General features: G+C 37.5%; 2 protein-coding genes across 5 annotated transcripts in view; both read left to right on the forward strand.

The window, feature by feature from the left end:
• Window positions 1-29825: 29825 nt before the first annotated feature.
• Window positions 29826-90606, forward strand: Alkbh8 (alkB homolog 8, tRNA methyltransferase). Of its 3 annotated transcripts, none has more exons than XM_036194041.1 (12): window positions 29826-29860; window positions 32835-32970; window positions 37216-37453; window positions 38666-38797; window positions 39842-39937; window positions 48259-48363; window positions 49867-49937; window positions 52487-52593; window positions 63754-63905; window positions 65646-65902; window positions 72611-72760; window positions 88464-90606. In XM_036194041.1, the coding sequence occupies exons 1-12, from the start codon at window positions 29847-29849 to the stop codon at window positions 89019-89021; spliced, it is 2016 nt and encodes a 671-aa protein (XP_036049934.1). In that variant the 5' UTR covers window positions 29826-29846; the 3' UTR covers window positions 89022-90606. The 3 variants fall into 3 exon arrangements, with proteins under 3 accessions (XP_036049934.1, XP_036049935.1, XP_036049936.1); XM_036194042.1 differs by lacking the exon at window positions 29826-29860 and adding an exon at window positions 30067-30406; XM_036194043.1 differs by lacking the exon at window positions 29826-29860 and adding an exon at window positions 30437-30508.
• Window positions 90607-103073: 12467 nt separating this feature from the next.
• Window positions 103074-135000, forward strand: part of Cwf19l2 (CWF19 like cell cycle control factor 2) — an 88175-nt gene continuing 56248 nt past the window's right edge. The window contains exons 1-10 of one of the 2 annotated variants that reach the window (XM_036192630.1): window positions 103074-103180; window positions 105724-105834; window positions 107104-107226; window positions 111766-111876; window positions 112546-112665; window positions 114362-114452; window positions 119295-119410; window positions 120939-121603; window positions 131191-131281; window positions 133096-133188. In XM_036192630.1, coding sequence (XP_036048523.1) covers window positions 103088-103180; window positions 105724-105834; window positions 107104-107226; window positions 111766-111876; window positions 112546-112665; window positions 114362-114452; window positions 119295-119410; window positions 120939-121603; window positions 131191-131281; window positions 133096-133188 — 1614 coding nt within the window. In that variant the 5' untranslated portion in view covers window positions 103074-103087. Of the gene's footprint in view, window positions 103181-105723; window positions 105835-107103; window positions 107227-111765; window positions 111877-112545; window positions 112666-114361; window positions 114453-119294; window positions 119411-120938; window positions 121604-131187; window positions 131282-133095; window positions 133189-135000 lie in introns of those variants that run through there. The other variant, XM_036192631.1, reaches the window with a different exon arrangement.

The following is a 135000-nucleotide window of genomic DNA, read 5'->3' on the forward strand; positions in this document are numbered from 1 at the left end:
TTTGCTCTGTTATAGTACACAGAGTGAGCTTTTTGATCCTGCCTTCCAGTCTCTTAGCATGGTCGAAAATATACAATCCTTTTCTTGCTTTGAAACCCAAAATATTATCAGGAAGGTGAAATTTTGGGATAAAGTTTTCTGTGAGGATCCAGAAGGAAAGGGAAAGAGTGATGGGGTAAATGTGTGTATGGAGGTGAGATTTGTTGCCTGGTCACCGACCAATGCTTCTTTTGTGGTGATCCCAAACTTTTACATTACCTCTCAGTTTTAAGAAGGCTTTATTTTTCTTTTTCTGATGCATTTGTCAAGGTAAAGTTTTTTTTTTTTAATGCTTGTCACGTGTATGTGTGCTCCTTTCCACAGTTTTCTCATTTTATTTTTTCAAAATAAATTCTCTGCATTAATGCATAATATAAACATTTGATATACAAAAATATATGCATATCCATGTCCTACTGAAAATAGAATTGAGTCATCTTATATAGCTGAGAAAGAAACCATGCTTCCTGATCCTTTTTCCCAGGGATCTTTTTGCTCAATATAGACTGTTCTAAGAAAGAAGCACTATGAAAAAGGATGGAATGTCTTCCTGTAAATGGATGATGTTTAGAATATTATTTCTATGTAAGGCATATTGTTTTATGCTATGCCCACAGCTGTGACACCTGTGTAGCTGTAGCAAGTATGCCGCTGCGCTGGGGACCAGCAGCTGAAGGGTTGAGGTTGGAGCTTCCTGGAGCGTGGCCTCAGGCGGTTCCCCTACAATCAGCGATTGTCATGCAGCCTGAGGATCCCAGGAAGCCCTGGAGAACGAAATGGCCTTGACGACAGTCCTTGTTGGCACTAATCATGATCTTTCTCTGTATGTCTTATCTGTGCGTTCTCCAGTTAACAGCACAACTAGTACAGGTCGGCACCAACATGACTGACCCAGATGACCCTGTACCCGGAGCTCCTCCATTTATCAGATCAGTGTATAAGGAAGCTCAAAAGACTTCCTCAAATACATCTCTGGGGTCGTTCCTGTTTAGAGTAGAGCAGCGCGAGCTCTTGTCAGAAACAGAGCCAGAGAGCCCAAAACTGAAAGTAAAAATAAAAATGTTACGAGGGAATAAACATAGCGTGCCAGACCCTTCTAGAGAAAAAAAGTTAAAGAAAATTCCCAAACACACACTTCCCGGGGGGTATACACAGTACTTTTTAGGAGGGAGCTGGTGGACAGCCCCTAGGTGGACCCCCGAAAGTGGAAATTATCTAGAGCCGCTCCCATATACAGGAAGTTATGATGAAGTTGGGAACAGATGGGTAAATTATGAGGGGAAAAAACAGCTTTGAAAGCAAATGGGTATATAATAGTAGAATATAACCCAGGCTGGTAAGAGTTTGGCTCCCACAGATGTGGTCGCTGGCGCGAGACAGATTTCACAAAATTCTGAGATCATGCCCTCAGACAATAGCCACAATGAACTCCCGCTGCGGAAGTGATACACAAAAATAGATATGGATGTCTCTTGTTATTGTTTCTTGCAGATTCTGAGTAATTGTAAAAAATAATGGTCTGATGTAACCCCCTGCCAAGTTCCTTGATTGTAAAAGTATATAAGCATTGCCTATACAGAAGTAAAATTGCAGCAGCACATCAACATATCATGTGTCTGTCTGTCATTCTCCTCGCCGATTCCTGACTTCTCCTTGAGCCTTCTCCCTGGTTCTCCCGCAGTGGTGGTCTCCCTCTGGGTGGTCTGAGGCAGTTTTATATAATAAGTTGAAGTTTTTAAATGTAATACAAACTTGCAAATAGAATTTTCCAGTCAAATGGTGGTATGAAATTAACCTATCATGCAATTTTTTCTTCTGTTTACTATACTCTTTTGAGACTAGGTTCAAAGAGTCTATTCCATCATGTCTCTTTGCTAGCTACTAACCTTACAGTAAACTTGCAATGAACTTCTATTGTGCTGACACCTGCTAACAGTCACTCCCCTGGGAGCTGATGCAATATTACATCCTATGGTTATTTAGTACATTTTTTTGAACAAATGAACTGAGGGAGAACTAGTTGGTAAAGTGTACATATATTTATGTGGATTTCACAAATAATCAAAGTTTCAACAAGGATACTTAGGGTGGTTGCAATTGAAGTCTCATCATTAACAACCAAAAGTACTAAACTGTGTGCAGGGATATCATTATTTAGATACAGCATTTGCAAGTGAATCCACAAGAAGCATATTCACTGTTTAAAATAAACTTAAATGAGAATCTAAACATGTATCTCACTGCAAAACTGTGAAATGGTGGAATTTTAGAATGAAACCTGGAAACTAAAGGAATGCCTCAATCGAGACAGTGGAGAGGTAACAAGTCCCTGCTGTGCATTGGGTGTAGGTGTGTATATTACTTACCCATGGGTGTAGGTGTGTATATTACTTACCAGTGTGAGAAATACTTTCTGCTGTGGCTACCCCTCAGATTCCACCCACTATTTCAGATAGAGTTGTCAGTTATTTCTTAATGAATGATCTCAGGGAATGGAATGTGAGGAATGGGTCATTACAACTTCTTATAGCTGTGTTAAGATATAATTCAATATGCCTGTGCACAGTTTAAAGGCGGGCAGTGAAGCCTCATACCCGGGTTGTAGAGATTTCCATGATCTGAAGGAATAATGGACCCTCACAAAGCAGGAAAGGAGAAACTAAGTTTTCATCTGTTTGTAAAAGTTTATGGTTTCTGCATATCTGCTGTGGCACAATTCACTGATTGGGGACATTTTATTCTTGCTTTATGATTTCTATGTGTGTTCTCAGGGAATGCAGATACTGTTGCCTTTGCACACAGAATAGTGTCATAAAGATTAAACTTTAACATTAACTTTCTGACAGGATCCATAAAGATGGGGAAGGACAGATGTCATGTTCTCAGGTATTCATGTACAAGGATGGGACAGGTTGACACATTAAAGCTTCATTTGCAAAACTCTCAACCTAAAATTATAGTTCCTCACTGTAACAAAAAATATATTTACGTATTTTATTATTTCTTTAATATAAATTCTTCATGATGACTGTCTTTTATGTTCTACATCCTGCTTTCCACTCTTTCCTGCCTCTTATTTTCAAGTATGACTTATGCGTATGAGTTTTTGACTTGAAATTTTCACAAATTTTCTGATATTAGAGATGAATGTGGAAACTCAATTTCTACTGAGGACAAATTCAGACACTATTTGTCACTGAGAAAAAGTGAATATTTCATGAAATGTTCAGATGATGGGCACTTAGATCTCATGAAAAAGTCACAACATCCTCCCTCTTAGTATATAACATTTGAAAATTACAAATTGATTAATGATAACACAGAGAGTTCTTTAGTTAAATATCCTTTTCTGGGGCAAATAAGGACTCAATTCATCATAACAAAAAATAATTTTCACTTCAGAGTCCATTGGCATTCAAGGAGGTGGCCATCTATTTCTCCAAGGAGGAATGGGAATGCCTGGACACATCTCAGAGGGATTTGTACAGAGAAGTCATGTTGGAGAACTACAGCAACCTGGTTTCTGTAGGTAAGAATAAAGTCTTCCATGATTGCTGCTAAGCCCAAGTTATGTCTAACAACTTGTGTTGTAGTTTGAATTGTTTTCTACAAATGCATCCCATCCATTACCAGATATTGGTGAGCGTCATATTTATTGAAAATTTCTTATTCTAAATGGTCTTTTAATTTAGCAAGGACTCCCTTCAATCCCTAATTGTTTTTTTAGGCAGTCATTCAGTAGCAATTATGTGTGAATACAGTCTGATTCTCACAGTTTTATTTATGTAATGGGGTAATATAAGGAAAGTTGAATGCATGCACAATTAAAATTATGGATTTTGTAAAAGTCTACAACACCTGTCAAGTATGTACTAATAAGACTCCACTACTGAGTCTTTCCTTATGTAACTTCATATCCAATGAGTACAAGCCTCTGCTAGAACCTAACTCTTGTCCCCATCATGTAAATAAGTTATCATATGTCTGTTCTAATTCACAGGCCTTTCTGTATCAAAACCAGAGCTAGTCACCTGCCTTGAACAGAATAAAGAACCCTGGATTGAACACAGAGGAAGTAAAAGGCAGGAACCAGGTAAGATGGAAGGAAACAATGGTTATGTGTAGAGTACAAAACAAGATGGCAACCATAACTGCAGTGGGATTACCACAGCTCCTCACTAGAAGCAATGCCTAAGAATTTTATTTACAATAGTACACTAGGATATAGCACATAGAAAATTTTACATGATTTCCCTCATTTCATCAAAATAGTGATTAGATGAAATTTAGTATGCCAATAGCAATTTGACAATGTATGTGGGACTTTATTTTGTTTTCCAATAAATGTCTGATATTTTCTCCTGTATGTCAGTGATTTTAGGGTTTCTCCTGTTTTTTTAACATTTTTACATTATATCTGTTTTTTTTCTTTCTTTTACCTCCTTGCATACCATCCTTGTACCACACCAATCCAATGTCATAATTTCTGCACCACATCTCTATCAAAAAATGAACAGAAAATACATAAAAATCAAGGAATATTTGGGCTGACCAACTGTTTCTGAACACAAGACTAGCAACCTAAACTCTACAGAAAACAAGAGACCAAAATCTTAAAAGCTAGCATCCACAAATTTGAGGAAATATGCAGTATTTGTCTTTCTGGTTTAAATCACTTAGAATAATTTTTTCAGTTCCATTCATTTACCTAAAATATGTATAATATCAAAAACAAATGGATGAATTTCTTAGCATATAACCTAACAAAAATAAATCAAATGACATAAACAATTTATCTTGTCACCTGTTCTGAAAATGAATGATAGGAACAATAAAAAAAAAAAAGAAACCTCAACTTAAGAAAGCCAGGTGGATTCAGAACAGAATCCCACCAGATAAATAGAGAAAAACTAACACCAATACATTTCCAATTATATGACAAAATGGAAAATTTCAATTTCAAAAACACCTCAAAATAATTATCTACTAGGATCAAGGTTGCTTCCTCCAAGAGATGCTAATGGAATCAACATAAGTAGATCAATACATGTAATACATTAGAGCAGACTATAAGAAAGAGACCCAATGATCTCATCATTAAATACAGAAAAGGCTTTTGACAAAATACAATCTCCCTTCATTACAAAAATTCAACAGTAGGAGGGACTTATCTTCATTTAACAGATTAAGTTTATTGTATATATTTACCAACATAATCATTCTAAATGGAGAAAACTCAAAACAGTTCTCCTATAATTGGGAAAATAAAGGATACTCACTCTCTGTATAACTGTTCTATGTTCTGCTTGAAGTCTTAAATGTCAGTCTATGATAATAGGACATTCAAGAGGATACATAAAGGAAAGAAAGAAGTCATAGTATCCTCATTACACATAATATTTATTTTATACCAGGAAATTTAAATCAAGATTCTTATGCTTTGTGCTAAGGTTGTTGCTAATCTCTGGTTCTTTTGTGTGGTATTGTCAGCCTGGAAGTCATTACTTCCTTTATGTCTTACATATTTATGTGGTGTAGAATTACAGGAAAATATAAAATAATATATATTCTTGAGGAATTAACAGACAACCTTGGTGTTATTTGTCCCTCGATCTTCTTTGACAATTTCTACCAACTTTTCTTCCATTATAACTGAAGAACCATCCTGAATTTTTGTTTCCTGATTAATAGTGTCCCTGTATCTCAAATCCCTAATCAAAGAGTTAAGGACACCTAGTGAATGGTGTGACAAGGAAAATGACCCTCTGTTGTGGGTTGTCCCCATTGCTGCTTGTCTAATACAAAATGGTTATACCTGAAATGATATAATCATTAACAATGAAGCTGTACTAACATTTTGAAATTATATATAATTTGTATATATATATATATATATATATATATATATATATATTTGAAAAAGTATATACATAAATATATAACAGTAACAATTATCAATTGGGGGTTATATTATTTATTTGGAGATATGAGAAGAGTTAGAGGAAAAGTGACTGTGATAAGTTTAAAATAAAATGATATAGTAATATTTAAATTGAATTTACCTTTACAAACATTGTGTATTTCACATATAAACTCTGAGTTCTGATATTTTGCTTTGAAATAAAACACTACATTTCAGTCTACTTTGAAAATATAAATTTTATTTTGTAGGTCTTTTATCAATTTGTTGTTGTTTTTTGTGACAGAGTTTTTCTATGTAACTTCCAAGGATGTCCTGGAATTTGCTGTGTAGTTTATGCTGGCCTCAAACTCAAAGAGATTTACCTGCCTCTGCCTCCTGAGTGCTGGGACTAAAAGCATGGGCAACTGCTGCCCAGCTTGCTTTTTTGTGTGTTTTTGATTCCAAACATATTAGAGATCTAAGACTCTTTGAAAAAATAACATATTATTATACACTCTGGCCATTATTCATATTCTGCATTTAAGTCAGTGAAGAGCAGTTTAAGAAAAAGCCAGACTGTGATTCCCATTGATGTGCCATCTGGGATGGTTCTATCAGTTAGTTATGCTAGGACAGGAGATGTTGAGGCCAAGATCAAGGTTTGCTTTGGTGACAATTAGTTTTACAGTGGAAAAACATATCCACCTTTGTGTCACACAAGGCCACATTTGCTCTATTGGCACTCTATCTTTCCTAGACACATAATTTATTTTTCTCACTTTTCTCCTTTTTTGAGACAGGGTCTGTAATCGTATAGCCCTGATTGTCCTGAAATTGAATATGTAGATCAGGCTAGCCTCGTAACCATAGAGATCCATTGGCCATTGGCTTCCAAATGCTGAGATGAAAGGCCAGTCTTTTATAAATTGAAAATACACTTAGGTATCTGAAGAAATAAAGCCCTAAAGAATTTTCAGTGTGATTGTGGAAATTTTGAAACATTCTCTCCTAAGGTCCATAAAGCTCTGTGGACCTGACAGACATATATGTTTTTCATGATCATTTTATTGTTTTCTCCATGAATAACTACATATTAATATACATTAATAAACATTGATCATAGAAAATCTATTTATGATATTTTTCATTTAATCATTTTATCATTTATGTGTTTAGAACAGTGCTTTTGTTTTGATCTAAATTGATAATACAATTTCCAAGTGAACAGAATAATTTTACTAATGGCTATTAGTTTCATTTCATATTCTAAGAATTATGTTTACAGTTGTTGGTTACATTGTAAGTAAACTGCAAATATTCTGGGTTTGGTGCCCTGGGTATTGGCACCAAATATAAGGAAACAAACTGCAAAAACTCTAGGTTTGGAGTCCTGGGTTTCGGCACCAAAATGTTAGTCAGTAGATGGCTGAAACTGCAAGGAGACAGTTCAGCCCTAGAGGGCAAGGTATCACAGACACCTTGAGCTACTCAGAACAAGAGCTCTGCCCTGAAGGTGTCCTGGACACCTAAAGCTGTTTAGCACAGCTGTGATGGCTGGGAATGCAAAGAAACAGCCCAACCTTGGAAAGGAAGGTTTTCTGACTTCTCGGGAGAATCAGGCCTGGAATTGCTTCAGCAAGGAAGGGTATCCTGACTCTTCAGGAAAGTCAGGGTATACCTGGTGCGATGGGGGATGGTCTCCCCACAGGACACAGCAATCCTGCTCTTCTCTTGGAGAGCCACAATCTCCAGCTCAGTGTTACCAGCTCTTTCTCACTCAGTCCACTATAGGACGTCCCAGCAAGGTTCTTCTGCTCACCAGTCAATGAAGGTCTTCACCCAATACTCTTTTGAGAAAGAGGTTTATTTGGGAAGGAGGAGTCCAGGAGAGTAGCTGCCTCTCCCAGGGTGGAGAGAACAGCTCACAACTCACTGGGCTGGGTGGTTTACACAGGATGTCTAGGGGGCAGAGTCAGCTGTGTTTAGTTAGTTTATTTTCTGCCCAGGGATTGGCCAGTTTTGTGAGTAAGGGGCAGAGATGGCCTTAATTTCAGTGCCAAACTGTGTTTCTTTCGCTGGCCTTTCTTGGCTTTTTGACACTGCCTCTGAGGCCAGGGCACATTTCTTTCACTGACTCTGATTCTAGGGGCCAAGAGTGTTATTTTGGTACTAGTTTCAGAGTCAGGGCATATTTCTTGGGTTTTGGGTTTGGGGATGAAATGTTCATTTCTCTGGCTCAGGTGGCCCTGGGCCCTAGAGCCAGGATTCTGCTGTCCTGCTCTGTGATTGGTTGATTTCACAAGTCAGTTGGACAGGGGCAGAGATGGCTCTGATCTGAGCTAAACTGTGTTTCTCTCACTGGCTTTATCTGAGCCATCCTTCCCTAATTCTGGGCTCCAGGGTCAGGGTGGGTTTCTCTAGCCAGCCCCTTTTCCCTACATACATAACATGCTCAAAAAGGATCTGTTCAAGTTTTATATATTATAAAATATAAGTTCATGAAATGACCTTGTCCATGTTCATCATTTTTGGATTTTCATTCCTTATGGAAGAAGTGCTGAAGATTTGTGTTTCCTCTTTTTGCTACTTCCCACATATTGGTGTCATTTTATGTAAAAGTTTCTATGTTACTTTTGTCTAATTCTACACAGGTAGATCATAATTGCTCTTCATTTCTTCCAGCTCTGTTTTGTTATCCCATTCATGAGTTGTTCCCAACAGAGCATACACAGGATCCTTGCCAAAGAAAAATATCAGGACAGTTTGGATGTAATAGCCTTGGTGAATTACACATAAGGAAGTTCTGGGCATGTAGATCAGACAATGAAGAGCCTGAATCATGTGCTGATAGAAATGATCTTTATGCAGCACCGATCATTGGCATTCCTGATAGAATAGATGAAGAAGTTCCAGCTTCTTCTCAAAAATCTCATTCTACATCATTTCCAATCAGATGCTGCAATTTCCTTTCAAATATTCAAAATGACTCAAGCCACAATGAAGGGAAACAACCAAAATCCAAAGCATATAGACACTATTTCACCCATCCTTCAAAATTTGAGTGGAATCTAAGATTCAGTATTAGACAAAAATTCTTAAAATTTGGGAGGAGTTACAGGAGATGTTCAGACCTCTTTAAAATTAATGTTTTTCATACTGGAGAAAAAATATGCAAATGTAAAATATGTGGAAAGCTTTTTTCTAAGTTATCAGTACTTAAGCAGCATTACAAAATCCATATGATAAAAGAATCATACAAATGTCCAGAGCATGACATGTTCCTTTCAAATGCATCGAAATATAGAGCTCATTGTAAAATTCACAGTGAAAAGAATGCTTTCAAATGTACAGAGTATGGCAAGTCCTATGTCCATGGCTTTTCTGTTCATCTTCCTCAGAGAACTGATGCTGGAGAAAAACCTATCAAGTGTGCAACATGAGGCAATTCTTTCATTCAGAGTTCAACACTTCATTTTCATCAGAGGATACATACTGCAGAGAAACCTCATATATACAAAGAATGTGGCAAGTCATTTAACAAGGCCTCAAATTTTAAAGTTTATCAGAGGATCCATATTGGAGATAAACCTTACAACTGTAATATATGTGACAAGTTCTTTACTCAGAGATTAACACTTCATGTTCATAAAAGAATACACACTGGATTGAAGCCTTACAAATGTATAGAATGTGGAAAGTCCTTTACCAGAGGCTCAACACTTAAAGTTCATCAAAGATTACACATTGGGGTGAAACCTTACAAATGTAATGTATGTGGAAAGTCCTTCATTGTTGGCCCAACACTTAAAGTTCATCAAAAATTACACACTGGAGAAAAACCTTACAAATGTAATGTATGTGGAAAGTCCTCCATTGTAGGCTCAAAACTTAAAGTTCATCAAAGAACACACACTGGAGAGAAACCTTACAAATGTTCAGATTGTGGCAAGTCCTTTACTCAGAGCTCAAACCTTCATGTTCATCAAAGAACACACACTGGAGAGAAACCTTACAAATGTTCAGACTGTGGCAAGTCCTTTACTAAGAGCTCAAACCTTCATGTTCATCAAAGAACACACACTGGAGAGAAACCTTACAAATGTTCAGATTGTGGAAAGTCCTTTACTCAGAGCTCAAGTTTTCATCAAGTTTTCATATTCATCAAAGAATGCATACAGGATTAAAACCTTAGAGATGTAAAGAACGTGACAAGTTCTTTAGGCAGATCTCACATCTACAAAGACAACCCAAAGTCCACACAGGAGGGAAACATTACAGATGTAAAATATGTGGCAAGTCCTTTACCAGGGACTCAACACTTGAAGTCCATCAAAGAATCTAAAATGGAGAAGAAAGATTAAAAAAAAAATACTGATCGTGACAAGTCCTTTGCCCATGATTCACATGTTCAAGGCCATTAAAGAACCATTGAAGACAGAACCCTTAAAATTATAATGAATGTCTTATGTGTTAAGTCCTTTTCCCATGGATTATCTCTGCATAAACTCACTAAAACCATACATTGGAAAAAACTTGCAAATACAAAGCTTGTGGGAAAACCTTATCTGGGTTTTTAAATCTTGAAGATCACATAATCCATATTAGGGAGAACCGGTACAATATCAAGAATGTGGCAAGTGTTATGCAGTTCTCAAATATTAAAGCCTAACAGAGTATCACTAATGGGAAGAAACTTAACATATGTACATAATTTTTAAAAAAAATCTTTACAAGAAGCTCAAAACTTAGAACATGTCAGAAAATTCATGAAAGAAACAAACTCAATTGGTATGTATTACCTCAGTACTCATGCAATATAAGGATTCTCTACAATATGGCTAGTGGAAGGAAATCTTTAGCAAATATTCAAACCTTACTCAAGCATTATGCTTCTGTGATTTTAGAAACATTTTACCAAGAAATAAAATTTATGTTCACAAAAGTTCCTTGGAAGACAATCTACATATATATCAATGTATTAAACAGAATAACACAATAATCAAGCATTAAAATGACACAGAATTAATACAACAAGATATGAAAGAAATATTAATTTAAAATGTGAAGACTTATGACAGAATAATTTTATGGATAACTGTATGAAGTCAAAAATCACTATGTAATTTTCTGCATATTTTATGGTATTTTATATTGATCCTAGACTGCTATAGCTTTTATATAAATATTTTGTGTAGCTAATATTTGAGTTTTATGGAATATAATATGGGTTGTTTTTACACTCCAATTAGTCCTCAATTTTTCTCAATTGTCAATAAAAATTATGTTCAATTTCTGTTGCTTTGGAATGTTGGATATTCATTTTATACTGATATTGTATAATTAATGCCAGTTACTGCATTACAGAAAATGTCCAAAAAAGCATATCTTAAAAATACAAAGTAGATTGTTTCAGAAAAACTATAACAGATTTAATCATTGGAAGTATATATGGGGAACAAAACAGGGCCTGAGTAGGTCTGTGTGTGAACTAGAGCTGTTTACATGGGCAGAGCTAGATCAAAGACCATAGACACAGACATACACACAAAGGCAGACAAACTTCCCCTCATCACTTGAGCCTTAGAACATTACAAATCCTCCTGTGATCTCATGAGGATATTAATAGCTTGAGAAAGACTCTCCACCATAATTTGCTCTTTTCAGATGTTTAGGCCTCAATGATTCAAGGCTAAAGAGACTGAAAGTACTAAGATGAGCCAAGCATGAGTATGTGCATAGATAGCTCTAGATAGTAACCCTGCCTTCCTATTATCACCATGCAGTAAACTTTAACTCTTTTCAAACTTAGGTATTACTGACACAAAGCTTCTCAGGTATTGTGGTTTCACCCCAGAGAACAGAGAATACCTGATCCCAGCTTTCTTTGGCCCCAGTGTTATATCTGTCTGCATTTTCTTCATTCTCACACCAATCTACTGCTCTCTGTCACTAGAGCCATACTGGACAGTAAAGCAAAATTCAAACAACAAAGATAGACAGGAAGAGACAGGAGAGGCAAGACTGCACACACAGCACAGCACACAAAACTGCTGGCACTGCTCCTCTTCAAAGCCAAGCCTGAAGTTGGTGACCAGAAGGACCTGCACCACTTCTGACTGGCAGGTCACCATGTGTCACATTGCCCACCTATCAGTACTATGCTTTTCATAAGAAGAAAACTGAAACTTTATGGCACACCAGGCCTGAATGTTGGTTGTGCTCCTGTAATGCCCCCTTGAGCAGCTGGTTAGAGGCCTGTTCTTTGATATAGGGGTGGGTCTAGTGTCTGGTTGTAAGTTAGGAATGTCTCCTTTCTTTGGAGTCATATATCTGGACAGTTTTGGTGAAGAAATGCATATCCTACCATCCTAAGTTCTAACAGGTCTCATTAGGATATACTTGTCTTTGAGGTACTTTACAGGTAGTCATTCTTTAGCTAAAGTTTTTCTGTGACTTACCATCTCCTAAGCATTGAGAAAATTCATTATACCACCAATTCCCTTCTTCTACATCACAGGAAGTGGAGTGCCTTTCCATAAGACATATATACAACTTGTACAAAATTAAATACAATGAATCTTTCACCTGAATATTAAATGTGAGGTGCAGAATGTCTAGAAGATACTAGAAAACTAAGCCTCTATGAGTTTGGTGATCTGCTTCCCTGGATGTACCAAAAGCATGTTGACCTAGACTATAAAAGTTTTTCCACACACAGCTCCCTGCTCCCAATGCTGTGCACAGAGGGATCTCATGGAGTAAAGTTATTCTGAGGCAGGCACCTGGATCCAGGGAGTTACAAGAACCACATGGTACCTCACAGGACACCAATTCTGTCTGCTCACACCTACTAACCCCCAGAGAGCAGAGCCACACCAGCCACACACACATCCACTTTTCCCATCAGGGGACAACACCCCCTTGGTAACCATGCCATTGCAGATTGCCCATGCTCCCCTCTCAGCTCCTTGCAGGAACAATCCCAGAATGATGCACAAAAGCACTGAAGCCCACTCTGCTACAAAGCTGAGCTAGCATCCTGGCCCCAGCAAGAGCCCTCCAACAATTCTGACTGGCAGGTCAGACTGGAGGCCCTTATTGGCTCATGAAGCCTGATACACTTGTAATCCCAGCACTTCTTGAGACATAGAAGGATCAGAGGTTCAAGGATTCAAATGAGGTCAAGGTCATTCTGGGATATCAGAGATCTTGTCTCAAAAAATTAAACTAAGCCAGGTGGTGGTGTGTAGATGCAATTCTAAACTGTCTTATTAAATAAGAAACACAGAGCCAAATAAAGAGTTAAAAGCCCAAGAAGTCAGAGCACTAGCAAATAGCTATTAGCTTACCAGCTGCTGCCATCCTTCCACTGAGAAAAGAGACTTACCTCATGTGTGTCTTTTTACTAACTTTCTGTTCAGCCTTCTCATTGGTTCTATGCCCCAGCCATCAGGGTGACAATGGGGCCACCCACCTGTGGGAGTGAATGACAGGACAGGGGACACAAGAGACGGACAGTAAGACAGTATTCTGATCAAGCCGCCAAACTTTATTTTCCTCCACATGGCTTATATAGCATAAGAGGGGAAGGGGCAGGACGGCGGGAAGTGGAAGGGACGTGGAAGGCATGCAGTATGTGGGAGACGTGCAGGTCGTGCAACTGCAGGAAGTCTGCTAAGGTGACTGGTCAGGGGCCATTTGTTCTGTTGCTAGGCTACCTGACCATGGAATGCTCTTTACATTCAGTTGCCATGGCACCTGACTGTGGAATGTTCTTATCTTTGGGAGCCTCTGGTTAGCAAACAGGTGTTACTGCCCTGGGGGAGGGGGGAAGGTGGTGGGTTTATGACTTATTCTCTGGCTTAGCTAGTACTTTCCATTGGTTCCTGAAATCTTGGTCCCTAACAGTTCTAAACCCAACCACATGACTTCTTCATCTCTGCGGGTCTATACAGACCTCAGGTTTCTATGGTTGGTACTTGGATTAAAGGTGTATGTCTTCAAGCTGGCTGTGTCCTTGAACACACAGACTCTGCCTGCCATGTGATCAGATTAAGGGCATGTGCTACCACTGTCAGACTTCTGCAAAATGGCTTGTTATTAGCTCTGACCCCCAGGCAACTTTATTTATAAACCAACAAATAAAATTACATTTCAGCACAAATAAAATATCACCATTGTGGTGGTACTTGCTTTTAATCCCAGCACTTGGGAGGCAGAGGCAGGCAGATTTCTGGTCTACAGAGCAAGTCACAGGAAGGCTCCAAAGCTACACAAAGAAACCCTGTCTTGAAAAGCAAAAAAAAAAAAAAAAACTAAACTAATCAAACAATAGCAATGATATCAAATTCAGAAAAGATCAATCAGATTTGTGATAGGGGCAAAGGTAAGGGAATTGAGCAAAGACTCAGCAATTAAGAGCATTCAATATTTTTCTTGGGGACCTGAGTTTCTTTTCTAGCATCCACATAGAAGCTCACAACCATCTTTAATATCAATTGTAGGGAATCTGACACCCATTTCTGACTTTTATAGGTACCAGAATGAATAGCAGTACACAAACATACGTGTAGACAAAGTACAAACATAGGGAAGCAATAAAAGCTACTACTATCTTCTAGTAAGAAATTTCCTAAGGAAAAAAGTGGGGTGGAAGTGGTAACATAATGGTTTAAGCTATTAACACAAAGAGGCAATAGTATAAAAACAAGCAACAAGATTGCATATGTAGTTTTACTCAGCTTAATTAGAGACTAGGCCATTCTTGGAATCTGGCTATCCTTCATGTCTTGCTCACCTCATTTTTATCCTGTGGCCCCTACATTCACAGCAAATGCCAAACAGCTCATAAAAGCCAAGCTGGCTAAGCAGGTCTAGTGCTGTGACAAAGCAAGGTACTGGGTGTCCCTACAAGGAACATAGACTGTTCTCAGTGGCCTAGACGAACATACTCCAGGACTGCAGGGAAACTTTATTTCTTAATCTGTATTTGTCTGGACCTTCCTGGTACATTGTTAATGTTATGGAAGAGAAATAATAGCTTCATGTAAACACACACAATGTCTCCATACCTCCATTGAGTCTGAAAATGTAACCCGAATTTAGGTAATTTGAACTAAAAAATCTTAAGTTCCAACTAAAGAACAGGGAACATCTGTGGTGATATTTTATTTGTGTTGAAATAATGTGGTGATATTTTATTTGTGCTTTAATAAAGCTTGCCTATAGATCATAGGAAAGCCAGCCACTATAGTAAACACAAAAGTCAGGCAGTGGTAGCACATGCCCTTAATCTGATCACTTAGCAGGCAGGGTCTGTGTGTGTTCAAGGCCATACTAGGGAACAGAGCCAAGAGTGGTGACACATGCCTTTAGTCCCAGTATGAACCATAGAGACATGGAGGTCTGTACAGACATATAATGACAAGGAAGTGAGGGACAAGGAAGTGAAGTACCTGGGCTAAGATAGCCAATGAGAGGGCAGAACAGCAAGAAATAAAGGCATTTGTAAGAGAAGAAATAACTCACATTTGGAAGCTGTAGAGTTGGTGAGGTAATGTTGGCTGGTGGCTTTTCCTATTTCCCTAATTTCTTTAAGGGTTTCACCCCTATATTTGAGTCATGTTTTTTATTTAGTAAGACCATTTAGAAATTCATCTATAGGGCTGGAGAGATGGCTCAGAGGTTAAGAGCACCGACTGTTCTTCCAGAGGTCCTGAGTTCAATTCCCAGCAACCACATCTGGTGCCCTCTTCTGACTTGCAGGAATACATGCAGGCAGAACACTGTAAACTTAATAAATAAATTAAATCTAAAAAAAAAAAAAAGAAATTCATCTACAAATGGTCAGGCCAATGGCTATATACCTGTAAGCAAGAGCTACATTTGTTACCAGATTTCATATTAGCTGCAATACACAATCATTAATTTAGACATATATTATGGATAAAAATAACTGGAAGACAAATGATATTTTACTGGACACACACCTGTAATCCCACCTCTTGGAAGGTAGCAGGATTACCCCAGTGTGAGACCAGTCTCATCTACATAGAGGAATTCCAGGAAAGATACCCAGTGAAACTAGCTCATATATATTGATTAATTCATTAATACAAATTTAAAAACAGGGCAAAATAATTTACCCAAAACAATTTTTAGGCTTTGTGAAGAAAAGAAAGATACTTTCTTACATGCAGTCTTAATACTATCCACAATAAAAGCTTGAGTCTTTGTTGAAAGATAGGATACATGAAACAAAAATGCCTTAATCCATTTACTGAAATTATACCAAGAACAAATATTTTCACATATCAAACTAGAATTATTAAGGAAGGGAGCAGCTCAGTGGTAGAGCAACTGCCTAGCATGTGCTCTGCCCTGAGTCTCACTCCATGATGAAACTGTCTAGAATAATGAATCTAAGATGGGCAAAGAATCAGTGTACAACTAAAGCAACTAGGTTTGCTCTATCTGCTTTGTAAGTCACAAGCACTTCTGAAAACAAGTTTATTGGATTTTTTGTACATGTTAATGCATGAGAGGATGTTTTCCATATGTATATGGGATCAAGAAATATAGAGAGTTATGACTCTCTCAACTTGAGTGTTGTTTTCTGAACTGGCATCGTCCCCAAAATGAATACATGATGAGCTACCTGCCTAGACATTTTATCCAATAAATCCAAAGTCATTCATAGATTAACAACAACAAGAACAAAAAAACCTAAATAAATAAAGAACATAATGCATTAAAATTAAGATTTCCTATATGACAAATCTGCACCATAAAATGAAATTAATTAAAACACAGTGCCCAACAATTTATAACAGGAAAACTGATTACAAAGCTACATTCACAGTGGAAACACTCAGAATGATCAATGGTATTATAAAAAAAAATTAGTGCACAGATTAACAAAATATGACTTCTATCCCCACCACAAAGCTAGAACAACCAAGAATGTGTACAATAGTTGTGAAAGAATAAGGAGAGAAAAAGCCAAGAACAAACACAAGAAAATATGGTCAACTATTAATCAAAGGGAAACTTACCCATGAAAAGTGATGATCTTGACCAATGTTACTCAGCTAACTATGATTCTATGTATATAGAAATTAAGCAGAGTTCACAACTTACACAAAATTAATTCAATGTGACCTTTAAATTGTTGTTTCTGACCCTCTAGCTACAGATAATTCTTCCAAAGCAGAAGCCCCATGCTCTAGAGCTCTCTCCACAAAAGGAGATGGTCTCCTGCTTATGACTCTGCAGGCCCTTAAGTCTCATTGTGTTTTCAGGTAAACTCAGCCCCACTGATGCCCAATCCTAAAGCAACATAGAACAACTTAAAAATCTGCTTCCTGTCCCATGGATTATGGCACAAGATATCAATTCTGCCCTCACTACCTGCTCAACACCATGCACACCTGAGAAACCTCTGTGGCTCAGAAACTTATTTTGTCCTCTGAAATAAAATTTCACTGGAAAAGACCATTGTGGCCAATGATAGCAGAAAGTTAGAAGTATTCTAATCATGTATTCCTGAGACAATCCACGTCACCATCTTTCTACCAAGTTCTAAACTATTTGAAACCTTTAGAGTCAAACCTGAAAGTGGAATGCAATGTTCAGAACTCCAGGAAATGAGACCTTTGTTTCCAATCTGTCTTTGATTGCACATCAAAAGTTTCCCTGTGTGTGCACACTGGACAGTGATATTACACGCATCATGTCCTCTCATGCAAGGGCTGCAGAGTCTCCCCTTCTCTAGAGAGGCTAGGAGGAGAAGGGCCACTTCCCAGGTCCCAAATGGACTAACAGAACCACAGTCTGGCTCATGGTCCATCCAAAGCCCAGCAGAAATGACCATTCAGCAGATGTTCTCTGAACACCCTATGTTCACCATGGCATGGCTTGTGCTGTTCCTACAACTCCCTACAGCAGAAGCATAGGAGAATTCTGGAAGGAAACCACAGTTACCTGCCACTAGTAATCCTAATGCTAAGCTTTCCCAGAGTCCCTCATTAGCTAGGGCCACCCAGTTGGGACTCAGCATTCTAATAGCTCCCCTACTGAGTAATCAGAGATTAAATGGCTCATACATCACAGTCCTTCAAGCTCTGCCCTTCCAGCCCATCAGACCTGGCCATAGTCCAGAAAGTTTCTGGTTTGGGTAGACATTTTTTCTACTCTCCAAGAGCATATCCTGTTCCTCACCCAAAGCACAGGGTCCTATCTGTGCACATTCCATTATACACTCAGGGTACAGTTCAGCCAACCCATTGGCTAATAGCTGAAAAGTAACTGTTATTACCGTGTAACTGTTGTTAAAGAAAAACAGGCCCTGAATTAGAAAACAATGATGCGTTATGGTAGGACTTGGAGACAGGGGCCCTGTCTGCTGGGGTAGAAGGGCAGAAGTGGGAAGGCTTGTACTGTCTGAGTCTTTTGCCTCTGCTTACCCAGTAGGGGAGCTGCTAATGTCTGGAGGCCCAATTGGGTGGCCCTAGCTAATGAGGGACAATGGGAAGGCTTAGCAATCAGGAGTACCAGTGAGAGGTAGATTACAGGTTCTTTCCAGGATTCTTCTTTTGCTCTCTGCTTTAGGGATCTGTGAAGAGATCACAAAAGATGTCATGGTGAGTTTGGGGCCACTGTCCCCAGACCAGGAGGAGCAAGCTGTAAGAGCTGCTGGGGCTGGGATAGACCATGTTTTGTTGGTTCCTGTGGTGACCTTGGCAGTGGCCCTTGGCTTCTGAGCCTCCCAGGGTATGGATTTCCTTAGAAGGAGTAGGTCCTATAGCCCTGTTTATGGGTGGCTGTGCTGCTTGTCATATCACTGTATCCCAGTGTGCACAAACAGACAAGTAAACTACGTAGAGAAGTTGTGGGCTGGAATGCCAAACCTATCCCCCTCCAGGAACTTCCAGGATGTTGTTTTGCACATGGATTGCTTGTTTTCAAGGCTAGAGTGTGGTCTGTGCTATTAACAACAAAAAAAGGAAGTGTGACTTCTGGTTTTAAATGAGCTAAAATGATCTATCTGATGATTAAATGCAATGAGTGATCCTTGATTTCTGTAAAGGATATGCTTGAGAAAGTAAGGGAATTATGACAAAGAGGCACGTTCTTCGCGCTCGATGGGGCGGCTAGGCATTGAGGGCTCCTGGGGAGTCCTTGCCTCACACAGCGGTGGGCCCCCGCTTATCGGCTGACGAGCTGATAAGGCGGCTTGTGCCTGAGATCCACCAGACCTCCGGGAGGTCTTAGCTCCGGATCATGTTTATTTTTTGTTTTTGCCTCTCTGCTGCAGACATGGGAAATAAGGCTTCCAACTCGATCAGCCCTACTTAAAGATTCCTAAGCTTATCCATCTCTGTACTGAGAGATGGCCCAACTATGCTTTAAAATATAACAAAAAATCCCAATCTTTTACAGGAGTTATCTAATTCTGGCCAGCGAACAGGCAAATGGAAAGAGTTGCTCTTTATCTTAGCTTTCTCTCTCTCTAAAAGCTCTAAAAAGGTAACCATGGCTTGTGATTCTTCCACAAACTGGCACGCACCTCCAGCTGGTCGCTACGGGTGGTGGCCAGCCATGAGAAGACAGCTTTCCACTATTGACAACCACCACGATTTTTTCACATTGAGTCTGCTGTTCTAATGGCTGAAAATCTGAGCTATATGTTTGCGATGGACAATCCTGGGGGTTGTCCAGGCTGTGCTGGCAAGGCAGGCACATTTTTGCTTGGAGCAAATGCTCGGAGCAAAATGGCATCTGGGGTCTACTGGGTGGACCCACGGCAGCACAGTCGTAGCTCCTCCCATCCCTTGACGAAAGGGGGGAGGACTTGAGCTGATCTTAGATCTTACTTCATTCTCAGGATGCCTGAGTTGAAGTCTGATCCTGGTTTGTTATTTTAATTTTTTATTTTCCACTCAGTTACAGCCATGGGACAGAGGGCAGATACCACCCACTTACATTGGCAGATGGGGAGGGTACCGGTAAATCTGGCCGCTTAACAGCTTTGCAGTACCGGTAAACCTGACCACATAACAGTGTGGCAGGTACTTCAGCCAGCAAATGGGAAAATAAGAGTTGTTTCATTTCCAAACTTTCTGCTAAGGCTCTAAACCCTTTCTTTCCTTTCCCACTAAGGCATCTGCCACGTGTAACCTTTTCTGTCTGACTTTCACGCCATTGGTGGGCGGGCTCAAATGTGCAGGCTTGGGTGGTTTCTAAGACTTGCCCTAACTTACCTTAACTCCACCCACTCATTCTCAAACTGCCTTGAGAACCACAGACGGGTCTAAAAGCAGCTGAGATCTAAACAATTAAGTTTACAATAATCGGGATGGCTCCTAAGCCAAAAGGAATCAGCTTATAGCCTCAGTCAAGTCTTCCAAAAGGATCGGTTTACAGTTTGCCTACTGGCAGATCTTCCAAAAGCTGTCCTTAAGCCACCAATCATCAGGAAAACTTCAGGACATAGAGTAAAATCCATCTCTTGTTCCCGGCTAAAGTTAAGTATCTGGAGAACAAGGCTCCTGACCCCATGGGCAAAAGAGTCATCTGTGGCGGTTAAGGTGTGCCAAGAAGGAAAAGCCCGAAAATGAAATTGCCAAATGCTGGCACTCGCTGACTCCCAAAAGCTGTTGGGTCCCTGTTTTAAATGAGAAAGGCCATGGGCTAGCGAATGCCCTGCCCATCAACAGCCTTGTCCTTGTGCTGCCTAGAAAGACAACCAGTCAGCTGACTGCCCCCAGACGCCAAGACGCATGGGTACATCAAGCTAAGACCTCCAGCAAACCTAGGCTTGGCTACAGACACAGCAGGGAACCCAGAACTCAGCAGGGAAGCGATCAGTTTCATTCCTTCTGGACATCAGAGCCATTGACTCAGTCCTGGGAGTTTTAGGATGTCACTCCTTCTTTCTAATGTCAGGAACAGAGGACAGCCTTACTTACCTCACCAGATTTAATTGTACTTTCAGAGTTACTTAATGAGAAGGATTTCAAACTAAGATAAGAGCTCATTGTCTCATTTCAAAGTTACCGCCTGTGTTTCTCATGTGCATACAGACAGGACCACGATCTTCGCCTTGTACCTAATTAAAAAAAATAGTAAGTTCTCTTCCACTCTCAAGCTCCAGAGGAATAAGGTATCACCCCTTTCCCAACTAGAGCCACATAGAGCCAGAGGCAAAAGGGACCATCAAAATATCCAATAACAATCTATCACTGTTCAATACTCAGCAACTGATCACCTGTGTTTCCCAAACGTTAAACTAGCAAAACAAACAGGTGCCTTAAATAAACTGCCTTAAATAAGGCTTGTCTCAGATAAAAATTAAGCAGAGTACTAAAACATCACAACCATCTTTTTAACATGTCTCCATCCAGACAGGCCAGATCTACCTCACATAAATGTCAACTCCAAAAATAAAATAATAATGAGTATTTTCTCTAAGCTTTTTTATGTCACCAGTGTTTTGTCAGATAGAAGGTTCCCAGCCACACCATGGAGGACTGACAGCTGCAGGATTTCATCCTAGGACCAGCCACACCTTGGAGGATGAACACAGCTACAGGATTTTGTCCCAGAACTTCAGGAGACAGCTTCCCCATCTCCCCCAAAAAACCAACCAACGTCCACCATTCAACCTGAAGCAGTCTTTGAGAGAAACGGTGTTCCATACCCATCTATCCACGTTTTTTTTTTTTTTTTTTTTTTTTTTTTTCGTTTTTAAAACATGAGAGTCGGGAATGATAGATAATTACATGTCCACACGGTTGGGCTTGCCAGGCGGACCACCTAACTATTTCCAGTTCAGAATAGCCATCTCCAGGTCAGACATCTCGCGGGACCGGGACTCTGTGGCTTTATGTGGTTGCGTAAAGCGCGCGCGCAGCCATGTAATCTATGTGCATGCGTGAAATACCCACAGGAGTCCCTATATGCATGCGCAGCCCAACCTTTAAAAAGCCGGTGCCATCTTGCATGAGTCTCTCAGTCTCTCTCTCTCCCCCACGTGTGTTTCACACAGGCCTGTCATCTCTATCCTCTTTAATAAAACTCTTCTGTGGTCTTGTCGTGTTCAGGACATGTTTCTAGTGCCTAAATAATTACTAACAGTCAGTGTCTCAGCACATGTCTTGGGAGACAACCTGTTGGGAGGTTCATAAGCACCTGCTACTCCAGATCCATAGGGTCTGATATGCTCTTCTCTTTTGTGTCACCTGTACATACTTGGAAGACATTCTTTCTTTCACATATTAACATACATATAAAATGAGGATAAACCTGTTTTCAAAAGTTCTTGTGACATAAAGCAATTAGAGCAAAATTAGTTGTTTTAGATGTGTAATGTAAATCATATACTTTTGATTTAAAAATCTGTTATCTTGTATTTGGTTTGGAAAAGTTTTCAGTTCCTCACTGATTCAGACTCACGTACAATCATCAAGCATAGGAAACAAATTGGTGTCTCCTAGCAAACATCATTTTCTTCATCATAAGATAATGAAATCTTTTAGTAGTCAAAATTATTTTCTATAAAGTTAAAATACCAGAAGGCTTCAAGTGAATCTCTCTAATTTTGATGGAATAGCCCTCTTTACCCAACTCATTTTTTATTATTAACAATGAGAGAATTGGCATGCACAGGAAAAGTGATGACCAGGGATTTATTTTAGTCTGATTTATATTTAGATTATCATCTTGTAGTTTTTGTTAAAGGACCATGTTATATATTTGTAGGCGTGTCTTGATTTTTTCAGAGGTTTTATCTATGTTTTTAGTTTTATTACCATCTAATTATATTGTTTCTCTAGAAAATTATGAGCCTTCACCAATTTTTGTATCTATGAAAATTTTCTATGTTATTACCATGAGGCTTTTTGTTTGTGAACTTTGTGTACAGAGACACTTAGTTTTCTTGATCTTAGAGCCTTGTCTATCCTCATTCCTAGGCATGTCTGTGTTTTCCATTGTTCCTATCTTCATATTTATTTATTTTTCTGCTTAAATGATTGATATTGATTAATTAATACATTGGTATTGAGTTTCTAAAACCTTCTGAGGTATCATTGTCTCTCTTAATTAGCTATTGCTGTTAACATGATGTGGCCTAGAGTCATGTGGAGGAACATCAACTGAGAGTGTTCCCAGATAAGAATTGCTAGTTACTATGTGTTTGAGAGATTGTGTTTATTGATGAGTAATGGGGGAAGGATCTTCCATTGAGTATGGCATTATCCATATGCAAGTGGGCCTGAACTGGATATGACAGTAGCTGAAACAAGACAGTGGACAGACAAGAGGGAAAGCAAGTAAACAATGTTTCCCCATGAGTTTTTACTTCAGATGCTAGCTTGAATTTATATCCTAAGCTCCCACAATGATGGGTTATGATATGCTAATATCATCCAAATAAACCGATTCATTGCTTCAGATGCTTTTGGTTGGAAAATTTAATCACAGCAAGAAACAAGCAAGTTAGGACAAAACATGGGACATCAAAAGTGATTGTGTTGCAGTATAGGACCTAGGATTGATAACTTTTGGAGGAATATTGAAGATATTAAGAGTTTAGATGGCAAAAGCCATGAATACCTTTATACAGAGCTACAGTGGCTAATGTTGTAGGACTGCTAAGATGGGAGAATAGAGAGTAATGCAGTGGAGGTCAAGGTCATAGAATTTCAGTGAGAAATAGACTCCATGAAAAATATAGCCAAATCGTTCTTACTTTCTCCATTCCCTGAGAAATGAAGTAAGCCAGGATTAAAAGCAAGGGGCTGTTTTGTTAGACAAAGTGTTGATTTTGTTGCATGTTTACTACTGATGATGCTAGGGTCGGCGTCCAAAACAGAGAGCTTCACTCCGATATTGGGTCACAAAAGAAGCTTTATTTGCACGAGCTTGTGGGCCACTAGTGTGAGAAATAACTGGTGACCCCGAGTCTAAGGCTCGCAGGCCTTTTATGAGGTGGTTCTATCAGGGCAGGGGAGTGGGGTCATCCAGAGTGCAGACATCTGGGGGCCAGATGTCTTGGGCGTCTTTCTCAGAATCTGGGTGGGTAAACGAATTCCAAGCTTATCTGGGTGGGTAAACGAATTCCAAGCTTATCTAGCAAGGGGTTATTTGGCAAGCATTCTTCTCAAGCAATTTATCTTGCAAGCACAACCGCAGGCGGTCATCCTGCAAGCATCCTGTTAGCACAGCATGATGGGCTAACTTTTCTGGTATGGGGCGTGGGGGCAGAGTGCAGTATTTTCCACTGAATCTACAATTAGCAGAGCTAGTGGGGGGGGGGCTTGTTTCCCTTACAATGGCCTTTCATTCCCCCCCCTTTTTTGTGCCGACCTTTAATCCTAAAGGTCACTGCCAGATATTGGCTGGTATTGTTGTCTCAGGACCATCATCTTAACCCCATTTACCTGGGATCGTACAAAAGCCGAGATTCGATTGAGGATACATGGTCCAATCATGAGGACAAGAATTAATACAATAAGTGGTCCTGTGAGGGCTGACAATAACGTAGTTAGTCATGGGGATTGATTATACCATCCCTCAAAACAGCTTTGAGAGCCTCGTAAGTTCTTTTCTCTGGCATCTAGTCTTTCTCTAAGTTTTGTCATTGATTCCCTTATTACACCCATATCTCCTCCCATTATATTTACAAGTTTCCTTTCCATCCTGACAGACGGCTGGCGATCTAGGGTTCCTAGGGTCAGTTGTAAAGATATCCCAGTCATCTGACCCAGCTGCTAGCTGGCAGAGAGAGGTCCGGATGCAAGTCAGGCCACCAGCCCCACAGTGGGTGCTGATTAGAGGTAATTTCCCATACAATTTCCCCTTGGCCTGATATAACCTGCCAAGTCTGAGACACTGGTTGATGTGGGTTACTTGCGGTCACACTGGCGACGAATCCGAAGCTTAAGAGGATTGTCAGTCCGTTCCGCAGTCCAGGAGTCGTCTGGCACTTTGGCTGGCTTGAGGTGGGAGGCATGGATCCAGGCGGCGATCCCGTCCACCTTGACCGCCATTGGGGTGGTCAGCAGGACTTGGTAGGGTCCCTTCCACCGGGGTTCCAAAGTCTGATGCTGGTGTCTGCAGATGTATACAAAGTCCCCCACATGGAACTGATGGGCAGCGCTGTCCCTGCCGGGTTGGTATGCAGCGGACAGTTGCTTCCACAGTGTATGCTGGACAGATGCTAAGGCTTGCAGCCTGTCAGACAGAGGGGAAGGCATGATTTCTCCTTGCTGGAGGGTTAGGTTCTTAACTGGGGGTGCACACCCAAGGAGCAGTTCAAATGGGGTAAGACTCATGAAGGAAGGGGTATTTCTAGCTCTAAAGAGGGCGTAAGGCAGGAGCATCGTCCAATCTGTCAGAGTAATTGTTTTTGTTCTAAATCAGTCATTAATTACACAAACACACACAATTAAATATGCATAAAATGGATGGATGGATGGAATATTGAGTCTCAGAAAAATCTCATGCTCTTTCTGATATGTGTATCCAAATTTATTAAGTTTGTATGCATATAAATAAGGGGTTGTGAGAGTAGAATGTAGAATATGTGTGTGTATGTGTACCTGATATATCCAAAATAATATGTACCAGTGGAGAGATAGATAGATGATAAACAGAAAGATGATAGAAAGGCAAGCAGCCAGGAAGACAGGTATATAAAAATATATCTTTCTATTGGGCACTCAAAACATTAAAAGGAAATTGAATGTGGAATCTCCTTTAAGGTAGCTACTTGGGATTCCCAAGAGAGGCCCAGTGAAAGCAGTTTCCACTGTGCTGAGGTTTTCATATCCTTTACAGAAATCAAGGATCATTCATTGCATTTAATCATCAGATAGATTATTTTAGTTCATTTAAAACCAGAAGTCACGCTTCCTTTTTTTGTTGTGAATAGCATAGACCACACTCTAGCCTTGAAAACAAGCAGTCCATGTGCAAAACAACATCCTGGAAGTTCCTGGAGGGGGAATAGGCAAACAAAGAAAGGCAGGTTACAAATCAGAAAATTTAAGTAAAGTCATTCAAAGTCCTTATAACTTGGTTCAAAGATCAGAACTGTATGCTATTCTCTTGGTATTAATGGATTTTTTGGAACCTCTCAACATAGTTACTGACTCTCAGTATTCTGAAAGAGTGCTATTACATATTGAGACTGCAGAATTTAATTCCTGATGAGTCAGAATTAACTTCACTATTTATTCAGTTACAAGATATAATTGGAATTAGGAAGCATCCCCTAATATATTACTCACATCCAATCCCATATGGGTCGTCTAGACCCACTAGCACAAGGTAATGATGAGATTGATAAATTGTTGATAGGAAATGTGTAGGAGGTCACAGAATTCCATAAAAAACATCACATCTACACCCATCCAACTCTGCCCCAGTTGCTGGCCAGCAGACAGGGCTCCTGTGGGAAGCACCCCCCCCAAGAACCCCCAGTAGTCCCTGCAATTTACATGCCCTGCTCCCATACCCATCTGCCTGAGATCCCAGCTACTTCCTAAGGCTTGGAAACCAACTCCCAGCTCTCATTGGACCTAGAGGTGAGTGATTCTGTGGATACCCAATGAGTCCTGACCCTAGGACCCATCCCTGGGACATAGCCATTCCCTGGGAACACCTGCCCAACTCTGCCCCAGTTGCCGGCCAGCAGGCAGGGCTCCTGCTGGAAGCCACCCCTTAAGATCCCCCAGAAGACCCTGCAATCTATATGCCCTGCCTCCATACCCATCCACTGGAGACCTTAGCCACTTCCTGAAGCTCGGAAACCAAACAGCCAGGTCTCATTAGTTAAAGAGCTGTCATTGGACCAAGAGTAACCTCAGGAGACAGGGAATCTGCCAGCCCTCATTAGACCAAGAGTGGCTTTCTAAGAAGTAGAATCTGACACCTCTCATTGGACCAAGAGCCCTGATAAGACAAGAGCAGCTCTGTGAGTCACAGAATCAACCAGCTTGGATTGATCCAAGAGAAGTTCCCTGAGACACTGAATCTGCTTGGTCCAATTAGACCAAGATCTAAGACTGGACCCAGAAGGGCTCCCTGAGACACAGACACAACAAGCACAGAGTGGACCAACAGCAACTCACTCAGACACAGCACCTCTTACATCTATTAGAGGAGGAGATGGGCAGACATCAAGGGAGAAGTACATACACCAACATAAAGAGCAATACAGCATCACCAGAACCCAGCCCTCCTCCAAAAGCAAGACCAAAACATCACAAGGTAGAAGAAGCAGAAAAAAGTGACCTAAAGAATAGCATCATGAAGATGCTAGAGACCTTTCAAGAAAAATGAAAAATGAAATTGGGGAAAGACAATAAAATGGAAGAAATCAATAAAGAAATTGAGAAAAAAAGACAGAAAATTGGAATATATAAAGAAATAGAGGAAAAGACAACTAAAAAATTGGAAGAAATCAACAAATCTCTTAAAGAAAATCATGAAAAAACAAACAGGTGAGGGAAATAGTTTAAGACCTGAAAAGGGAAGTAGAAACATTGAAGAAGACACAAACAGAGGGAATGCTGGAAATAGAAAATCTGAGTAAATGAACAGGAAACACAGATGCAAGTAATAACCAACAAAATACAAGAGATGGAAGAGAGAATCTCTGGTGTTTAGGATACAATAGAGGAAATAGATTTGTCAGTCAAAGAAAATACAAAAGCAAAAAAAAAAAAATAATCAAGACACAGAATGTCCAAGAAATATGGGACACCATGAAAAGACCAAAACTAAGAATAATAGGGATAGAGGAAGGAGAAGAATACCAACTCAAAGGCACAGAAAATATGTTCAACAAGATCATGGAAGAAAACTTTCCCAACTTAAAGAAAGAAATACCTAAGAAGATATAGAAGCCTATAGAACACAAAACAGACTAAAACCCCCCAAAAAGTCTTCTTGTCACATAATAATTAAACAACTAAACGTACAGAATAAAAAAAAAGAATATTAAGAGCAGCTAAGGAAAAAGGCCAAGTGACTTATAAAGGCAAACCCATCAGAATAACACCTGATTTCTCAGTGGAGTCTTTGAAAGCCAGAAGGATCTGGACAGATGTAATGCAGACACTAAGAGACCAAGGATGCCAGCCTAGACTGATATACCCAGCCAAACTTTCAATCATCATAGACATTCCAAGACAAAACTAGATTTAACAATACCTATCCACAAGTCCAGCCCCACACAAAGCACTAGAAGGAAAATTCCAACATAAGGAAGTCAGATACACCCAGAAAAACACAGGCAATAGGTAACCCCACAGCAGTTAACCTCAAAGAAGAGAAGTACACACAACACTGCCACCAAAAGATAACAGTAATTAACAATCACTGGTAATTAATATCCCTTAATGTCAACACATTTAAGACACAGGCTAAAAGAATGGTTACAAAAGCAGGACTCAAATTTTTGTTGCATACAAGAAACACACCTCAATTTCAAAGATAGGCACTACCTCAGAATAAGAGGCTGGGAAAAGTTTTTTCAATCAAATGGTCTTAAGAAGCAAGCTGGTGCAGCTATCCTAATACCCAGCAAAATAGACTTCAAAGTAAAATCAATCAAAAGAGATCAAGAAGGACATTACATACTCATCACAGGAAAGATCCACCAAGATGAAGTTTCCATTCTGCATATTTATGCCCCCAAACCAATGGCACCCATACATCTAAAAGAAACATTGCTAAAGCTTAATCACACATGAAACCTCACACATTAATAGTGGGAGACTTCAACATCCTACTCTCACCACTGGACAGAGCTGCCAAATTGTCTTGGGTTTCTTTGAGACCTACCAGTGTGGAGTTGGAAGAAAAAAAAAAAAAGAAAGAAAAAACAAATCATTACTGTTGCTTTTTTTTTTTTTTTTTTGCTATGAGTTGACCTCATAATAGGGACCTAACTTTTTCATATTTGATTAATTTTTCTGCCATTTAAAGTTTACCTTGAAATGTCTTTCCTAAGTAGATCCAATTTCTTCTTTTCTAGAGTTCTACTATTTTTGTTTTTTTAGATTAATATAATTATGTACTTTACCCACTGTATTTCCTCCCTCCAAACTTCCTCTTATACCCTTCCTCCTTACTCTATTTCAAACTCATGACATTTTTCATTATTAATTGTACACACACACACTATTTACTTATTCACTTACATGTCTGTCTATCTATCTATCTATCTATCTATCTATCTATCTATCTACCTATCTATTTGTTTTTTTCCAGGCAGGGTTTCTCTGCGTAGTTTTGGTGCCTGTCCTGGCTCTGGCTCTGTAGACCAGGCTGTCCTTGAATTTACATACATCCTCCTGACTCTGCCTCCCAAGTGCTGAGATTAAAGGCATATGCCACCACCACCCGGTTTAGCTCAAATTTAGAGCTTCATGCTACTGAGACTTTATGGATGTGGCTTCTGACACTTAGATATAATCCCTAGTAAGCTCCCCATTGCTCTGCCTCCATTTTCTCTACAGAGTTCTGAGCCTTAGTTGCAGGAACTGTGTTGTAGATGACAGTAGACACTTGGCTTCACAGCTCTGCATTTTGATTGGTTGTGGTTTTCTGTAATGGTCTCCATCTTTTCCAAGTTAAGTTTATCTGTGGGTATAAGGTCAAATCCTTAGCATGTAGTTAGGGAGTGTGCTGGTTTAGTAACGTGGCAGTTGTAATGCTCCTCCAATCATTACTATTCACCCTCATAAAGCAGCCGAATTTCCTGTTCCATGTAGCAGATTACAGGCACTTCGCTGGGAAAGTGTAAACAAAGATTTTGCGCGGGAGAGGGGATTGTGGGAGCTCTGTGGTAGCCTCGTGGACTCATGGGAAATGTAGTCCGATTGTCTGCAACATGGCGGCTCCCAGGTGAGGCAGTTTTAGAATGCTTGCATTACTCTCTAGGCTGCAGCGGGGCTGGCTGACAATAGAGAAAGCATCTGGGAGGTGAAAACTCCTGATGAGGAGAGACAGAAGTGTATGGCGCCTGTTTTTAGCGGTGACGGAGGGTCGCAAACCATAGCTTACTCCTTGCAGCTCCTAGTCTGCTGTCCTGGCCAGTGAGGTCCGACCCGGGCCGCGCAGGGTGCCGTCTGTGGGCCGAGGGATGTCGAGGTGTTGGGACCCCTGATCGGGTCTAGTGTTCATTTGTTTGGCGTGGTATGGGTTTCCAGGGGTGTCTGTGTCAGCTCCTATTGTGGTTGGAGATCCGCACTTGATTCTAGTTTCTTTCCAGACAGCATCAATTCTGTGAAACAAAAGCATGCTAGTGGCTGTTTGTCCACGCATCTGCGTCCTATACTCTTCCCTGATCAGTCCTTCTTCCTCAGGGCTGGAGGTGGTGTCAGCCTGTGGTTTTGGTCGATTTCATTGAACATTTGTTGCAAGCTGTAGGTGACAGTCCAACACATTCAGGTAATTGGGATACACATCCAGTGTTGTGGAAATCGTTGAAGATGGCTGCCAAAATCAAAATTCTGGAGAAGTTTAGGAAGTAAAATGGAAAATTCTACTTAGGTTTGTTTGTTTGTTTGTTTATTTAAATTTAATCACTTGCTACTGGGTATTACATCCTGTTTAAGTGCTAAGTGCCCAGTGTATAATACTAAGTCACTGCTTTAGCGGTTCTCTATGCACTTTTTAGAAAAGATAATAAATGGTGAGTGGAAGGGAAAAAACAACATAGAAGAATGTGTAACTCAGAAAGTTAGAAAGGGGTGTGATTAATAACGGGGTGACTTTTTTTTTCCCTAATCACTCAAATGTTTCTGTGTTCTTTTTAAATAGATAATGCAATTTGAATAGCTTATAAATTCAAAAGCCAGAGAAGACTATCCTTCTTTACTATTTTTTTTTTTTTATCCTTCTTTACCTATTTTGCTTTCCTGGAGCCAACTCATATCGCTGATTTCTCATATTTTAAAAACATGTATGTGCAACCTTGTTTGATAGGAATTTAGATTTGTTCTTTCTAGTGAGTGCTAATAAGTATGTTACGCACAATCAGAAGATTCACTTTATCTGTGTTGCTTGATAAGCTTTTTTTAAAGATTATTTTTATTTTATGTATATGTGTACTGCCTACATGTGTATCTGTGTGCACCACTTGCATGCCTGGTGCCCAAGGAGGCCAGAAGAGAGTCAGATCTCCTGGAACTTCAATTATGAATGGTTGTGAGCCACCATGTGGGTGCTAGGACTTGAATCCAGGTTCCCTGGAAGAGCTATCAGTGTTTATAACCACTCAGCCATTTCTCTAGCCATGGCTCTCTGTTTTTTAATTTAGGCATGGACATAGTAAAGTTGCTACTTAGGGTAGTATCCAACAAGATATAGTGAGAGTTAGCTAGTAACAGAGCCTTTATGTCTCCATACTCTCCTTACCAACAGAGAACGTGCTCAGGATGGAGGTAACTGAACTAGTGTCATAGCTAATATGCTAGTGACCTTACTCCTGTCACATGTAAGGTGCATCCAAGTGATCTTGAGTTCTTTCTTCACATCTGAGTAATCACCAAGACCTGTTGATCATGTGAAACGATTCTTTCCTCCCTCCCTTCTCTCTGTTTCCTTTCCTTCTATACCTCCAATGTAATCAGGTCAGCATTTCTGCTTGGCACAGGTGGAATATTGCAGGTCTTCTCATTACTATCCTACTGTGCTGTCCAACCGGCCTGCCTTATTCACTTTACCTCCTAACGTGCTCTGTGTGCTAGGAAAATGAACTAATGCCATTTTTCTTCTGTCCTTAAATTAAGTCTAGTTATTAGAGTTTTGAATGTACCCCAGTTGTTTTGAAATGTAATTTTATTTATTTCATGTGTTAACTTTGAAGTTTGTAGCATTGAACTAGAGGTTCAGTAAACATTTGCTGCTCTAAAAAATTATGCCAACTGGTTATGATGTTATACATTTGTAATCCAGGCACACAAAGGTCGGAGAACCTTTGTGCGTCTGAAGTCAGCTAGGGAGGGCTGCATAGTGAGTAACTGTCTTAATAAACAAAAAATAAGCATAAACTGGGCTTGTGGGGTGCACACCTGTTATGCCAGGTGTATCAGAAGTTCAAGATCATCCTCAGCCTTGTAGCAAGTTGGAGGTCAGTCTGGGATATATGAGATCCTGTTTCAAATCAACAACAAAACAAGAAAAAAAAAAGCCTCTCAAATTATACTTATATTTCACTACTGTTGGTGAACATTTCTGTTTACCCTTTGCCTTTTATTACTTCACTGAACACCTTTTTAAAAAAATCTTTTTGTTGTTCTGATCCTTCTAATTTGAAATCTTCCAAATTTCTTTCAATTAACATTGATTTGTTTTGTTTTGTTTTGTTTTGGTCTGTAGTTATGCCTCAAGCAACAGCAAGTCTATTAGCAGTTAATCATATGAAGATATGCCATATTTTTTCATTTTTTTGTTATGTGTTTGTTTTGATGAACTAACTTAGGAGTTCATACAAAGCTATACAGTGTGTTATAGTTGTATGGTCTGGGGACTAAGGCCATACTAGGCATACATGCTTACTCACTTAATATTCATTTATTCTTTCCACATATTTCCTGGGGATGTACTGTATGCTGGCATTTCTGCTCTCCCAGAGTTTATATTGCAGTGGAGTACTTAAGCTAACAGATGAATTGTCATGAATTTGTGTTATGTTCTGAAGTATTTCTATTCTTTTTATTTGTTTTACTTTTCTAGGTTGTTGAAACTAAAGTATTTTTTTCTTTTTTTTTTTTTTTTACAAAACACAAATTTTTATAAACTATTGAATATATGAATAACATAATTGATCCTTCAGGACTTTTAAGGTTATACTTTTTATATTTTTTCTTTATAGTATTACTATGAACATCAATCATAAAGGTGGCTTAAAACTCAATAAAATCGAGAAGAAGTTCTTAAGGAAACAGAGTAAAGCCAGGCATGTGTTGCTGAAACATGAAGGCATCCAGGCAGTGTCTTATCCCACCCAGGTGACCTTAAAGTGTTATTGTCACTTTTGTGTAGCTGTATCAATATTGTAATATATTATGTTAATATTGTAAAATATAGCTCAAAGCTGTAATTATTCAATGATATGTTGCACCCATCTTAAATATACATGGAATAGGATGTGCTAGTTTTCCATTTGTATGGTAGCCTAGTCTCTAGTTTGAATTCATGTTGTTAGTGTGGGTTGAAATAGAGTGGTTCTCAAACTATAGGTCACAACCATAGGAAAAGAGATATTTCCAGTGGTCTTAGGAACCCCCAACCATAAATTTATTTTCATTGCCACTTTTTAACTGTGATTTTGCCACTAAGTGATGTCTGAGTTCCTAAGACAATTGAAGTATGGGTTTTCCAATGGTCATGATCGACAGATTGAGAACCACTGAAGTAGAGCATGTTGCAATTATATATTAATCATAACATTGTATAAATCTTTTTATTTGATACAGAAAATTTAACGCTCATTATTGTGTTTAATTCTCTAAAAGTCTATATGAGCTGCATGAGAAAACTGTCATCTTGAGAGGTTAATTTCCCTCAATATAAACTAGTAAGTGGTTGAATAGAAATTTGAAGGTAGATCTTCTATAGCCTAATATAATCTTTCTTACCTTTCCTATGTTATAAAGTATTTTGGTTATATAATATAAACTCTTTTCATCAGTCCTAATTTACAAAACCTTTTCATGTCTGTTGGAAATAAGTAAGATGATAGGAGCTACTGGGAGGTTCCCTGGGCTTTAAATTATAACTCATTGTAACTCACTTCTCTCCTTATTTAGATATGAGCATTACTTTTGACCTTGGCTTTAATTTCTAAGCTGGGCGTAGTATAGCATACCTAAAATTCATGCTAAAAACTCTCAGGGATAGATCTAGTTGTCTTTTATTTGCTAGTGAAGTGACTAATAGCTTCCGAGTGACCTCTGACTTCTAGAAACACCAAGGTATGATTAGAGATTTGGATCTTAGCCATGCTTTCTCTGGGGAAGGGAAGTGTAGTTGATTACTATGTTAGTTTCTTTTATTATCACTGCAACAGAATATCTGACAAAATAAGGAGGAAGGAAAAAAATTATCACAATTTAGACACTATAGTCCATTATAGCAGGAAAGGCATTATTGCAGTACTGGCTCCTATGGCCTTAGGCATGTGACGTGGCTGGTCATCTTAGAATGACAGACAGGTGGCTAGAGAAGAAACTAGGTGGGGTTACAACCTACAAGCCCCACCTGTACAGTATCAGCCAGCTAGGCTACATATAATCATAACCTCCCCAAACAATGCATCGAATGAGAATCAGGTATCCAAACACTTGATACTGTGGAGGATGTCTCACATACAAATCATAACAACCAGTGGCCCATAATGTATTCAGTCATGCCTTGTGGAAGGTGCTATAAAACCCAAAAAAGACAGAATTGAGAGCTTCTGGATATTGGAGCATGTGGAATATGCTGAAGGGTCATGTCCTCAGGGCGGGCAGTGAATTTCTGGCTTTTGATTTGTATAATGAATGAGTGGCTGTAATCAGTGTTTCCCTGAGTTCTGTGAGCTGCCCAAGTAATTTAATAGCACCTGAGGTGGGAATCTCAGGAACTGAGTTATGGCTATTCTGTCAGAAGTGTGTTTCCTGCTGATGGGGGCAGACTTGCAGAACTGAGCCTGTGGGATCTTATGTTCTCACTAGGTAACTAGTGTTAGACTGAATTGATTGACTAGAGGACACTTAGCTGAGTCTGCTGCAGAATCTTCCAAGAATTAATCGGTTGCTGGTATTCTTAATCATGTTGCTTAAGTGCATGAGAATAGGAAAAGGTACTTTGTCTTCTTTGTGTCTCTGACTAAGATTTACAGAAATGGGAGTGTTTGTAATGGTGGCCACATATAACTAAATTGTTATGGTATTTTAATGAAAACACCTTATTGAATGAAGTCCATGATAAAGCATATGAGAGTAAGTTTTATGTACTCCTTAATGTAGTATTGTAGTAATCAGTTTATTATGTGTATCCTTATACTTGTGTGTACTTGTGTTTGGCTGCCCTCTGGGGAAGAGATTTTTATCTTTCTTATCCAGTTTAATGATAAATATATTACACCTTTTTCAAGGAATGTGTAATAAAACAAGCATTAATATACTGATCTTGAGTTTAGTACAACTCATGGAGTCAGTAAACTATTGTATTTAGAACAAATGTGTCTTGTGAGACAAAAATGGGTTACACATTTTAATAGCAGGTTAAATAAACCAAATTGAGGTTGTGCTTACATGACCTGTATATCTTTGAAATATTCTTTTTTTCTTTTTTTATTATTAAATGTTTATTTATTAAATTTTTTTTTCAATTTACATAACCCCTGTTCCCCCTCCCTCCCTTTCTCCTGCTTCCTCACCTCCCTCCCAATCTGCCCCCATCCACTCCTCAGAGTGGGTAAGGCCTCCCATGGTAGTCAACAAAGTCTGGCACACCAAGTTGAAGGAGAGCCTAGCCCCTCCCCATTGTATCAAGGCTGAGCAAGGTATCCCACCACAGGGAATGGGCTCCAAAAAGCCAGTTCATGCATCTGGGATAAGTCCTGGTCCTGCTGCCAGGGACCCCACAAACAGATCGAGCCACATAGCTGTCACCCACATTCAGCAGGCCTAGTTCGGTCCCATGTAGGTTCCTGAGCTGTCAGTCTAGATTCAGTGAGCTCCAACTAGCACTGGTCAGCTGTCTCTGTGGGTTTCCTCATTATGTTCTTGACCCCCTCTTTTTTTTGTTTTTGAATGTTAAACGTCATTTATTGAAGGAGGGAGGAGGTCTTAAATACTAAAATATTCTTTTAAGAACATTTTCAATACCTGATATAAATAATGAAATTGATGAGTAAACCATTCCATTCCTGGCTGCTGCTGCTGCTTCTTCTTCTTTTTCTCCTCCTCCTCCTCCTCCTCCTCCTCCTCCTCCTCCTCCTCCTCCTCCTCCTTCTCCTTCTTCCCCTTCTCCTTCTTCTTCTTCTCCTCCTCCTCCTCCTCCTTTTTTTTTTAAATGTTTTTAGATGTAATAGGTTATGCCAGTGAGATGTCTCAGGAGTTAAAGAGCTTGCTACACAAACCTAACAACACGAGTTCTGTCCTTGGACCCAACATGGTAGAAAGGGAGATATAACTCCAGAAAGTTGTCCTTTAACCTTTTCATGGTTGCTGTAGTATATGCACACCTGCACACTGACACAGACACACAGATACACAGACACCCACCTGCCCCCTCCCCACACAGACGCACAGACAGTCATCTGCCCCCAGACACACACAGACACACAGACACCCACCCACCCCCATACACACACACACACACACACACACACACACACACACACACACTAAAATAAGATTTAGAAATAATAGGTGATAAATTGTTTTAACACCATGTAGGGTGGTTTTTAAGAATAGTAACTGTAAGGGTACTAGACTATAAACTTCAAAATAAGGAAAGGAGCATTCCCTCACTCCCCCACATCCCATGACTAGAGCCTAGCAGTCTATAGAGTGACAGGAAGTAAACTTGAAAATTTTAAAGGAAAAAAGTTTACTTACAATCTGACTAAATTACATTGACTGAATTAATTTTCTTGAGCAGAAAACTTTTCATGGTTTATGAACCTGCAATTAAGTTTCCTTTGATCCAGTTCCTTGACTTTTTACTTTTTGATAAACATAGTGTAATGGTTATATTCAAAGGATGGGTTCCAGAAGACTAACAACAGTAATGCTCCCTCACTCATTTAACCCAGTTTTCTGCTCAATAGTTTCTTGTTCTATAAAGTGGGGCTCATATTACCCAAATAAGTTTACTTTGTTTTAAAGATTATGCTAATTAGAATTAAATAGGTAAAAGGCTATAGAACATTTATTTTTTGGCAAAATGTATCATGTGACTTGCTGACTGCATGATTTTAACTTACATTTCTGGTTATGAAGAAATGAATATATCACTATTACAAACTATTTAAAAATAAATGTCTATAATATAGGAAAATATTTCCTCCAAAATATTTAGTAAATTAGTTTATATACTTTGTATGAAGCTAGCAAACCAAATAACCAAAGAAAATGAAACTTTTAAATTACATTAATCTGGAATAATCTCATTTCATTTTATTTTCAAATAAATAGGTCATATCAACCGCTTTTTACTTACCTCCTCTCTTCTCGTTTTTTTTTTTTTTTTTTTTTAAGAGCCTGGTTGTTGCCAATGGTGGTCTTGGTAATGGTGTGAGTAGGAAGCAACTGCTTTTGGCTTTAGAGAAATGTGGCCCCATGGAAGCTCTCCTGATGCCACCTAATAAGCCTTATGCATTTGCAATATACAAAACTATTGAAGAATCCAAGAAAGCCTATGCTATCCTCAATGGAAAAGAAATCATTGATGATTTGGGACAGAAGATCATTTTATACTTGAATTTTGTGGAAAAAGGTACCTTGAAGTTACTTACATTTTGTGTGAGTTTTCTTCTGATTGAGTCTCTATCAATTATTCTTTGTGGGAGGATGGTGATGAATGTGCGTGTATGTGTACACATATATGTGCTGGTGTGTGTATGTTTGTGTGTGTGTGTGTACATATGTATGTGGTGTGCTTGCTTGTGCTGTGTCTGTTGAAGTCAAAGGCTGATGTGAGAAGAGAGGAGCCCTTACTCACTGCTGGTAAGAATGTGGACAACAACTTGAAATGGAATTTCCATATGATCCAGCTGTCCTGATCCTGGTTATATACCCAAAATAATTTTAATGTTTTCTTTTCTGTTGGCTAAGGATGTTGAACATCTTTTCAGAGAATTTTAATTAGTTTTTATTTCTCCTTTTGAGAACTGGCTTTTCTATTCATTTGCCTGTGCAAGAAAATTTTTCCCTCTGATTTTTTTCTCTACTACTTCAGAAAAGCTTACAATTTTTGCATGTTGATCTTGTATTCTGTTATTTTGTTGAAAGTGTTTACCAAGTCCAAGAGTTACCTGGTTGAATGTTTATGGACATAAAATGTGGATACCTTGGCCTCTTTCTCTAGGTGAACCTCTTCTATTTCCTCCTCTTATTGATCTAGCTAATTTAATATTAGACTTTAAGCCCAATATTGAATCCTAGTGGAGAGAGGACACCTTTGTCTCTTTGCTGTCCTGATATTAGAGGAAATACATTCAATTTCTCCCTGTTTAACATCATTGTCTATAGGTTTGTTGTATATATAGCCTTTACTGGGGTATTGTACTTTCTAATTCTTCAGAACTTGTATCATGAAGAGATGTTGAACTTTGTTAAAGCCTTTTCTGCATTGAGTGAATTGACCTTGTGGTTTCTCTTTCCATTTTGTACTGTTTTTACCCTTGACATTTTTCAAAATAACAGTTTATACAACAAGTATACAAAAGCCTTGTCTTCAAATGAGGTGTAGAAAGTGACTCAATCATGTGCCAACAGAAGACTTGAGTGTCATTCTTTGCTGAAGAGAACTGTACAGAGTAAAGTACAGTACAGTAATGATCTTCGTCTTTGTTTTTGCATTTTGTGTGGACCTTTCAGCTTCTTACTTTTGAAAATGACAATTAAGAGCCTTGCAAACTGGTGCTGTGGGGCAAAATTTATTTTATACAGGTTTTGTATATGACTATTTTAATTTGTTTTCCTGTAGCACAATGGAAAAAAATAAGGCTTCAAGCCTTACCTCCAGGCCTCTTGGTGGTAGAAGAAATTATTTCTTCTGAGGATGAGAAAATGCTTTTAGAAAGTGTTAATTGGACAGGAGACACAGGCAATCAGAATTGTAAGTAAAACTTCAAGGTCCATAAATTACATTTTTGGAAAATATCCTGTTTCTGTTCTTGCTTTCATTGTACACCATAGATTTACTGACATTATGCTGTTTCCTTAAGATCATTGGAAGTAGCTTGGACATGGACTTAATAGTTCTTAGGAACAGTTTTGTATATAACATTTGTATAGCGACCAGTTCTAAACTCCAGTCTGAGGAATGTTAACATAAATTTTATCAGATCTTCCCCTGTTTAAAATCGTGTTTGCTTCTTGACTTGGTTAGCAGGTTGTTCAGTGACAAGTTTCTGAGGGAGTTGACCAGAGAATCAGAAAAAATAAAGACAGGAAAGTTCAGATCAGGAGGTCCTGCACAAGTTATGTCTTATGGCAAGCAAGAGATTAAGAAGTACAGCATCTTATGTACAATTTCGAGGAGGGAAATGGAACAGAGTTACCAGAAAGTTTAACAAGCATTGTTGCACAAAGGAACACAGAATATTTCAAGTGTCACAGGCTGAGCGCTTAGTGGCCCCGGGACTGATAACTGTAGTCTCTTCAAGGGGGAAAAGTCAGGTTTCCAGAATCTGAAACCTTGACTCCTTCAAGGCCCTGGCCTCAGCCCCAGACTTGACTTTGTCAGGTCTGCCGCTAGGCAAGGATACAGAGCTAGTTTCTCTTAGTCCTTTCACCAGGGTCTCTGAGAAAGCTATAGATTGGCCTGGCTCCAACATTTCCTCTCTGCTCCAAAGATTCCTCCAAGCACTCAGTAGCACAGGACATCTCATGAGGATGAAGCAGCAATGAGAGCTGCTTCACCTCTTTCCAGATTACAGGCATTCCTATGAGTGGTAGGATAGACACATATTTCTCTCATAGTAATAGATGAAACTCTTTAAGTATTTTAAGCACAAAACAAATAAAATGGCTTATGCTATCAAAACAGTAATTTAGCAATTAGGAGAAGTTGTCATTACCTAATGATTCCTTATAATGTTGAGTGAAATATGAAGTATTGTTATCCTTTTCTTTCAAGCAATTTATTTTCTTCATACAGTTCAAAAGTCCTTAAAACACAGAAGAGTTAAACATTTTGGTTATGAATTCCACTATGAGAACAACACTGTGGATAAAGATAAGCCCTTACCTGGGGGTAAGTACATGTTAATACACAGTAAGTACTGGCATGGGAAGAATGATGTGATACATTAGAAGTTTATAGTAGTTGAGATGCATGTCATCTGTAGGTAAACTTTTGAGATTACTAATTAAATTTAGAGAATTTTAATTCTGTAAGTGGCCTAGTTTTGTTATGAAAGTTCAGATATACAGATGAAGTAAAAACTCTTGTCTATTTCTATTTATTCATTCATTTGTTTGTTTGTTTGTTTGTTTTGTATCCTGACTGAGGTTTCCCCTCCATCCTCTCGTCCCAGCCCCTCCCACAACTTCCCTTCTGCTCCCCTTCTCCATCTACTCCTCCTCCATTTCTATTCAGAAAAGGGCAGGCCTCCCATAGATATCAGCAAAACATGGCAAAGTTACAGTAAGACTAAGCACCTCTCCTTGTATTAAGACTGGGCAAGGCAGCCCAGTTTGAAGGATAGGATCCCAAAGCCAGCAGAAGAGTCAGAGACAGACCCTGTCTCTGTTAGGAGTACCACAAGAAGACCAAGCTACATAACTGTCACATATATGCAGAATGCCTATGTGAGGCTCCCTGGTTGTTGGTTCATTGAACACCTATGAGTCCAGGTTAGTTGATTTTGTGTGTTTTCTTGTGATGTCCTTTGTTCCTCTGGCTCCTACAATCCTTCCTCCCTCTCTTCAGTAGGATTCCCAAGCTCAGTCTAATGTTTGAATGTGTGTTTCTGCATCTGTTTCTACCAGTGACTGGATGAACCCTCTCTAATGACTACTGGTTTAGGCACCAATCTGTGAGTATAGTAGAATAATATCATTAGGCATCATTACATTGGCATCTTTTTCTCCAGTCCTATTTGGTACTCTGGTACTCAGCCTCTTGGTCCTGGTGCTTCAGGTAGTGTTAGGGGTGAGCTCACTCCTGTGGCCTGGGTCTCAGACTGGACCAGTCATTGCTTAGCCACTCTCACAATTTCTTCACTACTTTAACCCCAGCACATTTTGTTGGCAAGACAGATTGTAGGTCAAAGCATATATGGCTGGGTTGGTGTCCCAGTTCCTCCACTAGAAGTCTTGCCTGATTACAGGAGATGGCTGGTTCAGGCTATGTATCTCCTATTGCTAGGAGTATTAGCTGGGGTTATCCTTGTAGATTCTTGGGAGCTTCCCTTGCACTAGGTTTCTACCTCATCCAAAATGCCTCCCTTCTCCCGTCATCTTTTTCAGTACTTTCCTTCTCCAGACCCCTGATCTTATCACTTCTGTTCCCATCTCCTAGTCCGTCCTCCCATGAAATTTATTCTAATTCCCCTTCCCAGGGAGATCCAAGTGTTCCTCCTTGAACCCTCCTTGTTAGTTAGCCTCTCTGGGTCTGTGGATTGTAGCATGGTTATCCTTTATTTTACAATTAATATTCACTTATAACGGAGTACAAACCATGTTCATCTTTCTGGGTCTGGTTATTTTTTTCCTAGGTCCATCTATAATTTCATGATGTCATCATTTTTAACAGCTAAATAATATTCCATTGTGTAAATGTACCACATTTTCTTCATCCATTTTTCTGTTGAGAGGCATCTAGGTTGTTTCCAGGTTCTAATTACTAGGAATAAAGCTACTGTGAACATAGTTAAGTATCCTTTGGCTATATGCCCAGCTGGGTCTTGAAGTAGATTGATTTCCAATTTTTCTGAGAAACCACCATATTGACTTCTAAGGTAGCTGTACGAGTTTGTATTCCCACCAACTATGTATTTTTGTTCTTAGCATTCTGACAGGTGTGAGATGACATCTTAGAGTCTTTGATTTGCATTTCCCTGATAACTAAGGATACTGAACATTTTAAAAAAGTGTTTCTTGACCATTTGATATTCTTCTTTTGAGAATTCTTTGTTTAGATCTGTATGTTGTTAGAGTTTTCCTGCCTGGCCCACAGTCAGGACAAATCTCTCTCACCTGCTAGGCCCATAGACGCTCAAAAACAACCAAGTAAACACACAGAAACTTACATTGTTTACAAACTGTATGGCTGTGGCAGGCTTCTTGTTATATACTTCTTCTATCTTAAATTAACCCATTTCTATTAATCTATATTTTGCCACGTGGCTTGTGGCTTACCGGTGTCTTTACATGTTGCTTGTCATGGCGGCAGCTGCCAGTGTCTCCCCGCCCCAGCCTTCTATCTCCCAGAATTCTCTTCTCTCTTGTCCCGCCTATACTTCCTGCCTGGCCACTGGCCAAACAGCATTTTATTTATACAGAGTGATATCCACAGCACTTCCCTTTTCTTTTCTTTTCTTTTTTTTTTTAGAAGGAAGATTTTAACTTTTACATAGTAAAGTTACATATAACAAAACAATTATCAAGCAAGAATTACAGTTACAATATTAAAGAAGATATCCTATCTATCTTATATGTGTGAGTCTTAGGTTTTATATCTAACTTATCTTTTATCATAACTGAGAAAATTATAACTATCTATTCTTCAAAGACCTCAGAAGGATATAATATTACCTGAGAACTGGGAGAAGGATGCAAGCAATTTTCAGGAGTCTTGTAGGGTAGACAAAGACAGCTGGCAGCCTGGACAGTCACCTAATGTTCCTTTGTAAAGTTGGGGCATTTGTCTTCAGCCCACAGGGCTAGAGTCTCTTGGTCACCTGTTTCAGTGTCCTGTAGAATGTCTGGCAGTTTCCTCTGTGAAGCAGGAACCTGAAGGACCATTTTGTCAAGCAAAGTTTAGTGGTCACCTTTCTATGGGTCCTGCATGTCCATTTGATCAAGCAGTCCAGGCAAGAACAGTTTCTTGCCCAAATGGCTATTTTTGCCAAGGTGAAGATAAACTCCATATGAAGTGTCTTCAATGCCCATCCTCTTCTCTGAAGTAAATTGGTGCTGCCAGGAGCAGGCATGTCTCACTGTCCAGAAAGTCTAAATTTTTAAAAATATTTTAAATGCCATATTCTGTAGGTCTTTGAAGTATTTGAAGATTACCTAACTATCTGAAACATATCTATGTATACCTAGAAGACTTAACTAACATGGCTATGAGTATGATGATCATAGATGACTAATTATTAATCTATTTTTAATTATCCATTACAATTTTAAATGAGCTGTACCTTAAACAAGAGTAGAAATATACACACAGTATAACAAAATTAACTTTAAGTTTGTATCAATAGACTCAAATCTATACCAATGTGAAACATTTTAAATGAGTTGTTGCCCTTTAAAAGTAAGTTCATTAATCTACCCTTTCATCCTATTATATCTATATCATATCCCCTTCTTTAGAAAGAGATTGCATTTATAATCAACCTGTTGTAAATAAAAATATTGTTTTTTTTCTGTCCCACACCAGAGGGCTCTTCTGATTTGGGACATAAAAATCTCTTAACCTTTTCTTTTAGCAATATGTCTGGGTTTAGAGAAGGAGTGAGCCAATTCCATCTCCAAAGCCAGCTTGATAATTTTGGGAAATTGGGCATAGTTTCTCTTACTACTTCCTGCTGGCGGGGGGCGCTGTATCTTATGGGGACATAAAGAAAATTTTAGGATTATGGAGTAGTCTGTGAGGGTGAACCTCTGAGCCAGTTGCCTTGAAACCACTCTGGATGTTGGATCATCTGGGCTGTGGTGTCATCGGAGACCTTTCAGGTGGTCTTGGCTGATCAAACCTGATGTATCTTAATCTGGAACAAATCCATAGCCTCTGGCTTTCTGTGGAAACAAAAGCAGAGACTCTTTTCCAAAGCAACATATCCTTATATCCAAATTTTGAAGTCAAGGTACCTTTAAAATTTACAAATTTATTTAACTCAACAGCTTTTACGACCAAATATTTTTCTGCAGTTAAAAATCCCCAAGACAACACAAACCAGATTCTCTGTGTAATATCATCTTTGTAAGACTGAAACGCCCCTGTGGCTGCTGGTTCCACTCACCTCAGCTTCCCAAAGTGGCTGAGGTACAGTTTACTGCCAGCTGTGGGTCTGGAGCCATGTGTATCATAAACTATCAGAAGCAGTTCTATCAAAGCAGTTTTTTTCTGTGGTTTGAGTATCAGGATGACTGGCCTTATAAGATGAATTTGGCTACGTTCCTTTTTTTATTTTGTGGAATAATTTGAGGCATTTGAGGTATTGCCTCTTCTTTTGAACATCTGGTAGACTTCTGTGCTAAAACCACCTGGCACTGCGCCTTTTTAGTTTGGAGACTGTTAATGACTGCCTCTGTTTCACTAGAGGTTATAGATCTATTTATATTGTTTTTCTGGTCTTGCTTTAACTATGGTAAGTGGAATCTGCCAAAAAATCCCCCCCCTTTTTAGCTTTTCCAATTGTGTGGAGTACAGGTTTTCAATGATTTTGTGGATTTCCTTGGGGTCTATTGTTATGTCCCCCTTTTTCTTTCTGATTTTGTTAATTTGGGTATTCTCTCTATGTTTTTTAGTTATTTTTGGATAAGAATTTGTCTTGTTGATTTTTTTTTTCAAAGAGCCAACTCTTTGTTTCATTGATTCTTTGTATTATTGTCTTTGTTTATAGCTTTCAGATGTGCTGTTTACTTGCTAGTGTGAGATATCTCCACATTCTTGATGAAGGCACTTAGTGCCGTAAACTTTCCTCTTAGCACTGCCTTCATTGTGTCCCATAAGTTTAGATATGTTCTACATTCATTTTCATTGAATTTCTAGGTAGTCTTTAATTTCTTTATTTCTTCCTTGTGTAGCTGGAGACCTTCTCTCCAGCCCCTACCAAGCCCTGTTAGACAGCCCACTTATAAAATAAACACACAGACGCTTATTATTTAAACTTGGCCTGCCATTGTCTAGCTCTTACTCTTATATTTAGCCCATTTCTATTCATCTATACTTTGCCACATAGCTCGTGGCTTACTGGTACCTTACATCTTCCTTCTCATGGCAGTGGCTGGTAGTGTCTCTCCGCCGCCACCTTCCACTTCCCAGAATTCTCTTCTCTGCTTGTCCTACCTATACTTCCTGCCTGGCTACTGGCCAATCAGTGTTTTATTTTAACCAATCAGAGCAACACATTTGACATACTTGAACATCCCACAACATCCTTGACACAGTAGTCATTCAGTAGAGAGTTGTTGAGTTTCCAGGAGTTTGTAAGCTTTCTGTTGTTTCTGTTGTTAAAACGCAGCTTTAATCCATGGTGGTCTGATATGATGCAGGGAGTTATTTCAGTTTCCTTGTATCTGTTGAGATTTGCTTTGTGATCATTTATATGGTCAATTTTGGAGAATGTTCCATGAGTTGCTGAGAAGATAGTATGTTCTTTTGTTTTGGGTGAAGTATTCCGTAGATATCTGTTAGATCCATTTATTTCATAAGATCTGTTAGCTCCAGTATTTCTGTTTAGCTTTTGTCTGGATGTTGTGTTCATTGGAGAGAGTGGTGAATTGAAGTCTCCCAATATTAATATGAGGGTCAATGTGTGATTTAAACTTTAATAGTATTTCCTTTACAAATGTGGGTGTCCTTGTGTTTGGGGAAGGGTGTTGAGAATCAAGATGTCATCTTGGTGGATTTTTCCTCTGATGAGTATGAAATATCCTTATCCATCTCCTTTGATTAATTTTTGTTTTGATGTCTATTTTTGTTAAATATTAGGATAGCTGGACCAGCTTCCTTCTTGGGACCATTTGCTTGGAAAAACTTTTTCCACCCCTGGGTAATGTCTGTCTTTGATGTTGGGGTGTTTCTTGTATGCATCAGAAGGATAGATCTTATTTTTTCATTCATTTTGTTAGCTTGTGTCTTTTTTATTAGGGAACTAAGTCCTTGGATATTGAGAGATATCAATGAACAATGATTTTTAATTCTTGCTATTTTATTATATATGTTGTTGGTAGTGTGTATGCATGAGTATGCATGTATGTGGTTTTCCTTCTTGGGTTATGCTAGTGTGAGATTATTTACTGGTTGTGTATTTTGGGGTTTAGTTAACCTCATTGCGTAGGAGTTTTCCTTCCAGTTCTTTCTGTAGGGCTGGATTTGTGGATAGATATTGTTTAAATTTGACTTTATCATAGAATATCTTGATTTCTCCTTACATGGTGATTGACAGTTTTGCTGGATATAGTAGTCTGGGCTGGCATCTGTGCTTTTAGAATCTCCCTTGAGAAGTTGGGTGTAATTCTGTTATGTCTGCCTTTATATGTCATTTGGCCTTTTTCTCTTGCAGCTTTTAACATTCTTTCCTTGTTCTGTGTGTTTTGATTATTTTATGGTGAGGGTTCTTTTGTGATCTAATCTTATTTAGTGGATGTTCTGTAAGCTTTTGTACCTTTATAGGCATGTCCTTTTTTAGGTTAAGAAAATTTTCTTCTATGATTTTGTTTAAAATTTTTTGGGCTGTATTTGTGCTGGGAATCTTCTCTTCTATTCCTATTATTCTTAGGTTTGGTCTTTCCATAGTGTCCCAGATTTCTTGGATGTTTTGTGTCAGGAATTTTTTAGATTTAACATTTTCTTTGACCCATCTGTTTCTTCTGTAGTTTCTTCCACACCTGAGATTCTGTCTTCCATTTCTTATATTCTGTTGGTGATGCTTGCATCTATAGTTCCTGTTTGATTACCTATATTTTTCTTTTCTAGAATTCCCTCAGTTTGTGTTTTCATGTTTACCTCCTGTTTGCTTCTTTCCTCCTTCCCTACTTCCCTTTACAAATATGTGCTCTTATCAGTTTAGTACACATTCTTCTTATTTTTTCTAATGAAATGAGTTCATATCTAAGTTCATGTATCTACTCAAGTACATAGGTAAACATGAATAGCCTCATATTGTAATAGTAGTCAGTCTTCCATCATCCAGTCACAGCATATTTCTCATCTATATACTCCTTGTGCCTTGTAGATCTTGTCATTTTTCATTTTACTGAGTGTCAGGGTAGTTACCAACCCTAAACATTAAGGTTACTTATAGTTTTTAGCACTCAGAAATAGCACGTTAGCGAGTATTTTTGTGCATGCCTCTTTATATTCTGTGTAAGAGTTTCTTAAGAAGACTGCAAAGAAGTAGAATTGTTGCTTCAAAGCTTAGGTTTATCGAACAGACAGAAATAGCTCCAAATAGCTGGGCCAGTATATTTTGACACACTCTCTGTCCTTACCAACATGCTGTACAGCTTTTCAGTTTATAGTTTCCTGGTTAGTAATGAGGTTGACCATTTGTATTTCCTCTTCTAATTTTTTTTATCTCATTTTTTAAAAATGGGTTATTTAAACTTATTATCTAAATTATACTGGCAATAATTCTCTGTTGAATTAAATTTTATTTGTGTGTGTGTGTGTGTGTGTGTGTGTGTGTGTGTGTGTGTTTGTGTATGTGTGTATGTTCATGTGTTCATGTGTGTATAGGTCCTGTGAGAAGTAGAGGACAAGACAACCTTGAGTATTGGTCCTCAGGAGCTGTCCATCTTATTTTGAGACTGGTTATCACTGGCCTTGAACTAACCAAAAAAACCTAGTCTGATTGATCAGGGAACCTCAATGACCTGCCTATCACTGTCTCCACAGATTTTACAAATGTGTGTTACTATGCCCAGCTTTTTTCTTGTGCTCTCTATTGGGTATTGTTGATTGAAGCATTTCTCCTATCCTAAATTTTATTTTTTATGACCTTGATCACATTTAAGGCTTTCATTCCTGATGAAATCACATTTATAATATGATAAAAGTTTCACTTTGATAGGTATGATTTTTAAAATAGTAATAATTTAAAATGTTTGCAGTAAGTGGAATACCTTCAAAGATTGACAAAGTATTCAATTTAATTATTGACATAAAATCTGTAAGTTGAGCCTCCCTAATCTGAAAATCCAAAATTCAAATTTCTCTAAAATCTGAAGGTGTTTGAGAGCAGATGTGATGCTACCAATGGGAAGTGTCCATATCTAAGCTCATGTGAATGGGTCATAGTCAAAACACAAGCACATCAAAAATAAGATAGAAAACTACCGTCAGCCTGTGATGTAAGGTATATATGAAACATTTTTTAGTTCATTTAGACAAGGACAATTCATTGTATATTGTTTACTATCATTTTATAAAATGTGAAAGTTGTTATTTGTAAAATTATTATTTTGTGCTTATTATTTGATAAGGGTCAATGGTGTAATAACTTTAAAAGTTTCTTACAGGTCTATTTCTTAATTTGTTTTGTCTGTGGATTTGTCATCTTTTTTGACACCAAAAGCTCTGATCTCAAAAGTTCTATGATAGCATAGTGTTAGTTTTATATTTTCAGTTAAACATGCAGATATTTGAGCATGTTTTGCTTTTCTGGTTACCAACTTTAGGTCTTCCTGATATTTGCAATAGCATTTTGGAGAAATGGTTGAAAGAAGGTTACATTAAACATAAACCGGATCAGCTGACCATAAATCAGTATGAGCCTGGACATGGTAGGTGCTTCTTTTCTAAACACATTTTTTTTCTTTCTTTTATGTGTGTGAGTGTTTTGCCTACATGCCTGTCTGTGAATCACATGTTTCTCTACTGCCATAGCAGGTCAGAAGAAAGTATCAGGTCCCATGGAACTAGAGTTATGGATGATTGTGAGCTGCTTTGTGGGTCCTGGGAACTGAACCTGAGTCTTCTGGGAAGAGCTTCTTGTGCCCTTAACCACTGAGCCATGTCTCCAGCCCCAGTTGTTTCTTCTTTAAAATCCCAGTTTTGTATTTGAGAATTAAGAAGGTTATGAAACATTTTAAGATCAAAAGTTAAAATTCAGTGTTTTTTTTTTTTTTTTAATTTTTGTTTTAGCTGAAATTAATTTTTAGGCCGCTTTGCTTATATACAATATCTGTATTGCTTATTACTTGCAGTCTGTACCTCCACCCCTTGAGATTCCACTATAAAACATAATTAAATGGATATAAATTGCTGTTTGTGGTTTTTGCTTGTTTTTGTTCCTCTCTCAACATGTTAGAGAGGGAGTTGATAGCTTGGAAAGCAAGAAATGTTTAATAGAAGAAGCAAGTTATTCACAGAATAGAAGAAGCAAGTTATTCACAGAATGGAAGAAGGCTAACTGGTTGGATGATTTTTCTCCTCTTCTGTTTTAGAATGTGTAGGATAATTCTAGGAGTATGCACCAGTGAAAATCTTCGTTATGGATAAGTTATTAGTAGCATTTTCACACAGTATTTGTAGTTAAGTGATTTTTCCACCCAAGGGTTTTTTCCTCCTACTTTTATCATGGTATACTTTATATTGTTTTTTATTGTTTTATTATGGTGCTGAGGATTAAACTTAGGGCCTAGTACCTGCTAGGCAGGAACCCTGTCATTGTGCTACATTCCTAGCCCCCAAGACTGATTCAAACTTGAGCTGCTCCTGTCCCAGCTCCCCCAGGGCTAGGACTGCAGATGTGTGCTGCTATGCCCATATTGTAAGTATTTGAACTGTCTGTTTTCCTGTCTGGCTTTCCACTGGTCTATATGTCCTTGAGTTTTCTGTATCTTTCTTCTTTATATCTTTTCTCTGAGTTACCGTTTCTTTATTTACCAGACTGATGAATGGAAGAAGCTGTGTCTTAATTATTAATGTATTGGCCTCTGTTCTCCAAGTCCTTGAGAATTCCAGTATTTATGGGAAAGAATGACTTGTGTTTGTCTTCCACATTGACCTCTTAGGCTGTGAATGGAAAATTTGTCTTATTTAAGCAGTTGACTCCTGAGCCTTGATTTAAAGTCAAGTCTCAATGTTGTTTTATTTCGAAATTGAGTTACCCTGTTTTAGATTTAATTTTGTTGAGTCATTTTCATTGTTTCCTGTTAACTAAGATTATAGTACCTTCCTAAAAACCAAAAACTCTTTTCACCATAATTACGTGAGGCTATTTATGTGCATAGTCTAAATCTACAATGGATGATGAAGTGATATTGTCATGTTTTCTATCTCAGGAATTCCTGCCCATATTGACACACATTCTGCATTTGAGGATGAGATCATTTCTCTCAGTTTGGGGGCAGAGGTAAGTGCTGAAGCATTTCCCCCCCCCCCTTTTTTTTTAAAAAAAAATCAGCTTTTAGCATATTTTGCCTTGCACAGTACCTTGTTTCCCCTATGGGACTATCCACATTCTCATTAAAATGAATTAAAATTTTAAAATAAAAAAGACTTAGTTAGCACATTAGTTCCTACCAGAGTGGGTAGTTTCACCAACATTCCTCCCCCTTCTCCCCGCCCCACACTTTTTTTTTTTTAGATGTCCAAAGTTTTACCTTGTAGCTCATCAGATGCCAGGATAAGTCTATATGTTTATTCATACATTTCATATTAGCAGTCAGGTGAAATACAAATTTTCTCTGGTGTAGTTTGGCCCATTTTTGACCTACCTTTGCTGCATACCACATGGTGGTAAAAGATAGTCACCACATGAAATAGGATAATGAGATAATGACAGAACTGAAATTCACATGCCTGGGAGTTCTACTCATTTTATCTGTCTGTCTGTCTGTCTATCTATCTATCTATCTATCTATCTATCTATCTATCCATCCATCCATCCATCTACCTACCTACTTACCTATCTATCTATCAATCTATCTATCTATTTATTTTTGCTGTTGTTTTTTAGACAAAGTCTTTTTGTCTTTGAATTACCTATGTAGACCAGACTGGCCTGGAACTCACAGAGATTCACCTGCATCTGCCTCCTGAGTGCTAGGATTAAAAGTGTGTGTCATCATACCTGGCTACATGGTAGACCTGTTTACTTAGGTAACTTGAGTCAAACCTTTCAGAAACTTTAGCAGAGTATTATTTCTGTCCCTCCAGGTGAAGAAAAGGCTCATGTTTATTTGGTACTTGATTTCTGTAGTTGCACTTTGCTTGAGCTGCTAAACATCCAGAACCATGATTCAATGTGATGAATGTAAGTCCCTCAACAAATGAGTGACCAGGCCCTACCCCCAGACTATTCTTACTATTCTTCTTGAGGCATGTGGCCAGGCCCTGTCTCCCAGACTACTCTAAAGGTTTTTTTTAATAGCCATTTCTAGCCCCTGGAGATACAGGTGACCAAGCTCTATCCTACAGGAAAAAAAAAAGAAAAAGACAAAGAAAAAAAAAAAAGAAAAGAAAAAGGAACAGAAAAAAAGAAAAAGAAAAAGAAAAAAAAAGCCTAAGATCAGGTCACAAAATCTCACTAATCCCTGAGTTTGCCCCAATATCAGGCCAGAGAATCCTAGCAATCCCTGAGCTTGCCCCAAGATCAGGGTACCCTGGAAAGGTCTTCCTCCCAAGAAACCCTATATAAAGCCTGCCTCCTGTTCAGTTCTTTGGTGCAATCACCCTCTTGTGTCTTTCCCAATAAATTTCTTGTGTGAGGTTTGTTGGGCAGTGTGACTTTGTATTCTTTAGCTTCCAATTGCTAGGATATCTTTCCTCTCAGACCTGTAATATTTACAGTATATGCAAGTTACACATGGACTTTCAGACAGAAATAGAAAATAAACGAATCCAAAATAATCCTTGAAATATTGAGATCATCTTATCTAACTAGTGGTTGCTTCAAAATCTAATGTCTCTCCTGGAGGCAAGTACTATTTGTCTCTTCTCCTATTCTCTCCTTCTCCTCCCCTATATCTTTCCACTATATCTATGTAGTTTCCATCTCTGTACCTTAAGCACTTGGACTTCTCAACCTCTGCCATATTCTTGTGATCTTGATGCTGTGGTTAAAGAACCAATGTTTGTTTGATATAGTAAAACCATCTTATCATTTACATATGTGGATTTTTAGTATAGAAGGTTTCAGAAATAATGAACATGGGAGAAAAAAACAAGTTCTTTTTCCATGTTGCTAATCCTTACTTGTAGATTTAGGGGGGCAGTGAGTAACATTCTTGAGTTTTCTTCCTAAAGTTGAGAAATTAAAAAACAAAAAGGTTTCTGGGAAGCAGGCGGATCTCTGTGAGTTCGAGGCCAGCCTGGTCTACAGAGTGAGTTCCAGGAAAGGCAGCAAAACTATGCAGAGAAACCCTGTCTTGAAAAACCAATATATATATATATATATATATAAAAAGATAAAAAAAATGGCAAGAAGAAATCAGCATGTCTTCAGCTTTCTAATGAGAAAAGTGATGGCAGACTTCACTGTAGGTCTGTGGCTAAGTAGACATTTCACACTTCACCTCTGGGTTACAGAAGTACACTGTCCTTGTTCCCAGCACTGACTGTCTGCTTAGGAAAAAGCTGTCCCTGTAACATTGGACCAGAAGGAGTATGTTAGATCCTACATGCTGGCTGGTTCTGAAAAAGGCTAAAGAAAAGGGCAGGGACCAGTGAGCCTGGCTGCAGGATAATGGGTCAGCTGGCTTTGCTGCTGTCATGGGAATCTATAAGCAAGGAGGTAGGTAAAAGTTAGGAGTGTGAGAGGAAGTTTTAGCTTTACTTAGCTATTAACCTAGAAATATGGTCAGTATAAATGAACCATCCTTAATCCCTGGAATGTATGACACTAGACTCAGCATTAACCCTTCTTGGTGAGAACCTTTCAACTTTTGTCTTTGCTCCAAGATTGTTATGGATTTTAAGCACCCAGAGGGTGTCACAGTACAAGTTATGTTGCCTCGTCGGAGTTTGCTGGTGATGACAGGAGAATCTAGATACCTTTGGACTCATGGGTATGTATTGTGATGACCTTAGTTACTGATGGGAAACTTTCTGCTTTGTGAGAGTTCTCATTCTTTTCTGTCTGAGATGCTGAAGCCATGTCCTGTGCCTGCACATCAAATCATTTGTGTACAAGCCTTCCAAGATATATGCAGGTTTTTTGTTGTTTTGTTTTTTAATACACTACTTTTTTATTCTGAAAAGATTTCAAATTTAAAGAAAAATTGTGTGTAATAGAGCAAATTCCCTTCATTTTTCACCTGTAGTTGTCAGTTATGAATACTTTGCTACATCTTTTACTTTTTCTCACCTGTTATCATAATTGTTTTTGCATAGTCATTTGAGAGTAACTTACAGCATCATATTTTTTCTTCATTTTGGTAGAAATGAGTCTTTAGTTGTTTGAAGACAGAACATTATACTGCTAGAATTTGTGTGTGAAAGTATGTATATATGTATGTGTATATACAAATAATTAAAATAATGCTTAATTTTATATGAATTCTGTTCTGCTTGTAAATTTTAGCTGACACATTTCAAATATTCAGGAAAATGATCATGTTATTATATTAGTAACCTGTTGTAAGTTTTAATTAAATAATTTGTTTATTGGGAATAGATTCTTCTCTCATATCCTGAAGACAGTTTCCACTCCTTCCACTCCTCCCAGCTTCCTCCCACCTCCCCTCTCCCCCAGATCCACACTCCCAGTCTTTTTCCTTTTCAAAAAAGAGCAGACCTCCAAGAGATGACAGTCAAACGGACAAAATAAGATACAATAAGACAAGGCAGCAGCCCTCTTATCGAGTCTGGATAAAGCCACCTAATAGGATGAAGAGTCTCAAGAGCAGGCAAAAGAGTCAGTGATACACCTCTTCCCACTGTTAGGAGCCCCACAGAAACGCCAAGCTAACTGCAGTAACATATATGCAGAGGACCTGGAACAGACTCATGCAGGCTTTGTGCCTGCTGCTTCAGTCTTTGTGAGCCAGTGTGTCTTCGTCAATATTTCTATTGCTGTGAAGAGACACCAAGACCATGGAAACTGTTACAAAGGAAAACATGTAATTGGGGCTGGCTTACAGTTCGCAGGTTTAGTCCCTTAATGTCATGATGGGAAGCATGGTGGCATTTAGTCAGACATGATGTTGGAGAAGGAGCTTGAGAGTTCTCTATCTTGATCTGCAGGTAGCGAGACGAGCTAACTTGAGCTTCTGAGACCTCAAAGCAGACCCTCTTGTGATACACTTACTCCAACAAAGCCATACCTACTCCAACAAGGACATACCTCCTAATAGTAGCCTGAGTTATTTAGGAATCTCCTAAGCACCCCCTTAGCCAAGAACACAAATACAACCCAGTCCCACCACTGGAAGCCTTGCCTGCCTACAAAAGATGGCCAGTTCAGACTCCATATCATCTAATACTAGGAGTCCTCATTAGGGTCACCTTTATAGATTCCAGGAAGTTGCATTTCCATTCAACCCCCAATTCTCCCCACCCATTCCAGCCGTCCCTTCCTGTCCTCTCTCCCTCCATCCCTTCCCACCCACCCCACATGATCCCTCTTGCCCCTGTCCCCACCCACCCCCAGACCCCCAGACCCTTGCAAAATCTACTTCCCCTTCCTAGAGAGGTCTGTGCTTCCCCACTAGAGCCCTACTCTTTACTAACCTCTCTAGGTCTGTAGATTTTAGTTTGATTATCATTTACTTAACAGCTAATATCCACTTATGTAAATATCATATTTGTCTTTCTGAGTCTGGGTTGCCTTATTCAGGATAATCTTTTTATAGTTATATCCATTTGCTTGAAAATTTCATGATGTCATTTAAAAAAATAACTGAGTAATTCTCCATTGTGTAAATGTACCACATACCACATTTTCTTTATCTGTTCTGTTGGGGAACATTTAGGTTGTTTCCAGTTTCTGGTTATTATGAATAAAGCTTCAGTGAACATAGTTGAGCAGGAATCCTTCTAGTATGTGGTTCTTTGGGTATGTGCCCAAGAGTGGTTGATATAGCTGGGTCTTGAGGTAAATCAAGTCCCAATTTTCTAAGGAACTACCATATTTCTAAGGAACCTCCATTGTTGCTGTACACATTTGCAGGCTCACTAACAATGGAGGACTATTCCCCTTGCTCCACATCCTTGCCAGTATGAGCTGTCACTTGTGTTATTGTTCATTCAGACATCCAGTTTTGACTAGCATCTTTGTTGAAGATGCTTTCTTTTTCTCCAATGTGAGTTTTTGGCTTCTTTACCAAAAAATCAGGTATCTATAGGTGTATGAATTTATGTCTGGGTCTTTCCTTTTGATTCTGTTGATCAACTTGTCTGTTTTTATGTCAGTGCCATGAGGTTTTTATTTCTAAAGCTCTGTAGTACAGCTTGAACTCTGGGATGGTGATACTTTCAGCAGCTGTTTTATTGTTCGGGATTGTTTTAGCTATCCTGGGTTTCTGTTTCTCCATATGAGGTTGAGAATTGTCCTTTCAAGGTCTGTAAGGAATTGTGTTGTAATTGTGATGGGGATTATGTTGAATCTGTAGATTGCTTTTGGTACAAGGGCCATTTTTTAAATTTTAAATATATTTATTTATTAAATTTTTTTTCATTTTACACACCAGCCCCAGTTCCCCCTCCCTCCCCTCTCCCACTTCCTCACCTTCCTCCCACTCTATCCCCATCCACTCCTCAGAGTGGGTAAGGCCGCCCATGGTAGTCAACAAAGTCTGGCATACCAAGTTGAAGGAGAGCCTAGCCCCTCCCCATACAATGGCCATTTTTACTATGTTAATTCTTCCAGTCCATAAACGGGAGAGATCTTTCCATCTTCTGATATCTTTCTCAGTTTCTTTCTTTAAAGACTTAAAGTTTTTTTTTACATACAAGTCTTTCACTTGCACAAGTAGAGATTCCCCAACATATTTTATATTATTTGTGTCTATTGTGAAAGGTGTTGCTTCCCTGATTTCTTTCTCAGTCTGTCATTTGTATATAGGAGGGGCTGCTGATCTTTTTCTTTTTTTAGTTAATCTTGTATCCACCCACTGTGCTGAAAGTGTTTATCAGCTATAGGAATATGGAATTTTTAAGGTCATTTATACATAGTATTATATCATTTGCAAATAATGACACTTTGACATCTTCCTTTTCAATTTGTATTCCTTTGATCTCCTTTAGTTGTCCTTTTGCTCCAGCTAAAACTTCAAGTACTATATTGAATAGATATGGAGAGAACCTTGTCTTGTTCCTGACTTTAGTGGAATTGCTTTGAGTTTCTCTCCATTTAATTTGATATTGGCTATAGTTTGCTATAAACTGCCTTTATTATGTTCAGGTATGTCCCTCGTGTCCATAATCTCTCCAGGATTTTGATCATGAAGGGGTGTTGTGTTGGAGCCCACTAGGTTTCCTAGTGGCTGTACCCAGCAGAACGGCATAAGAGGTTGATTGGACCATGGGCCTGGATACCAGGTGACTGTAACTAGCAAGGTGGAGGTCTTTTGCTCCACCCCTTGGCATTGTTATAAATAGACCTTTGAAATAAAGTTCTGGGCCCGATTGGATAAGGATCCAGGCCTACTAGAGTCTATCCTGTGTTTTCTCTCTGTTTCTCTCCTCCTTACTTCTAACTAAGTCTCTTATCTCTCATTCCTCAAGAGTCCTGGGGTAAATAATGGTGGAGGCTGGTCCCTTACAGTGTTGGATTTTGTTGAAGGCTTTTTTGACATCTAATGAGGTGATCATGAGGGTTTTTTCTTCACTTTATTTACATGGTGAGTTACATTCGCATATTTTCATATGTTGAACCATTCCTGCATCTCTGGCATGAAGCCTACCTGATCATAGTGGATAATCTTTTCTGATGTGTTCTTGGATTAGGTTTGCAAGTATTATATTGAGTATTTTTATATCTGTGTTCATAAGAGAAATAAGTCTGTAATTCTTTTTATTTGTTTAGCCTTTATGTGGTTTGGGTATCAGGGTAACTGTGGCCTCATAAAATGAATTGGACTTTAGTTGGAGACCTTCTCTCCAGGTGCCACCAAGCCCTGTTAGTCGAACAACCCACTTGTAAAATAAACACACAGACATTTATATTATTTAAACTGCTTGGCCATTAGCTCTTACTCTTATATTTAGCCCATTTCTATTAATCTATACTTTGCCACGTGGCTCATGGCTTACCAGTACCTTATTTCTTTCTTGTCATGGTGGCCGCTGGCTATGTCTCCTTCTCCACCTTCCACTTCCCAGAATTCTCTTCTTTGCTTGTCCCGCCTATACTTCTGCCTGGCTACTGGCCAATCAGCATTTTATTTATACAGAGTGATATCCACAGCACTTCCTCTGTTTTTTTTTTTGTTAAAAAAGGAAGGTTAACTTTCACATAGTGAAATTACAGATAACAAAACAATTATCAAGCAAGAATTACAGTTACAATATTAAAGAAGATATTCTATCTATCTTATATTTGTGAGTTTAAGGTTTTATATCTAACTTATCTTTTATCATAACTGAGAAAATTATAACTATCTAGTCTTCAACCACATCAAAGACCTCAGAAGGATATAATATTACCTGAGAACCGGAAGAAGGATGCAAGCAACTTTCGGGAGTCTTGCAGGGTAGACAGAGACAGCTGGCAGCCTGGACAGTCACCTAATGTTCGTTTGTAAAGTTGGGGCATTTGTCTTCAGCCCACAGGGCTAGAGTCTCTTGGTCACCTGTTTCAGTGTCCTGTAGAATGTCTGGCAGTTTCCTCTGTGAAGCAGGAACCTGAAGGACCATTTTGTCAAGCAAAGTTTAGTGGTCATCTTTCTATGGGTCCTGCATGTCCATTTGATCAAGCAGTCCAGGCAAGAACAGTTTCTTGCCCAAATGGCTATTTTTGCCAAGGTGAAGATAAACTCCATATGAAGTGTCTTCAATGCCCATCCTCTTCTCTGAAGTAAATTGGTGCTGCCAGGAGCAGGCATGTCTCACTGTCCAGAAAGTCTAAATTTTTAAAAATATTTTAAATGCCATATTCTGTAGGTCTTTGAAGTATTTGAAGATTACCTAACTATCTGAAACATATCTATGTATACCTAGAAGACTTAACTAACATGGCTATGAGTATGATGATCATAGATGACTAATTATTAATCTATTTTTAATTATCCATTACAATTTTAAATGAGCTGTACCTTAAACAAGAGTAGAAATATACACACAGTATAACAAAATTAACTTTAAGTTTGTATCAATAGACTCAAATCTATACCAATGTGAAACATTTTAAATGAGTTGTTGCCCTTTAAAAGTAAGTTCATTAATCTACCCTTTCATCCTATTATATCTATATCATATCCCCTTCTTTAGAAAGAGATTGCATTTATAATCAACCTGTTGTAAATAAAATAGTGGTTTTTCTCTGTCCCACACCAGAGGGCTGATTTGGGACATAAGAAGCTCGTAACCTTTTCTTTTAACAATGTGCTTGGGTTTAGAGAAGGAGTGAGCCAATTCCATCTCCAAAACCAGCTGGGAATTTGGGCGTAGTTTTTCTTACTACTTCCTGCTGGAGAGGGTGCTGTATCTTATGGGGACATAAAGAAAATTTTAGGATTATGGAGTAGCCCGTGCGGGTGAACCTCTGAGCCAGTTTCCTTGAAACCATTCTGGATGTTGGATCATCTGGGCTGTGGTGTCATCGGAGACCTTTCAGGTGGTCTTGGCTGATCAAACCTGATGTATCTTAATCTGGAACAAATCCATAGCCTCTGGCTTTCTGTGGAAACAAAAGCAGAGACTCTTTTCCAAAGCAACATATCCTTATATCCAAATTTTGAAGTCAAGGTACCTTTAAAATTTACAAATTTATTTAACTCAACAGCTTTTATGAGCAAATCTTTATCTGCAATTAAAAATCCCCAAGACAACACAAACCAGATTCTCTGTGTAATATCATCTTTGTAAGATTGAAACGCCCCTGTGGCTGCTGGTTCCACCCACCTCAGCTTCCCAACATGGTGGTGGTACAGTTTACTGCCAGCTGTGGGTCTGGAGCCATATGTACCATCAACTATCAGAAGTAGTTCTATCAAAGCAGTGCATAGCCCAGAGACTTTTTTTTTTTTAACTAGCAAAGGCTAAATCTACCACGTAGCAGAGTAAAGTGTTGCTTGTAGACTCCTCATTCCCACAACACTGCAGGTCAGAAGCACAATCCAGGAACCCACCATAGTAGCTCAAACCGGCAGGCTGCTGCTAACTTGAGAGAGACAACTAGGAAGCTGTTTTTAGCTCTGTTTTAGAATCTTTTTTTCTCAGGTTTTAGGTGGAAACTCTTGCCAACATGTTGGGCGTCATTTGTAGTTAGAGTTTTTCTGCCAGGCCCACAGTCAGGACAAATCTCTCTCACCCGCCAGGCCCACAGACGCTCAGAACCAACCAAGTAAACACACAGAAACTTACATTGTTTAGAAGCTGTATGGCTGCAGGCTTCTTGTTATCTACTAGGCTGGGAGGTGGTAGTGTACACCTTTAATTCCAGCACTTGGGAGGCAGAGCTAGGTAGATCTCTGTGTGTTCAAGGACACAGCCAGCATGGCAGACACACACCCTTAATCTCAATACCAACCATAGAAGACCTGGAGGTCTGTACAAACAGGCAGTGACGAGGAGGTCATGTGGCTGGGTTTACAACCAATGAGAAAACAGAACAGAAAGTCTATAAAAAAAGACAGAACACACAGAAGTAGGTCTTTTGTGGAGAGGAAGGACAGCAGAAGCAGTGAAGGGTAAGGTTTTCCGCTCTTGCTCTGACCTCGTGGTTTTTAACTCTGCAATTGTTTCTGTGTTTCTTATTTAACAAGATAGTTCCATCTACATTGGACATTGATCCTTCTGTTTCTATTTTGTGAATAATTTGTGGAGTATTGGCATTAGCTCTTCTTGGATAGTGTGGTTGAATTCTGCACTAAAACCATTTGGCCCTGTGCTTCTTTTGGTTGGGAGATTTAATGACTACCTCTATTTCAGTAGGGGTTATAGATCTAAATTGTTTATGCTAGCTTTATTTAATTTTGGTATGTGGTGTATATTGAGAATATTATCCATTTCTTTTAGATTTTCCAATTTAGTGGAGTTCAAATTTTTAAAGTATGTCCTTGTGATTCTCTGATTTCCTTGGTGTCTGTTGTTATGCCCCCTTTTCATTCATGACTTTATTCATTTGAAAATTCTCTGTGCTTTAGTTCATTTGGATAAGAGTTTGTCTATCTTGTTGCTTTTCTCAAAGAACCTACTCTTTGTTTCATTGATTCCTTTTTACTTTATTTCTTATTTCTTTCTTTCTTTTTCTTTGGTATTTCAAGACAAGGTCTCTCTTTGTAGCCAGGCTGGCTTCAAACTTAGAGAGATCTGCCTGCTTCTGCCTCCCACCTGCTGGAATTAAAGGTGATTCTTTGCACAGTTCACTTTGTTTCTATTTTATTAATTTCAACCCTCAGTTTGATTATTTCTTGCTATCTACTCCTCTTGGATGTACTTGCTTCTTTTTGCTCTAGAGCTTTCAGGTGTGCTGTTAATTTGCTATATGAGATCTTTCCAATTTTGTTATGTAGAGAATTAGTGCTATGAACTTTCCTTTTAGCACTACTTTCATTGTATCCCATAAGTTTGGATATGTTGTATATTTTTTCATTCAATTCTTTCTTTATTCCTGCCTTCAACTATTTTTTCATTTAGTAGAGACGTATTCAGTTTCCATGAGTTTGTAAGCTTTCTGTTGTTTTTGCTGTTGTTTATATCCATTTTTAATCCATAGTGGTTTGATAGGGTGCAGATAGTTATTTCAATTTTCTTGTATCTGTTGAGACTCTTGTGTCCAAGTATGTGCTCAATTTTGGAGTAAATTCTATGAAATACTGACACGAAGGTGGAATGCTCTGTAAATATCTGGTTCATTTGGTTTATAATGTCTGTTAGCTCCCGCATTTTCTTGTTTAGTTTTTGTCTGGATGACCTACCTGTTCATTGGTGAGAGGCATGTTGATGTCTATCAGTTTGTGAGGGTAGATGTATGATTTAAGCTTTCCTGGTATTTCTTTCACAAATGGGATGGGGAGCTTTTATTCGGGGCATAGTTAAAAAAAATATTTGGGAAGTTATCTTGGCAGATTTTTCCTTTGATGAATATGTGGTGTCCTTCCCCATTTCTTTTGATTAATTTTAGTTTGAAGTCTATTTTGTTAGATATTATCATGACTACACCCATGCTTCTTAGGTCCATTTATCTGGAATATTATTTTCCAACCCTATACCCTGAGGTAATACCTGTCTTTGATGTTGAGGTGTGTTTCTTGTATACAGCAGAAGAATGGATCCTGTTTTTTAACCCATTCTGTTATTCTTTGTCTTATTAGAGAATCGAGACCATTGATATTGAGAGGTATCTATTAATGACCAATGACTGTTAATTCCTGTTAGTTTATTGTTGTTGTTGGTGGTGTGTGTATTGTGTGTCAGTGTGTGGTTTGTGTGTATGTGTGTGTGTGTTTCCCTTCTCTTGGTTTTGCTAGTGTGAGACTATTTATTTCCTGTGTTTTTATGGGTGTAGTTAATATCCTTGCTTTGGATTTTTTTCTAGCACCTTCTGTAAGGCTGGATTTGTAGCTAGATATCATTTAAATTTGACTTTATCAAGGAACAACTTATTTTTTCCATTTATGGTGATTGAAAATATTGCTGGGTATAATAAGCTGAACTGGCATCTATGGTCTCTTAGAGCCTGCAGCAAAGCTCTTCAAGCCCCTTTTTGCTTTTAGAGTCTCTATTGAGAAATCAGGTGTAATTCTGTTAAGTCTGCTTTCATATGATACTTGGTCTTTTTCCTTTGCAACTTTTAATATTTTTTCTTTGTTCTGTATGTTTGATGTTTTGATTATTATGTGGTGATGGTACTTTCTTTTTTGGTTCAATCTATTTTGTATTATTTATGTTTCTTGTGCCATCATAGGTATTTCCTGTTTAGAAAATTTTTCTTCTATGATTTTGTTGAAAAATATTTTTTGTGCCTTTGAGCTGGGAATTTTCTCCTTCCTCTATTCCTATATCCTCAGGTTAGGTCTGTTCATAGTTTCCCAGATTTCCTGAATGTTTTGAGTCAGAAATATTTTAGATTTAACATTTTCTTTGGTGTATCCATTTCTTCTACCATATCTTCAGTACTCTTCCATTTCTTGTGTTCTGTAGATGAAGCTTGCCTCTATAGTTCCTGTTTGTATTCCTAAATTTTTCATTCCCAGAATTCCCTCAGTTTGTGACTTCTTTAATTTTTTTTTTCTATTTCCATTTTCAGGTCTTGAACAGTATTAATTTATTTCCTTCAACTGTTTGTTTGGTTTTTCTTGGCTTTCTTTAAGTTATTTATTCATTTCCTCCAATTGTTTGTTTTTGTTTTCCTGGCTTTCTTTGGTCATGGGCAAGGCAAGGCTGCAGCTTGTGTCCTGTTGCAGAGCTGTGGCTGACCCTGAGGATTGGGTCTTGGGAAGCAGGGAGACTGGACAATGTCTGTCAGCAGCCTTCCTGGTCTTCTGATGGTGTGGCCTGTGGTTGGGCATTTATTGTCCACTTTTGTTGGGGGCTGGGTGGTTGAGTAGGTGTTGTCTGCCCAAGTTGAAGGCTGGGGCACAGTGAGGAGAGGCCAGGGTGGGATGGTCTGTGGGATTCGACAGAGGGGGGACAGGCTGCAACTGGTATTCTGTTAGAGAAAGTAGAGATAGGTGTGGCCTATGGTTGAACTGGGGTGTTTGCCAGAGTTGGAGGTTGGGACACCACAAAGAGGCAAAGGCCAGGGTGAGGTGGTGGGATTCACAGGAGGTATAGACAGCCAGTGGTGAGGGAAAGCTGCAGCTGGTGTTCTGTTGTAGCACTAAGAACAACCCTGAATATTGGGTTTAGGGAAGTAAAGAACAACCTGCCCTAAGTTTGAGTTATTAAAATTAAATGGACTGATTTTGATTCTTTTTCACGGCCATTAAAATATTTGCTCTTAAATGCAGTTTAATCCATTTTCTCAAATATTCATAGAATTTTGAAAATAAGCATGTTTTCTTTTTGGGTTCAGGCTCTTTATGTTGTTGCTCATTCTTAAAGTTTTAAGAATAATGGCATTATAGTAAGTGCAGAATAAGAAATTACTTTGCATATATGTGTTGTGAAAACATTTAATCTATTCTTGGATATGGTAAAGGTTCTTTGTAGTTGGACTTTTCGGTGGAACTGTTAGCTCACCAGTGACTATTATTGATTGTAAAAGCTTGGCCGATAGCTTAGGTTTATTTCCAGACTAGCTCTTATAACTCAAATTAACTCATATGTTTTAATCATGTTTTTTTATATTGCTTGGTTGCCTTTACTCTGTATTGCCCATGCTGCTTCCTCTGAGTTTCCTGCCATCCCCTCTTCTTCTTCCCAGCATCCTTTCTGCCTAGAAATCCTGTCTAGCTGTGAGCCATTCAGCTTTTTATTAAACCAGTCAGTGACACATCTTCACAGTGTACAAAAAAGTATTCCATAATACTTCTCAGATAACCATTTTGATCACCATTTTTTTTTTTATATTGAAAGTATCTTATGTCCTTAAATATCAACAGTAGTTATTTCTGAAAGTTTGGATTGTAAGTCATACTGATGTTTAAAGCTGGTGTATGAAATGAACATTCTTTGTTATATTTTTAGGAGAAAGAAAAATAAATCTCAACAATTTTTAAGGTTGCTGTTAACATTTATTATATTCAGAGTGACTGACTGACAGTGTGTGTGTGTGCATTTGCGTGATATGGAACGAGATGGAGGAAAAGGTGGAGGTAGTCAGAGATGGGGAAGAAAGTGAAAGAGAAAACAAACAGTATACCAACTATTGATTTGCTTGTTAAGATCTTTGGTGAAAGGGAGAATAAATTGAAATAAGCATGGCAGCATAGGAAACCAACTTGATAATATTTTGGAAAAAAATAAAACAAAATCCCAAAATGCTATATGAACATTCTTTCCCAACTACATTGTAGAGTGTCATAGATTTGAAAAGGTATGTTAATACCAACATTTGTAGTGTTGCCTAAATATTGTTGTCACTATAATGCCAATTAAGTTATTTAATTTGTTGCCTTCAGAATTACACCCAGAAAATTTGATACTGTCCAAGCATCTGAGCAGTTCAAAGGTGGAATAATCACCAGTGACATTGGAGACCTGACTTTAAGCAAGCGGGGAATTCGAACATCATTTACGTTCAGGAAAGTGAGGCGTATGCCCTGCAATTGTAGTAAGTCTCTAGTTTCATCTGTGCTACAACAGCAGTAGAGCTTTTTCTTAACTTCTCCATGAGATCTGCTGTCTGTGTTAGGCTTTCCTAGCACTTCTCCAAGCTACCTTTATTAGTGTTTATATTCTTTGAAGGCAGAGGCTATGTTTTATCATTGATTTACCTGATATTTGGTCCTTTAGCATGGTTGAGTGTCAAGAAAATGCTTTAGTTTTTAAAGTAATAGCTAAGAGTGTTGGGATTGTAAGGCATTAATTGTGCAGAAATGGCTTTTGTTGGAAAGGCTTGTCAGGCTCTTGATTTTTCTTTTTTAATCCCAACAGAGAAGTTGGAGATGACCGACTCTAGGGGAGTAAGTAGAGGTTTATATTCTAGTCAGTTTGAAAACCTGGAAGGATCTAAAAAGAGCTGCACACATAGGATGTTGTTCTGACTTGTTTATGTGAGTGTGTTCTTCCCTAGATTAATTTCATGGACTCAACATAAAATTCTTTTACTTTATAAATGATAATTTGTAATGACAGGAATCAGAGAATGCTTTTCATATCACAGATGTTTCAATTTGGCATAGCCTGTAACAATAACCATTATATTTAGATGCAATCTTAAATAAATAAAAAAATCTTTTCTCTCAGGGCTGGAGACATGGTTCAGCTGTAGCTCTTTTGGGGGATCTGAGTTTGCTTCTTCCCAGTGCTCATGTTGTTGGGCTGTTTCCCATCTCCAAAGGATATGATACCTTCTGGACTCCACAGGCACCCCCCTCCTCCATGGCATACACACACAGACATATATACATGAATAAAAATACAAATAAATATTAAAGTGCAAAGCCTCTTAGACCTGAAGATGATAATCCTGTTAAAAAAAAACTTGAAATCACTGTATTTGTGAGGCTGAAAATGAGTTTTTATGTATTTTGCTAACACTGTCAATAGGTCAAAAAGTGCGATACTTTAAAGATGTTTGGAATTTGATGAGTCTCTCACTACTGGCAGCCTTATAAGGTACAGAAACTAAAGCAAAGCTCTAGTTTTTGAGCTACTTAAAAATTCAGTTGGACAGAGAAGCTAGGTTTCTTATACAAATATTTCTTTGATGTGGAAAGTTATTAATTGTAAGTAAAACACTAAAAGCATTTCACTTAGTCTTTTTATTCAGTTTGCAGATTTTTTTCTCCTTTTCTTTCCTCTTTCTTTGACAGTTTCATGCATATATAGTAAATTTTGTTCATTTCCACTCACCGTTACTCTTCTCCCACTGACTCTCTTCTTCCCAACATCCCCCAAATTCTTGCTTTTTTTTTTTTTGTTTGTTTGTTTTGTTTTGTTTTCTGACCAATAATGTTTACTTAGAATTACTTGCTTGTGTGTGGTGTAGAATTATTTTCTGAAGCATGGACAACTTATTAGTAGCTACATAACTGAAGAAAATGACACCTCTTCCCCTAGCAACCATTAACTAGTCCTAGACCCTGTTCATATATGGATACCCTAGCCTTTTACATAAAAATAAAGTTAACATTGCTTTACTTATTATTTAATAAATTTAGTTTTGATTTATTATTTATTTATTTATTATTGATTGATTAATTGAGACGTGTTTCACTCTTTAGCCTGGGCAGCGTGGAATTCGCAGAGTGCCTTCAAATTCTTGGTGGTCCTGCTGCTCAGACTCAAGTGGTAGAGTTATAGGCATGTGCCATCACACCTGGATACAGAGCTTTCTCTTCTCGTTTAGGTTACTCCTCGGTCTGCGACAGACAGAGGAAGGCCACACCTCCCTCCCTTCCAGAGAGCAATAAAGAAGCATGGCAGCTGGAGCGAGAACATGTTCATCATGTGTATGATTTGATTGCAAGACACTTCAGCAGCACAAGGCACAGCCCATGGCCACGCATCGTGGAATTCCTGAAGGCTTTGCCAAGTGGTTCTATAGTGGCAGATATTGGATGTGGAAATGGAAAGTACCTTGGCATCAACAAGGAGTTATATATGGTAAGTAACTGCTGCTCCTGTTTTTTTAATTTGAAAAAAATGGGGGGCGGTTCATATGTGTGTACTGTATTTAACATTATTTTCGTTCCTCCCTCTCCCAATTTCAATTCCTCCTATGTTTCCCTCCCTTTTTAGTTTATGACCTCTTATTTAACTGTTATTATTACATAAGTATTTATATGTATATATAAATACAGCCTGCTGAGTCAATTTATTATTGCATGTGTGTGTTTATTTGTGTTTGTGTGTATATATGTGTATGTGTGTGTGTTTAGGATTTGGGATTACATAACCTACGAGGGGCACTCCTTGAAGAAGATTGATTCTCCCTCTCTCAATAGTCACTAATTGCCTATAGCTCTTCATGCTTTAATGGGGCCTTGTGAAATTTCTCCCATCCACATTAACATGTCAGGTGTGTTGTCATTGTTCAGGTCTAGCCATATTTAGTCAGCCATATTGTTGAGATTCCATGGGTGCAGCTTCCCTGTCATATATAGAAGATGCTGTATTACAGCAGATATCCTGTTCCTCTGGCTCTTAAAACCTTTCTGCCTCTTCCACAATTTTTCTGCTTTGTGCATCTGCTTTACCTTTCCCCTGTTAGGAGGCCTTTCTAATCTATAGTTTGTAATCATGAAATAGTTTATTGATGATCACATTAAAAAGTAAAACCTAAAGATGGGAAAAAGTTGCAAAGAATATAATGCTCACAAATATCTAGGTACATGAAAAAGAGTTGGAGGAGTCTTGGGATGATACCACAGTAGATAAAATGCTTGCCACAGAAGCATGAGAACCTGAGTTCAATCCCCAAGCACCCACATAAAAAGCTGAGTATGGTGGCATATGATTGTGATCCCAGTGCTGGGGACAGTGATGTGGTTCCTCAGGCTCAGTAACCAAGCATTCTAGCTTAATCAGCGAGCCCCAGGTGTCATTGAGAGATTTTGTCTTAAAAAACAAGATGGACAGCTCTTGAGGAATGACCCCTGAGGCGGACCTATTGTCTTCATACTTACATGAACACATGCACACTTACCCACATGCGAACATACAGACGCGCGCGCACACACACACACACACACACACACACACACACACACACACACTTAAAAGGAAAAAAAAATTTGACATGTCTCTTAACTTTTAGTCTGCCATGGCCTAAATAACAGTATATACTATGACAAGGAACTACTACCTGGAAAGCACAAAAACAGAAACAGTAAAGTCTGGTTCGAAACTGCCATATATAAGTACACCTCTTGCACTTCATCAAAGATGTTTTTTTGCAGCAGAGGGAAACTATTATAGAAAGCCACTAGTCAAAATGCCAAGAACAACTGATGATGATTTGTTGAATGGCAACTGATCCATCTTCAGCACAGCCACTACACCTGAATAATAGACTTGTTCCTGTGTCTTCTGGGTCTAAACCTAGTGCTCATTTGTTTTAAATACCGCCTCATAGATTTAAAATTTTACCAAAATTACTATGTCAAATCCAGTACTAAAGCTGTTTCTAGTTCTGGAAGTGTTTGCTTTTTGTTATCATTTCTTTCTTTGAGCCACTTTTTGTCTTCTTGCTGTGTGAAGAAAGTTCTTTCTGTGGTAGACTTTGATGTAAATATTCATATTATCACTGCTCTGTGATGACTAGAATTTTTGTTTCTCAAACTTGGGGGTGAATATTGGAAGGAGAAAGGAAGAGGGAGGGAAGGGAGAGAGTGAGAAAATGAATGAGTCAGTCTATTCAAGTTATTGAAATACCTCAGATTGCTTACAGTCTTACCTTCCTTCCCTACCCTTGATACTTTGTACTGACACAAAGGGAAAACTACTACTGCAGTTAAGGGAAAGTAGAGCTGACAATAAGGAGGAGATGAAAAGTAGCTTTCCATCTAGACACAATGTGAAATCCATTTATTGTTGTCATGTATATAGTTCAATTTTCGTTTGTGAATAGACTACTAATTTTGCTCACCTCGAAGAAATAGGTTTTTGATGTGTCACATAAAATTCCATCCTACAATTCAAAATAAGATAATCAAACCAGACTTGATGATACATGTCTAAAATCTCAGTTCTTGAGGGGCATTTAGGCTATGTCAAAGCAAAGAAACTGAAAAACAAAACATGGAAAACAACATGTTATATATAGACTTGGCCTCCCTGGAACCTGCTATGTAGATCAGGCTGGCATCAAATTCACAGAGATCTCTCTGCTTCTGCTTCTTCAGTGCTAGGATTAAAGGTGTGTACCACCATGCTTGCAGGATATTAACTTCTTAAAAACTTCTTCACAAATGTTTCAGAATGGACTGTGCTTTGTGACCAAAAAGCAAGAGTGAGAAGACACTAATTTTTAAAAATGGAGATTAAGAGTGTCATTCACCACATACTCCAATGATTTCAGAATGTTATTAGAAATTACTATGAAAATTGATACTCTAAAGAACTGGAAAACCTAGATGAAGTAGAATTTCTTGTTGCATACCAAATTAGACATAGAACGTATTGCAGACCCATTTTAATAGGTGAGATCAAAGCTATAATCAAAAGCCTACTCTGAAAGAAACACCCAGGACCAGATAGATTTACTGTTGAATTCTATCAAACTTCAAGGAAGTTCTGATACTAATTCTTCATAACTTGTTTCACAAAATAGAGAGTGAAGGGATATTCCCAATCTGTTCAGTAAGCCAGTATTACACTGATCCAAAACCATATTAAGACACAATAACAAAAAGAGAAAGCTACAATCCAATTTTGTGATGAACACAGCTGGATATATCATAATACCCAACCTCAAGTTATATTGTACTGAAGCCAGGATTCAAATCTAGACTTTAGTACCTCTTTTTCTTGCTTTTTAACTGTATTTCTCTGTACTTTATATATTGCCAGTTTGATTCCTCTACAACTGATTTTTTCTTTTATAAATATTATTTAAAAATTTTAATTCATGTATCTGAATATGGAATTATGTATGTGAGTGCAGTGTTTATATAGGCCAGAAGAGGCCATTGGATCCCCTGAAGCTGGAGTTAGAGTTGGTTGTTAGCCATCTGATGAGGGTACTTGGAACTGAACTTATATCCTCTGTGAGAGCAGTATGTGCTTTTAACCTCTGAATCATCTTCATAGTTTTAAAAATTGTGTGTTTATGTATGTACATATATATATATATATATATATATATATATATTCTTTTAAAAAAGTATTTACTTATTTCATGTATGTTTGTGTTTTGTCTGTTGTGTATGTACATGTCCATGTGCAAACCTGTTGTTATCAAATGCCAGTAATGAGAATTGGATCCCCAGGAACTGGAGTTATGTGACAGATAATTAGCTACCGTGTATTTGTGCTGCCGATCAAACCCATGCCCTCTGCAACAGTATCAAGTGCTCTGTAGCCCAAATATTGTGTCTTTTTAAGAAAAACAAAGCCCCTATTCAGAATATTGCTGAAAGATATTTACCTACCTGTATTCCTATTACCCTAATAACTAGTTTATAATGAGTATATTTTCTTATTGATTTTACCATAAATATTTTATATCATAGTTTATGTAATTTGATAATGCATATCACTTTTTCTCATTTTTACATTAATTGTCTCTTAAAGTTTCTGGAGTTTAGAATATTTATATTAGGTGACATTCCTGTATTTATGGTTGTTGTCAGTTAAGTGCTGTTTTTAGTAACTGAAGGACTGGGGCCTTAAGTCTGTGGCACAGTGCTTTAGCATATGTGAGTTCTGGGTTCTAGTGTCCACCTCCAGCCGCATGCACATGCATGCATACACACATACAAATAACCTATTGTGCACTTAGTTTTATTAGGAGGGTAGATTTCCTGTTGAGTATGTATGCTATAATAAAACACATAAGTTTTCACTGTTTGCAAACATGTATGTTGAAAGACATTGTGACAAGAAGAAAAAATAGAGATTTTGGGAATAAGAGGATCAGGTTTGTAAATCTGTCGTCTATTCTCAGCAAATTACTAACTTTCTGTGTCATAAAATTTCATCATCTCTACTGTGGAAATATAACTAACTCAAAATATGTTACAAAGAATCTGTCTGGGTGAATTCAATACAGGTTAGTGGCTCTTAGCCTGGTTAGCTTTTTCTATAATTTGTGTTATTTTTAAAAATGAATTTTAGAAGAGTGGTTATTGAGCTAAAAGCTGTGGACATTTTTATGTTAAAAATTAAAGATAGTATGACTAATTGCTTTTTAAATGGCTATGCCCGTTTGTGCTGTCAACATTATGTAAAGACAGATTTTTTTTTTTATCACACTGCCATTACTGTGAAACATTTTGATTTTAAAACTGTGGGGGAGTCCTTCTTAGTGCAGTCCCCTGTCCATTCTGAAGTGGATGCTTTGTTTGTTTGTTTGTTTCTTTCTTTTCCTTTCCTTTCTCACCTGCTAAGGTAAGCATCAATTACTTGCTTGCTCTAAAAGTTATGTTTGATAATTTAATAGTAGAAAATGGAACTTTATTTTAATGATTTTATTCATGTTTTAATTATATTTTCACAGTCACACATTTAGGGTTTTGGCTTGTTTTATTTTTCTTTGAACATTTTAAAAATAAAGAAGTTTAACTGGGGAGAAGTCTCTGTGGGTAAATTACTTGTCATACAAGCAAGTTGACCTGAGTTGAAATCCTCAGAATAAACAAAATCCAGATGTGGTAGGTGAATGTAGTTCACTCTCTCCTCCAGTGAGATAGGAGATGGAGACAGGAGAATTCTTAGGTTGTAGTTCAGCTAGCCTGGTGTACATTGCAGTAAAACAAGAGACTCTAAATTACGCAAGGTGAAATGCAAGGACTAACACACATGCATGTGATCATGCTTGCACATGAACACATGTATACATGTAATACGTACAAGTAGGGAAGAGTAAAGAAAATATTTTTAAGCCTAATATAAATTTTTATGTCCTTGATCTCCATCTAACATTATGAAATATGGAGCTTTGCAAGAGTTCTTGAGTTTGTGTTTTTTGCTTATTATTAGGCCATCTTTCTGCTATATTGTGGACATTGTATAGAATTATTATGAAGAATTTCAAATACTTGATACTGATACTATCATTGGTATTTATAGCAGGAAGAGGAAAAACATGATTTAACTATGTTTTGTGGAAGACTCCAGCAAAACAAACAAAAGATGAAAGTCTTGAGCCAGGCATGGCCCACTTCTCCATCAGTGGGATTTGTGTGACACATTGTCTATGCTTTCTTGTTATTGAAAAGGTGTGCTGTATCCAAACTGTCAAAAGCATCTGGCAAAAGGAGAGAGACATTTCCTCTTATTTTACATGGCTACTGTTCCAGTTTTCTTTGTTGTTATTAGCAACTTCCTTCTGAATAAACTACTGAGCCCTGCTTTCAAAGCTTTGTTTTATAGTCAGTCTGGATATCTTTCTGTTGACTCTTAGTAAGATGCAGTTGTTGGTTACGACTCAACATACTTATGGCTTATGATTATTTCTGATCTGAATTTAAGTGTAAGGAAATATGGCCAACATAAAACTCTGTATATTATTTGAATGGTGTTTCCATTCTGAGTTTGTGCTTATTGGCTGAGTTGTATAGCATATGGATGAAAATAAAGAAATATGATCAGCCAGGCATTGATCTTAAACAAAGGGAAGAGTTAGAAATGGTGCCAGTGCTGTTATTAGTAGCCCCTTGGGACATTCCCATATTGAATTTTACCTAGTAAAGTTATGCTGTTATGGAACTCAATTTGTAGACCAGGCTCACCTCGAACCCACAGAGAGTCACCTGCTCTTGACTCCTGAATGCTGGGATTAAAGGTATGCACCACCACTGGCTGGCTGGTTACAAGTTTTTACAGACTAAAAAGCATTACTCATTACTGGACTGGGTTATAAAGAAATGTCTGGGAATAATTATTAAATGATTGGTTAGTGTTTCTTGAGTCCCTTCTATGACTTTCATAGCTTACATGTGCATTTCACAGTTATATATGTATAGATAAGCACATTTATGCACATGGGTATACATAGTGCCATAAAGAGCTCGATGTTTGTATATATGTTACTAAACAGGAAAGCTATGTTGAAGATGGGAAGCCCTAAGACACTTTCGCAGAATCAGAGGTGGTCATGGGGCTTATTGGGCTTTACCTGCTTGGGGAGGTAGAAATATTTTCTCTGCTTGCTGCCTTTAGTGACCGTATTCCCTTAGGATGGTTTTCTTATACAGAAAAATTTAAACAAACATAATTTTACAAACTGAATTCATCATTTTGTTCTTTGTAAGGCTAGGGGTTTAACAGAAAAAAAAATACTCACTAGCTTTAAAAAATGAATAATATTTAACAATTATAAAAAACCAAAAAACAACAACAAAAACAAACAAACAAACAGGCTTTCACTACATAATACTGGCTGGCCTTGAAATTGTAGAGATTTGCCTGCCTCTGCCTCCACCATGCTGGAATTAATGGTATGTGCCATCATATCTGGCCTAAATTCTCTTCTTTTTGTTTGGTAATGACTGATTTTCCTGACTATAGTCATGACTTGGTACTGACTCTTATGACTTGTAATGTGGTTGTTTGCTTGTGTATATGAAGTATTTGTGAGTAGTCTAAGGTATGAAATAAACCTCTTGTGATATGTAAACTAAATGTTACAAATTTCTTTCCCTATCACAGATTGGCTGTGATCGTAGCCAGAACCTTGTGGACATTTGTAGAGAGAGGCAGTTTCAGGCCTTAGTCTGTGATGCACTGTCAGTTCCATTCCGAAGTGGGTCTTTCGATGCTTGCATCTCCATTGCTGTCATTCACCATTTTTCAACTGCTGTGAGTATTGCTTTTCCCCTGTAAAAGCTTGTAACTAAAGTGGCAGGAAAAGTTTGTGTGTATGTGACTCAATATAAGCCTTTCCTTAAATTTTTTTCTTTTATTTTTCTAGTTTTTGTCATGGTTTCAACATGAAGTATCCTCCAAAAGTAAATAAAAAAGGCTCATGTGTTGAAGGCTTGGCCCCAAGCTGGTGGCTCTATTGGAAGGTGATTGGGTCATGAGGGTGCTAACTCCATCAATGTGTTAATTCATTGATTACTTTATGCTGTATAGACTATGAGGAGGTGTGGCCTGATTTGAATGGCATTCTCACCAGTAAAGTGAATTTGAATGGCATTCTCTTCCTGGTCCCCTTCTATCTGCTGCCTGGCGGCCATCAGGTGAGCAGCTCTGCCAGGATGCCCTCTTCTTCGATGAGTCCATCATAGCCCTAGGAACAAGAAGCCAAGTGGCCATGGAATGAAACCTGAAAGTCTGTGAGATAAAATACATCTCCATTTTTACATTGCTTTCCTTGGGCATTTTACCACAGTGACAAAAACTGATAACAGTTCTCTTTGATTACTTACCTCATAGCCATACTATAGTTTTTCCTCTTCCCTTAGCTTGCTGGTTAGATAGTCTTTGGTTATTTTTAGTGGTTACCATGGTACCCAATATCTACCCATGACCTTAGTCTACCTTGAGTTGTTATGCTTAGCCCTCCTAGCAATGAAAGTCATCAGAACGCCACTTAGCTCCTCTGAAGTCCACTGTGGTATTGTTTTATATTAGTTTTGTTGTTTTAAGCTCTTGATATTTATTTGTACTTTTCAATATTTACTCTTTCTAGTCTTCCTTTCAAGCACTTTTAAAGGTTTCTGAAAGACTAGCTTTCTTTTGCTTGAAGAATTCTCTTTGCTATTTTTATTTAAGTATTTATTTATTTAGGTACTAAGTATTTAAATATTGGTAGCACATCCTCTTTTTGTGTCATTAAACTCTTTATTTAAAACAATATTATTTTGACTATACTTTGAATTCTAAATTGATAATATGTTCTACATTTTGCTACCCTTTTTAAGATTTCTGCTTCATTCTTGGTGATTTATGCTGGCTTGAATTCTAGTGCAATTCTCTGTGGAGATATATGTAATTTACTATGAAATTCATGTGTTTTGTACTATTCTAGAATTTATTTTATATCTTCATTGAAATTTTTTCTGGTTTTATGGACATATTAGCCTAGTTTAAGGTCCTTTAGGTTTTATTCATTCATTTTTTTAAAAGAAAAAAAAAAGTCTTTTCTTGTTTTATTCTTGACTGGACATAGGATAATAGTTGTTTTAATATGTTAATTTATAATCTAAGTCATTGCAAAGTAATTGAAATAGTGATATATCAAATTTTAATTTTATTTGCATTTACTTACTTTAGAGTGAATTTATGTATGTGGGTGTTGATGTGTCGCTTGCCATGGGGTATGTGTGTAGGTCAGAGAATAGCTTTGAGAGTGAATTCTCTTCTTCCAACATATGGATTCTGGGAATTGAATTCAGATCATCTGAAGTGTAAATCTAATTATCTTATCAATAAAAACCAGGAGTCAGATATCAGGGTAAAAACGTCAAAGATCAAAAAGAAGGAGGAGAGCAGCCACAGTTGTTTCCTTCTTCTTCTGATCATCCAGTCCAAAAAGCCTGAGACCTGTCTCCACCACACCTTATCACTTCCTGTCTCCTCTCTGTACAGACCTACAGACGTCTGTGGTTAACTAGTGGCTAACTCCACCCTTTCACTCCAAGCAAGCTTTATTTGTCAGAATACAAACAAAAATCACACAACATTCCCCCTTTTTGTCTAAATAAAAAGTGAAAGTTTTAACTAACATAGGAAAAATTTATACAATAAGTTCAATAATTATACACACATATATAATATATATATATATGGGCAATAATTACATTAACAATGTCTAATCCTTTCACATTTGACAAATTCAGAGAAAATACTCCATTATCTATCCTATTTTGGTGAGTCAAAAATATTCTACCTAATTGACTTTCTATTCTAACTTGCATTACCCACCCAAAACTATCTTTTTATGTTTGTCAACCTTATACACTTTATACCTCTTTAATGAGTTTCTTTTCTAAGTTTGATAACAAGGAAAACTATAACTATAACAATCTAGTCATCAACTCCATCAGAGACCTGAGAAGGACTTAATATTACCTGAGTAACAGGAAGTACAGAGCAAACAACTTCTAAAACTAGGAAATGACAGAAACAGCTGGCTGCCTGGACAGTCACCCAAGGTTCCTCTGTAACATTGGGACATCCTTCTTTAGCGTACAGGCCTAGAATATCTGACAGACTTTTCTGGGAAGCCGGATTTTTGAAGGAGTGTCCCGCTTTTTCATGGTGAAGTTCAACAGTCACTTTCTTTTCTGTCCTGCTTGTTTAATTTCAACAGTATACTGTAAGCAGTTGAGGCATGGGCAGTTTCTTGCCACAAAGAACTAAACTCCATATGGAGTTTTTTTCAATGCCCATCATCTTCTCTGAAGTAGATTGATGCTGCCACGAGCAGACATGTCTCATTGTCTTTAAAAACAAAAACAAAAACAAACTTATTAAATCATCTGAAATGCCATATTTTGTAGATCTCTGAAGTGTTTGATGACCACTTGCCTGTCTAAACTATATTTCTGCTTGACCTTGAAAACATACCTAACCTCACTACAAGTTTGATTGTAATAGATGACTACTAATCTGTATTTCTTTATTATCCTAAATAGTTTGTAATAATAACATTCAAGGACTAGAAATTTATATGACATTGTTAAATGAGCTGTATAGGCATAATACCTTGAACAAGAGTAGAAATATATGTACAGTATAGTCTAGCAAAAATAACCTTAAATTTGTATCAATATATAAAAATATCTTAAAAAAGAGTATGAACATATATACAGTATAACAAAAATAACCTCAAATTTGTATCAATGTACAAAAATCCTTATCAATGTAAAATATTTAGAACTAGTAGTTGGGTTTTTTTTTTGTTGTTTAAAAGTAGATTCAGTAATCTACCTTTTTATCCTATCATTTATATAACATATATACAGTATAACAAAAATAACCTCAAATTTGTATCAATATACAAAATTCCAAGCCAATGTAAAATATTTAAAACTAGGAGTTGCTTTTTTGGTTTAAAAGTAGACTCAATAATCTACCTTTTTATCCTATCATTTCTTTATAACCCCTTTTTCTTTTCAGAACAAGATCTCTGAATCTCCTTTTTTTGCTTTCTTTTTTAAACCATTACTAATAACAACTTGTATCCACCCCCCCTAAATCATGTCAAATGTCCGTAACCTACTGAATAACCAAAACCACCCACTCCACCTTTTGGGAATGTGGGTGTCATGTTCTTAAAATTACTTCCTGTTATCTTGGGGCAACAGCATCTTTAGGGGGACCCTTGAAATTGTCCTGAGCAATTTGTAATCCAAAGCTAATCTTTAGATAGTGTTTGTCAGCTTAGTGGCATTACCATAGTCCAGGTGGAATTGTCTTTGTGAGGCCCCATCGTCCTTTTGAGGACATCAAAGGTTGCTGTTAAGAATGTACATGGTTCAATGCAGAAAACTTAAACATTTTAAATGTCATATGCAGCAGATCTCAAAGAGGTTAAAGGACCATAATTTGTTATGTGCATCCAGAGTACAAAAACTTAATTCCTAGTTACCTGATAGGGACTCAAACTCAAAATCATGTACAGGAAGCTAGATGAAGCCTTTTTCTAGTATTAGTACCCTATATGACCATTAATATCATGACAAAAAGGTTTATATATACATATATATAGTAAATTTAATATTATAAGTATATAAATTTATAAAATTATAAAATTATAAATTTTGAGATAATATTTATACCTTTAAAAAAAGCTTTAAAGAGTCAAAATAAAACCAAAGGATAATGAGATTAATGGCAATAGATTAGTTTGGTTTGGGTTTTTGTTGTTGTTGTTGTTTGTTTGTTTGTGTTTTTTTGTCCCATAACAGGTGGCTCTTCTGACATAAGACAGATTTTGGATTTTCCTTTAACAAGCATGCTTGGGTTTAGAGAAGGAGAGAGCTACACTCCAACTCCAAAGCCAAGTTTAAGTTTTAATTGAACTAGGACTACAAAAAGACCATTTGCATTATGTGCCTGTAGAGAACAGCAGAAATAAACATTTGGGAAGATTTATGAAATTTTATCCTGTTGGAACTGTGATATATCAATTGACCAATTTAGTCTTTTTCTTGGGACATTTTCTCTGGATGATATGTCCTTTCTCTTCAGATCCAGTGGTCTTCAAATTCCTTACCCGATACATTCATTCTCCTTGAAAGACAAAACCAAAGCCCCTCCCTCACCCTAACTTTGGGGAGTTTCCCTTTTGGCCATATATGCTGATTAAAAAAAAAAAGCATTTGTTAGTCTTATAAGTTAGTTTAGATTGAGTAGTCATGCTGTTTATGAACCATCACCTCTTCTAATCAAGAGGTCTCTCATTCAAATCTAATTTTTATAATATTATATGGTTTCTCTTGATATTTTGGTCTTATTTTCTCAAGTTGACCTATCATCCAGAGCAGTGTGTTGTTTTACAATAGGCATTGGGCCCTTTAATTGTTCTGGGGAGGAGTTCTCCCCATAGTGACAGGGAATGGGGGAAATGAACCCAATTTGACATGGGGCCTGCAAGAAATCCTTTACTTGTCCCTTGTTGAGCTGCATTCATTTGTCCATTGTTAGCTTTTGCCATACCTTCTGCATACTCCAGAAGGCAGAGAACTTCTATTTATATTATTCCTACAAAAACAAACAAAACAAAACAAAAAAACAAAAAACAAAAACATTGTTTCTAGGAATGCTGTGCCTACCTTTTTAGGTGCCCTTGTTTGTCACAATTTAAACACCTGATATTTTGATTTTTCCTGAAGCCTCTGGTAATCACCTCTCCTATCCAACCATCATCATACTTACGAGATTCAGTATTGACTGTGTCTTGGATTCCTTCATCTATGGGTGCTGATTTTGTCTTTTAAAGGCCTAATTACCCTTTTGCATTGTGAATTAGCATTTTCAAAAGCCAAAGATTCAATTATTACTTGTCTAGTTTCTGAATTTGGTATCATTCTATTTTCAGCTCAAGTCAATCTTTGTAAAAAAATCAGTGAAGGTTTCTTTTGGGCTCTGTATAACTTTGGTAAATTACTCAGTTCTCTTTCTGACTTCTTCAATTCTCTCCCAAGCATTCAAAGCTTCTGCGTAGCATAGAACCAGGGTGTGGTCATCATATAAAGACTGTCTTTGTACATCAGCATAATCATACTGTCCAAGAAGTTATTCATGGGAAATTTTAATACCTTTAGCCCTACTTCATTGTTCAGTGGTCCTAGCCTCATCTTTCTGCCAGGTCCTCCACTATAATTGAGGACCAGGTTTTAATACTGCTGCAACCAAGTCTTTCCATTCTTCTGGGGTAATTTTTTTACTAGTTGAGTACAAATTTAACATCTGCTTCACAAAAGGTGAATGCATGCCATATGAGACTTTTGTTTCCTTAAGTTACCTCAAATCTAACATTTCCACAGTAATCCAGTCAATTCTTTCATAGCCTTGGGGGTACCTGTCATTTGGCAGTTGTTCCTGTGATAAATTTAAGGCTGGTTGTTTGATAATCTTGGGCTGTTCCTCTCTAATTTTAGAATGTAGTGGTGAGGTTGGTTCTCCTTTAAATTCCTCTGTCTGTGTCTGAATATCTCTATTATCTATTTTAACAGGTTTTTCTAGTGCTTATAAGTTATCAGTCAAAATTGTATTTTTTTTTTTTTTTTAGTAATTAGTTGTAGGGCTTACATATTATCAGTAGTAACCATTTCTAGGGCCTGTATCATGGCATTTATATCAACTTATTTAGGGATAAAACAAGAATTATCAAACTGATAATGTTTATAATCGACATTATGTAAATCCCATCCAAGTTATTTATCCCCCATTTAATTGTTCCATTTTAATTATTTTTATTTTATGTATGTATGTATGTATGTATGTATGTATGTATGTATGTATTTATTTTTTGTTTTTTTGAGGCAGGGTTTCTCTGTGAAGTTTTGGTGCCTGCCTTGGAGCTTGCTTTGTAGCCCAGGCTGGCCTCCAACTCACAGAGATCCACCTGGCTCTGCCTCCCAAGTGCTGGGATTAAAGGCATGCTCCACCACCGCCCAGCTAATTGTTCCATTTTTAAACCATCTATTATGTAATTATACAGAGACCTACCTCCCTCCATTGTGATAGTGTTTTCCATTTTTTAATGTGGGAAAAAACTCTTTCTTTCTTTTTTATAAACTACTTCCCCTCTTTAAGAATTCCCAATTGTCTCACCAAATCTATTGATGATGATGGCAAAATGTGAGGCTGGTTGCTGCTGTGTAGCATGTCTAAGTGGAGAACAGCCTAGCTGAGAACAGTGTTAGCAGTCTGAGGAGGGGGTCCAGGGAAAGCCCACAACCCATGGGAGGAGGAGCCAAAAGCCACCCTTCTTCAAGGGGTAATGTGTGAAAACAGCTCCATGTGATCAGCACAAAGTTAAAGCACAGAGCTACCTGAAGGCAGAGCTGACTGGTGGTGAGGGGCTAACTCCAGCAGTGTTTGGAGCCCAAGCACCTGTGGAGTTTGCATAGAGAGGCTGCAACAGAAACATCTCAAAATTGATCTGAGGACTTCGGGAAGAAAGGGAAATCAATCTGATGGTGTGGTGACTCCACTGGATACAGTTCCTACATGCAGCTCTGGTATGTGCCGGTGTGTGAAAAGCCACTGGCCAGCAGCTTTTTTTTTGTGAATTTGTGCCCCAAAAGTTGGGTGCCAGATGAAGCATAAATCTAATTAATCTTTTCAGTAAAATCTAGGAGTCAGATATCAGAGTAATATCCTGAAAGATTAGGGAAGCAGGACCTGTGCAGCCACATTCGCTTCCTTCCTCTTCCATTATTCCAGTCCAAAAAGACAGATCCTGTCTCCGCCTCGCCTTATTACTTCCTGTTTCGTTTCTGCACAGACCTCTAGACCTCTATGATTAAGTAGTGGCTATCTCCACCCTCGACTCCAGGCAAGATTTATTTTTCAGAATACAAACAAAATATTACAATAATCATTAGGTAGCGCCAAGAGTTTTTTACCTATAGTGCCATCTCCCAAGCCCAAGATATACAATGTTTAATTCTTAATTACATTTGATATACATAGCTAGTATATTTAATTTTGATTAACTAAATTTTGTCTCATGTACAGAAAATAGAGGGCAATAACTACAAAACATTAAGATGAAAATAATTGTGTAAACCCGCTCTCATTTCCAAGTAGTACATTACTTGGTTTTTAAATGGGTTAATAGAAACTATAGCAAGTAGCAAGTCAACTGGAAGAAATGTGAGAAACTTACAAAACAGTTTATGAGTCCAATAATAACATTGTTAAATATGTTAGTTTTAATCCATATAAAAAGTAAAACACCTGAGTAATGGGATGATCATGGAGCCTACTTACTGAACTTGAATTCATTCTTCAAATATTCAAGCAGTTGCCTTGTTGAAACACTGTATGGATTTAGAAAGTTGTGTTATATAACTTTACATCTTTTATAAAAGGATAGATAATAGTGGACAGAGTATCTCTGCACCGACAGGGGCCCTACCTCAAGGTTAATTGGTGGTAGGAAAGTGCCTAAGTCTAATGAAAATAATAATAGTTATCTCCTTTTCTGTCTATAAAAACTGAGGGTAAAGTTTTTGAGAATACATAAGTAATTGAAAACAGACCTTGACAGGCAGCCTTTCTGAAAGGAAAGCTATTTTGCCATTTCTTTTCTTGTATTCCTGGAAGTGATAATTACAAAGAATCTATATAAACTGTGAAAAACATACTCCAGAGTTAAATAAGTGAAAGTTCTCTTCATTTTTCTACTGAAAAAAACGAAGAATTTCATTAAATCAAAATATCTCTGTCTCTCTGTATCTGTCTCTGTCTCTCTATTGCTGTCTCTGGATGTCTCTCTCTCCTCTCTCTTTCCCTCAGCAGTAGTTATACACACTTTCTTTTATATCTACTGAAATATTTTTGGGGCTAGAGAGGTGACTCAGTAGTTCAGAGCATTTTATGTGAAAGCTTGAAGACCAGAGTTCAGAACCTAGCACCCACATAAAAGCTAGGCATGGTCTTCACCCACACACTTGTAACTCCCATGCTGAAGTGAGAGAGACAGAAGGATTTCTGTGGTTACTGGCTGGTAGTCTGGCAGGCAGTCTAGCTAGTTCTACGTTCAAGGGACCCTTTGTCTAAAGGGACCAAGATGGAAAGTGATAAAGCTGGACAATTGGTGCCTTCTTCTGGTTTGCAGATTTATTTTCCTAGTATGTCTTTGCCTCTGGTTTTTGGGCTTTGGTCATGATTGCTTTCAATATACCTCATGTTTATCATTATTATTGTTATTATTGGATTCTGGACATTTTATTATGTTATTATTTTGGCTTTTTTCATTTTTTTATTATTATATTTCTGTTTTAATTTTACACATCAGCCATGGGTTCCCTGTCCTCTCCCCTCCCGCCCCCACCCTCACCTTCCCCACACCCCCTCCCCTCTATTCCCATCTCCTCCAGGGCCAAGACTCCCCTGGGGATTCATTTAAACCTGGTGGATTCAGTACAGGCAGGTCCAGTACCCTCCTTCCAGGCTGAGCAAAGTGTCCCTGTGTAAGCCCAAGGTTCCAAACAGCTAACTCATGCACTAAGGACAGGTCCCAGTCCCACAGCCTGGATGCCTCCCAAACAGTTCAAGCCATTCAAATGTTTCACTTATCCAGAGGGCCTGATCCAGCTGGGGGCTCCACAGCCTTTGGTTCATAATTCATGTGCTTCCATGCGTTTGGCTATTTATCCCTGTGCTTTTTCCAATATTGGGCTCCACAATTCACGCTCTGACAGTCCCTCCTCTTTCTCAACTATTGGACACCTGGAGCTCCACCTGGGGCCTGGCTGGGGATCTCTGCATCCACTTCCATCAGTTATTGGATGAGAATTCCAGCTTGACTGGTAGGGTATTTGGCCATCTGATCACCAGACTAGGTCAGATCAGGCTTTATCTCGACCATTGCCAGTAGTCTACATAGGATGTATCATTGTGGATTTAAGGGGACCTCTCTGGCACTCTGCCTATTCCTGTTCTCATGTGGTCTTCATTTATCATGGTCTGTTATTCCTTGTTCTCCCTTTCTGTTCTTGATCCATCTGGGATCTCCTGCTCCCCTAAGCTTTCTTTCCCTCAAACCTTGCTCTCCATTACTCCTACTGTTGTCCATTTCTCTGTCATTGGGTGATCCCTGTGTCTTTCCTAGGGTCCCATTTTCTAGGTAGCCTCCCTGGAGTTGTGTAGCAGTCTAGTCATCTTTGTTTTACATCTAGTATCCTCCTATGAGTGAGTACATACCATGTTTGTCTTTCTGAGTCTGGGTTACCTCACTTAGGATGATTTTTTCTAGATCCATCCATTTGCCTGCAAACCTCATGATGTCTTTGTTTTTCTCTGCTGAGTAGTACTCCATTGTGTATATGTACCATATTTTCTTTATCCATTCTTCAGTTGAAGGGCATCTAGATTGTTTCCAGGTTCTGGCTATTACAAATAATGATGATATGATCATAGCTGAGCAAATGCCCTTGTGGTATGATTGAGCATTCCTTGGGCATATGCCCCAGAGTGCTAAAGCTGGGTCTTGGGGAGATGGATTCCCAATTTTCTAAGGAAGCACCATATTGATTTCCAAAGAGGCTGTACAAGCTTGCATTCCCACCAGCAGTGGAGGAGAGTTCCCCTTGTTCCATATCCTCTCCAGCATAACTGTCTTCTGTGTTTTTGATCTTAGCCATTCTGACAGGTGGTATCTCAGAGTCATTTTGATTTGCATTTCCTGGATAATTAGGGATGTTGAGCAATTCCTTAAATGTCTTTCAGCCATTTGAACTTCCTCTGTTGAGAATTCTCTGTCCAGTTCTATAGCCCATTTCTTAATTGGACTGTTGGGCATTTTGATGTCTAATTTCTTGAGTTCTTTATATATTCTGGATATCAGCCCTCTGTCAGATGTGGTTGGTGAAGACCTTTTCCCATTCTGTAGGCTGTCACTTTGTCTTGTTGACCATGTCCTTTGCTCTACAAAAGCTTCTCAGTTTCAGCAGGTCCCATTGATTGATTGTTTCTCTCAGTGTCTGTGCTACTGGTGTTATATTTAGAAAGTGATCTCTGGTGCCAATGCATTCAAGCATACTTCCTACTTTCTCTTCTATCAGGTTCAGAGTAACTGGATTTTTGTTGAGGTCTTTGATCCACTTGGACTTAAGTATTGTGCACGGTGACAGATATGGATCTATTTGCAGCCTTCTACACATTGACATCCAGTTAGGCCAGCACCACTTGTTGAAGATGCTTTCTTTTTTCCATTGTACATTTTTGGCTTCTTTGTCAAAAATTATATGTTCATAGATGTGTGGGTTAATGTCAGGGTCTTCAATTCGATTCCATTGGTCCACATGTCAGTTTTTATGCCAGTATCAAGCTGTTTTTATTATGGTAGCTCTATAGTAGAGCTTGAGGTCAGGGATTGTGATGCCTCCAGAGGTTGTTTTATTGTACAGGATTCTTTTGGCTATCCTGGGTTTTTTGTTTTTCCATATGAAGTTGCGTATTATTCTTTCCAGATCTGTGAAGAATTGTGTTGGTAATTTGATGGGGATTGCATTGAATCTGTAGATTGCTTTTGGTAAGATCACCATTTTTACTATATTAATCCTGCCTATTAATGAGCATGGGAGGTCTTTCCATTTTCTGACATCTTCAATTTCTTTTTTTTAGGGACTTAAAAGTTCTTGTCATATAGGTCCTTCACATGCTTCACATGCTTAGTTAGAGGAACCCCAAGGTATTTTATATCATTTGTGGCTATTGTAAAGGATGATGTATCTCTGATTTTCTTCTCAGCCTGTTTGTCTTTTGTATATAGGAGATCTACTGATTTTTTTTTTTTTTTTGAGTTGATTTTGTATCCTGCTATGTTGCTGAAAGGTTTTATTAGCTGTTTCCTTGGGTGAATTTTTGGGGTAACTGTGTATACTATCATGTCATCTACAAATAGGGAAAGCTTGACTTCTTCCTTTCCAATTTGTATTTCCTTAATCTCCTTATGTTTTCATATAGCTCTGGCTTGAACTTCAAGTACTACATTGAATAAGTATGGGGAGAACGGACAGCCTTGCCTTGTTTCTGATTTTAGTGGTATTGCTTTGAGTTTCTCTCCATTTAATTTGATGTTGGCTGTTGGCTTGCTGTAGATTGCCTTTATTATATTTAGGTATGTTCCCTGTATTCCTGATCCCTCCAAGACCTTTATCATGAAGGGGTGTTGGATTTTTGTCAAATGCCTTTTCTGCATCTAGTGAGATGATCATGTGGTTTTATTCTTTGAGGTTGTTTATATGGTATATTACATTGATGGACTTTTGTATGTTGAACCACCCTTCCATCCCTGGGATGAAGCCTACTTGATCATGGTGGATAATTGTTTTGATGTGTTCTTGGAGTCTGTTTGCGAGTATTTTTTGAGTATTTTTGCATCAATGTTCATGAGGGAGATCAGTCTGTAGTTCTCTTTCTTTGTTGCATCTTTGTTTGGTTTAGGAATCAGGGTAATTGTAGTCTTATAGAAGGAGTTTGGTAATATTCCTTCCGCTTCTATTGTGTGGGACAATTAAGGAGATCTTTGAAGATCTGGTAGAATTCTGCAGTGAAACCATCTGGTCCTGGGCTTTTTTTGGTTGGGAGACTTTTAATGACTGATTCTATTTCCTTAGTGATTATTGGAGTATTTAAATGGTTTATCTGGTCTTCATTTAACTTAGGTATGTGGAACCTATCCAGAAAATTATCCATTTCTTTTAGATTTTCCAGTTTTGTGAAGCAAAGGTTTTTGAAGTATGACCTGATGCTTATCTGGATTTCCTCATTGTCTGTTGTTATGTCCCCCTTTTCATTCCTGATTTTGTTAATTTGGATGCTCTGTCTCTGTCTTTTGTTTAGTTTGGATAAGGCCTTGTCTATCTTGTTGATCTTCTCAAAGAACCAACTCTTTATTTCATTAATCCTTTGTATTGTTCTCTTTATTTCTATTTTATTGATTTTAGTTCTCAATTTGATAATTTCCTGGTGTCTGTTCCTCCTGGGATACTTTGCTTCTTCCTGTTCAAGGGCTTTCAGGTGTGATGTCAAGTCACTAGTGTGAGATTTCTCCAGCTTCTTTATGTGTGCATTTAGTGCTATGAATTTCCCTCTTAGCACTGCTTTCATAGTGTACCATAAGTTTGGGTATGTGGGTATTTTCATTGATCTCTAGGAAGTCTTTAATTTCTTTATTTCTTCCCTAACCTATTTTTGATTCAGTTGAGCATTATTCAGTTTCCATGAGATTGTAGGTTTTCTGTACTTTTTTCTGTTGTTTGAAATCTAACTTTAAACTATGGTGGTCCGATAGAACACAAGAGGTTATTCCAATTGTTTTGTATCTCTTGAGATTTGCTTTGTGGCCAAGTATGTGACTGATTTTAGAGAAGGTTCCATGGGGAGCTGAGAAGAAGGTATATTCTTTTTTTGTTTGGGTGGAATGTTCTTTAGATATCTATTAAGTCCATTTGAGCCATAACAGCAGTTAAGACCATTATATCTCTGTTAAGTTTCAATTTGGCCGATCTGTCCAGAGGTGAAAGCAGGGTTTTGAAATCTCCCACTATTAATGTGTGGGGTTTTATATGTGATTTAAGCTTTAGTAATGTTTCTTTTACATATGTGGGTGCCCTTGTGTTTGGGGCATAAATGTTCAGAATTGAGACTTCATCTTGGTGGATCTTTCCAGCGATGAGTAGGTAATGTCCTTCATCATCTCTTTTGATTGATATTAGTTTGAAGTGTATTTTGCTGCATATTAAGATGGCTACACCAGCTTGCTGCTTAAGACCATTTGATTGGAAAGTCTTTTCCCAGCCTTTTATTCTTAGGAGGTGTCTGTCTTTGAATTTGAGGTGTGTTTCTTTTTTGCAGCAGAAAGATGGGTCCTGTTTTCATATCCATTCTGTTCGTCTGTGTCTTTTTATAGGTGAATTAAGTCCATTGATATTAAGGGATATTAATGACCAGTGATTGTTCATTCCTGTTATTATTTTTAGTTTTTTGGTGATAGTGTGTTTGTATTTCTCTTCTTTGGGTTTTACTGCTGTGGTGTTATCTATTGCCTGTATTTTCATGGGTGTATCTGCCTTCCTTAGGTTGTAATTTTCCTTCTAGTGCTTTCTGTAGGGCTGGGTTTGTGGATAAGTATTGTTTCAATCATGTTTTCTCTTGGAAGGTCTTGTTCACTCCATCTATGATGATTGAAATTTTTTCTGGGTATATTAGTCTAGGCTGGCATCCATGGTCTCTTAGTGTCTGCATTATATCTGTCCAGTTCCTTCTGGCTTTCAAAGTCTCCATTGAGAAATCGGTTGTTATTCTGATTTGTTTGCCTTTATAAGTCACTTGGCCTTTTTCCTTTGCTGCCCTTAGTATTCTTTATTTATTCTGTACGTTTATTTATTTAGTTATTATGTGGCGAGGGGACTTTTTTTGGGGGGGTCTAGTCTGTTTGGTATTCTACAGGCTTCTTGTATCTTCATAGGCATTTCCTTCTTTAATTTGGGAAAGTTTTCTTCTATGATCTTGTTAAATATATTTTCTGTGACTTTGAGTTGGTATTCTTCTCCTTCCGCTATCCCTATTATTTGTAGGTTTGGTCTTTTCATGGTGTCCCAAATTTCTTGGACATTTTTGGTCATGACTTTGTTGGTTTTAGTGTTTTCCTTGACTGATGAATCTACTTCTAATGTATCTTCAACACCAGAGATCCTTTCTTCCATCTCCTGCATTTTGTTGGTTATACTTGCCTCTGAAGTTCCTGTTTGTTTACTCAGATTTTCTATTTCCAGCATTCCTTCTGCTAGTGTCTTCTTCATTGTTTCTATTTCCCTCTTCAGGTCTTGGACTGTTTCCTTTCCTTTTTCATGATTTTCTTTCAGGGACTTATTGTTTTCTTTTGCTTTAATTGTCCTTTCCTCTAGTTTTTTATAGCATTCTTCCTATTTTTTGTTTGTCCGTTCCTCCACTTTATTTTTGATTTCTTCTATGTAAGGCTCTAGCCTCTTCATGATGTTACATATAAGGTCGTTTTCTTCTTCTCCTCCTCCTCCTCCTCCTCCTCCTCCTCCTTCTTCTACTTCTTCTTCCTCTCCTCCTCCTCCTCCTCCTCTTCCTCCTCCTCCTCCTCCTCCTCTTCCTTCTTCTTCTTCTTCCATTCCGTGATATTCAGGTCTAGCTGTTGGAGAAGGGCTAGGTTCTGGTGATGCTGTATTGCTCTTTATTGTGTTGTATGTACTTCTGCCTTGGCCTCTGCCCATCTCCTCATGGGTTCGTTCTGGGTCTTATCAGTGTTCTTGGTCCAGACAGAGCTGACAGATTTAGGGAGCCTCTCTCTGGTCCAGATGGAAGCTCTGGTCCAGATGGGAGCTCTGGTCCAGATGAGAATGCTGGCAGCATAGGAGCTGGGGGGCTGGACTCTGAGTCTCAGGAAGTCCGGGGTCTCATCTTTTCCAGATGGGAGCTCCTCTTGTCCAGATGGGATTCCTGGGACAGGATGGAAGCTCTGGTCCAGATAGGAGTTCCAGGGCAGGATGGAATGCTGGACACTGGTCTCTAGGTCTCTGGAAGTGGCTGGGGTCTCCAGCAGATGGGTGTGAGCGCATGGCGTTGAGGTTGTAGTGCCCACTGGAGTGTCTCTGTGGTCCAGATGGGAGTTCTGGGGCGGATGGGAGCTGGGAGCTGGTCTCCGAGTCTCAGGAAGTGGCTGACGTCCAGGTCAAATGGGTGTGGGGGCAGGGTGTGGAGACTCCAGGGTCTGCCTGCAGTCTTGGAAAAGCTTATTATGTTATTATTATTGGATTCTGTACCAATAAGTGCACGTAAACTGATCACTTTAATTCTTTAAGGATTGCCTTTCTGCTGTATTGTAGCCAGCTACTTATTTCTACCTCCCTGTGGTTCCAAGTTAGGCTTGGTTTATATCTGTGCCATTGTACCTTGAAGACCCTAAGGTCATCTTCTATTTCCAGCATTGTTTGAATGCTGAAACCTCTGCTTTGCTTTATATCTTCCCAGCTGCTTCTCTGCTGAATATCTTGCAGTTTCATCAAGAAATTGCTTCTGCAGCATGGGAACTGGAAACTGCCTTTAGAAGACTTTGAACATAGCCTTTGTGTGCATTGCCCTGCACTTCCTCCTTTATTTGTAATTCTGTCCCCTGCATTCCAGCTGCATTGACTTCCCTGTACTCAGAGCCTGGTGTCCTCTTTTGTTTCCTGTGTGTAATCTATTTCTCACAGTATAAATTAAATTCATTCAGGTCTAGCCTGCCTTTGCCAGATGTTTTAGTACAATAATCCTACATTTAATTATATGTTTCTACTTTCTTTTTATGTCTTCTGTAGGTTGATAAATGACAGTCATTTCATTTTAAATTTTCTTTTAGGAGCGTAGAGTGGCAGCTCTCCAAGAACTTGCCCGTCTCTTGAGACCTGGTGGGCAGGCCCTCATATATGTCTGGGCAATGGAACAAGAGTATAAAAATCAGAAGTCCAAGTACCTAAAAGGAAGCAAAACTAGCCAGGAAGATAAAGAGGAGATAAACAATGACACAGCCACTCAAGGACTGCTAGTAGATCAAATGCCTGATGGAGGCAGTGAAAACCAAGCATCATCTGCCCCTGCCACTGATAACATCCAAGAGGGAGAATGTAAGCCAAGGAAAGTTCCTAATTCTGAGCTTCCTGTTCATACAAACAGGACTTCCTTTCATTCCCAAGATGTGCTGGTTCCTTGGCACTTCAAGGAAAACCCTTGTAAAGACAAAGATGTTGAGTCATTTGGCTCAGCAGGATCCCCTGACCCAAATCCTGTGTTTCATCGTTATTACCATGTTTTCTGTGATGGAGAATTGAAGGCTTCCTGCCAGGCTCTGGGTGATGTTAGCGTTCTACAGAGCTACTATGATCAGGGGAATTGGTGTATTGTTCTTCAAAAGGTCTGATCATTTATCTGAACATATCAGGTGTAAAAGGAAAAAAAAAAACTGCCTATCTGTTTTTGACAAGGAGGCTAAATTATACCTTTAATTAGTGAGGCAACTTGGGGGACATTACCAAAGGAGAGCTGAGAGCAGAGATTACTTAGATAACATTCTGCCTGCTACTATTGACTGACTTCATAAACGTAGGTTCCTCTTACATGCCTTCTGCGTTTGGCGTTTAAAAGTGATTGGCTTTAACTTGTGAAAGGCCTGTGATCTTTGTGTAAGTGTGCAGTATATTGGAGATAAGCTTTTGTTATAAAGTGCTTATTTATAAAGATCCTATACTATATAGGATCATAATGAAGACAATTATGTGACCTTTTAATTAAGTGAATACTCCTGGACAGTAGGAAATTATCTAAAGTTATATCTACAACTGTTTGTTCCGAAAAAATCATAGTAACTTTCTTACTGGATCTTTCTAGCACATTGTGGATGCCCAGTAAAACTCTAGCCAGGTGATTCTCTGAATTAATAGAAACTTGATTCATTAAATTCATACTACTTACTGTTAAGTACTAGTAATGGAGTTGTGAGCAAGTAAAGTAGATTGGTGCTTAGCTCAATGAAAGAACATGTGTTTCTAATTGAAGCTCTGGATTTAATACCTGTTACTACAAACATCCACACCAGCAGAAAACAAGAGCAAAGCCCTTATTTCTAGGAAGCTTACCTTCTAGAAAGGAAGGCTGACAAAAGCAAACAGATAAGTAAATATTGCGTTCATTGTAATCATAAATGTTGTGTAAAAAAGTAAATTGGAGGCTGAAAGGGATATTAACTTGTGAGCAAATGACTGCTTTTTAATGGCTGAAATAACTACCAGTCCTGACTGATTTATTACCAGGAATCACTATTCCTGATCTATTGGTTTAAGCTTTAAAGACAACTCAAATATTTCCCTTTAACAGTTAAATTCCAGAAGTTAAAATTTATCAGCCACACCAAATTTTGCTCTTTCAGTCACAATTGGCTGTTTTTCCTTATTCATAGTTTGTCCCAATGCAGGAAGAATGGAGGCATTTTTATCTACTCAGTGAAACCAAAAGCATACTCTTGGAAAGTCCTAGTAAGATTGTTCAATATCTAGCTAGGCTGAGTTGACCAGGTAGAAACTTTTATGATTCATGTAATTGGCTCAATCAAAAAACATAATTAAAAGTAACATGTACATGTTTTAAGACCATCACTTGATTAAAAAATATTTATAATTAACAAATTAAAAATTGTAGTAAGGCCCTTTCAAATGAGACTTCTATTTGAATATACAGTTTTCTTTTTCTTTTCTATTTTTGAGAGAGATCTCATGTAGTCCAGGTTGCCCTCAATCTTGCTATGAGGCTGATTCTCCTGTTTTTTTACCTCTCTAGATTCAGCCTAAGTATAGTTTAATATTATATATATTGAAAACACTAAGATGTTATTTATATATTAAAGCAGTAGTTTTCAATCTGTGGATCATGACCCTTTGGCAGCCAAACTACACTTTTACAGGAGTTGCCTAAGACCATAAGAAATATTAGATATTTACATTTGTATTCATAACAGTAGCAAAATTACAGTTTTGAAGTAGCAATGAAAATAAATGTATGGTTGGGGGTCACTACAACATGAGGGATTGTATTAAAGAATAGAAGCATTAGGGAGGTTGAGAACAATTCTATTAAAGGAACATGTGGACCAGTAAGATGCTTAATTGATAAAGGCATTTGCCACCAAGCCTAATATCCTGAGTTCAGTCCCCAGGACCAACATGGTAGAAGGTGAAAACTCACTCCCACAAGGTGTCTTTTGACCTTTGTACCCATGCATGTACACACACACACACACACACACACACACACACACACACACACATAATGTGTGTGTGTATATATATATCTTGAGACAGAATCTCACATTCTAGTTCTGTCTATTTCAGAACTAGCTAAAATGATCAGGCTGGTCTCAAACCCACTGAGATCTGACTGCCTCTGCCAAGTGCTGGAATTAAAGGTATGTGCTACTACATGTGGCTGAATACATTAAAAAAAAAAAAAAGATGTAAAGCTGGGTGGTGGTAGCTCTCGCCTTAATCCTAACACTCTGGAGGCAGAGGCAGGAGGATCTCTGTAAATTTGAGGCTACTCTGGTCAGCAAGTTCCAGGATGGCAAGGATTACACAGAGAATCCCTGTCTTGAAAAACCAAAGGGGGGAAAAAAAGTTATTAGCTGGTTCTGAATCAAAGTTTGAATGTCTTTTGGTTAATTTAAATTTCCAGGTATACATGTTAGCAATGTTGATTGACCATAAGAAGAAAATTTCTTAGAATACATACTGATTCTATAAGCTAATTTGAATATTTCTTTATTCTTGGATATTTTAGAAAGAAACTTAAAGGCAGGCATAGGGTCATTCTATAATATCATCTACTCAGAAGTCTGAGCCCCAGAGGTCAAAACTGGCTAGGGTTTCATAGTGAGACCCAGTCTAAAAGTGAAACAGAAAAATAAGAGAAATCTCTTCTGTGTCATTCCCGTCATTTCTTCTCCTTTGAAATGGTATTCTTAGGTGGTCAGTCAAGAATGAAGTAAGAAATAAGTCCATTGTCCCTGCAGGAGCTAAATGCGACTTACTGCATGTTTTCTATCCACAGAATTAAGAAGTGTTTATAGGTTTTTTTTGTTACTGCCCATTTCCAGCAGCTTCAGGCTACACCTTTGTAATTGGTGTCTCCTTGAGACTAAAGAACTGCCAGTGTGAAAATCTTGGTAGCCTTCTCCTAAAGTATTTAGTAGATAACTTTTTAATTTCTTCATAAAACAATTATGTTAAAGCAAGAGAAAATATAAACTATAACAAACAATTAGGATTTGTCAGTTATGACAATAATTCTGAAGAATTACTTTTCTTTAGTTAATGAAGGAAATGATCTCAAGTCTTAATAGAGTATCAAGATACTGTGATGTATTGTGTCTCATAATTTACAATTTACTATATATCAGCTTTTGAATGAAAGTATCTAGGGGATGAGAGGAGCAATATTTTTATTAGAAATATTGGCTGTCTGAATATAATTTTAAAACTTTATTATTTTGGATGTAGCCTGTTCAAATCAGAATCCTGTGAGATAAAAGGCTAAGAAACAACAATGGGACTATATCAATTTGATTCTTGTTTTACATTGAAGAGTTTTAACTGAAGTTTTGAAAATATAAATTGTCATAATCTGGTGGCAGGTGTGAGCATGCTTTACTTCTTTAGCTTCTGACTTCCTTTATACCTTTGTGGCTGTGTCTGTCCTAAAGTAAATTTGTCTTGTTATGTATTGTGGTCTGAACAAGAAATGTCCCATCACAGGCTCATGTATTTAACTCCTTTGTCCCAGGTTGGTGGTGATATTTGAGGGAAGGGTTATGGAATGGTTACAATGTGGAGCCCTGCTGGAGGAAGTATGGAGGAGGGTTTTAAGGATTTATGGCCTTGCCCCATTTCCTGCTTGCTCTTTCTGCTTCCTGTGTGTGTCTGATATATGATCCCTTAGCTCCCTACTACAGCCACCTGCTGCCATGAACTATCTTCCAATGGAACTGTAGGACAAAATAAACTCATTCTATAAATTGCTTTTTGTCATGGTATTTTATCACTACAACAAAAAGTGAGTAGCACATGTTTTTATGACAATATTTTTAAGTCAGATGTATTTAAAACCGAACTCCACCACTTTGTAGTTGTGAGAATTTGGCAAATCTATATCTGAAAGAGAAAATTATAATATTAAGTTGCAGTTTCTTTGGATGGATTGATTACATGAGAGAGCATGACAAGTTCAAACATTGTACTTTATGGGCAGTAAACACCAGCCTGCTCCATCCTCTTCTTCTGCCCTAATTAATTACCTGGAAGGCATGTAGTTTTTATCTTTCTTCATCTGAATGTCAATTCGGCATTGTCATTCATTAATGCACCCCTATGATTCTGTCACTGTTTATTTACTGATTGCTTGCTGCACTTATAATTCTTGGTGGAAGGAGTGGTTGGAGGGAGGAAGTAGAGGGAGTGTGAAACTCCTGTTTCAGAATAGAGTGTAATCAATAAGCATAATTGGTAAATATGTATCGTGTTCTGAAGTGACATATTTTTCTTCATAGAGAAAAGATGTAGAGCAGATAAAGCTGGAGATTAATTAAAATAGACTAAATATAAGAGTAAAAACTAGACAATGACAGGCCTGAGCTAATGGCCAAGCAGTTTAAATAATGTAAGTGTCTGTGTGTTCATTTTATAAGTGGGCTACTGGACTACTGGGGCTTAGTGGGACCTAGACAAAAGCACTCCAGCTATAGTTAATAGAATCCTGGTGGATGGTTCTCTATAAGAAGATGACATTTAAGTGAAAAGTTAACTGAGGTTGAGAGATTAGTTATGTACTTACATAGGGAAGTAGAATTTCAGATTGAGGAAAAATTCTAAGGTAAAAGGCCAAAGTGAAGAACTGTAAGGAAGACCTGTGGCTGGAACAGAAAGACTGCTATGTGTTCATAGATTCAACCAACTGTAGACCAAAAACATTAGGAATGATTTTATCTATGCTGAGCATGCATACATACTTTCTTTGTATATTTCCCTCAGCGATGATGTTTGGTCCTGATTGCTACCTTGAAGGGATTTAAAATCACCAAGAGACAGACTTTTGGTCATGTCTGTGAATACATGTCAGCAGAGGTGTGTGTGTGTGTGTGTGTGTGTGTGTGTGTGTGTGTGTGTGTGTGTGTAGAGGATGGGACACAGGACTCACTCTCAGAATAGATAGCACCTTCCTATAGGCAGCCTAGATATAACCAGGTCTAAGGAAAAAACAGTTTCACCTACTTGTCTTCCTGTATCTTTGTGATTGTTTCTGTTACTCTGTTGCCTTCCTTGCTGAATGAGGATTGAATTTGTGACTCTCCAGGGACTGCTGTGTTAGCTTCATGGACTGAGCAACTAATGGTTTCTCTGCCTTTCCAGTATGCAGATGGCCATTGTTCAACTACCCAGCCCTTATCATGTAAACCAATCTAACAAATACCCATTTTATAATAAATATACATTTCGTTGGTTACATTACTCTAGAGAATCTCATCTAATATACTCATGATACATTGTAATAAGTATATACATAGCTTATTTATATTGTGTTAAGTATTAGAAGTAAACTAAAGATCATTTAAAGTATAGAGGAAGATGTGTGCCAGTTACATTCAAATTTTTCTTTATATTATGGACTTGAGTATCTTTGGATTTTGACCTCTTCTGGAGATCCTGATTACCCCCCCCCCCCCCCTACACACACACATACACACACACAGATACTGTTACATTTCACAGTGAGTCTAGTGCATTCTTCAATCCATACTGTGGATATCTCCCCCAGTTCTAGGATATACAATTGGAATGGAAATACCCAGCAACTGGCACTGGTCCTATGCTACTGTTTAAGAAAGGACATCTGGAAGCTACTGGAAAAAGCTTCCCAATGGAAGGAGTAAGGCAAAGCTAAGATAATATGCCACAAAGGTTGTAGAGATTAGTACCACCATTAGTGCTGCAGGATGTATTTTCCTAGAGACTGGGTTAGTGATTTCTACCATACCCCATTTCAGCTCATCTTTTTATACAGTATAAAAAATAGATGGATCTTGAATAATTATAAAAATATGCAGCCATGTCATAGGTCTTATGTAGCTACTATTTTAGATATGGGCTAATTTTAAAGTAAACCAATACCTAATATGCAGCTAAAAGAACTACGAAAATATATTTTAAACTAATTTTCTCTTAGGTTTCTCTAAGTAAATATTGTATCATTTAAGCAGATTAAAATAATTAATTCTTTTTAGTGACAACCATGGTTTTTAATTTCTTGATCTACACTTTAATACAAAGCATAAACTCTACATTATGTTTTACTTAGCAGCAACAATAGCTCATCAAGGCCTCCCAGAGAGCCAGATCTCATAACTAGGTATTCAAAGGTCTTCCTTCAGACTCCTGAAGTTTTATTGATTACTTTCTTCTTTAAATGTTGTACCATATACAGTCTGCACCTCAGAATTTCAGGCTGTGGATTGATTGTATCTTTTATTGTTCATTATCACTTCATATGTTTTGGTTCACCAATTTTTTTCTCATGGCTGCTCCCAAACATTTCATGTCATTTTCCTTCTGCCTCAAGCCTCACCCCTCTCCGATTTTCTGCAGTGCTGCCCAAGTGAGTTGTATAAAACCTAAAGATCTTTTCCCTTAACTGAACTCTGTGAGTAACTTCTAATTTTTAGCAATAAATCTTGTGTAAATAACAATTTCTCATTCTTTTACTGCTGTTATTGGAACTATAATTGATGGCTTCAATAGAGAGAGAATGAAAGGATATGGATTTGAAACAAGAAAATAAATTAATATAGCAGTAGAAAAGATAACTGAGATTAAGCTCCATTTTAAATTTCAGTTTAAACTAGACACAGAGCCCTAAATGGTGTAGTGTTTTGTCCTCTCTTCACTGAATGTTTATGCTAGTACAGATTTTCTTAAATGAAAAATCTATGTGTTACCAGTTACATGACGACCTTCTTTATACATACTGCCTTAGTCACTGTTACAGTGCTGTTAAGAGATACCATGACCGAGGCAATTCTTTTTTTTTTTTTTTTTTTTTTTCCGAGACAGGGTTTCTCTGTGTAGCTTTGTGTCTTTCCTGGATCTCGCTCTGTAGACCAGGCTGGCCTCAAACTCACAAAGATCCGCCTGCCTCTGCCTCCCGAGTGCTGGGATTAAAGGCGTGCACAATTCTTATAAAAGAAGACATTTTATTGGAGGCTTGCCCACAGTTTCAGAGGGTTAGTCCATTATCATCTTGATAGGGAACATGGCATAATGCATGGCACTGGAGTAGTAGCTGAGAACTACATCCTAATCTGCAGACAGAGAGAGACTAGTCCTGGCATGGGCTTTTGAAACCTCCAAGGCCATCCCCAGGGACACACTTCTTCCAACAAGGCCAAATCTATTCCAACAAGGTCATTACTCCTAATCCTCAAGTCCTTTCACATAGCACCACTCTCTGATGACTAAGCATTCAAATATATGAGGTTATGGGGACCATCTTTAATATGAAATAGCTTATTTGCATAATTTTATCTACAGAACAGCTGTTTTCTTTAGAATAAGAAAGTTTACAACTGGCAATATTGCTTCCATTGTCAAATACTTCTTCAAGCAAGACAGTATATATGGTCACTAGCCTTAAGAACAATATGGTAGTAAACAGTGGATATTAGTTTATGTTTGTCTTAATTCATTTATCAACAATTAGTCTTTTAAACTATGTTTGGCCATCTGCTTAGATGTAAATGATCAGGAGGAAAAAATATTTCAAGAAAACACAAAGACCTTGAAGATTTATAAAAACAAATTCTTCATAACATCTTTACATTTTCATGGATCTTTCCACCTAATAAACTAATTACACTGATTATGTTTCTTTTCCCAACATTCGTTTTGAGGCTATAACAGTAGGACAGTTGACTGACTTGATTCTATACACAGTGAATGCTCTTATATTCTTTCTGCAATCTATAACTTCCATAAAATTTATTACAGACCAACAAGAGATAAGTGTTAAAAAGAAATAAATATCTAAAAACTAGATAGTTTATTAACAGTAATCTAGCCCAAGTAACATTAAGAAAAAAATATTTTCAGAACATGAATTTTTTAAAATGACAATGAAATAACAATGTGAATTAACCCCATTATTTTGTGACATTAATCACATGAAATAGATGTATCCTTGTGAGAATTTCGACCTAATTTTCTATCTTTATAATAAAGTTGGTAAAACATAAGTTTTACTCTAAGCCATAGAATGAAAAGTGTGCTCATAGCAAGTTTCAATGAATTCTCATCACTCATAGGCTCAATGGAGTCTTATCTTCTTTCATTTAAGAACTTGAAGAGTGGTCACCATTTTATCAATAATACAAAAGTAAAAATTACCTAGATGTAAAAAAAATCATTTTTACAATTGAAATATTGATCATTTCATAATACACTGAACACAGTTTTTTAATATTAGGCACATTTTTTACAACTTATGCAACAAATAGCTCATATATGCAGACATCAGCACCTTCAGATAAGAAAAACTATTATCCAGGGCTGGGAGAACTCAGTTGGTAGAGTGCTTGCCTAACATTCAGAAAGTCATGGGTTTTACTCCCAGCACAGCATAAAAATGGGCATGGTGTTGACTTCTATAATCCCAAAACTTGGGAGAGGAGACTAGATAGAGGATCATGAGTAGAAGAACATCTTTATTCTCATGTAGTTGAAGGCCAGTCAAGGACACATGAAACCCTGTCTTATGGAAAAATAAAGAAAAATAAAACTATAGCTTGATGTGTGGGATTTAAGTAAAAGATCAGTCAACTTCACTCCTCTACTCAGCACCCTCTAGTTGCTAACATAAACTAGCAGAGGTGAGCAGAAGCCACTAAGATCACTTAGTTTATAATTTCAAAAGTGTTTTATGGAAAAATACTCTAACTCCCGAGCTGATATATCAATCTGTGAGGTTCAAATCAAATGAATTTGCTCTTTGAGAAGTTTAATATTAATCAGGAGAAATCTATTAAGAGAAATAAGACATTTATATAAATCACCAAAACTCAAAATTAACAAAACATGAGTTCATAATGATGACAGTAACTTATTTAAACCACTACAATATACTTAAGAAATAGACTGGCATAGTTTCCTTTGACTCCACAATGTTCAAAAGTAATCCAAGATACTGTCAATCTACTTGGCCTGTAGACAAAAGTGTATGTTAATTGGAATGTTTACTATGGGAACACAAATATGTTATCTTCTTCAGACTTCCAAATTGTGAAATTGTATCTTATTTAAAAGACCCAAGATTTTTCAGGTGCATGTAGAAGGTCCTTTTCTAACTTGAGTATAGAATTTCCTTTTTTCAGGTGGCCTCAGAACATTGTCCTTGTCAACAAAATGTCAGCCCAGTATCATAAGAAAAATTTGGCATGAAATACCTCAACTAAATGAGTTCCTTCAAAGCCCATCTGAAGTGAAAAATGCTATAAGTGATGTCTGTCTTCCTGCAAGAGAAATAACACACCTGTTTCATCTGAGAAGGAAAAGCTTTGCATTGACACAGCAGACATCTGGTCATCCTACTGCTGTTCAGGAAAACAAGAGATATAACTTTAAAGAGTTAACTGTCACTATTTCAGAGAAAATGTTTTTGTGTTTAGGACTTTGATCTCTACTGACCAAAAAGCATCTTTCCCTGTACTTAGTTTTAATTATTTTTAATTACCACATTACATGGATAAAATAGCCCTTTGGAGTATTCCCTACACTTTCCACATAGTGTGCCATCACCTTGAGTTGTGTTTCTCAAAATGTGGCTGCTCAGTACCTGCATGATTACCTGACACTCCCTGATGGACATCCACATTTCTGGGTCTTTCTAGATAGCTGAGATCCTTAGGTGATTTGTGTGTACTCTAATGGAAAAGGGAAATTTGATTCTGTTTTCTTTAAAAGATCACTCCCAAACACTATTCTAGGAGTCAAGAGATCCAGGCTTGGGAAAAAACTTTACTAACAGTGTGATATCAGGGAAAGACACTTTCATACATTCTCTGAACCATAGTTTTTCAACTTGGGAATGACAAAACCTTCATTATACAATGAATAAAAAAGATAAAATGAGAGATTTATAGGATGCTTTAAATAACTGCAAAGACTTAAATGCATGATTATTGTGATGTTTAGAAATTATGTATGTGAAGCAAAGTAGTATAGGAATGTGTAGACTTTGATGTACATATTAGATGGACTTGAACACAGTGGAGTTCAGTGTTTACAGGAGTCAGAAGGTGAAGGAATATTTTCCATTGTTCTACTCATATATGATAATGAAAATGTTCATTATGGTGACATCTCTACCTTAAAATTTAAAATTCAGTTGAACACTTTACTTACCTAATGTGGACCACAAAAGGTGGTGATGATTTGTAGAGAAGATAGCATCTTAATACAAACTACTTTGATGCTCAACCAGAGAGAATCAGTGATCCAGGGCTGAAGAACCTGCCGAGAAATGCTTTTCTTGTTTCCTACATGAATTGTAACAAGAAGACAATGAATATAGAAGGCACTTATGCCATAAAGATTAGAGAGAAAACAGTAGTTCAGCATGGTGTTCTAATTTCAGTCTAGTGCTGTGACAAAGACAACAACCAAAAGCAACTGCGGGGGGGCAAGATTTATATTCCCAAGTCACAGTCCATTATTGAGGGAAGTCAGGGCAGGAACTTGAAGCAGAAAACATGGAGGAATGTTGTTTCTTTGCTTTCTGGCTCACTTGCTCATACTTGTTATATAGTCCAAGACCACCTGGACAAGAAATTGTGGTACCCATAGTGGCCTGGGTCCCCCCTACATCACTTAACAATTAAGTAAGCTCTTCCTACCCCATGCTCATTGGCCAATCTGATCTAGACAATCCCTCAGTCAAGGGTTTCCTTTAAGATAACTCTAGGCTGTACCAAGTTGATCAAGGTGACTAGGACATATGACCTCAGGTCACTGACTAGGAGATAATACCAAAATCTGAAAATTTTTGCCCTTGAATTACACTTAGCACTTAGTTTGGAAGCTCCACATGCTTTAACTCATTCAATTTTCACAGAAGTTAGACATATAGTGTTGTTACCACTTTACAGTTTAGTTTCTTAACCAAAAGAAACAAATTATGTCAAGTGGCATGACTAAATAAGTGGCAGAGTTTTGGGTTTCTTTTTTTTTTAAACCTAGCACATCTGGCTTCAGAAATTGTGTACTGAACACCTCACCAATAACTCAGAAATTGGCACAGAATTAGTGGCTGAGAAATAGATTGTCAAATCTCAGTTATTGGCTACAACATATTGTCAGAAAAGATTCTCAGTTTTTCTGGGCTCTTGACTACCTAAAGACAACAAACTGTATGTTGAAAAGGAATTAACATAGGATTAATATTAGGGTGGTCTTGTGACTTGTGATCTAAACTATGACCCTTTCAAAAGCTAAATAAGGACCTGTTGATAACCATTAGGGAAATAAATATAAAGTAGGTTGCTTTGTGTGAGCTAGGACATATGGTCATCCTCACAGGATCTGTCTCCCTCTCTTTCTCTCCCCCCCCCCCCCCAGTGAAATTGAGTGTCCCTATATACCTTGCATGTTAATTTATGCATCTTACTGTATAGGATTGTTTTCACACACCCATTTATCTTTATTTTATGGGCAATTTTGTTTATTGTCTTGATTGTGTTTGACAGTTGGCTTACACATGATGATAGTATATAAGCTCTCCAAAACATCATTTCATATAAATAATCATTTTCAAACAAGTTATCTAATTTGGTAAGGATTATGAATCTACTAAAAACTTTTTTGATTAATTTTTCTTTCATGTGTATGAATGTGTTAACTCCATGTAAGTACACCACATGCCAGCAGTAACCAAAGAGACAAGAGCAGGGCATCTGATCCCCTGGAACTGGAGTTACAGATGGTTGTTGCCTTCCATGTAGGTGTTGGCAGCCCAACGTGGGACCTTAACATGTAACTGCTGAGCCATCTCTTCATCCACAGACTTTCTTTTAAAGTACAGTTTCTATATGATTACTTTTTAGTTCTTGAAAGAATTACTATGAATATAAAAGGGGCTGTTTTAAAGTTATAAGAAGATGTATGGAATTTATTTATGTAAATTCAACCATTTACTCAAGTTCTTGAATACTTGTGGTATGTATCCTGGGGGTTATCTAGGAAACAAATAAGAAAATGGGCAGTCAAGACAACATCAAATAGGGATAGAGCTATAGTAGCATTAAACCATGATGTGAAAATATCTGGAGAGTAGTATGAAGATGGGAGCATTAGTTTTGTGATCAGGGTGTTTGACCTGGGATATGAATGACATACAAAGGCCTTAGGTGGGAGTGAGGCCCAGCAATGGAGGGAAGGGAGGGGACAGAGAAAAGTTGAGGAGTGAGAAAGGAAGGGAAGTTCAGGTATAAGACAGTGAAAACATGGCTACAGAGCAGTTACTATGCATGGCTCATCTTTTTTATTTTATTTTTTTAAAGATTTATTATGTATACAGTGAGTGTTCAGCCTGCAAACCAGAAGAGGGCACCAGATCTCTCATTGTAGATGGTTGTGAGCCATCACGTGGTTGCTGGGAATTGAACTCAGGGCCTCTAGAAGAACAGCCAGTGCTCTTAACCTCTGAGCCATCTCTCCAGCCCCCACCTGGCTCATCTTTAGGACTGATGTGAAGACCAGATTTCAATATGTCTGAGTCTAGACTGTCATCAAAAATCTCAAGGTTGGGGATAGTGATGTAGCTCAGTGGTAGAGCGCTTGCCTAGCAAGTGCAAGGCCTTGGGTTCGATCCTCAGCTCAAAAAAAAAAAAAAAAAAAACTCAAGGTCTAACATGGCTTAGTGCTTACATATGTTTTCTTTACACAGTTGGAGCTGGTCAAACTCTGTGGGGAGAATGGAGATACAGACAACTTGTCACCATCAGGCAGCTTCTATCTTAGCTGTAACAATATCAGCCTGGCCTCTCATCACTAGTGCATGGTGGAATGGGGAATAGGGAAGTTGAGGGAAAATATCAAAATCTAGTTTTTAGTTTCCTGACATTTTCATTTCCTGTGACTTTTCAATACAAAAGCTCGTGGGTATTGGTCCTTAACAACAAAATGAACTTTCAAAGTACATCTGACTAACTGAGAAGCCAGGTTACTGAAAACCACAAGATTGGATAGCAGTATTTCAAGGCATACACTTCTGGGTGCCTTTGGGATTGAGTGAGCAGGTGCAGCAGCCCTTCCAATCAGCTCGACATTGGCTGGTTACTCTCGATTCTGATGCCCAGGCACATCTGTGCAGGGTGCAGCTTCCCAAACATAATGAATCAAATCAAACAATAGCACTTTGGTGGTGGTGATGGGGGAGGGGGTGTAACTGTTAAAGTTTGGCATTTTGAATTCTGAATTGCCAGAGTTAAAAGAAGAGAGAAATGGCTTGTTCCTGTGAACCAATCAAATGAAGCACAGATAAAGACTAGTATTTTGATAGAGACTTATTTATGCAACAAACACAACAAAGAGGTCCCTGTTTTCTTTATGAGAGATAATCTTACACCCAATGCATCTTTCCTCAGGGTGATGGGAACTCTTTCTGTACCCAGGCTTGTGCAAGACTAAGTTTCAAACTCCATAGACTTTAAAAAAAAAATACATGTTTTTATGTTTATTTTTTCTGGCTGTATGTAAGTGCGCCATGGAGGTGCAGTGCCTGTGCAGGCCAGAAGAGGGCGATGGGTCCTCTGGAAATAGAGTTATGGATGTTTTTGAACGTCCATATGAATCCTAGACCAGAACTTGGGTCCTTTGCAAGAGTAGTTAGTATCCCAAAACGCTGACCCATCTCTCCAACTCCGTTTTCACTATATTTAAAGCCACCCATCAACGAAAAATATTGAATCTTACAGCAACGCCCCACTCCCCTTTCCCTCCAAACTTTCTGATCAGCTTCCCTTTAGCCTGGTGCATCATCACAGGAAGTCAGGCAAAAACCGTTGAGATCTGGTTTTAACTTCTACAACTCTCTAGCTCACTGGAGTATTTTTAAGAGTCTTGGTAAGGAAGGAGTTAGTACAGTTCAGGGTGCATAATAACGCATGTTGATATTAACTCAGCGTTTATCGAATCCAGTACACCTACAATGTCAGCCTCTTCAGCACGCTTCCAGGCTTTGACCAAACCTTTTGCTGGACAGACTTTCAGATCTGCGCCTGCTCGTTGGTATAGTAACGCCCATTCCCTACTACTCTGAAATCTAGATTTGGTTTCTGAATTACGACAGTCGTAAACTGAGGTTTCCTGACGGCTTCCTCGTTTTACGACAGCAACAACTATGGCGGCGTTCAGTGGAAGATTTGAAAGTGCTAGGAGTATAAAAGAGAGAAAAGAACAGACCCGAATTGCCCGGGCCGAAGTATTACGCCAGGTACCTCCGCTTTGCAGGGTTTTCTTTCTTCCTTTTAAAACTAGAGCTTGCAATGAGGGCTTCATGCATGCTAAGCCAGCACTTTCCGAGAGAATCTATCTATAGTTCTTCAAATGCTTTCGTTTTTTGTCTTAGATCTCGCACAGTTTAGAGTTGTAGGAATTGAGACTCCTGGGAGTTATCCCACAAACAACTCTCATCACTTCGATATCTCGCCTTTTCTAGGTGTGCTCTCTTTTTTGCAGTGCAGTGTCTCCTAAATGCACTGGCCGGCTCCATTTGCTCATTCTCTTTGCAGACAGATCTGATTGTTTTCCTCCCAGTTTCCTTAGCTTTTACGTCATCTATTCTTAGCATTTATGCCGTCTGGATTGCTCAGTTTCTTTCTGTACCACATCTGACGACTCTTATGTCGCAGCCTGAGACATTGCTCTGGCTGTATTGGAAGTAGGACACATTTGAATCATTGGTGATTCCTCCACAGTCTGTCTTACTTTTCCTTTTAATTCCAGACTTAGGTCAGCTTTTACTGATTGAAACACTTAGATAAGAGACTCAGAATATGTGCATACTCCAAAAGTTTTGGAAACAGAATTCTCATTAATATTGAAATGTATGGAATTTATAAAAAAGGGAGAAACAAACTATTGAATTATCTGACAAGATATTCCTGATTAGTTGTGACAGCAAAAAGGGCAAATTTGTAATTGAAGAACAACAGAATGTTTGGTGACGAATTTTGGGTGGTTTGTTTTAAGATGAAAGAGTTTTTAATAAGTTAAATACATATAAAGAGTAGAAAAGACAGGAAGAATGAGTAATAATTTCAGTCACATTTTAAAGGAATTCGTGAGCAGCTAGTCTTGGACAGGTAAACTTAAGATTATTCATTGATCTCAAAATAGGTATGATAATGCTCTTCATTATTGTCTGTCTGGTATTTCCAGCAGTTTTGAGCGGATACTCTTTGTAATGTGTGATGAATTTTATAGAGATCAGCTTTGGCATTTGAGATGTGGATGAGAAAGCAGAAGAAACTTGGGAAGAGCATGCATTGTTTCACTGTTGTTGACTACTACTAGAAACTAGCAATATGATCCTTTCTTTTTAAGAAGATAACTTTTTTTTTTCTAAGATGAAGTATTGGGGTGCAGATATTGCCTGTTGAAGGCATATAAAAAAGTCAGCTTCATAACTTTTGCAAAAGTCTAAAGAACTAGCCACAGGGATGTGTAGTAGAATATTTTAAGGTATTTTACTTTTGTTTATGTTGCTTTTGTTTAACTCTGTGAAGTTGTGTTACTGTGCCTGTCTGAAACACATGACGGTCTAATAAAGAACTGACCAATAGCAAGGCAGGAGAAAGGCTAGGTGGGTCTGGCAGGCAGAGAGTATAAATAGGACAAATCTGGGAAGAGGGATCTAGATCTAGGAGCCAGAGAAGGAGGAGGACTTTAGGGGCCAGTCACCCAGCTACACAACAGGCCACGGAGTAAGAATAAGATTTACAGAAGTTAGAGAAAAGGAAAAGCCCAGAGGTAAAAGGTAGTTGGGATAATTTAAGAAAAGCTAGCTAGAAACTAAGCTAAACTAAGGTCAGACATTGATAATTAAGAATAAACCTCTGTGTGTGATTTATTTGGGAGCTGGGTGGTTGGCTCCTGAGGGGCGTTTTCCCACCAACCCCACAGTTCCCCAGAGTTTTCTTGAGTTCGAGCAGCAGGAAATATTAGGTAGAAGGATTTAGATTGTGGAGATAAATAGATAGAAAATAAAAGATAGCCTCAAGAGAGCCTGGAACCTATTCCAACAAGCCCTAACTGTCTCTGCCACAGGGTATTTATAGAGATGCCAAGGAGTGGAGCAAAAGACCTCCCCCCAGCACAGCCAAGAGCAGACCGTCTCAGACACCTGCACTGAGACCCATGGTCCTAACCATCCTCTCTATCTGGACCTGCTGGGTAAAGCCACGAGGAACCTGAAAACGGGCTCCCACAGGACCCCCCCAGAAAAGAGCAAAAACAAATGACAACAGGGATGATGACGGTTAAAGTAATTCCAAGTCATACTTGAGACAGGGAGAAAGGAAGACATAAGCTAGGACTGGATAGGATACTATGTGTGATTGTACCCTGATTTACTAAAGATTGGTAGTTCTAAAGAAAAGCTATTGTTAGGTTTTTAAAATCTTTCCTGTATTAGTAGAGGCAAATTAATTGTCAAGAATAGACCATTTTTTAAATAATTTTTAAATTATTTTTAATTTAATTTTTTATTTGGGCATTGGTGTGAGGGTGTCAGATCATCTGACACCCTCCTGGAACTGGAGTTACCGACAGTTGTAAGCTGCCATGTGGACACTGGAATTGAACCCGGGTCCTCTAGAATAGCAGCCAGTGCTCTTAACCCCTGAGATATCTCTCCAGCCCAAGAATAGACCATTTATTGACTAGGAATCTTTATATGAAAGTATTACCAACTTTTCTTTTTTGAAAAGCAGTTGTAACAATTGTCAGTTTGTCTTTTGTATTCTTTTGTTTTAGGCCAAAAGTAAGTTTGAAAAAGAACAAATGTGCAAAGAACTCAAGCAACTTCGAGGTGAGGATACATGGATGTTACCTGAAATGAATGAGAGAATTGAACAGTTCTCACAGGTGAATATCAACAGATGTGCTTGATGTAATGATAGGACTTATTTTCTTGATTTTATATTTTTAGGAAGGGTCTTTCTATGTAGCCCTAGCTGGTCTGGAACTTGTTATGTAGACCAGGCTGGCCTCAAAAGCCTAGAAATCTGCCTGCCTCTCCCTACCCAGTACTGGGACTAAAGACATTAAAGGCATGCCAATATACCTTGCTTATGTCTTTTCTTTTTAAAGTATGATTCAGGTTTATATTAAGGAACAATTTTGCTTTCTATTTATATATTCTCTCTCTCTCTCTTTATGTATGTATGTATGTTTGTATGTATGTATGTTTGTATGTGATGGTGTATGTGTGCAGGTTAAAGGACAACTCGCCTGAGTCAGTTCTCGCCTACCTTAGGGGTTCTAGGTATTGAACTCAGGTTGTCAATAACATGTTCATTGTCAGGTGGTTAGCATTATTGAAATTTATCTCTAGGCAACAAAATGTCTGTCTTGACCACAAGTTTATCATGATATGAAAAGGTTTTGATATTGTGTTGGCTGATTTAGTTATAAATCTGTGGGCTATTTATAGGAGTCTTCTAGATCTGAAAGTACATGTTTTAAGATTCATGTCTTTTTATTTAATTAATTAATTTTTATCACAGCTTCTTTTGTATTTTTTGCAAATTTTTAGCACTTTGCCTTCTAGCATGTGCCGCCACAATTGATGCAAGGTTTTTTTTTGTTGTTGTTGTTGATGTTTGTTTTGTTTCTAATTGACAAATGTTAATTATTTATATTTACAGAGGACACTATGATATTTTGATCTATGTACACATTATAGAAAGATTTAGTTGAGGTTATGTACCCTTCAGTCATTTTTTTTTTTTCTGATGAGAATATTAAAAATACGTTTTTTAGAAATTTTAAAATGTTTAATATGTATTAGTAACTGTGGTCCTGGTCCTACACTGCCTATCACTAAAACTTAGTGGATGTATACATATATATCTGTATTTATTTGATAATATCTATCATATACAAATAACCCAAACTTTCCTCATATCTTTTCTGGTAAGAAGTTTGAACTACTACATTGATCAGTAATGCTTATCTTGCAGAACGTATGTTAAAGTTTTTTAGATAATTTTATTGTGTATAGTCATGATCTTTGTGTCTTTTCATAAAAGATGTAAAGTTTCTTGGTGCATGGATTTCTCTTTCCACTCAAAATGCATTCCTGTTAAAATTAGGTAAGATTAAATTCTGTTTATACTTGTTCAAAATTATTAGGAACACTCTGTGAAGAAAAAGAAGAAAAAGGATAAGCATTCAAAAAAAGTGAAGAAAGAGAAGAAAAAGAAAAGCAAGAAACAGAAATGTGAAAAACAGAGTGAGTCAACTGACAGTTCCACGGTAAGTGAGCATCTAAGCCCTGCAGCTGTGGAGAGTAGTGCACTTGAGGGAATAATGTATGGGAACTGATTGTGCATGGAACCTTAAAATACTATGGGTTATGACAGAAAAATGTCTACAAGGCATCTACTGGGGAAATGCTGGCAATGTAAATTATTGGTTCCAGAAAGAAAGTGGGATACCATTTGTTAATCTTTGTTGGAGATGTGATGATAATGAAATGTGCAGGGAAACTAAAAGGTGACTAGGAAAACATGGAAAGGAGAGGAAAGCACTTGTACAAAAGTGGTTGGGAATTAATAAGGCAAAGCAACAAAGATTGTATTACAAAAATGAGGGAGAAGAGTTTTAAAACACTGGAGTCTGTTTTTCTTTGTATTTCTGTTTTCTTCATAGAAAGTAACATCTAAGTCTTCAAAATAGAATTAGTTTATCTTTTGGCCAAAAAGAAGAGAATGTTAGGTAGCCAGTTTAGTCTGTGTGGACTCAGGAAAAGAAAGAAAGCCAAACCTTTCATACTTATTTTCAAGAAGAAAGGGGTATATGTAGATAGTGATGGCATAGAAATGTTTAGGGTTAATTACTTCTTCAGACAAAATTGGGTTCTGTCAGCAGAAGGAAGCATTATTACATGCTGGGCATTGGTGGCTTATGCCTTTAATTCCAGCACGTGGGAGGCAGAACCAGGCAGATCTCTGAGAGTTCGAGACTAGACTAGTCTACAGAGCAAGATCCAAGACAGGCACCAAAACTACACAGAGAAACCGTGTCTCAAAAAACCAGAGAGAGAGAGATTGAGAGATTGAGAGATTACATAGTCTTAGTGACAGGAAACCATGCAAGATAAGTGCTATGATCAGGTTTCCTTGTAGCACTCCAAATGTATGATGGATAGAGACTGGAGAAGGAAGGGGAGAGCAGGAAAGATGGAGATTCTAGAGCTATATTTGGTTATTCAGTTGTGAAGGTAACAACATTTAGGTCTAGGAGTCAGCTTTAGCTCAGTATCACATGGAATTAGAATTGAGTTGTGTATGCTTTACAGTCTTACCAGGTCCAGTGTTTTTTTTTGTTTTTTTGGTTTTTTTTTTTTGTCTGAATTCTACTTTTCAACACGCAGGTGAATTCTAAGGTGGACTCTAACAATGTTTTTTCAATTCTCCTTGATTTTTCATCAGCCCATTTGACTGAACTTGTAATACATGGCAAATAACTTAGTTGAAATTAATTTGGTCTGTGTCTCCCTCTGAACCAATATGTTGTGGCTAGAACTGGAGTTGGGGCTAGGGTTGGACATATGCTCCTAGGACAGTGATGTGGTGTTTGTTACATGGTATATTTTGGAGTTGAAAATCAGCTTGGATAAGTGGGCAAGATGATCCTGTGATTTCTAACTTGACGATGTTGGGTAGCTCAGTTTAGTAATTCAGCAGAAGAAACAGGCTCTGTGGAAGATGAGGGGTTTATTTGTTCTTGAATTCAGCATAACACTCAAGATGGTAATTCAGTCACTGAAGCTTTGGTTGGACAAAAAAGAAGAAAAAAGGTAATTAAAACCATGAGGATGAATATAATGGTCCCAATGTAAAGAATAAAAAATATAGTAGTGAGAAGATGGAGCCTCAAACAACATGACTACTTAAAAATAGAGTAAAGGAGGAGGATATAGGAAGGAAATGCAGAATAAACATTGAGGGTTAGATTGGAGACTATCTTGAAAATCTTGAACATGAGTTGAAGTTTTGGAGATAAAGTTCTGTTGAGCTTGGAAATTTCTAAGCCATTTATCAAGTTTGAAGAGTTGTCATTAGATTAATGTGTATGATAGTTATGAGTTTGGGAAAATGTTTGATGGGGAAATTACTTTTTGAGTAATATTCTCTTAGAAGTAGAGTTGGAAGATGAACTGCTGCTACAGGTTTAGCAAGGCAAGAAAATGCCTCCCCTCAAAAAAGTTGGAGATTTGAAATGCTTCAGCATACAAATCTCTAAGCCATCAGAGCCCTTTCTTTGAAGCAAACCAGAAAGAGAGCAAGGTGGATGCAGTGAGACCAAAATTCTTGGAGGAGGACCTGCCTACAGCAGGAGGAGTTGACAGGAGATTAGACCAAGCACAACTGTAAATAATTTTTGCCAGGGTGTTGAGGGGACTGGGTAGGAAGCAAAGTGATGTATGTTTGCTAAAGTAAGAGGAGAGATCATTTGTTGTAAGTATAGGAAATGTTAATTGGTAGAAAACTCCAGGAAGGTATGAAGAAGATAACAGTGGTCTGGTTATTAGAGTAGGTACAAAGTAAGCAAGCATGATTGTGGTTTCTGTGGTCATGGAACTTACTACCTAACCAATTAAGGATCAGTAAGATGAACTTTAGTTTCATTAGTGTCTAGTTAACTGAAGTTGCTGGTAGTGATGATGACTTTGATCCTGATTAGAACTGTGGTGATAAAATTACCAGTGGCTCAAACTAATGAAAAGTCATTGGTCAGCATATGGTAAGTCAGAGAAAACCCTCACTATAGAATTCCTGTGACAGAACTCCCTGGAACTCAAACTTCTTTGTTATTTTACTTAATTGTAGCAAACTGGCCATCTTCTGAAAAAAGTACTGTGTGTTTCAGGCTGAAAATTCCAATTTTAATGCATGGCATTAAGAATTGTGATTGAGGCACTAAATTGATTTGACAATATAAACTTGAGTTAGGATAGAAATACATATGTAATGACCTTTTAAAAAGTATGTAAATATGAATAAGCTCTGGTGTTTCAATCCAAATTAAGGAATGGATGAATGAATGAATGAATAGAATCTGCTTTGCTTTGGCAAACAGTTGGCAGTTGATGTGGCAGAGTATAAATATGTTTTACATGTTTAATATATCACTTGACAGATATACTTGTAGACTAGAGAGAGAGTTCAGCAGTTAAGAGCATTTGCTGCTCTTTCAGAGGACATAGGCTGTGCCCTCCCCATGAATCACTAAATGAGAAAATGCCTTACAGCTGGATCTCAAGGAGGCCTTTCCTCAACTGAGACTCCTTCCTATGATGACTCTAACTTGTGTCAAGTTGACACAAAAACTACCCAGTACAACTGACCCCTTGTCAACTTGACAAACACATCACTATTAAGCCATAACCCTTCCTTTCTTATTCATTCCTAAGATCGCACATTAAGAACATAAATAACTTTGAAAGTCCCACTGTCTTTACAAATTCAAACACATTAAAATTTTAGTAACCAATCTTTTAAAATCCAAGGTCTTCCAGAATTCAAAGTCTCTCAACTGTGGTCTCCAGTAAAATATGTTATTACTTTAAGAGGAAATAATCAGCATAGTTCCAATCAAAGCAAAACAAAATTCCAACTATCCAGTATTTGGGATCCATTTACGGTCTTCTATACACCTTCAAAGGGTTTGGGTCACTTCTCTAGCTCTGCCTTCTGCAGCACACACAACTTGTCCTCTGTTCTCCAACTGGCTCCACTCCATTGCTTCTCCTGTTCTTTGTGGTTAAACTATGGTACCATCATCACCAAAATGCTGGGGGCCCTATCGGCAGCTGGGCTGTACTTTCACCAATAGCCACCTCTAATAGGCTCTTCATGGTGTCAAGCCTCAGCTTCTTTTCATCACCACTTCAGTCCTGGGCCTTCAGCTGCTGTACGTTCACTGAGGCTATACATTCACCAGTGGCCTTTCTTGGCCTCTTATCATGCCAACCCTCAGCTGCTCTGTGTGACCCCTTCATGCCTTCAAAACCAGTGGATGTAAGCTACTAAGCAGATCCCCTCTATGGCCTGTGCATCAGCTCCTGCTTCCAGGATCCTGCCATTTTTGGAGTTCCTGTCCTGACTTCCTTCAGTGATGAAAAGCAATGCTGAATTGTAAGCCAAATAAACCCTTTTCCCCACGATTTACTCTTTGGTCATGTTGTTTTGTCACAGCGAATAGACACCCTAACTAAAACAATTTGTGTGTGTTTGTGTGTGTGTGTGTGTGTGTGTGTGTATCTGAAACACATGGTCTTGATGTTCTGGATCTAGAGCTATTTCTGCCTGTTGTGAGTCACCCAGTGTGAGTGCTAAGAACTACTAGACTTCAGTCCTCTGAAAGAGCAGCAAATGCTCTTAACTGTTGAGCTTTCTCTCTAGCCCTTAAGACACAAGTATATCTGTCAAGTATATCTGTCAAACTCCTTTACATGGGTATTATTTCCCTGGTGCTGTTGAGACAAACTTATGAGTTCATTTGGACGTTGATAGAAATTAAGCCTTGCTATGGTGTTTTTCTTCCTAGCTTTTAATTTTATTTTTTTGATATAACTTACGAGAGGAAGAATGAGTTTGGCTATGTCTTTTGGGCTCAAACCAAAGTAGGATTTTCATGTTATTTCTTGAGATTTTCCAGTATTATTTTTAAAAGGGGAAAGCAATGAAAGAATCTCTTCTAAGAAGCTGAATTATTTCCACTTAATGTCAATATATTATATATAAATATGCAAATTATAAATGTCATGTATATGCTAAATGTTTCTAGAGTTCTGAAGAGTGGGTTGAGGCTGTCCCTTCCCAGACACCTGTTAAAGAAAAGACCTGGACAGTGAAAGACAAAAGGCCAGAAAAAGCATGTGACAGCCACATTATGCCGGTGAGTACCCACCTGATTTAGAGAGAAATGGCTTCTAAAAGCAGATGAGTATTAAACTGATGATAATAACCTCAGGAGAATTATACTTTAGCAGTAGTGCATGAACCCTCTCCACAGATATGCTGAATGCTGGTGTTCAGACTGGTCTTGTCCTGCTGTGGAAGGTAGATACTCTTTTGTGTTGCAGCCATTCGGAGTTCTCTCAGCTGTGGTTGTTGGCATTTTCCTCTTCTCTTGGATTTACCTAATACTAGAAGTCTGAATCTCCTGTCTAGTTTGGTTGCAGCTTTTCTTTCTCCTCTTATGTCAGTTTGCTTAGCAATGCTTATAGTTTTGAGTTCTGATTCATATACATACCTAAGAAAATATAGTTTACCCACTTAGCCACAGATACAGTAGGAAAAGTGAACAGGAGCTAATAATTCATTATGTGTGCCAGACCCTATGTTGGCTGCCCTTTATACACATTTTGTTTATTATTCCTTAAAACAAACTTGAAAGGTGAGTTCTTTACCCCACTTTTAGAAGGGAGAGACTAAGGTGTAGCAAAATGAGAAGCGTGTTGAGAGTGGCTAATCACATAGTGTTTGCTTCTAGCTGGTGCCTGCAGTTTCTGATATTGAGAAGGTCTTAAGTACAGATTGAAATGGTTTCATTCTTTTTAAACAGCGGGATGAGTGGATGACTGTTGATTTTATGTCTGTCAAAACTGTGTCCTCATCATCACTCAAAGCTGAAAAGGAAGCTCTAAGGAAAATAGAGCAAGAGAAAGCCCAAACACTAGAACAGGTAAGGAATAATTTTTATAATAGCATTTTATTTGTGAAGTATGTTTTTTTAATGAGGTTTGATAACTAAAGACTGTGAAACGATTTTTTAAAAATAAATTTCTTGTAGGAAAGCTGTTTAAAAGTATAGTAGGAGTTGAGAGATGGTTCAGCAGTTAAGAACACTGGCTACTCAAATTGGGTTTTCAGCACCTACATGGCAGCTGATAACCATCTGTTACTCCAGTTCCAGGGATTCGTTGACCTCCTTTGGCCTCTGTGGGCACTGTACACATGTGGCACACAGACATACATGCAGAAAAAGCACTCATACACATAAAATAAAAATATGTATTTTTTAGAGAAGTATACTAGATTCTGACTGGAGAGATGGGTCAGTGATTAAGAACATGACTGCTCTTCCAGATGACCCAGGTTCAATTCCCAGAACTCACAGTGGGTGATTTCATGTCTGGCTGTAACCCCAACTTCAGGAGAGCCAATACTTTTGGCCTGTGCAGGCACCTGCACACATGTTCACATATTCACACCCAGACACAGGCACATAAAATATATCTTTTAAAAGACATACTAGATGTGTAAATCTAGGTAAATGGTGTTGAGCAATTATTGTCTGTTACATAACTCTTGAATTACAGTTAGATGCCTAGAGTGCCATAGGAAATATTAAACAAGCATGTTTATGTTACTGTTTTCACTTTGATGTCAAGAAAATAATGGGGAATCCTTAGAGACCACAAAATATAGAAATGCTGAAGCTTGTGGCTTTCAGAGATTGTCTTAAAATTACCTTTAATGTCATATAGATCCACAAGTGAAAAATATAGCCAAGTGATTTTGAGAGTTCTGTGGTCAGTGTTTTTTGTTTTTTTTTTTCTCCCAGTGTAATTTTAAAAGTAAATTGTGGTGATATATTGTATACCTTAATAAAATTTGCCTGAATATCAGAGAACAGAACAAGCCACTAGATTAAACATAGATCACAGGGAGTGGTGGCACACACCTTTAATCCATCTGGATCTCTGTGAATTCAAAGCCACCTTGGATTACATGAGATTGATTCAGTCTAGAAGAGAAACAGAGCCAGGCAGTGGTGGCACACACCTTTAATCCCAGTACTTAGGAGTCACATACCTTTAATCCCAGCACTTGAAATCTCATGCCTTTGCTTGGAAAGCACACATGCCTTTAATCCCAGCACTAACAAGGAAATGGTGGCTGAGGGGGAAGGTATATAAGGCGTAATGAGACAGGAGTTGGTCTTTTCAAGCTGAGGAGTCCTAGAGGTGAGACGTGGCAGTGGGTTGTTCCTTTGTCTCTCTGATCTTTCAGCATTTACCCAAGATCTGGCACCAGATGTTTTATTAAAAGACCTTTTAACTTCTAAGCTGCAGTAAGTATGGTAATTGTGTTGGTTTGTAATCAAGCTGCTACCTTTGTGGAGCATTGGAGACTTTGGAATGTCTTATGTAAGACTCTGAGTTAGAGTTCAAGGTTTTGAGAAATGGTAGGTGTTCAATAAAGACACATGAACATTAGTTAGACATTGTTACCTGCAAGTTAAATAACATGTCTTAAGAATTTTAAATGGTTTGTTGAGGCTTGTATATTCGACTGTTAGCTACCTCAAATTAGTTAGTAATCATTTCCATGGTGGACTGACTTTTACACTAAACTTTCAAAATGTCTTGTTCTAGTCCAAACTGCAAGAAAGAGAATTGAATCCATATTGGAAAGATGGTGGGACAGGTCTCCCATCAGAAAATTGTGTACCAGCAGTTACTAAAGGTATTTTTATATTTTTTGTGGACTTGCAGGCATTTTTAAGTTTCTAATAATGATAGGGGTAAATATGATTAAAGTTTGTTATATACGTGTGTGATAATGTCATAATGAAATCCACTATTTTTTTATAGTTAATATGCACTAATAATGAAAGCATACAAATTCTTTAAGTTTAGTGTTCTTAAGAGAATGACTTGAGTTTATGTATAACAAAATATTTATGAAATACCTGCAGTCTTTTGAACTCTTATTCACATTATTATTATTTGGTAAGTTTACTGTTAATGTATTTTGGAGCAAGATGATTCAGTATATATTGTGCATAATAACCATCATTTGCAAGTTTTTAGTTTAAATGGGCTAAGACAAAGCATGATCATGTGAAACTGTATATTGCATTTGTTTGTTAAATTCTATAGCAAAATATAAAAATATATTTAGTGTAACATTTATGCAAATAATGTATGGACATTAAAGATGCAATTTTATTGCTTTTAGAAGTTCTTCATTTGTCAGCATTCATAAAATTTGTGGTGTTCTTAGGAGATGTTTTCCAGTTGGTGGAGATAAAATATTTGAGCATCACATAGTGCTCAGTATATTGTATTGCCAATTCAGTGATAAATCCAAATGCAATTTAGCCAGAATAAAATACAATTGTAAATAATAATATTATCTTTTTGTCTAGTTATTTATCAGTAATATTCTATTTATGATGGTCCCAAGTAAATACACAAAGGCTTATATTAATTATAAATGCTCAGCCAGTAGCTCAATAAATGTTACTAGCTAACTCTTAAATTAACCCATATGCTTTGCCACGTGGCTTGGTACCTTTTCTCAGTACAGTGTGCCCATCTTGCTCTCTCTGCTTCTGCTGGTGACTCTGACTCCTCCCTTCCTCTTCCTAGAATTCTCCTAGTCTGGCTCTTGAGCTCAGTCTCTTCCTGCCCAGCTATTGGCCAATCACATTTTATTAGCAAATGAGTGTAATACATATTCATACTATAGAAAAGGATTGTTCCACAGTAGATTTTGATTTATAGATCATTTCTATTTGGCTCCTTCTTACAATTCTTTATTGTCTGTGAGCATGAAGCCACCAAATCCACTTGAAGACATCTTTAGAATTTTTACTTAGTAATTCTACTTAGTTATTAGTGACTTTACATTGTAGGCAGAGTTTTCCTGTCCCGACATCCTACTCCCAAATAACCACTCAGAGTCTTAATATTAATTTAAATGCACAGCCAATAGCTCAGGCTTATTACTAACTCACTCTTACATTTTCACTTAATCCATATTCTTTATTTATGCTCGGCCACATACATGGTGGTACCTTTATTAACATGGAGCGTTCATCTCCTGCTCCCTCTACATCTGACTGGCAACTCCTCTGACTCAGCCCTCCTTTCCAGTGTTCTTAGTTTGGATGTTGCACATATACTTTCTGCCTTGCCACCATACAATCTTTTTTTTATTAAACCAATTCAAGTGACAAATCTTCACAGTGCACAAAAGGATTATTCTACTGCAGCATGTTTTTGTTCGGCTTTTAGCATTGGCAGAAATGACTCTACCAGATTAAGTAATAGTAATAGTAGTCATACAAAGCTATAAATACAGCTTTCTAGAAAGTTAACAGGTAGGGAACAATGAGTTAGCTCAGCCTGAGGCATACAGTGATTGGGTGATTTGTCTGTACTCATGTGAGTAGTAAGGGACCAGGCCTCAGATTCACATTGGAACATTCATTGCTGAAGATTATTGAGAAGACTAATTTCTTCATGTGCTTAGTAGCACATGGGCTTTTTCAGGGAACTCTTGTTTATTCCTCCTCCTGTTCTGTTTTTGGACTTTTCTGTCAGAATCTTTAAGTTGAAAGGATTGTTAAAGGTGGCTTTAATTAGCTGCATTATTTAAGAAGATGATGTAAAAGTTCAAAGAAATGATTTGTTTTTTTGATGATAAAAATATTTAGTAGTAGCAGCAAGACTGAAGTCTAGGTTTCCTGATGCTCAATTTGTTGTTTTTTATGTATTAACTTGTCTTCTGGGAGAAATGGAAGAGATCTCTAGTGTTTGTTTGGTAGTTTGTTATAGCATAACTTGTTAAAACCATGAAATTAAAACTTAATTCTAGACTTACTTGGAAAAAATAGGTTTGGAATACAGTTATTAAATGTGGCATACCCTTGAATTTACTGTAAATTCACAGAAGGCTGGAAAAAAAAACAACTTGCTATTCATGGTGTGAATTGTAGTGTGTTCAGCACTTTTCATGAGTGCTAAATATTCATTAAAGACTTGTTGATTGAATCTGAGAATGCTGTTGAAGTGAGTGGTTCTGTTTCCTTTAGAATATTAAATTGGATGATTTCTCAGTAGTATATTGTATCATTCCTAGTGATAACACTAATAAGACTGTTAAGTTTATCAACCACAGTTGATGATGCACAGATATTCCTAAAGTTAGGATTCAAGTTGTGAGTGAATTTGTTGGGTTTTTGTTCCTATTAGGTTTCCTTCATATACAGTAGCATATGGGAAGCAGTCTTACTTTTGTTCTCCTGAATTTCTCTCTAGACTGCTAATATATTAGTGACAGTTGAGGAGAGATTTTCATGATGCCCGTTGTTACTTGATTAGTTTTCTAGATGATTCTGTGGACTCAGTGATCTAATTATATAGTTGGAACATTAATAAAGACATAAATTACTGTGGATTTTTTCACTTATCACTGCAGTTTTGGGTTAATCCTTGGGTGCTTACGGTCTGTAATTTACACAATAAGTAGAAAAGAACAAGTGAAATAAACTAGAGATCTAGGCTTGAATCACAAAGTGTTTTAAATCTTTAAAGAAAGGGCACATTGTATTAAAAGAAATTGCTTAAAAAATGTTGAGATTTGAATAAAACAGTACAGTTAATTTGAATATATATATATATATATATATATATATATATATTTAAAAATCTCTTGCTTTTTGTTCTGTCTTTGAACTTAAAAAATATTTTTATTACTTTTATTTATGCATATATGTGGAGGTGGAGTGTTATGTGAATGGGAATGCAGGTGCCCATGCAGGCCAGATATGTCATTCTGGAGCTAGAGTTTTAGACAGTTGTGAGCCAACTGATATGAGTGTGGGAACTGAATTCTTGGGTCATCTGATAGAGCAGCACCTTTTATCAAAGTCTGACATACATAGAAAAAGTACCTAAACCACAGATAAAACAGAGTGAAGATTGTCATAGAGTGTAGATGAATTTCTAAATGGCCTTATTAAATTAAAAAACAAAAAACATGGAGCCAAATATAGAGGTGAAAGCCTTAGATCAGGGAAATAGGGAAAGCCACTAGCCAACCTTACCTCAGCAACAAATGCGTGATTTCCTGTTTACCCACACCTATATGCCTTGTTGTTCTGCCATCTGATTTGCTCTCACCACCCAGCTACCTCACTTCCTCTTCCTGCTCAGCTCTGTCACTTTCTGTCTGTCTGTACAGACCTCCAGAACTTCATGGTTAACTAGTGTTAAAATTAAGATATGTGCCACCACACCTGGTTCTGTTTCCAGTGTGGCCTTGAACATACAGAGATCCTGCCTGCTAAGTGATAGGATTAAGGGCATATGCTACCACTGCCTGACTTCCTTGTTTACTTACAATGGCTGACCTTTTTTTCCTCTGATCTCCAGGCAAGCTTTATTTATTAAAGCACAAATAAAATATCACCACAATAGAGTGTTGTGGAAAGGCAGCACACAGTTGGAGAGACAACAGTCTTAACAACTCAAAAATGTTTTTGTCTCCTGCTAGTAACTGTCACTGGAGGGTTAAACATTATCCTATTTTCTAGCACCAAAGATGAGTTCTACACTTCATCTTTTTATTCTTTTGTCCACATTTGAAGTTCCTCCATATTGTTGTGAATAACTGTAGTTCATTTATGCTTTTTGTTGTATTTAAGAATGAATCAGGATCCCCATGTCCCTCTCAGGTCATGGACTTTTCTTTGCTTGAGCTGTTGATAGGCTGTTCTGTTATGAAGATTCTTGTGCATGTTTCCAAGAGCCTCTTTGTGTTTCTTGGCTCTAGAGCTGGAGGGATCTAAAAGCAGTCTTCATTGGAGCAAGGAAAATCAGGAACAGAGTTTTAATTTAAGTAATCAATTAAATTTCTTTGTGTAGATTGAAAATAAGACATAACACACACACACACACACACACACATACACAGAGTTCATTGAAGGCATTCATATATTCATAGTTGCTAATCACAACTAAAATTTAGCTTAATGACATTATTTTCTATAACTTTCTTATTTATTATTTATGTTGCTTTCTCTTGCATATTTATTTCTTATTTCTGGAAGTGCTAATCCCTTATATATTTTAAAATAAATCCAACTGGGAGGTCAGAGAAACTTCCATAGAATAATGCTTAGGCTGAGCATGATGACACATGCTTTTAATCCCAGGATTTAGGAGATAGAGAGAAGCATGTCTCTGTGAGTTCAAGGCCAGTCTGATCTACATAGTGAGTTCTAGGCCATCTAGGCTGCATAATAAGACCCTGCATTAAATAAATAATTCTTAACTTCTTTGATTTTCTATAATTTTCTTGTATTATAGTATTGTTTCGCTTTCCTATTTTATCATGACAAGCGTTTGTAGCTTGCATTGGTGGGTATTTAAATACATGGTGAATATTAATTATGGTTATAACTTTTAACTAATCAAGGAAAGTATTTAAATTTATACTTTAAAAGTGTTAGAAACAATAAATATTAATTGTGTGATAACCACCTAAGAAATACAACTGATGTTTATTGGAATTCAGCTTCAGGAGTAGAAGATGGAGGATTAAGCTGGCTAAGAAAGTCTTATCAAAGAATGAAGGAACAAGCTCAAAAAGAAAACAGAAATTTTGAGGATATTGTAGTGGAAAAATATGGGGTAAGTATTTGTGATTTAAGGAAATATGAATTGTTTTCATAGTTATTTGAAAACCTGGATGTCTTCGTTTTGAATAATGCAACATTTTGAGTCAAATTAATATTAGATTTATCTTCATTCTTTTAAGTAATTTCCTGCCTCTTCTTATTTAAGAATACTGCTTAAAAATGTTTTTACAGCCGGGTGGCAGGCGTTGGTGCATGCCTTTAATCCCAGCACTCGGGAGGTAGAGGCAGGAAGATCTCTGAGTTTGAGGCCAACCCAGGCTACAGAGTGAGTTTCAGGAAAGGCACCAAAACTACACAGAGAAACCCTGTCTTGAAAAACAAACAAACAAAAAAATGTTTTTACATTTGTAAGTTTATTTATGTGCCCATACTCAGGAAGTACTCGTGCCACAGGATCCATGTGGAAGTCAAGGGCACAGCTTAAGGGAGTCAATTCTCTTCTTCTATCATGTTGTTGTCTTCTACATATAAGTTCCAGGTATTGAACTTGGTAGCAAGTGCATTTAGCTACTGAGCCATATTGCCAGCCTATCCTACACATCTTTTTAAGATTAACGTAATGAATGTAAAACTCAAGTTTGTAAAACTTAAACTGTGTGTATGTTTAATAAAAAAGTAAAATTTTTTCTCATTGGAAGAAATTTAAATAATACAGGGGAGTCTCTGTAGAACACCTTTAGAGATAAGCATTGCTGACATTTTGGTCGACTCTAAAGCTTCATATTTTGTAGCATTTTGGTAATGTGACTGCTTCAACATATATTTTTAAGCCATTTTGATGTCTTTTGTTTTCAGATAATAAGTTAACTGCATTCCCTGTCCAGTTTTTGCAAAGATTTTTATTTTGAGTAGAATTAGATACCTTAATCTGTAAGTCTTTCTCTTTCTGTCTCCATCCCAAAGGACCTTCTGTTCAAGAAAATCAGTTGTACTGAATCCTCTATTTATTTTTTCATGCTTTCATCCTTTTATTTGGAAGTAGTAAATCATAGTTATGAGGTTCTCTAGAATCAAATGTCTATGTGTCCTTTTTTTTTTTTTTTTTGTCTCAAAACATGCATCTCCTTACTATTGTTTCTCAAACTGTAGAAAATGTATTGGTCTATTTGATTTTTAAGAATTTATTTCATTCAGTGCACCAGAAAAATTTTCCCTCATTTATTAGTCTTATTTTTAAGCACTTTTTTTTCACAAGGATATGTAGTTTTAGCAGCATAGTAACCTCTTGAATCTTAACAGTATGAATTAATTATAACATTTTAAAAGTTTTGTCTGTGGTGTTTGTGTGAAACTCTGTTGTATGGGACATTTGTTCTTAGTGCATCCCTTTTTGAAAATTTTAATTTGATTTGATCTTTTAAATCTACTTATGCTTTTTAAAGTATTACTGTTATATGGTGATTTTTGTGGTTCTGCTTACTTTGATGGGGGTATTTTTACTCTGCATGATGACACAGTGTCATGTGAGAAACAAGACACCGAACCTTTCTTAATTGTAGATATATTATTATCTCTTACAGTCAATGGAAATCTTTCAGTCAAAATTAAAAGAAGCTGAAAAAATTGCATGCAAAAGAGAAGACTGTGGATGGGAACAGTGGAGGAAGCCTGCATATTCAGATAGGGCACAGTGTAGTCAAGCAAGTGGCATTTCAGACTTAGGGAAATGTAAGAAGTACTCAGAGGACAGACACTTTGCAAAAGAGGTTGCAAACAGTAGCAGCAGCAGCAGGACCGACTGTAAGTTTAGTGGTCCCAACTTAGGGAAGAGATCTGGGACTTTAGAAAAATGTAGAAGAGAATCTGCCCTAAAACAAAGGCAAGAATCTTCTGGAAATTTGAGACCTAAATTCTTAAGACCCTCTGATGAGGATGAACTATCATTTCATAGAAAGAGGAGAAATTTTGAACCATCTACTTCATCTACATTAGTGGCTCCTGCTTCTTTACATTGTGATTTTCAAAAACTCACAGAGAACAGTGAAGAAAATTTGACTTCTTCGGTCCTATCTGGTGGGAGAGAAGGAAACCAAAAGCATTCAGATCAGAAGCCACTGGAAACCTGCAGCTGGAATGCTGATCAGCACTCTCTAGGAGACAGGAGAGAACAGTTGCAGGCTGAGAACTTAAGGGGTGACCTACCAAGAAGAGGACATCTGCAGGACACAAAGTCAACATTTGCTGGGTATTTTATGTATATATGTATTTTTTCAGTTAAGTTCTTAAGTGGGATCAGAAAACTTGACTTTGTCATAGGAGTGGTGGCCCTCTTGGAAGTAGGAAAAAAATGTGTCTAAAAAGTAAGGACTAATTTCCACTTAAGTGATCATTTAAATAGATTAAAGATCTGGGGAGATTGTTCAGATTGCTGGAGTAGCAGTGTTGTGTATCTATAACACCGGTGCTCCAGCAGAAAGATAGGAGGTGGAAACAGCAGAAACCCCTAGAAGCCAGATAGGCTTTGGGAACTGAAGCAGAAATTTTGTTATAATGACTAGATAACCATGGCAGGGATTAGAAAAAGTCAAATATGTACAGTAACAAAAATGAGAGACACTGTTTCAAACAACCTAGAAGGCGGCACCAACACTAAAGGTTGTCCTCTGACCTCCACGGTCTTGCCGTGTGCCACTGAAGGGAAATTCTGTTAATATTGACTGAATAACCATGGCAAGGATTAGAAGTCAAACTACTCAGGCTTTATTCTAGGTTACTTGTCATTTCTAGTCCCCAGTTGCCAATAGATGATGGCATTAATTATTGATATCATTAATATTGGCTTAACATTTATGCACAATGTATTAGTCTTGTTTCCTGTGAATGTAGATGAGCCATGTGTGCAAAGCTTCCATATGATGTTACCATCCTTTCTGGTTGTCCCAGATTTCCTGGATGTTTTGTGTTATGACTTTTTTGGCTTTGGAATTTTCTTTGACTGATGAATCTATTTCCACTATTGTATCCTCTATGCCAGAGATTCTCTCTTCCATCTTTTATTCTGTTGATTATGCTTGCATCTGTAGTTCCTGTTCATTTATTCAGGTTTCTATTTCCAGCATTCCCTCGGTGTCTTCTTCATTGTTTCTATTTCAATTTTTAGGTCTTGAATTATTTCCTTCACATGTTTAGTTGCTTTTTCATGTTTTTTTTGTTTGTTTGTTTTTGTTTTTGTTTGTTTGGGTTTTTTTGGCTTTCCTTAAGGGATTTGTTGATTAGTTCCAATTTTTTTGTTTGTCTTTTCTTCAATTTCCTTAAGGGAATTTTTATTTCCTCTTTTAAAGGTCTGTCAGCTTCATAAAGTTATTTTTAAGGTCTCTTCTGTTTCTTCTACATTGTGATGTTCAGGTCTTGCTGTTGTAGAACCACTAGATTCTGGTGATGCCATATTGCTCTTTATGTTATATTTTTGCACTAGCATCTACTCATCTCTTTTTCTAAGAGGTGCGTGTGTCTGAGCGAGATGCACTTGGTCCAGTCTGTGCTTGCTCTGTCTGAATCTCGGGGCCAATCTGAGTCCAGTCTAATTAGAGCTGGTGGATTCTGTGTCTCAGGGGGCTGCTTTTGGTCCAATGAGAGCTCTTGGTCCAATGAGAGCTGGTTGGATTCTGTGTTTCAGGAAGCTTCTGGGGTTGCAGGTGGATGGGTCTTGTAGATTGCAGGGTCCTTTGGGGTGTTTTGGTGGGGGAGCCTGCCTGTAGAGTTCGCCCTGCTGGCCAGCAAATGGGGCAGCTCATTTCAGTGCTTTTTAATATGTGATTCCCTAGAACATAGTGTCTCTCTCCAAAGGGCAAACAAACAGTTTGGTAGCTTCAATAATATTAATAATAGTGCAATAATTTAGTAGTCATGCACATGACAATATTGATGTATCCTCTCAGTTTGTTAGGACTCTGTTACTGGTTCTAACTTGTTTTTGCCCTTCAATTTTGGTGAAACTCTGAAACAAACTTACTCCAAAAATTGATTAGGCCATATGCACGTTTTATCACACATAAATGAACCTTGGATACTAAAAGATTAGGAACAGATTAATTATTTCACTGACTCAAATTTGGGAAATAATGTCTGGATTTGTGTTGTATGGAATAGATTAACAGTAAGGAATGTTATTTGCATTGGAGGTGGCTCTTGATGCTTGTTAGGTAACTTGTATGCATTCTGCCATTCATCTTACATTCACTGGATGGTTTTACTTCCTAGATAAGGTGGTATGAAAATAATTGCTTCATAGGTTGTCTTTGAGAATTTGCATAGGAAAGGTAGTTATGTAGGTACCTATACCAATATGGTACCATAACACTTACAAGAATAAGTATATATACTTACAGTTGCAATCGATAAACACAATACTAGGGCCGTAGAGTCCTGGGAAGGTGTAAAGTCCTTCTGAAAGTAAGCCTATTAGTTAGTGAGAAAAGGCTACCGCTGCTGAGGAGAAAACTGAAGTTAGGAGATAGCATGATATAACTTAGTGTTTACACAAAGCATTTTCCAGAGAATGCTGCAGTAGCTCTCAAGAGAAGGCTCTATCTTTCTAGTCTTTGTGTTTCTGAACCTCAAGAGTACTTAGCATATAGTAGCCTTTCAGTAGTTAGCTGAATATACTTAAGTGAAGGGGCTATGGGAAGAGGTCTTAAAACCACTGCACCTTGCAGGTAGCTTCAAAAGTCATATTTCAGTTGGACTGCATTTTATAAATAGTAAGAAGGAAATATTGCAAGGGTTCTTTAAGGACTGATTTTACATGTCAAAACATTCTGTAAATATGAAGGTTAGATTGGAAAATGGAATAGATTAAAGGTAAATGTGCAGGTCAGGATGCTGTGCTGAGAGACAAGAAGTCTTGTCCTAGAGAAGTGGGTGTAGAAAAAAGGTAGCATTTGATTGAGAGTTTGGGATTCATAATATATATAATTTATAACTTGATGAAGTTATTTCTTTGGTTCCTTAGAAGGATTTGTTAACTTGTCTATGCATTGCTCTAGATATTTCTCTTAACGTTTTTGGAGAGATTTTATCATTAGACTTTAAGCACAAGGAATGTAGGACTGGTTGGAAAATTCTGGGATATAGTAATTAGCTGTCAGTGACAAAGGCATGTGTAATCATCAAGCACTGGGGTAGGTACTTTGCTTGGAATATTGCATTCCTGCAACTGCTGTAATTTTACACATTTCTGCATTTTATTCTGGCAGTGTGAGCCTTGGTATTAATCACTTTCTTTTTAATTAAGATCTATACTTTTTTATTGTATTGTCTGTGTTCCTGAAGAGTTTATGTATGTGCACCTGATTGTATGTGTGTGCACCATGTATGTACAGGTGCCTGCAGAAGTCAGAAGAGGGTGTCAGATTCCTGGGATCTGGAGTTCCAGGCCTTTGTGAGCCACCATGTGGGTTCTGGGAACTGAATTTAGTTATTGTGCAAGGAACAAAGAGCTCAGTGACATTAACTACTGAGCCATCTCTCCCTGCCCTCCTTTTTTCTAGTCTGGCTAATGGCAGTGTAGATTTGGACCCTTATCAGTATGACTGGGAAATCCCTTTTCTCAAAACACTTTGGACTTTCATTATTTTCAAGAAAGGAAGAAGCAAGTTATATTATTAAGATGTGACTGCTAGTGCATGAATTGCTTATAGTAGAAAGTCAGGATGGATTGGTTGTTTTCAGTTGTTTCTTTTATTTATTGAAATGAGCACGAGCCTATTCTACATTGACATTTGAGATGTAGTTTAGAGGAAGGGTACTGAAAACAATAATAGGTCCAGCCTTTATTGTTTTCTCCCAGGGTATGTGGAAGAGTCTAACAACCAGCTGAGGATTCTAATCTGAGGGATATCAGATGAATCAAATGAATCTAAGAACACTGAGTTCTTTAGTTCATTCACTTTATTCTTTTAAATTCAGTTCTATCTACACAGTTTCTTTTCTGTTCTCACACTGGGCTTCTCTCTGTCCCTTTTTCTACTCATAATTCTATCTAGTTCTTACCAACCATCTCCGTCCTCATCTGTGTTCTTCTAAATCCTCAAGTGTTGTGGGGGAACCAGTATATATACACAAGCAGTAATTCTTTGGCAAAACAATACTAGGCTTGAAGTTTTCAGGGTTGCAGAGAGAGGTGATAAGGATCCACACATAAAGCAGTAATTGTCAGCTTTAAATTACAACGCAAAAGGGGGAGTTTTCTGGTAGGGTTAACTAAAGGCTAAGATCAATTAGAGAATGCTAAAAAGTAATTTATGTGATCAAACTATCATCTAGAAGTGGCTAAGTAGAATGTTAGTGATCAGTAAGTCACTAGAAAAGCAAAACTGTCTTTAGCGGCACACACACAACCCCTCTCCCTACCCCAGCCCCTAATCCCCAGGAGTAAGTGCTGAGGAGAAAATCTAAGAATAGCACCTGACTGAGGGGGAATTGAAGCGAAGCTTGGCACCTGTCATCTGCCTGGCCTTGTCAGAAATCTTCTTTGGTTATTGGGAAATAACCACCTTAACTCAGTAACTAGCAAGTGACTTAAATATCATCCCAGGAATATGAGCATTAAATCTCTTAAGTTAGGATTTTAGGTAAATATCCCAGGGTAAAGGTAAGGAGTTGAGGATTTAATTGCTAGTGTTTATTTTCTCTATCTATAGGTGAGATGAGCTAATGTTTATCTGCATTTGTCCTTGGATAAAAAGTTATCTTAGCTGAAATACTTTTGTCTGACCCTGGCCAGATATGTTAATGAAAAATAAACACAGCTGGGCACAGTTAGCCAATTACCCCAAATGTATAGGCAAAGTTGTGCCAAAGATTGAGATGCAATCATGAGACTACATGTACACATAACATGGAAATGCATTGTAAATGGGGAGAATCATAGCTGTTATTGCAGAAGAAGTTTGCAAAAGAGACAGCCAGTTCACTCAAAGGCAGTAATTCTGTTATGCAGGCTGTTATTGTTTTCTCTAACAGAACCTTTAGTTCTGATAGATTGACCTTCTGAACTCTAGTTGTCACCTGCTGTATACTCCCATGGTCTTTTGCTAACAGTGGCTCTAAAAGAAGGGGATGCCTCGATGAATGGCTTCGGCACTTCATTCTCATCCTGTCCACCTTAAGCTTGGTTACAAGATACTTTTTCAGTGACAGCTTGTGTAGAATTGTCCCATGTCTGCATTTTGGTAAGCTTCTCTTGGGCTAACAGGTAAGGATTTGGGAACCATTCTTTTTCCCTCAGTTCTTTATTTTCTTATCTGGTAATTTTGAGATTGAAATAGATGTTTTGGACATATATTTTTGAATAGGAAAATCTAATGAGATATTAAGTACTTAGGAGGAGAAGTAGACCAGACAGAGCCAAAGGAAAGCAAGTAATTTCTCATGGAGGGAGCAGAGGCATGTGGGAAGCAGACCCAGGAGTAGGTGCATTTACTGGGAAAATAAATGACAGTCCTTAGGAGGGGTGTGAAATATGGTTGTCTACTTTGCATTAGATTGTCCTTAGAAGGGGTGGGATCTGTGGTGATTTACTTTTCAATAGATTGTCCTCAGGAGGAGTATAAACTGTGGTTCTCTACTTTGCAGAAATTTAACTAGTATCTTTAGCTTCTGTTTAAAGGACAAGAATAGTACATTTTCAGAGCAGGAATTTAACTGAATAAGAAATAATACAAATTGAGAAAATTATGTTGAGTAGGAAGTAAAAATTAATAGAAATAGAACTGAGTTGCTGAAAGTCAAATAAATTACATTTATAATACAGTAAAAATGATGTATTATTTAATTTGAGAAATATTTCATACAGAAGAGTATGGTGGTATAAGCAGTATCAACCCACAAATAAATAGTTATGATATTATCCTAATCATACAAATACCATGCCCCACTGTTTGTTTTAATTGCTTTTTAAAATGTAGACTCAAAAGAACATACAGGGAAGGAAAAATTCCTACCTAATGATTGATTGCTTTACTTCTAATATTTATACTCATTAAGCTCTAGAATTTTACTCTTTGTGTTCACCTATAGTAAAAGATAATGTGATGTCTTTAAAAACAAAAACAAAACTCAAATGGTGCCTGTTAAATTGTCTGGTTTTTTTTTTTTTTTTTTTGGTTTTTTTGAGACAGGGTTTCTCTGTGTAGCTTTGCGCCTTTCCTGGAACTCGCTTTGGAGACCAGACTTGGCCTCGAAGCCGCCTGCCTCTGCCTCCCAAGTGCTGGCATTAAAGGCATGCACCACTACCACCTGGCAATTTGTCTTTTTTATGACAGGAAAATTTGATATTTTTTTTAATTCCCTACTTGGTCATTAGCTTATGCTCTCTCTGTCTCTGTCTTTCTGTCTCTCAGAGGTTGTGTTTTGTTATTCTTTGCTCAGAAGCTATGTAAACAAAATAATAGCTTAATTTCAATGAAGTATGATAAAATCTTGGAATCCAGGAAACTATTATATGAAAAATACGGGCTTTTTTTATTAGCATGTATCCATTGTGCAAAAAAGATAGGTTTCACTGTGACATTTTCATAAATCTGGATGTGCTCATGTTCAATTGATAGATCCTTTCTATTTGGGATTCTGATGGTTCTGAAGATATGCTTTGCCTTACCTTTTCTTGATTACTCCCCTTTGGGAAAATTTAAAAACATTATGAGGTGTAATTGACATGTGATAAACTGCTGTTACACAACTTATATATTTTGGAATATGTGTATCTTCTGACATATAGCTACAACTTATAAATTTTGGAATATGTGTATCTTGTGACATAGAGCTTCTGCAAGTTTCCTGGTGTGTTCAGGATAGTATAGTATCTTTGTGTTGTACAGTAGTTTGTCTCGTATTAACGTAGATACTTCAACTTTCCTTTGACTGTTGTTGACATAGTGTATCTTTCTTCCTTTTACATCTAACACATTTATATCTTTTATTTACAGAACTTTTCTGTTAATTAAAAAAATCCATAGATAACATCTGATTTTTAATACAAGTGTTTACATAATGTTAATGGTATATAAGCTGAGTATCCCTTATATCAAATGTTTGGAGTCTTTTTAGTGTTTTAGATTTTTATTTATTTTACTTTGAAGTATTTATACCTGCATACGTATCATAAAATACCTTGGGATATCTGTATCTGTACATGAAATATACTTTGTCCCATAAGTACCTGATACATACGTGTGTGTGTGTGTGTGTGTGTGTGTGTGTGTGTGTGTGTGTGCGTGTGTGTGTGTATCTTGAAAGTAATTTTATATACTTTCAGTAAACCTGTATTTTGAGTATGATTATGTTATGAGTGAGATCAAGTATATGATATTAATGCTAAAAATCTTAAGATCTTTTTCAAATCATTTTCAAATTTCATATGCTTTGGTGGGTGGAATGCTGGATAACATTAAAATAATTTTCTATTTTTCTTTTTTTTTTCTGTTGTCCCATTTATCTGCACTCTTCAACTTCCTTGAGCTACATCTTCATTTTCAATAAAATTGGGGATTTTGAGCCTTCTTTGTTTATTTCCCTTCCCTTCTTTGAAAGACTCCCCATATGATAGAGAACTTGAGGTTGCCCTGCAGCCTTCTGATGCTCTTTTTAATTTTTTTGTTTCATTTTGTTTAGTGCACTGATCCTTTAGTAATCTGATTTTTAAAAAATCTTATTCAATGTGGTGTTTTTAATCTCTGAGTTGTGGTTTTCCTGAGTAGAAGTTCAAGTTACATCTTTTTTTGTTGTTGTGTCTTTAGTGATAAGGTCTTAGACACAGGCCAAGCTGGCCTTGAACACACTATCATCTCACCTGATCCTTCTGACTTTAGGTGTGTACCACCAAGCCTGGCTAAAGTAGCTTTTCATTAGCTTTATTATTTCTTTTTGTACACATGGGATACATTTACCCTAATAACTGAATATGCTTATTTATTTCTTATGTCTGTGTCAGTTATGGATGGTTTTTGATTGATAAAATTTTCTTCTAAATATGTTATACTTTTCTACTTACATATCTGATAATATTTGAATACTAGATATAATGATATTTACTTGTTGAATGCTACATTTCTCCTAATTTTTATTGGCATGTATTTATCATATGAATTGATCAGTTTCATAAGAACATTTTCATTCAAATGTATCATGTATTTAAGTATCCTTCCATTTTGTTTTGGAATGTAATTAATGGGAAACCATTTGCTACTTTTGACTCTTAATTTTAACATTTTTTTGTTAATTTGGCTTCCGAGTAGCATTTTAGTGTACATAACATATTATTTCCTAAGCATTCTACCCAGTATTTTCTCACTTAGGCAACTTTGCTAATGGAACCGGACTTTATTACCAGTATTCCTCATATCATTTCTTTAACCATGTGGGAGAATTGTTTCCCTGACTACAGGTATTTCTTCGCTGAATACTCCAAGGCAGCCCTGAGAAAATTCTCTCATAGTATAGCTTTCTCTTGGCAGTCTGTACCATGAACTAGGACTACTTTGGACTTGTGAAACTGTTACTGTTCTTTGCTCAGAACTTCTTCAGGCTCTTATTATGTAGTCTTGACTCCTAAGACTCTTAAGGAAATTAAGCTAGGGTTATCTGACATTGGCTGAAATTTTCTCTTATGTGAGGCTTCTCTGACTTTGGCACATGATCTCAATTTTAAATTATTTTTGTTTCTACTTAATTATGGACCAGCTTTACAAAAGAACACATGTGGCTAAATATATCATCCCAAGATTGTAGTTCTAAGATGATCAGTAATTCATCATATTGAATACAAAATTTCTTAAGATATAAAAAATTGTGGTCTGACATTAGTACTTTTGTTTGTTTCCTTTTTGAAATGAGTATAGATTTGTTTCTGAGACAAGGTCTCTCAATGTAGCCTAGACTTGCCTAAAATTCATCATGCTCAAGCTGGCTTTTAACTCATGACAGTTTCCAACTGTGGTCTACTGAGTGTTGGGATTACAGGTCTGCACCAGTACATTGGCTAAGTATTTTAAAAAATGAAGATGTTAATTTGTATATTGTTTATCTTAAAATTAACAGTATTTTCTTCAGTTATTATTATAACTGTCATAGGCCATCCCTATCTTTGTAACAGAATCTTGAAATATAATTCACCCCATAATGCTGAACTTAATTTTTTTTTTTTTTAAGTTTAGAATTTCTGGGTCATTTGGGACTTTTTGGATTAGAGAAAATTACTCTGTACTTTTTCTTTCTTTTTTTAAAAGATTTATTTATTTATTGTGTATACAGTATTCTGCCAGCATGTGTCCCTGCAGGTCAGAAGAGGGCATTACAAGTGGTTGTGAGCCACCATGTGGTTGCTGGAAATTGAACTCAGGACCTCTGGAAGAGCAGTCGGTGCTCTTAACCTCTGAGCCATCTCTCCAGCCCTGAACTTAATTCTTATGTGTTAGAATTGTGATCTATTATTGGTGCCGAATGCTTTTCTAAGGTCAGTTAAGATAATGCATTTTTTCCCCTTTTCCTAAGCATACTTTATTCTCTGTAATATACAGCTTCAGACACTTGGTGAAGACAAGTGTGGTGGTATTGTGTTCCCCAAAATATTGTGCACGCTAATAATCTTATCTGGGGTCAAAGAACAGGATGGCCACAATATTAAACGTAGAGGTTAGGCAGTGAGAGCACACGCCTCTAATCCCAGCACTCAGGAGGCAGAGCCAGGCAGATCTCTGGGAGTTTGAGGTCACAATATAATGCATTATTTTTATTTATGACATAAGCTCTTCTCCTGCCCTATTTCACCAGCAGCTCAGAGGCAGAGCCCGCCTATATCTTGGATATTGATGAAAAGAACAAGTTGGGTGCCAAGATCATCAAGGCAGAGATGATGGGGAATATGGTAAGACCTCTTTGTGCTGTTCACTTGGAAAAGAATGAAATGTTTAACCTTCACAGATATTTTTAGAAGCTTCAGCCATTTAGATGTGGTATCCTTTGAAAATACTTACTGCTTATTAATTCCTTAAAGAAATTCTTGAGAATTTCTAGAGACAGTACTCATGTGGTTTCTCTTCCAGAGAAATATATATTATCTCTCCTTTATTAGATTTCTAAAATTTATGAAACAAAATTTTATTTTTAAGCACTTTTCTATTTTATTCTTGCATTTCTAACACCTAGGACATAATTGGATGAGTTAAAGATGTCTTTGTTTCATTTCCATTTTAACTTAATAAGAATGCTTATTAATATCTTTTTGTAAAGATTTAATTTTCTTTTCTTTTCTTTTTTTTTTTTTTGTGTGTGTGTGTGTGTGTGTGTGTGTGTGTGTGTGTGTGTGTGTTCATGTATACTAGGATGCCCACTGAAGCTAGAAAAAGATGTTGGCTCCTCTGGAACTATGGAGTTAGAGATGGTTATGTGCTGGGTATTGAAGTCTGGTCCTTTATAAGAATAGCAAACACTCTTAACCACTGAGTTATCTGCAGCCCAACAGTGTTTATTACTTTCTTAAAATGAAACTTAAGTACCTAAAATCTTGTGGTAGGTGCTCAGTAGGTAAAAGAGTTTGTAACAAAGGCCAATGACCTGAGTTTGATGTATGCAACCCACATAGTAGAACCTATTAATGTCAGATGTTCTCTGACCTCCACACATGTGTTATGGTGCATCTAAATAATAAATTTAAACTGTTTTTTAAAAAGAGAAACTAAAAAATGTTTATGAGTTAAGACAAATTTGCCTAAAATTAAATAGAAATAGGGATAATTTGGTATGACCCCATCCATATATTCTTGTATCATAATTATATATGTAATGTACCATTATACTAATTGTGTTAACATTGATATGGCAGATTGCAAAGACACCCTTCTGTGTGCCAGTATAGTAAATTAATTTGCTGAACTATGCATGGGCTTGTTTTAAATTTAAATGTCGTTTAAATATTCTATTCTGGTGTACTATCAGTGCTCTAGAGTACAAGAGGCAGCTAAGGAAGACCATTTTGTTCTTATTGTGTTGTAGACTGTGTATATGCCCTCCATTTCTTTTAACATAGTTTTGCTAATCAGTGAAATATGTCTCAACCTAGAAATCAATAAGAGAGATAAATTAACTAATAAATAATTATAATAAAAAAGTGAAATTTAATATTTGAAAGCACAGAGGAATCAGTGAAAATAGTGGAGTGGAATTAACTTACATTAAAAAATTGTTTTTCATGGAAACATGGATGATTAGCATGTTATTTTTGTCACATAAATAACTTATCATCTTGTGGTTTATTGCTTGTTTTATATAAATTCACAGAGTTCTTAGAATGCAAATTTCTCATCAGAAATGAAGAAAATACAATTTTTTGTCTTGTAATTGCTTCCTATGATAAATAACTGAAGATTTTGGTATTGCAAGTTTGTAATACCTAAGAAATTGCAGAAGTGTAATTCTTAATGCTCTGTACATTTTTCATTTTCCTACCTGTCTCAACTTATAGTTTCTTGAAATTACTCACCTTAAAATCATAAAGAAATTATCTCAGTACTCAAGATATTTATAGCTGAAGAATACTCATTAAAATTAATGTTGGTTTATTGGAGTTAGCTGTTGGCTGTAGGGCTTTTTGTTAAGCTGTTTTCTGTTTTATAACTTTGAAATCTTCTGTAATGAGGAATTTAACATTACAGTTTACCTATTTAACTTTTCCCTTTGAAGGAATTAGCTGAACAACTTAAAGCCCAACTTAAAGAGGCAAATAAGTTTAAAGAAACCATAACAGAGATATCAGCAAAAAGATGCGGAGTAGAGGTAAGTAGTAAAAGTTTGCTTGAATGCATATAATTACTTAGTTTAATATTACACTGCATTAGTGATATTGTAATTCTAGATGGCTATGTGTAAATTTCACTAACATTCCCTGATTAAAGCTTCATCCTCTGACCAAGGAACTATGCTTTTATTCTAAATTCTTTAATTCTTTTCCTATAGAAGAATAAGAGACTTGAATTAGACATTCATTTCAGATGAGACAAATGATTTTGTTTATGGTTTGTTCATCTATTTTGTACTGAATGAAACAGATAAATATACTTATCTGTCTAGAACTTTCATATGAATAGAGATGGAGGGACAATGGAAACCAACTGATGGTACATATCAGAAGGTTATACATCCTATGCTAGAAGAATGGGAAAGAGTTTTAAGTGTTTAAGAGTTTTAGGTGACTGGATTAATAGGTACATTTTTCCCCCCTGGGAATTACTGACCTTTGTTATTGTAAAATTGATAATACATTTTTGGGATAATGGTATTTGTTTCCCACAGCTATTTTAGATTTTAGATTCCAGTGGGGAATGTTCATCCCTGGCTATATATATCATCATGTTGACTTTATAACTTAATTAAAAAGTGTTTTACTTTCTCCTTCCTTAAAATAAAAATTCACAATTTTTGCCAGCTATAAGGCTGTTTTATAGATAATGAATGGATATAACTAAAACATTTTGAGATTTGTTTATATGAATATTTACATAAAATATTTGTAATGAAACATTTGGTTTCAGTGTTTATAAAATCAAAAGCTGTGCAGATTGAACTGTGATTATTGGGAATAATTTAAAACTCTGGAATATTTGGCATTCTTAGGAAATGAAAAGCTTTTATAAGCCCTTTCTACTTATACCAGAAAATGTGTTTGCTTTCTTTGGAGAAAAAAATAGTAAATTACATGGGTGTTAAGAATGATTTGACTATTTTCCTTTTTAATTTCTTGAGACAAGTTCTCTCTACTACTGGTCCTGGAATTCACTAGATCATCTGGCTTCAGATTCAGCAGAGATCTACTGCTTCTGCTTCTCAAGTGCTAGAATTAAAAATGTTTGCCACCATGCCATGTTTTTCTTTCTCCCCTATGTTTTCTCTGTAGAATGGACCTCTGTTGTTTCATGAAGTGAATTGGTTTCAGGTCTTATGGATCGACAGCATCATGGAAATGAAAATAGACAAAGTGACAGCCAAGGGGAGGAAGTGGGTTAATTTTGAGAGCACATCAATCGGTTTGAGGCCCTAGCTTGTTAATTCCATTTATTAAACATTTATTGAGGACTCTGTGTTGTTTGACAGTGTACTAAGTCTTATATATATACTTTAAATGTTTACTTTTTCTTGCACTGAAAATCACAAGTAGTCTAATAGTAATTTTTTAACGACTTGTGATATAGTAATGTGAATATTCTTTAAATTGCTTGGGAATGAGTGTTAGCTATAATTACATTCTTGGTTTTCTTGTTGAACAAGAAGGTAACTTTTTCTGTGAAGTGGACGTAAAGTGTATACAGTTAATTTATCAGAATTATAAAGAATTAGAAAAAAAATACAGGACCAGAAGTTGAAGGCCTTGGAGATGTCTGGCTGTAGGTGAATTTCTAAGTGGTCTTATTAAACAAAAACACAGATATCAGGGAAATAGAAATAGCCACCAGCTAACCTTACCTCACCAGGCCCACAGCTTCCAAAGTGAGCTACTTCCTGTCTACCAGCATCTTTATTGCCTTGCTGTTCTGCCCTCTCATTGGCTCTTAGCCCAGCTACCACACTTCCTTGTTACTGCCTGTCTGTACA

Source organism: Onychomys torridus, chromosome 7 (assembly GCF_903995425.1).
Source record: "Onychomys torridus chromosome 7, mOncTor1.1, whole genome shotgun sequence".
Taxonomy (NCBI): domain Eukaryota; kingdom Metazoa; phylum Chordata; class Mammalia; order Rodentia; family Cricetidae; genus Onychomys; species Onychomys torridus.

Excerpts from the sequence above, each read along its gene's own strand:
- Alkbh8 (XM_036194041.1), top strand. Across the intron at positions 37,454-38,665 it reads CTTGAATTTTGTGGAAAAAG|CACAATGGAAAAAAATAAGG; the intron begins GTACCTTGAAGT and ends GTTTTCCTGTAG. Across the intron at positions 52,594-63,753 it reads AGATACCTTTGGACTCATGG|AATTACACCCAGAAAATTTG; the intron begins GTATGTATTGTG and ends TGTTGCCTTCAG.